This window comes from Lathamus discolor, chromosome 6, assembly GCF_037157495.1.
Source record: "Lathamus discolor isolate bLatDis1 chromosome 6, bLatDis1.hap1, whole genome shotgun sequence".
Lineage (NCBI taxonomy): Eukaryota > Metazoa > Chordata > Aves > Psittaciformes > Psittacidae > Lathamus > Lathamus discolor.
In genome coordinates this window covers 5,114,588-5,258,766 of record NC_088889.1, presented here as the reverse complement: position 1 = coordinate 5,258,766, position 144,179 = coordinate 5,114,588, and the positions used below count along the sequence as shown (strand labels likewise).

At 44.0% G+C, this 144,179-nt stretch overlaps 3 protein-coding genes and 2 long non-coding RNA genes across 8 annotated transcripts; 2 read left to right on the top strand and 3 right to left on the bottom strand.

The window, feature by feature from the left end:
• Nucleotides 1-33,214: 33,214 nt before the first annotated feature.
• Nucleotides 33,215-95,474, bottom strand: TTC17 (tetratricopeptide repeat domain 17). Of its 3 annotated transcripts, XM_065684613.1 has the most exons (26): nucleotides 95,253-95,414; nucleotides 80,716-80,805; nucleotides 79,110-79,279; nucleotides 77,996-78,107; nucleotides 76,771-76,902; nucleotides 76,141-76,250; nucleotides 75,748-75,892; nucleotides 75,317-75,456; nucleotides 74,935-75,095; nucleotides 74,511-74,644; nucleotides 72,949-73,089; nucleotides 72,695-72,810; nucleotides 71,110-71,284; nucleotides 70,197-70,274; nucleotides 67,750-67,974; nucleotides 65,373-65,559; nucleotides 46,545-46,715; nucleotides 45,739-45,989; nucleotides 44,925-45,090; nucleotides 42,345-42,465; nucleotides 41,853-42,012; nucleotides 40,618-40,701; nucleotides 38,865-38,984; nucleotides 38,519-38,569; nucleotides 36,561-36,704; nucleotides 33,215-34,297 (listed from the first exon to the last, which is right to left on the bottom strand). In XM_065684613.1, exons 1-26 carry the CDS (start codon nucleotides 95,412-95,414, stop codon nucleotides 34,166-34,168), a joined length of 3,678 nt encoding a protein of 1,225 aa, XP_065540685.1. In that variant the 3' UTR covers nucleotides 33,215-34,165. The 3 variants fall into 3 exon arrangements, with proteins under 3 accessions (XP_065540685.1, XP_065540688.1, XP_065540687.1); XM_065684616.1 differs by lacking the exon at nucleotides 38,519-38,569 and having other exon boundaries at nucleotides 74,511-74,623; nucleotides 95,253-95,474; XM_065684615.1 differs by lacking the exons at nucleotides 36,561-36,704; nucleotides 38,519-38,569.
• A 1,663-nt stretch (nucleotides 95,475-97,137) lies between these two features.
• Nucleotides 97,138-113,499, bottom strand: API5 (apoptosis inhibitor 5). 2 transcript variants are annotated; one of them, XM_065685279.1, is made up of 14 exons: nucleotides 113,295-113,499; nucleotides 109,674-109,835; nucleotides 108,414-108,507; nucleotides 107,311-107,376; nucleotides 106,821-106,972; nucleotides 105,315-105,521; nucleotides 104,676-104,780; nucleotides 103,887-103,976; nucleotides 103,132-103,313; nucleotides 102,846-102,939; nucleotides 102,285-102,341; nucleotides 101,387-101,463; nucleotides 100,871-101,007; nucleotides 97,138-99,258 (listed from the first exon to the last, which is right to left on the bottom strand). In XM_065685279.1, the coding sequence occupies exons 1-14, from the start codon at nucleotides 113,361-113,363 to the stop codon at nucleotides 99,179-99,181; spliced, it is 1,572 nt and encodes a 523-aa protein (XP_065541351.1). In that variant the 5' UTR covers nucleotides 113,364-113,499; the 3' UTR covers nucleotides 97,138-99,178. The 2 variants fall into 2 exon arrangements, with proteins under 2 accessions (XP_065541351.1, XP_065541352.1); XM_065685280.1 differs by lacking the exon at nucleotides 97,138-99,258 and adding an exon at nucleotides 99,265-100,606.
• Nucleotides 113,500-120,724: 7,225 nt separating this feature from the next.
• On the bottom strand, nucleotides 120,725-125,139 carry LOC136017229 (uncharacterized). The gene is made up of 3 exons (XR_010613864.1): nucleotides 125,001-125,139; nucleotides 122,063-122,305; nucleotides 120,725-121,546 (listed from the first exon to the last, which is right to left on the bottom strand). It is a non-coding gene; the product is annotated as an uncharacterized LOC136017229 (long non-coding RNA).
• A 3,185-nt stretch (nucleotides 125,140-128,324) lies between these two features.
• Nucleotides 128,325-132,149, top strand: FADD (Fas associated via death domain). The gene is made up of 2 exons (XM_065685339.1): nucleotides 128,325-128,828; nucleotides 129,319-132,149. The coding sequence occupies exons 1-2, from the start codon at nucleotides 128,528-128,530 to the stop codon at nucleotides 129,675-129,677; spliced, it is 660 nt and encodes a 219-aa protein (XP_065541411.1). The 5' UTR covers nucleotides 128,325-128,527; the 3' UTR covers nucleotides 129,678-132,149.
• A 163-nt stretch (nucleotides 132,150-132,312) lies between these two features.
• LOC136017228 (uncharacterized) lies at nucleotides 132,313-143,909 on the top strand. Its single transcript, XR_010613863.1, has 4 exons — nucleotides 132,313-132,644; nucleotides 134,477-134,552; nucleotides 138,751-138,886; nucleotides 143,807-143,909. It is a non-coding gene; the product is annotated as an uncharacterized LOC136017228 (long non-coding RNA).
• Nucleotides 143,910-144,179: the final 270 nt, after the last annotated feature.

Sequence of the window (144,179 nt, the reverse complement as noted above, 5' to 3'; positions counted from 1 at the left end):
ATGCCGTGCACATCAAGATTCACAGCAATAAACCACAGGATTTCTACCTTTCCCCAGCTGGATAGGCGAATGACAGATGAGGGGTGAACAGATGGCAGTACGGGTGATTCAAGGCCAAGCTAACTCAAGATCTCCATATTTCTGCAGGGGAGGTGGAACCAATGGTGCAACAGGCTGGAGAATTACAAGGCGAGGGCTTTGTAACCCCCAGCCCATTACCTGACACATCTGCACTTCACAACAGTGGGTGAAAATAGTGCATGAGCAAGCAAGAAGGGAAAATGCTGCCTCCAAACCACCTCACTTTAGGCTTTCTGCACCACCTGCCACAGCCTTGACTTCCAGTGCCACCTCGTGCTTCTGAGGCATTTGGCTATCACCCTGCAGCTGCATGTTGGGTCCCCTCTGAGGTCAGGCTGCTTCCTTGTTCCACTGAGTGCCCTGAGGCTCCTCAAAAGCAAACGCACTGCACAAGGTATGGCACATGATTCACATCGTGCCCCGTGTCACTTATGACAAAGTATTAGTTATTACTCTTTTGGTGACACACGAGTTGAGCAGGATTCTCTAAGGGGAAAAGGCTTTCCACTGGTTAGAGCCGCTACTTTGGAAACCTCCCCTTTAGACAGTTCCCTTCATCCAACTTCTCCCCATTAAGAAACCTGCCTGAAATCAGCAATAAATCAAACCCACTCTTCTCGAGCAAGACATCTGTTGATAACCACATCGAGTGCAGTAGCAGTAAAGAAAACCAGGACATGCAGCACAGATGGCTGCAGCCAAGGTGGAGACTGAGGCTCAGTAGCTGCTAAACCCTGGTTTCTCCCAAGCTAAGAGGCTTCTGCAGCTCTCGAGCCCCGGAGAATTAAGCGAGCAGCTTGGCATCTCGGCTTGCACATTGCAGAGCAGCAAAGTTTGGAACATGTAATTCCCTTTAGTTTCTCTATAGATCAGCTATCAGAAATTACTATGTATAAAGATTTCCCTCTACAGGTGGTTAGAGCTTGTAACAGCCTCTCACTTCCTTGCATCACTTTAATTAGTATTTTGTCTCATGATTTACTTTCCTATTATTTTGCCTCTCCCCCCACCCATCCCTCCCCGAGCTTTCAGTCTATTCCCAATGGTAGCAAATTCTCTATGCAAGAAATGTCAGCTTCCTCCCATCCTCCTTAAGCTTCAACGCTGCTGACTTGGACTCTTTCTGCAATTAAAATTGCATTTGCAAGCTCGTTACCCGGGTGAGTCCATGGTCCCCTTCTCCCCCCCTCCCCTTCCCACCCCAAAACGTGTCAAAGTGAAAGTTGCAGCCTCTGCAAAAAGTAGTGGTTGAGGAGGGGGGGATCTTCAATACAGAGCTCCCTGCCTGCAGTCGGAGCTCACAAAACTAGCATGCTTTCCTGCAGGAACACCAAACACACAGGACACACGACACGACAGCCTCGAGAACTCTTCGCAAAGGAGGGGTGGGGGGAAAGGAATGCAATGCTGTCCAGTCTTTCTTTTCTCCAAAGGCAGGCAGCAGAACAAATCAGAGAAGTCTACTTCTTGTCAAAGCATCGCAACAACTTGAAATCAGGAAACTTTGCAAAAGAAAGGCAAAACCACCTGCACACACACACGCACACGCACACGCACGCACACGCACACAGAAACCTACCTTGCCAAATCCTCTTCACTTATTTTTTGTACGCAAAGAAAAAAAGAAAAAACGAAACAACAAAAAAAAACCAAACCAAAGCAAAACCATCCCTGAACGGAACAAAAATAAATCACTTCCCTCCCCTCCGAGACCGCTTTTCCCTTCTTCCCCACGCCTTAGCTGGATTTCTAGGGAATTTGGGGACGGGTTGGGAAGAGCCGAGGGTGGAGGGGCTGTATAAATGAACTCGAGCGTTTGGAGCTGTGTGTCGCGGAAGGCTGTGGGTTTCGCGTAATGTGTGTGCCCGCGCTCTGCCGGGAGAGCGGCAACGGGGAGGGGAAAAAAAAACACAGGGAAAAGGGGGGAAAAAAAAGGGAAAAGCGCAGGTTCGTGTTCAGAGCCTGACTTGGAGACAGCGAGGAGCAGCCCCCCCCCTTCCTCCTCCATCCCTCCTCCTCCTCCCTCCTCCTCCTCCTCCTCCTCCCCCCCACAGCCGCCCCCGCAACGCCCCCGCACCGCCGAGCCCGGCACCTCCGGGGTGGCATCACCCCCTCCACACCCTTCATCCTCCTCCTCCTCCTCCTTTTCCCTATCTCCCGGTTCCCCCTCTTCCCGATATCCCCCCCCCCCCGCGCCCAGATCCATTCCCTTCGCCCCCGCCGCTATTTATAGCGCAGCGGCCGCCGGCCGGGCACACGCGTGTCCCTGCGTGCTCCGTGTGCGTGCACCGCGGCGGGAGCGCTGCCTTTGGCAGGTAGCGAGGGGGGATGGATGGATATATGGATATATGGATATATGGATATATGGATATATGGATATATGGATATATGTCTATCTCTACATATAGATGTGTGATTTCTCCCCCCCCCCCCCCCCCCGTCACATTAACATTTATTAGTTATTTATTATTGGGGGGGGGGATGAGGGTGGGAATGGTGGTGGGGTTCGTGTGCGGGAGCTGGGGTGTTGGAGCAGGCTCCCAGCCCTTGGCTCCCGGTAGCACAGTCAGTTCCTCCAGTGTGTGCTATTGACCTGCATTGACGTCATTGCGTCATTAGGTCTCCCTTAGAAACACTGACTTTCAAAAATAGTATCAAATTAATTCAACTGGCAGAGAGAAGCCACTAGCTGGAATGAGCCATAAAACTCCAGAATCTTCAGCCTGGCTTTGCTGTGCTGGCCCCCCCCAATTCCCCCCCTCCCCAGCCAAATGGGCAGAAATCAGATTGTATGGAAAATACCACCGATGGAATAAAAAAGGAGAAAGAAGGGGGGGGGGGGGAAAGAGAGAGAGACCAAATTAGATTGCAAACCCTAGACCAGCCTCTCTCCCTCTCTTTCTCTTTCCCTCTCCCCTCCTTTCCCTTTTCTGATCTAAAAATATCCCCCTTGCTTGAGCTGACTGCGGTATCTTTTGTGTTGCATCTTTCTGTTTTTAGCCTTTGCATGAGCCATCGAAGGGTGGCCCGCAAGAGATCAGAAGCACAAGATATTGATCTATCGGTACCCTCTGGGGCCAAGAATTAATCTGAAACGAAGTAGCTGCACCTTGGTTTTTGGCAGAGGGTGGGTGGGCAGATGACAGGGGTTATTTTAGGATACCGTTCACATTCTATGAAGCCGCAGCTTCCACTTTCTCCCTCTAGATTCACTTTAAAAATATCCTTCCTTCCTCACCCCACCTCTCTCACGTGGACCTGTGGGCAAGCACATGTCACCCCCATTCATACAAACACAATGCAACGGAGCAGCGGTAATTTGCAGAGATGGTACATTCACAAGCAGCAGCCCAGTCCCTTCAATGCAGGTTGATTTCACAGAAAGGACACGGCAGCCCAGAGGAATTTGATTAGACCCGTGATTTCAATTCGCAAGCTGCTCATTGGGTTCCTCATTGTCTTCACCCGAACGCAGCAGAACCGACGGCATTGCTCTCTCGTTCGTTCGTATAAAAGGAAATAGGAGAAAAATTCCTTTTAACACTGGAGATGGGAGACCCAAATCTTAGAACCAGGGGTAAAAGACAGTAAAAAAACACTGCTGGTCATCGCCTTCCAAGTGCTTTGCATCAGAGCTTTAAGCAGGCACACACCCCTGGCAAGATACAGCTTGATCCACCCATGGCCTGAGCTATGCAGAGCTGTGCACAGGTACCACACAGCAGAGCGAAACCTGCAACCTTCACAAGTCAAGGGAGCGTTCGAACCTTCTCTCCGGGTTTTTTGTTTCATCAGTGGAACTATTCAGGAGCAGAGGCATTGTGCTAGACAGCAATAATTTGCAAGATCAGGCCATAAATAGGGCTCTCACCCTGCAAACATTTATTCACGTGCCAAGTGTTAAGACTGTGACTAATCTAATTTGAAATCAAGGGGATTACTCATAGTAGTAACATTAAACTCATGCATGTTTGCAGGATCAGGGCCTAAATGATTAATCACCACTGCAGCCCGGCACTAGTGGGTACACCATTTGTTACCTACAACACCTGAGTACTGTACACGCTCCGATCCAACCCAGGGAGTGTGCATTGCTCTGCTGTAGTGAAGAACAAGCATCATATTCTGCTTAACGAAGAAGTATGCGACGCACCTTGGTATTCCTATGCTCAATCTGATTTTTGTGATGATCACCAGCCTCCCCGAGGCCCTGGCTAATATCTCTTGAGGCAAATTTGGAGTCATTTAAGCAAGAAGCTGTGGCTGCGCAGCCTGCTTGAGATGAGCATCTCACGTGTCCCTGTTTTTCATGTCATGGCTACACACGGGCTACGGCTGCAAGAGGATCTGCAGACTGCTGACTACTCCAAGTTTAGCATCGGTGTGCGCAGAGGCTCCACCCTTAGTTCTGAGGGGAGAATCAAGGGGAAGAATGAAAGCACGGCCATGATGCGAATCATTCATTCATGCCCTCATTCATCTTTGTGTTACCGTTGGTGTTGCTACTACTTTGCAAAAGGTGGTGTGGTGCTGTGCAGACCGGACCATCCTTTGGTATTCATTTCACTGGACCCAGCACCCCTTGATGACACTGGACTGCAAAAGGGCAAAACCTTTGAGCACGAGTGCCCACATCAGCTCGCGGCAGAAGATCGAGTCAAAGACAGTGCACCTGAGCTGCAAGACACGTGCCGGAGCAAGAAGCTTTCCAGGCGTCTTGCTGGCAAAATAACTCCATGATTCCAGGTGACACCGGGTGTTGGCTGAACCCGAGCTGCACCCCTGCACCGTGCAGGTGGCTGCTCCTCCTGACGGCTTTCGGGAGCTGAGCGATGTACGCGCTGCTTGCGTTTTGCAAGGCTGCCTTTTATCCAAACCCCACAATCTCTGGTTTAAAAACAACGTTTGCGAGAGCTCGAAAATAAACAATCCAATGTTGTTTTAGAAACGTAAGTAGTCAGGGGAAAATCAGCAATGACTAACTGAGGGAAGAGAGAAGCCGGGGAAGGGAAAAACAGGATTAGGTTACCTGGAGCAAGGAAAGTGAATGCAGCCAAAGAAAAACAAGCGGCTTGGTCGTCTGCCCCGATAAGTCACTGATAGAAAATCCCTTCAGCGCAAACTGTTCTAGAGGTTTCTGAGTTTTGTATGCTTTGGGGGTGGTGGTGGTGAACAGAGGGAAGGCTTTGGGGCATGTATGCTGACTGAAGAGGGGCAGGGTGGGTTGGTTGGATGCAGCAAGAAGAAGGGACTGGAGGAAAGCACAGGAAGGAGAGGATAGGGCTCTGGTAAGGAAAAGCCATTATAAGAAGGGGGTTAAAAGGTGAAAGGAAACAATAGGCAAAGGAATATAGCTGGGACCCTAACCCAGAAGTGTGATGAAGGGCTCGGTGGAGGATGAAGGCCAGGTAGGTTAGGAACCCTCTCCCTGCTGTGTAAGCAGAATGTGTTAGTCAGGGTGGAATCTGCATCCATTTCACTGCCCTACTGCTGGGCACCGAGCCCGTCTCTGGCCAGAGCCACTCGGAGCTATGCAGGCAGTGTTTTCCTTCATGCAGCATTTTTCTTCCACCAAGAATGAACCTCTGAATTCCCAGGGCTGTGAACCTCCTTCCCAATGCACCAGGAGCAGCCTGGTGCTGGGCCTTGGGTCTCATCCTGCCACCCTGAGCCTGGTACATCATGTCTCACAGCACTGCCATGCATCCATCTCACAAGTGTGGGGTGGGAAGGAGAAGGCTAAAGCTGAGATGGTCACACTGGAGGAGAAGAGCGAGGAGAGCTGCAAGCAAGCAGTGCATGCATGGAGAGGAAGAGGAGGGTGTCAGAAGACATAGAGGCACAAAGTATGGGTGTAATGGGGGAGTTTCCAGAGCAGTTGAAGCACCATAGGGGAGTAAAAAGAGACGGAACATGGTGGGTGAAAGCAGTGAAGAGGAATGGGAGGAGCTGAGCAGTTGGGCTTCACAGACTTCACAACCAACATAGAATCATCAAATCATCATAGAATCACAGGACCATAGAATGGTTTATGTTGGAAGGGACCTTAAAGCTCAACCCCTGCCACGGGCAGGGACACCTTCCACTGGAGCAGCTTGCTCCAAGCCCCTGTGTCCAACCTGGCCTTGAACACTGCCAGGGATGGGGCAGCCACAGCTTCTTTGGGCAACCAGTTCCAGTGTATCCTTACCTCATGGGGCTCCAGAGTGCTCTGTTTCAGGTCTTCTGCTCATCGTACCTGCTCCTGTCACATCTGTCTTCTCCCTTTCAAAGTGTGCTCAGTCATTCCAAGCCACTCTCCAGTCCTTCCCCAGCTCCTCTTCAGGGCTCCATGCTGGCACCTGCAAACACAGGAGCGTAAAGGAGAGGGAAGCAGTGTGCAATACAGTGTGGGGATCTGGGCCCTGGACATGGAAAAGGTTGTGTATTGTGGGTGTGTGTGAACTGAAGAAAACTGGATGTTCCAAAACTTTGCTTAGAGGGAATTAAATTTCCTTCTTTTCCTGTCAGGAAGCGGGGAGGCAGAGAGTGGCTGAAAGCACACGGGAACCCTGGGGATAGAGAGCTGTGGTTGCACACGATCTGCTGTTCGTAACGTGGCTTCAACTCTGCCCTCTGGGCGCTGTGCCACAGCAGGGCCCTCACCTGCGCACCAGCACCCTCCCTCATCCACCACTGCAGCGCTGGGAATGAGCACGGAGAGCTCCTGGACGAAGTCTAACACCTCCCGCGGTGTGGCAAAACACAGGGGAAGGTCACACACAGCAAACAGGCACAAGTTAGTCTTGGCCTATGTTCAAGTGCTGAGCCTACATACATCACACTTCAAGTTGTCATGGCTTTTCCCTTTCTCTATAGATGCCTTCCGAGAGATGGCTTTGCTCATCCCTCCACCTCTCCCAACAACCACTGATGTACACCACCAAGCTGTGGATGATTGCCGCACAAGAGATGACGGTGGGCACACGGGCCAAACCAAATAACCTATATTCCGTCTCTCAACATAGACCTTGCACTGTACCATGATATCAGCTTTTCCAGGCTGCTCCAGCAGCTAATCAATACAGCTACAGTCAACGCAGTTAATACACTCGGAATAGATGCAGACAAATGCTGGATTTCCAATGTGTTGTCTGCGATTCTAATAATAGCACACCCAAAGAGAGTGTCTCAGGTCTATTTATTAGGCTTCTCACTTTTTGCTGTGCCATTCCCTGGAGCTAATGCCAGCAGGACGCGGTGAGGGTTGTGTTGGGGAGGGATATTTCTCTTAGTGCTTTGTTGCTGACTTCTCAGACATTGCAGTCCTGCGAATATCAGAGTCTTCTAGAAGAGCAGGGAGACACCACGCTACCTATGCAGCAGCAAATGTTGTAAGCACTAAATAATGGTGAGGGAAGGCAGTGCAGTGCACACAGTGCTTGATGGTGAGGTAGAGGAGAGCACCCTGTACACAAGGAGATGACATGCTAAAGGGGGAACTGTAAATGAGGAACACAATAGGAACCACACAAAGAAGGATTAGAAAGGGGGAGGGAGGATGGGCAAGGTAAGACACCAAATTTAACTGTAGGGGAGTCAGACCCATCTTGCTGTTTTCAGCTGTTTAATCAAATTGGCATCCCATGTTTAAAGACTGCTGTGATTTACTGCAGAAGGTCCTGGAAGGAAAACCAGTCTGGATAGGCTGCATGGCACGTGGGTTTAGGGGTGTTAGAGGCCACAGGCTACACAGGCATCAGAGCACATGAGCAAGTGGCTGTGTCCAGCACCAGGTCAAAGGAAGACGTCATTTTTCCCATGGGATGGAGGGCTGCCTTCCCTTGAGGTCCAAAGGGGAGTTTCTGATCTGCCGAGAGTGCAAGGAGACTGAGGGATGGGAATTCATCTGGAATTTAACAACAGCAAAATCACAATGACCTCTGGCACTACCAAAGGCCTGGCAAACTGTAACACAGCGAAAGGCATCCGTTCTGCATCCTGCCTAACCAAACGTGCCCCAGGGGTGAACTGGACTTCTTCCCAAAGCTTTGCCCATGCCGCAGGTCAGCATCATGAAATGGTCACAGTTTCGGACGGGAGACCCCTGTGCAGCAGACTCAGATGTGATGGTTCAGGGTATGGAATACTTCAGGCTGGGCTTGTTTCTGCTGATCTCCCAATGGTTTTGTCATACACACACATCACTGATGCACCAGAGCATCGTTCCGGGTGGAAAGCCCTTTGCAGGTTTAATTCTACCTCCACTGCATCGTAACTCGAAGTCTCAGAGAGGCCATTTTGGGCAAACTCATTCAAGAGCTAAATCTGTTTCATACCACAGGTGAATCCAGCCTGCTTCTCCTATTCCTTTTTTGCGTAAAACCTTGCAGCATCTATATCCTGCTTGTACCTGTGCGGGGGGGAGATGGAGACAGAGGGCAAGGTTACCTTCTGAACTGCATGGCAGCAGCTTTCTGCCTTTTATAAGTGAGATGAAGGGGCTTTAAGGCTGAATCACTGACGCTGAGTAAGGGTGGCTATAGGCCTGGTCCTCCCCTGCGTGGTTACTGGAGGAGGTGCTCCCTGTGACACACTGGCTTGTCACTATGGAGCAGTTCGGTATCTCCCCTCTGCATGCTGTGGCACTTATTCTTTCTGCCTTGCTCCTTCCCTCCCCTTTGCCATCAAAGAGAGGAAAGGGAGGCAGGAAACAGTTCAGAGAGTGGGGTCAGACTTGTTCTTTGGGACCCTTTCCCTGCGGTCTGGAACAGCCGCTGGAACAGCCCTCGACTGGCTCCAGCCCGCAGTGGGTGAAGGTCTCGCTGCTGGAGGCGAAGGGTTGCAGCAGACAGGCACAGGCTGCAGGGCAGGCAGAAGTGAGGGCTGCTTTCCCATACCTGATATTGCTTAGGACCACTTTGACCACTTCGCTTTGCCATCCTTGGCTGAACTCCACTGCAGTCACTGGAGTTACCAGCCCTGAGATGCACATTTTGACTCGTATCCTGTGAAGTTATGAACTGACTCCCAGCATATCACATCTGGCTCCATTTCGGATTGTGAAGATGATAGAACTCTAAAAAGCCACTGAAACTACTATTTACCGTGAGATGCCCAGCCATAAACACCCATCTCGTATTTTCTTCTATCCACTGCATTGGGAAATGCTCGAAAGCAAGACTTTGCAGTGGCCATTAGCAGTTCCTAGGCCTTTAATTCATCAGAGCACTCTCAGGCACCTGATAAGACCATAGCAGAACTGAGCTAAAGCATCCCCAGGGTTCAGTGCTCAGCCCCACACTCTTCCCTCTGGTTGCCCTTTGGTGCAACCCCCCAAACCCCACTACGGTGCTGTAGGTGAGGAATAGACAGCAGAAACTGGGGAACTTACCACGGTGAGGATGGGTTCGGTCACACCAGGTTGGGAGACGGAGATGGACGTCGAGTTTACTTAGAGATAAACATTGTGTGTGTAAATATTCTTCTTAGCCATCAGCCTCCTCTCCCCTTAACGTTTGGCAGCTGACCACATGTACTGCAAAACCTCATAGCAACCAACAAAGCACCCCCAGAGCCAGCGTGGGCTGGAGCCTGTGGCACCAACACCCTCCTGCCTTCGGTGCTGCCGCTGCCACTACTTTCAGTGGAGTTTGGGAGCAGAACTGCGCTCCCTGGAACCATTCCCCCCCCCCCCACAACCAGAGCTCGTTGACTTCAGTGGGATCAAGCCCCATGAAGCGCCCCGATATCCCTGTATCCCCGCGCAGCAGCCCCAGGGCCAGCGCCGGCCCTTCCCTGCCCGTGCGCTCGGCGGCCGCGGGAACTCCCGCACTCGCCATTCACGATCGCCCGCCGCTTTTTTGTCAATGGAGGCGCATTTTATGAATCGCGGGAGCTCGCTCCCCCTGCTGGCCGAGAGGGGGAACTGCTCCCGCGCCGCGCCCCGGCGGGGGCTCAGCGGCACATGGAGGCGGGGGGGGGACGGACCCGGAGGGGTTAAAACGCAGCCCACGGCAGCCGAAGTGATGGCTGGAGATCGGCAATGATGAGCTGAAAGGACAGCACGCAAAGGGAAGGGATATAAAAGCAACACCCCCCCCCCCCCGCCGCTGTTGCTCGAGGAGTAAAGGGATATTTAAGGGATATGCGTTTCCACACGGTTCTGAGGAGGGTTTAGCTAATTGAAGCGAACTGAAAAGCAAGGCGGCTGACACATATGCAGAATGCAGCCCCCGTGCTCATCCCTGGAGCAGGTACAGCAAAGCAAATGGCTTCTGCCTGACCTATATGGCTCAGACACTCGCTAGAGAGCACAAGTGGCGCTGATTCTTCGCAGGCTTTTCTCTCCGCACCCCTTCCAGTTCATAACATGGGATTTTCTGGGGTTGGCTACAGCAGCAGTTTAATTATGAGCACCTTTATTTGCTGAGAACCAAAATAAACCCCACAGACCTTATCCACAGGGAGACTCTTTGGGAAGACACTTTGATTCGGGAAATACAAGACGAGAATGCACCCACCAGAGGTGAAGAAGCAACACCAACAGCACAGAACCTGCCCATGGACCTCATTTACAATTAGGGTCACATCCTGCAGTTGTTATTCACGGCAAAACCCGAGGAGACAGAGGCTGTAATAAACCTCCCAGAGCTAGTGACAGCCCTGGCGTTGCAGGTCGTGGGATTGCTGTCGCCGGGGTTGTGGCTGGGGTTAGGAACTGGGAATGCCAGGGCTCTGATCCCAGCTAGCACATCACTGCTTTCCTAGGCAAGTCTCTGTAAAATGAGTAGTTAGTTCTCCACCTCCTGGGGGCTATGTGGCTGAATTATTGATGGTGGAAGGTGAAAAGCAATAAACAAGAAATCAACCAAATTGCCAGCATGAGGGAAGAACAGGTATTAATGTAATTACAAAGAAGAAAACCTTTGTTCCTGCCGACGTGGGAAGGAGTGCAGTCTCATGGTTACCGGAGACATGGAGAGGCAGGATTCCCAGCCTGCAACATGCGGGTGGCAGCTTGTTAAGCTCAGCCTAAACCCCCAGATGGGTTTGGTCTTTACTTGTGCTTGCATGCTCTTTAGTCGGGGATTTCCTCATCACTTTTGGGGGAGCATCATTTGGGCAGAGAGGAGATTCAGAGCGGCCCTGCAGAGAAGGACTTGGGGGTGCTGGTCGATGAGAAAATGAACATGAGCCGGCTTCAGTGTGTGCTTGCAGCCCAGAAAGCCAACCGTATCCTGGGCTGCATCAAAAGGAGCGTGACCAGCAGGACGAAGGAGGTGATCCTGCCCCTCTACTCTGCTCTTGTGAGACCTCACCTGGAGCATTGTGTGCAGTTCTGGTGTCCTCAACATAAAAAGGACATGGAACTGCTGGAACAAGTCCAGAGGAGGCCACGAGGATGATCAGGGGACTGGAGCACCTCCCGTATGAAGACAGGCTGAGGAAGTTGGGGCTGTTCAGCCTGGAGAAGAGAAGGCTGCGTGGAGACCTCATTGCAGCCTTCCAGTATCTGAAGGGGGGCTATAGGGATGGTGGGGAGAGACTCTTCATCAGGGACTGTAGTGACAGGACAAGGGGTGATGGGTTAAAACTTACACAGGGGAAGTTTAGATTGGATATAAGGAAGACGTTCTTTCCTGTTAGGGTGGTGAGACACTGGAATGGGTTGCCCAGGGAGGTTGTGAATGCTCCATCCCTGGCAGTGTCCAAGGCCAGGTTGGATGTAGCCTTGTGTGGGATGGTTTAGTGTGAGGTGTCCCTGCCCATGGCAGGGGGGTTGGAACTGGGTGATCTTAAGGTCCTTTCCAACCCAAACCATTCTGTGATTCTGTCTGGCACTGTGGGGCCCGTGGGCAATATCTGAAGAGCAAGGACGCCACACATAAGATACATGCACACACTTGTGCATGTGTGCATTTGTGGCCCCCTCTGTGTCCACATCATTAGAAGTATTTTGGGGTTGGCACCTTACCTTTACATCTGTACACACAAGGACCTCAATCATGATTAGGGCTTCTGAGAACAGACATAATAACAGTTTAAAAATACATACGGTAGTGGGTGTTCTGAGTGACCTTTGTTTCTTCTGCCTTAGACAGAAAGCCTTGTTTTTCAGGGAGCCTTACACAGCCTTCCATAGCTTGTGGGGTTTTTTGACTTCGTGTGCCTGTCAGTTTAAAATGCTCAGGTGGAATATTTAACGTGAGTGCTTTCCACCTTCTCCTCTCGCTCTTTGCGTGAACTGACACAGGTTTCTCCTCCTGAGCGAGCGGGGTGTCTCTAATAAAAACAATGGCAGCCAAATCTGGGATTGATGCGTATTCTCCTTCACATTTGTTCAAGGTATTCAGTCTTGCAGAGAAAGCCCCTTCACACATGGGGAGATGTAGAGCAAGCAGTAAACCACATCAGCTCTTACCTCCTCAGGAACGCAGGAGGAGGAGGCAGCTTGCTAAGGCATCTTTCTTGGGGCCAGGGGCCAGCTCCCCTGGTTCCCCAAAAGAGGAAGGATCAGGACTTGGATCAAGAATTGGAGCTGCCACCTGTTCAGAGGAGAAGATTACCAGGGCTGCAGCCCAAGTTTTCCCTGTCTGCTTTTCAAAGGCACGACGCACAAGATGCTATCCAGGAGAAGATTGGTTTTGCCATGCTGGATTTGGTGCTCCTGTTACAGCCGTCTGGAGGGTTACTCCAGTTAGCAAGAGCATCGTAAGGATTTGATAGGGCCCAAAATATCTTTAGTGTTCCATGCTACAGAGAGATCAACCCCACCAAGTTCCTGGTCTCATACCCACTAAATCAAGGAGGAAATTAATACAAAGATGCCTCTGCTGAGATACGGCTTTTCCCTGATGTTGCTGGCACCTTTCCCTGTCTTGTTTTCCAGCAGAAATGAGGGTGTAGGAGAGAGGTTTAGGGATTTGCCCCTCTGTTGGCCAGAGTGTAACAACCTGCCCCTTTGAAGGGAAGAGCATCTCTCCACCTGCATGTCCTGTCCAGACATCAGTCCTCATCAGACTGACTGCTGCAGCGGGAGCTGGGGGGCTCAAGGCTAACCCCAAAGGGTGCTGGAAGCCCCCACCAGAGCTGGTTGTTTGCTGGGGACAGGTCTGACCCTGCTGCTGCTGGCGGCCACCACCACTCCCAAGCACACTTCAGAGGGTTCGTTTATCACCCTTGCTCATCACGTTTGCTCTGGTGTGAACCAGGGATCTCATCCCCTCTTTGGCTCCCCCACCATGAGGTGGGAGTCCTTGCCCCCCCACCCTGGAACAAAGGGGCTCTAAAGAGGAAATCTGCTTTCCCTTGCCCTTGTCTCTGGCACACCTGGTAGTGCCTGAGAGGGTGAAGCTCTCCAGGTCTTTGCATGGATGCAGCCTTAAACAGCGGGTGGGAGGAATCTGGCTGGCGATGGGCTGCAGAGCTCTGTGCTGACATTATGTCTGCATGATAGAAATGATGCATCCAGGTGGTTCATTCATTTTGGACCCAGCGCTGGAAGAGTGGATAGTAAGAAAGCACTGCATAACCTGGGCAAAGGTACAGGTACAGAGGATAAACCTGGGCTATTACCTTGGTGTAAACCCCAGTGGGGTCGGAACAGCCATAGTGCCACAGCTACACCAGCCCACCCACAGCCAGAGCTGTATTTGGGATTCTTCCTCCCCTCCTTTTCAGCTCCCTGTCACAGTGGGGATGCGACTGTTGCAATCAGGAGGAGGAGGTGGCCTGTCATGGCTTGGAAATAGGGGCAGGCAGGGGGACCAAGCCCTGGGGATGGAGGTGGGGAAGCAGCCTGCAGCGTGGTGGGGCTGCAGTCGGGACCATTCCGTGCCCTGCTGCGGGATCACTACATTTACCTTGAGGATCTCCGGGGTTTGTAACGAGGTTGTTTGGAGCTTATTCTCCCCCCCCCAGCACGTAGGACTTCTGTGCCTGTGTTTAAATATAGACTCGAGCTCACCGAGCCCCCGGTTTCAGGGTGGAAAGCAGAGGCTCGCTCTGCCCCAGCCTGCGCGGTGCCGCAGGGATGTGGAGGGGAGCGTGCGGCTGATGTAACCCCGGTCCTGGGGAAGGGTGGGATTTATGCTGGCACCGGGCTGGTTGTCTGTGCAGGGAGGGACACGTGGAACCGCTCCCGCATGGTGGTGGTGGTGGTGGTGCGTGGGGCATGAGGCTCTGGGCACCCGGAGGGAGCCTGGGGCTGGGGTCTGGATGAGCCGCACCGAATCCCCTGTAACAATCTGCAGTTTGATGTCTTACTGGGTTTTATTTCTCTCTCCTGTTCCTCTCTCGCCCTGGAGTTCTGTAGTAGCCCTGAATTAGCATGTCACGTGTATGGCATGTGGAAATGAATCAGGGGCATGTGAGGAGGAGGAGGACGCCTGTGTCTGTGTTTGCATCCAAGGATCTCCTCTCACTCTGTGTTTGCGTAGGTGTCTAGCTCCCTTCTCCCCCCTCCCATCCCTGCCTGCTTCTCTCTCCCTGCCTCCCTCTCATCCCTCCATCTGGCCAGCCCAGCTCTCCCTGCCAGCTCAAGCAATACCTCAAGCAGAAACTGCAGCTTTTTCCCTGCACTCCATTAGGAAAAACAGGGTGGCCCTCGACACTGGACACGTACTCGGGGTGGGGGGGGAGAAGGGCATGTACTCATACACAATCCCAAATGTGAGCTGCCTTTCCTGCTCCCCATCCCCCCCCCTTCCCAGGATTTTTGCTCCTTAGTCAGCACCTCGAGCCCTGCAGACTGCACCAAGGGCAAGCTTATTAATGCTAACAACAACCACACAGAGATGCCAACAGAGCCTCAGAGCCTGCCTGGTTACTGGGTAGGGTATCCTCACCCCCGCTTAGGAACCTGCCCCCGGCACACGTGTGCACATAAAGCCAGGCACGAATCAAACCCACCCACGGGCAGGGAGGGGAAATGTCCCCAGTGGGGCGCAGGAAGCAGGCAGGACCCCCGGGGGGAGCTAAGGCTCAGCTCAATGAGAGTGGAGGGGCTGGGGAGGAGGTACCCAGACCCTCCTGAGGGGATGCTGCACACGTGCTCTGCTCCTCTGCTCCAGCAAAGGGCAGAGCCCAGCATCCCAAACCAGGAAGATGCTGGGGAAAGGGCTGGGGAGCACACCCTGCACCCATTTCCCTGTGCGATGGGCTGCACAAGCCCAGTGTCCCCTAGTGTCCCCCTGTCCCAGTTACAGCTCTCACTGGACCAATCGCCCCCTCCCCACGGGATAGATTCCAGAGCTGCTCTTCTTTGAGCTCTCCCTCTGTACCGGGTGCGATGGGATGTTTCTGCATCCCCCAAACCCACTTCCCAAGAGGCAGGTCCCACTCTGACCAGTTCCCATGCAAGGGTTTCCCCAAGATGGTTACGTTCAAAGCATCCATCCTGACCAGGGGAATAGCTGCCTCCCACCTCCCTCCTCAAATCTCTCCCAATACAACCTTTGATGCTTCCAGCTTCCATCCGCTGTTAAACATCAGAAAACATCCCCTTCTATACCATGCCCCCAGATTTGCGTACCTCCTCTGCTTTCCCTCCTTGCCTTCCATGCTTATCCCTCCCTTCTCTCCTTGCCTGGGTGCGCTGCCCCATAGCCTGCCCCATGGCCTGCCCCATCCAGCCCCCCCCGGGCAGCTGCTGCTGCTGCTGCTGCTGCTGGCAAGGTGCAGCCTAGTGTGGCGAGAGGCTATAAATAGCTCCGTAAGCTCCGCTCTCATTGACACCGTTTGGACAGAGGATGGAAAAATAAACAAAGGAAACTCCTTTGGAGCCAGGCTCCGAGCAGCAGCCACATTCCTCCTGCTAAATAACAGCAGCTTTTCCACCCAGGTGTGTGGGTTATGCACAGATTGGCACTGGGGAAGGAGGGGAGGGAAGAGACAGAGAGAGAGCAGGGATCAAAACAAATTATACACACCCAGTGCGTGTCAATATTTTGGTCCCTCTCCCTCTGCCCTGTAGTAGTTCAGCACACGCAGATTGCCTATATTTAGCAAAGGGTGTCTTTTTAAAGACTGGGAGATGGAGGCTGTTTCCATTAATAATGGTGGAGCGCATTGGAGCAGGCAGACCCGGCGAGGAGCTGTCGAATGTTGCTTCAGTGACATAGAGAGGCCTGAGAGATAAAGGCCAGGGCAGGAGCAGAGCAAACATTTTGAAACCGAGCAGTGATTGCCCTCAAGTTTGCGGCTGTGTTGCTATTTTTACACGGGGGGGGGGGGGGGCTGTTTGCAATGGGAGGTTGCTCACAGTTCCCTGCTAAGGAGACTCAAGGCAGTGGGAGAAGAATCAGGATATCAGGGGGTTCTTTCATGCTGTGGTTTTTCCTCTTTGATTGAGGGCAGAACATGCGCTGCAGCAGGAAGATTGAGCTCAGAACGGCTGCAAGCAGGGGTGGACACACAGGAAAGTAGCGTTTATCACCCAGTTCTAGGAGGCAAACTCAGCCTGGCTTAGGAAGGGCAATGCCTGCATTATAGCAAAATCCTTTCTCCCCCCCCCCATCCATTCTGTCCTTCTCAAAATAACCTCTCCCAGGCTCAGTATTCCTACAGGGATTTTAATGAGGAGTTTTCATTTATGTTGAGGGAGGAGATAAACAAGCTAATATGATCTGCACAATCGCATGCTAGGAGCTATATGTGCCCAGTATTAAGAGACTGCCCAAGAAGCTCAATATGTGAAAAGAAGAGAAAAAGAAGAATAAGGAAAGAATAAAGACAAAAGGGGAAAGCCCTTTACGCTTACGTTATATCTGAGTAAATGAAAGGTGGGTGATTCACTCAAGGCTATAGAGAGTCTATGGCGTTGCTGGGATGCAAAGCCAGCTTTTCCATCCTGGCACAACACCCTCCCTGTGATTGAGAAGATGCTTCTGCTTTTTTGTCTCCTAGATGCTCCTTAGCTCTTTCACAGGCTGGAGCCATCCCTAACACAAAGGTCTCTTGTGCCCTGGGAGGCGAGGGCAGAGGTGGTTCCTGGCATGGGGGGCTTTAGCTTTTCCCCCTTAGTGGTGTCCTGGTAACATTGGGGAAATCCAGTCCTGAAGGAACAGGACCTGTCCTCCATCCTCACTTCCCAGTCAGAGCTCAGCCCCGCTCCTTAGCTACACCAGATGGGGATGGTCATCTTCCTCTGTGGCCTCCTAGGAGTGAGCTATCCTTCACCAGGACTATCACATCTTGACATGCAAATACATCCCTACCTCCTGGCTGAACCCATTCAGGCACCAAGTTTTCCCCACACTCCCATGCAGAGAGAACAGACACGGCCCGACAGGTAGGAAAGAGCTGGGAGCAGATGCTCCTCAGGCTTCCTCTCGATTCTGCCATGGGCTGACCTGGGTAAGCCATGCTGCCTTATCCAGCAGGGCAGAGCAGGAGTAGCTGGGGAAACCATGGGGTGAGGTTAATCAATGACTTCTAAATGCTGAAGTTAGGAGATGGAAGATGCTGAAGAGTTTGGGAGCGTGGGGGAGCTCCCAGCTAGAGGCTTTCTTGCACAAACACGCACCAGGTTGTTAGGAGAGGACAAAGTCCTTCCCCTTCTTCAACTGATCCTTACTGACATGAGGGCTGTCAGCTCACTCGTGAGGATCTCTGTGGGGTTTTGGGTTTGTTCTATCTTGGAGTGCTCAGCCCACATAGCGGAGCTTTTCCCTCACAACTTCCTTACAAACAGACACAGTGAGAGGCAACAGAACCAAGCTGCCTCCTTTCCCCTGAGCGGGAGGAGTGGATCGAGGTGGGCATTTTAGGCTAAGCCTACTACAGGAGTAGTACCTCCCTTTAAATACACTTCCCTTTAAATATAGAGTGGAGTTCAAATCTATCTTCAGCTGAACCTCTGAATGGAAAACAAGCCTCGTTCCACTGCCTGGTGCAGCACACCCCACCCGCACGAGCCAGGGATTTGGGGGAGAAAGCAGCGGAGGGATTCCCATTAAGGAAACCCCACTCACTGTCTGCTCGGCTAAGGAGCGGGGGAGGGCTCCTCTCCTTCCCAGCACTATGAACATGAGATCGGTTGCCTCACGGTTGCATAATTCCCTCTCTCATTTGGGGATTCATGTGTTACTCCCATTTAGAGCCACTTAGAAGACACCTTATTCTGTGGGGATTAAGGGCTGTAGAGTGTGGCTGCAGAGACATCGGCCTTGCGCTCCCACCATCCTTCTGGGACCATCTCTCTTCCCTCTTTCCAGGCTTTCACCCCCAAGGGAAGTGGCTGCTTCACCTGGGGCCGGAGGTGGGGGTGAGTTAGCACTTACGCTATGCTTATAACCTCCCTCTAGTCTGCTCTTTGGCAACAGACAGTGGGGTAAGATGGACCCTGGTCTCTGTTATGACAGGGTACCAACATTTGCAGTTGTGATGTATCTGTATCTACACAGTCAGAGGTTTGGAAGTACGCTGATTTACTGCAAGCTCTCTTCCCGAAGTGAAAATGGCTTTAAGCTGAAAGAGGGGAGATTTAGATGAGGTATTAGGAAGAAGTTGTTCGCTATGACGGCGGTGAGGCACTGTCAGAGGTTGCCCAAAGAAGCCATAAATGTTCCATCCCTAGCAGTGTTCAAGGCCAGACTGGACAGGGTTTGGAGCATCCTGCTCTAGTGGAAGGTGTCCCTGTACATGGCAGGGGGTTGGAACTGGATGAGCTTTAAGGTCCCTTCCAATCCACACTAATCTGGGATTCTATGAAAAAGGCTCTTGGCTCCTCTTTACATTTTGGCTGTGAAGGTTCATCAAGCTAATGGCGATGGAAACTTCTCTAAGGGGTTTGTCACAAAGCAGCAGAGCAGGGCACCTGTATTGCTTATCTAATCTATCCTGCTATCTGGAGCAGGGTCAACCGTAACCAGCGTCGTTCCCGACAGATGTCAAAACAACCTTCTTAAAGGCTTTACCAATACCCATTACACCACAATCTCCATTTCACAGAGGACCTCTCCTTGCTGCAGAGGATAAGTGCAAGGATTCAGCATTGACCACACTCACGTCAAGTGGAGAAACTGGATAGGCTGCCCAAGGAAGCGGTGGAGTCACCACCCCTGCAAGTGCTCACACACCGTGTAGACGGAGCCCTCAGTGCCATGGGTTAGTGGTGGCCTTGGCAGTGCTGGGGAATGGTCTGACTGGATGAGCTTGAAGGGCTTTTCCAACCTCGCTGATTCTAAGCGAAGATTGAACCTGTGCTGCGGAGCTGCAGGAGCTGTGGGCAATGTAACTATGAGAGGAAGACATCCAGATACCTACTATAACATCTGAAAACTCTCTTGGGATCATGAAAGTCAAATGGGAACATAAAGGCAAGGAAGAGAAATACATCTACGGAACACAGCTCTGAGGAAGACTCGCAATAGGAATCTGAGGTGCATGGTGACTCTTACCCCAGCGCAAGGACTAAGATGTCTACTTGCCTTGATGACAATAAGCTTCCAGGTGACAATGCAGGCTGCTGTTATGCTCTCCTATATGTACAGGGACAGTGGCATCAGGCCAGCTGGGTGTTTTATTCATATTCTTATAAAGATAAGCTCAAGTGACTCATATGTCACTGGCCACACACCACACATTTAAAGTCATCGTCACAGACTTGATTTCTGGGGGTTGTTTTCTTCTTTTCTTTCTTTTTCATATTAATTCCTTTCCCTCTGCTCTCCTCAATTTAATTATTGCTGCGTAATCTGGGGATCTGTAAGGCTCTAGCATGAGGCTATCAAGTTTCCATGTTCACAATTAGCAAATGGAGACAAGAAGAGCAACACTGGAAGAAAGAGGGTTTAACTTAAGATCCTTAAGAGGATCTGTGATGCTGTGGTCTCATTACTAGAAGGAAAGCTATGGATGAGGAAGGTTTTAGGTTTCAAGCCCAAGTTTTGGGACACTTAAACCAACATGAAAACAAGTCTTTGCTGGGCGTTCTAGAGGTAGATTAATATGTTAAGCAATTAGGAGCACTAAAGGGATTTTAAGCCTTCCTCCGTAGGGTTCAAGAACATTGAACCACACCGACGTCTGCTTGATCTTAGCTGAGAAGTTCCAATTTCTGGTCAAATGCCACCAAACAGAAGCTTTTGAGCAACACAAACCTGAAATTAGCGTGGCGTTTTGTTCACATTCTGATTGTCACCTGCCTCTTCCTCCCTCTTTTCTCCCCCATCTCATCCACAACACTCTGAGACCTCTCTCCACCTTGGCACTTGCTCCTAGACAGATCCTTGTAGAGGGCAAGGGCTTTAGGTACAGTCGAGAGGAAGACAAGAGGCTCAGAAAAGTCAAGGATGTCACCTGTGGTGCTTGCCCCCAACACTTCTACACTGCACTGACACATGGAGAGCACAAACACATTAAACGCCAGGCAAATGGATTAGCAAGATCAGCCAGAACCTTGCTTTGAATTCAGTATTGGTCCACCATGCTTTGCATAGCATGCAGCACCTGAATGTCTCATACCAGATTGCTGCAACGCTAATGAGGCATCCTCAGCCTATCGTTATCTCATCTTAGGATGAACTCAAAGCATAGATCCAGCATGGCACCAGCATTGAAATAAGAAAAGTAGATGTGATGTTTTGGGAAATGGATACAGCTCATGAACGTTTTCCTCTCCTAGAAGAGACGTGCAGACATGAGGAATTCCCTGCCACAAATCCCTTCTTCCCAAGAAGCCATTTCCCCCCTTTCTTTTGAGGGAGAAGTTTCAGTTTCTTCTTTTTCGTGATTTTCTTGCCGTAGAGTGAAAACTGGGGATTATTTTCCACTTGGCTTTCTCAAGGAAAACATCGTTCCCGTGGTGACCTACCTGTGCTCAAGGATCTCCCCTCTGGCACATGAGTTTCACTGTTGTCTTAGATGCTACGGCTCCTCTTGCTCAGGTCCTGTGATGTGCCATCATCAGTGGTTATCAGGGACATAGAGAGCTGACGGCTACACACCTCCCATGCAGATACCAGGAAGCTAGCGCTGTCCAGTCAGACCTGAAAGTAAAAGGAAAGAGAGAACTCAAGATGTGCTGACTATGGTGGGATATGAGCTCAGGTAGGCAATGCTCTCCCTTCATTGTCATGGCAGTGGAATTCTTCTCCACTGTTCCCACTTCTTGCTGCAGCCACAGCTGAGACTCGAGACAGGCTGCATCCTCGTGCAGGTGGTCCCGTGGTGAGACTTTGAATTGCCCACAGATGCAGGGAAAGGAAATGGAATAGGAAAACGTGGTACATCAGGAAAAACACCAGACCTTCTCACTGCGCTTAAACATGGGACAGATGGGGTGACACGGTACCTGAAGCAAGTCTTTTCCATGTAATTCCCTCCTCGGTGATGATGCTCTATTATAGAAATGAAGGACAACGCAGACGATAGCCAAAAGTGTGAATCTCCCAGTCCAGCTTTCTAAATGGCAATCCCTAGAAAGGCAGGTGAGGGTCTGGAGGCTTGCAGGCTCCATGCCCCTCCACCCCGATGTGGTACCAAAGGTGGCAGGAAGATGGAGGATGCTGTGGTGTGTTTGATGCTGCAGTGGTCTGGCACTGCAGGTTTGGAAAAAGGAAGACTCCTGAATGATTCAAGTAAAACCGGAGAATCCCACCTCCTAATTTCTGTTCCGGGTACTGCCTGTAAGGTCCTTTACACAAGTCCCCTCCATAGCTCACTGCCCCTCTTTGTACAAGGGGGTTAATCACACCAACCATCTCCTAAATGGGGGTACCAGTGACTGAACATAGCAGTGGCTGCAAAGGGCTTTAGGAACCTCAGTTAAGGGGTGAGGGATGGCAGAATATTAACTGGTTGGTAGTAGACATGCACGAACCTCCCCTCTGCGTATTTACTACAGGAAAGCAAAGGGGGAAATGACTCCAAAAGCTTCCCCTTTTCGTTCTGCTTCAGGCTTCTGCAGCCTATTTCTTGTGTCTGCCTCACAAGGGGAATTTCCTTGGATCTCCCACACAGGCAGGAAAATCCTGGACCAGGGTTGTGGGGTTTTTCTTGGGTGGAGGCAGCTGCAGATAGGTACTAAGCCTGTACCTTTTAATCTCCCTATCTGGCCAGATTAAATACATTTATAGCACACAAAATGTGCTGCAAAGTAGAAACTAGGAGGCTGGCTTTGTTGGGCAGGAGAGAGTTAATCCCTATGGGGTGCTCATGTACGTCAGAGCAGGTTCCTGTCTGTGCAGTGCTCAGCTAGGATTGAGAGCTTTTGTTCCTTGTTGTTTTTCATGATTTCTTTGCATTTAATGGAGCTTGGATATTTTTTTCCCCCTTTAATACATTTTAAAGAGCATTCCTAGCTGGCAAATGGGGAGGGGGGGACAGGCTGGGAACCCTGTAGACTGCAGTCCCCTATGTTTCCTAAGGTTTAAAGAACATCATAGACACAGGCAGGACAGGTCCCCACCGTGACCATAGCTCCTGTGCCTCACCCTGAAGGGGAAAGCCCCAGTTCATTTTCCACCACCTTCCACGGGGCAGAGCAGGGACTAGGGAATGGTGATGGGACATGAGGTGGGGATGCTTGCAGCACCTCACCAGCCCTGCCCTGCTGGGTGTCCAGACAGGCAGCTGCTGCCTGTCTCAGCAGGTCTGGTGGCAAACAGAGGAGAAGCCCCGATGTTTTCACTCCCAGGTCCTGAGCGTGACTCTTCTCTTTGCTGTTTTTGACAGCATTTCAATCAGTTTTGTAAGCAAGCAATGTCATTGTTCTCCGAGTAGGAATCCAGCCCCAAAGGCTTGAAGCTGACAGAGCCTGAGGTGGCTTCTGGTCTGAATTACAGACAATTCAGGACAGAGGCAGTGCTGGATAACGCCTCTGCCTTCTCCAGAGGAGGGAAGGTGAGCAGGGAACTCCCCGCGAGCAGGCTGGGGAGGGATGCTGCTGTGGAAGCTGGAGGGCACGCAGAGGTGAGGGGCTGAGCCGCTGAAGGAGCTGAGAAGGGTCAACTTGAAAGAAAGAATCGTGCAAATCGTGCCATCCACAGGGATGTGACTAAGGTTTGGGCCAAAACAACAACCCACGGTGAAAGGCGAGGGAATTGCACAGCTCAGCCCCAGGGCGAATCGGCGGGAGGCTGCACAGAGCAGCGGGTTCGGTGGCTGCGAGGATGGGCTGAGGGCTCCCGTGGCAGCATCTAGAGCTGAAGGGGGTGAACCCCGCAGCAACACATGGCGGACACCGCCTGCCCTGGAGGGGATGTCCGGGAATCCCGCACCCGGGGTCCCGCATCCCTGCCTTAAAGAGCTGCGGTTTCCGGGCGATGTGGGCAGGGGAAGGTCCCCACCAGCCCCCTGCGCCCCTCGCCAGTCCCGTCCGGTCCCTCCCTCTGCGCCGGGCAGAGGGGCCGACGGGTTTTGCACCCTACAGGGACCCCAGGTTAATGCTGACCATCCTGACCCACGGGGAAGGGGAGGGAGAAAAGGACGTGCAGCCCCACGCAGGGTGGGATTCAGAACCACCCCCCCGCAAAGCCCGGGTTGCCCGCAGCGGTACCACGGGGTTTTCCGTCTCCAAAGGAGCCGACAACGCACTGGATCCCCGACGTTCGAGGCGGGGAAGCCGGGCCGAGGTGTGCACCCCACGGGCGGCCGCACCCCTGTAACAGAGGGAGCGGGGCCACCCGCTGCCACCCTCTGTGGGCAGCCCTCTCCCGGCTCTGTTTTGGGCCGAGGACACAAAGCGGGTGGCACCACCGGGCCTGTGGGGCCCGTACTTCGGTGCGGATGGCGGACACCGAGCCTGGCGCCCACCCCGGGGGCTGCTGTCATTTCGAACCCTGTAAGGACCCATGAGCCAGGCTGCGGGGAAGCCCCATGTGCAGGGCACGGCAGACAGACACACCGACGGCCACACCGACGGCAGCCGAGGTCCTGCGCCCAGGGGCGCACCGCTCCCCATCAGTGCCCCCGGGACGGGGGTCCCCCTGCTCTTAAGGAGGCCGGACCCGGCAGCGGGGACCCAACGGAGCGCCCGGTCCGGTCCAAGTGGTGCCGTGCCCGGCTGCCAGGCGCTGCCCCGCCCGGCCCCGCTCCCCCGGCTCCGCCGCAGCAAGCTGGGCTCCGGCTGCCACCTGCAGGCAGCGCGGGGGGAAAGCGCATCCCCAGCCCTACCCCGGGCTCCCCCCGCCGCCGGGACCGGGGCAGCGGGAGCAGCTTCTGGCTCTGCCAGAGAGAGGAGATGGTTCCCCCCCGCCCCGCAGCCCCGGCTCTCACCCCATGGCGGGGGCAGAGCTGGGCATCCGCGATACGAACCACCACCACCACCCCCCCCCCAAAGTTCTGCCCAGGAGAGGAGTTTACCCCTAAAGTGGTACCCAGGTGCATTGCCCCAATGGCAAAACCGTCCCGGAGAGAAATACACAGAACAGAGAGAGAGGTGCCATCAACCATCTCAACGCGGCTCCCTCCATGGACGGGCAAGGGAGGGTTTGTGTGGGTATCTGGGATGCTCCAGTGCTGCAGGGCACAAGCTTGTGCTCTCAGGAAGCACAGGGCCAAGGCTGGCACACAAAGACAGGCAGCAAGTGAGACCCCAAACCCAATTCTGTTAGTAGAGACCAAGAGCATGGTGCAGAGGAGGGGCCACTCGGGAAACATGGTGCTCCCAGCCTCAAACAGACCTGAGGCCCTTGCACCACATGGATTCCCCAGGGAAGATACTGGGACAGTCTGTGGGATAGGACAGGTGTACTGGGATGGGACAGTTCTTACCTGCTCCTGGTAGGACAGACCATCAATCCAAGTCCAAATACGTCCAGAGAGGAGGCAGTAACAGTTTTGTCCTTAGACACTCCTTTGCTTCAGCTGCCCATTCATTAACACAGAGGTACAGGGAATAAGGCAGTGGCAGTGCTGGGGAGGCTCAGTACCAGTAATGTCTCTTTTCCTGGCATGGAGGGAGGCAGAAACACAGTGAGGGTGATGGGGGGGTTGCCCCACAAGCCACTGCTCACACCACTGCCTGCTCCTCATCCCTTTCGGCTCCTGGGTGGGTGAGAGCAGCACAGCTGGAGGGGCTGCACAAGGAGCAGGCAGCGAGCCTGGCTCTCAGCCCCCAGGTGCTTTTCCCTCTTCTTCCTCCCACTCCTCCCACCTTCCTCCAGCTGCTGGTGCTGCTCTTTCCTCCCACACAGCAGCTCTAAGAGGCTGGAGGAGACTGTAAGGAACAGGGGAAGCACTTGGAGGCTGACAGCTGCCACTGCCTGGTTGTTTTCCAGAGCCCCATCTTCCTCCGACCCTCTCTGTCTCCTCCATTTGCTCTGTGCTGTGCTCACAGAGGTGGTCGAGCTGTGTGATGTGCAAGTGGGGTACAGAGAAATGTGGGTGCTCGGGAGCTAAAGCTGGTCACCGCAGCCCTAAGAAACCACTTTGCTGTGATAAGGGAGGATCGTAACAGGATTAAACCAATAAAAGAACATAAAAAGAGTAAAACTCCTTGGTATCCCCCCAAAACCTGTGCCAGCCAGGATCCGTTCTGCTGAAGACCTCAGGAGTAGAGTGCAAGCAAGGGAATGAGGTGGTAACCAAGGGCTGCAGGTAGCACCTAGAAGAGAGCCACAGGGATGAATTCATTCCCACCCTATGCAGTGTGGTGGTGAACATCAGCTTCTGAACTAACCCTGTGAATTCCATTCCCCTCTCGAACTTCCTGCTGCCACGCTGGGAGTATTAGAAACCCTTGCTCTCCTTTTTCACTAACCTGAAGGGCTGATGTGTTGAACAGACAGCTCACAGGGAGCAGATGTGGTGGGACACGCTATCCAGAGCGAGGGAAGTACAACTGCCACTCAGGGAAGGAAAAGGCAACGGCAAAAGCTCAGGGCTAAGCCAAGAACTAAAAAGATGGAATGAGAGTAAAAGCCCCGTCCCTGGGTTCACATAGGAAGGCTCTGCTCCACCTCACACCGAGGCAGGTTGAAGCTACAGCACAAGACGGGGTTTGTCTCAGCTTCGCTGCCCAAGAGTTTCTAAGGAAACTCCCACCCAGATTCCCTCCACCTCCCCTTCTTTTACTCTTGCAGGTGCTCCAGTTGGAAGGAAAAAAAGCCTTGCATGCACTAAAACCTGCCCAACTGTCTGCTCCCCTGGTCAAAATGCCTTGGAAACGTATTAGGAAAAGTAGTTCCTAAGAAACACTGTGGGTTTCCAAAAGTAGAGAATGCCCTGTTTATGAAAGGGGACACATGGGGCTCTTTGTCAGGATACCTACATTGATCTCATTGGCTCCAGAGGGAACGCTCTTCTTCCTGCCTGAGCTGGAGAGGGCTTCAGTCAGGCTGTAGCTGTTAGTGATGCTCCTGCTAGGGATGGCTCTTGTATATGTGCAAGGGGTTTCCCTACAGAAATCTGAAGTCCCATGTAAACCTACAGTGATGAAGATAAGAACCCTTGCAAGCACATGTGCTGCCCAAGCTGCTCTAAATAACTAAAATTGCCCCATGATGACAGTCAGGAATTAATTGGGGTTTGGAAGATCATTCAGTTCACTGAAAAAGACTGTAAGGCACTGCTGTAATCAACAGGTAACACGGATGACAAAGGTTTTAGGTCCAGTTTTCATTATGGCAGTCTAATAGTTAATAGAACTAGCTTAGTGAATTAATTGGTGGTTCATTTTATACCCCATGGTTACAATTAACCCCAGGGTTGTTTCCCATAGTGGTACACCCATGCATTCATAGGCTGGTAGGCAAAGACATACCAGTGTGATAGGGCAGACAATGGCATAGAATCACAGACTGGTTTGTGTTGGAAGGGACCTTAAAGCTCATCCAGGTCTGCCTGCCACAGGCAGGGACAACTTCCACCAGACCAGGTTGCTCCAAGCCCCATCCAACCTGGCCTTTTAGTACAAAGTCTTTAAAAAAGCATGTTTTGTGACCCCATTGAGCTTGTCTGGCCAGAGGAGTGACCACCAAATGATCAGCAAACGGGTGTCCTATTCCCATTACCTCACAAGGCAGGGCACGTATCATATACTTCTTGTTACGCAGATGTGCGCATCCCTCCATGCTTGGCGACATACACACTTGCCATGATGCCATCCACTTGCATAGAAAACTCTTCCTCAGATGTCCGCAGAGGCAGACATGTCCCTGTGCCACCAACACAGACCTCGCTGCACCTGCAGGGCCCCAAGAAAGAGGGCAAGAGCAAGCGGGCCAGAAGATGCATCTGGTGTATGGGCTATAGCTTGGCCACCTCAGTGTTAACACCTCACTTACCTGAGTCACGTCCTGACCTTTCTTTTCCAGCAGTACTTGCAATCCAGGTGGAGAAGTCAGAGAAAAGGCAGATTGCAGATACTGAATAGTATCCTTATTAGAAAGCCCCTCACCTGTGAGCAAGTGTTCTACCTTCCCAAATGAGTTAATAAGCTAAACCCCAAACCAAATATAGTCAGGCTTTGGATTAGTCAAAAAGGCATGTCTTAGATAAGCATCTAATGGAAAAGGGAAAGGACAACAACTGTTCATGGTCTCTTCCAATACAAGAAGTAGGAAGCATCACACGAAACCAGCAGGTTCAACACAAACAGATGCTTCTTCATCAGAAACTAAACTGAACTCTCAAAGTCCCAACCATAGGTGAGTATGGGCGTTCAGATGTCTACAATTCAGAAAATGGACCGATAAAGTCATGGGAGAAAACTCCACAGTATTACATGACTGCATCCAAAGGGAGGGATGGCAGTGCACCGAGGTGTTGGCGTTGTAAGGCAGAGCAGAGGAGGTGCTGCTGCGGTTGCAGAGCACTCTCAAGCACACTGCCCTGGGCTCTGGGACCTACCTTGGAGCTGGGAGTTGAGAAGATGCTCTGGGAGCTTTTGTCCCATCACCCAGGGGATGTTTCCATGCTTATGCTCATCCCTTGGCACAAACACCTGCACTTGCTGGTGGGGGTGAGCAGCTTCATCCTCCAAAGACTATGAGAACATACAGCACATCTGAACATGCAGGGTTCTATGTGCCAATGGCACCACCGTCTGCAGCATCAACTCACAGCTTCTTCACATCCTCCTTCTTCTCTGACCTTCCCAGACAACCAGAAGAAATCATTCATTCAAGCCCCCTCTTTGTACTTTTCACCTCCTCTGGCCCTGCAGTCAGAAACAGTCTCTGACGCTACAAAAGCAGGACCCTTGGTCCTCCTTCCACCTGGAGCTTTCTTTCCCTCCTCTGAGACTCTCACCACTAAAGCCTGCTTTCTTTTCCCTTTTCGTAAAGAACATGACGTCCTACCTTAGCTCCCAGCCTGGCAGTTGGATAGAACTGCCTCCCTCCATTCATTTATACTGTTTGGATTGCATCTGCCCACAGGTTAATGCCTCTTAATGACTTTTAAATACCTCTTTGTTCCTCAGCATATGGATCACAAGGCAAGGCAGCAAACGGCACTCGTAAGACATAGTGGTAACTCAAGGTATCATTCTGTGACCTGTAAAACCTGGAGCACTGGGAAAGAACTTACTTAAAAAAAAAAAAAACAGTAGAATTAGACAATTATAGAGAGAAAACAAGATTGGATTAAGATCAAAAACAGCCAAAATTTCAGGTTGAAAGTCTTCCATTATATTGTACTAAAACGATAACGGCTTGCTTTGGTAGAGATGTGGATTTTAACACCAGCAGTGGTGTTACTGTGGAAGGACAGCAGCCAGATGGTTTGACTGAACAACAGTCTGATTCTGACCACAGAATGAGCTCCACAAAGTCTGGAACCACTGGAACTACTGTGGGCTCGTGTCTGGGGCTGTGCACCCTTTAGAGCAGGGATATGCCCTTCTGTGGAACACCTGCATGCCATGGGTACAAATACATATAAACAGCAAAACTCTGTTAGACCAGTAATAACCCCATTCTGAAGGGCTGAACACGGCAGGAGCAGCCTGGAAGTGGATTAAAGAGAAAACAAATCCAAAACAAACCTACCTTGAGACCATCCCCCTGGATTATAAATACCACAAAGCCAACTCACACTCACCTGTATTGGAAACTGTTCCTTCTGTGGCACTGTGATCGCACCTCCTCTGGGACTGCTGAACTCGGTTACTATTGGTTTTGCTCTGGAATCCAGCAGCAGATCATCGGGTTTAAAAGGTTCAAAGAAACCAACTAAGTGCTAAAGTTCAAGGAGCTGCCTTTTTAAGCAGTCAGCCTTATCAAAACACCGTTCTTAGCCAATCCTGAGATTTTCAATACTTAGAAATGAGAAAAGCTTCAAGTATGAGCACCTTCACCCTTAAATTCAGACTTTCTTAACATTTTATGTACAGAATATATAAATTCCCTTAAAACAACAGTAAAAACAAATTGCCTTTAAGCTGCTTGTCCTGTCCTGGTAGTCACTTGCAGGACAACATTCTGTTGGCTCTCAGACTCTGCATCAGCCATCAGACTCTGCAAGACCACCACAGACTGATAGGAAAGCTTCATAAGCTCCAGTGCTCATAGACCCATTTGCTTTGTTTGAATCAATACTGGCACACTTGAGTATGTTCAGTCAACCAAGAGGGGGAAGAAGAATCAATAAAAGCAATCCCACAAGTGACAGAGCTTACTCTATGGGGACATCTCTTTCAAGAGAGTCTCATTGACTTAAGCATGGCCAGCTGGTCCTCTAAGACATCAAGGCAATCTACAGTGCTCCAGGATACCTCTAAGTGATGCTGGAGGTGGGAAGACCACCCATCCAGTAGCTCTAGCGTAGGAGCCTGCATTTTCTGAATGGCAAGGGAAGTCCTCCTAAAGCATTTCCACTCTTTCAGTGCTGATACAGACTATCAAACTCTTCATGTTCCCTGCTTCATGGGTCTCCACACAGTTGTTTTTAATTTGCGTTGCTACTATTTGTGTTCTCTGGCACTACAACTGTTTCTCCTACAACGACATAAACAGCGATGATTCCAGCTCCAAAATCCCCCATATGTTCTAGGAAGACATGAGACAACGTGTGGGAGGAAGAGAGGTACAGTGAGGAGGGGAAATGCCTTGCCTGAAGTCATACAGGAGGACAGCAACAATGGGAGGAACGTTACTATCCATGAAGCAGGTCTAAGCCCAGGAGGTTCTACATTGCTAGTCAGACAAGTCCATGGCAATCACAGGGAGCAAAAGCATCACAGTATTGCAATAGAGCTAATACATAAAGAGAGGTTATGGGGGTTTCGTTTGGTTTAAATCCTTCTCTTGTAAGAGGGAAGGAGGGAGGGTTAGAGAGTAAGGAAAAGAGGTTGAAAGCACCATCAGAAAACTCTTCTGGTTAATATTGTCTGTTATGAAAATTGGCCATCATAGGTGATGCAAGGTGTCCACAAGCAATGGAAATTAAGATCTCAGCCTCCAGTGCATTGCAAAATCTGTGGTTTGAATGGGATGCTAGGGTCACATCAGGTGCCAATGTGGTATATTGGGGTTTCTTTTTTGTATGGCATGAGTGCAGCCCTGACCAGTACAACTATCCCATCAATGGTGAATCTAAACCACCACTCCACAGACAGAAGTCGACTGATTTTCTCCACCTAGCTTTTGCCCTCAAAAGGCCCTGCGTATCAGGAGTATGATGCTATCTGCATTGAGACTTTTATACCCCATTTATATCTGATTTCTAAGGAAAAAAGCTTTTTTTGGAGAAGAGAGGATTCTGCCATTTACCTATGGTTGTCAGGTTGGAACTAGGTAATCTCAGGTTGGAACTAAATGATCTTTAAGGTCCCTTCCAACCCAAACTATTCTATGATTCTATGTCACCCCCAAATTAGGCTACTTTGGTGGTATATTTAGCAGAGCCAGTCAATATGAAATGAGTTACTATGTCTCATTATTAAAAATCACATTGAAGTTCAGCTGGCCAAAGGTACCTTAACAGTCAATGGAAAGGAACAGGCAGTTCCAACAGGCAGTTTGCCACGCTCTACAATAGGGAGGGTGGATCACCCTCTCAAGGTAATAATCCTTTCCATTTACTGAAGATAGAGCCTAGACAACTACCTTAGCTTATTTTAAAGTATCTTAAATGGAAGGAGATGAATATCATCCTTAAATAGCTAGCTCATCCTGCAGGGAATTGCACCATTGCTCCATAAAATTCACTGTCCTCCCTTTCAACATGCTGCCCAACTTGTTCATCAGATCAGAGTGAGTTTTTCTTTGACTGACATTAGAACACAGCCAAACCACTTGAACCCACCACTCTTTGCATTTACACAGAAGAGCTGAAGACATGGAGACAAGAAAGGGAAGTCTTCCATTCACCTTCTCCAAGGGCAGGGGCCAGCATTCCCCAGTAGATTCATCAGTGGGTGATTTAAATACACGCTCTATTGCAAGAGTTAGGTCAAGTTTATGCTTTCAAGTAGGTCTTTTTGCTTCTTTGCTTCAGTTTGACATACTGCTTATGCAGTGCATAAATAAAGAGGAATTACCTCAAACTTCTGAAAATACAGCTGCAGGAAGCTATTTTACCATTAGTTGTACAGCAGCTACAGCATACAGCAGCCAAGTAGCAAATGAAGAGCTGTACATACAAATTTTATGAGAGTAAGGCAGTACACACTCCCTTAAAGTACTACACTAAGATTCAGGGCTAAAAAAACACATGAAATCAGATTTACTGCAGTTTTCAAGAACCATTTGTAAGGTGCAAGTTCTCTGGAGAAGCAAACAGAGCAAGAAGAGCAATGGCCTGCTCTTGGTGGCAATACCAACCTATAGCATGGTCATGCACACAAACGCAGTTTTCCTGCCTTTTGTATGGTGTTTGTATGGTGCACCTTGCTGCATTGCCTAATAAAAAAATACATAAATACTGCAGTAAGCAAGATGTAAACTGACATGAGTATTAATGGCTAATTTTAAGTGCTCATTAGTTCTATGAGCATAACCCCTGGTGGTCCAAAAATGGTCTATTTTAATTCCATCTTTAGTCAAAGCCAAGGATGACCATCTGTGCTCTGCATATTGCTGCTTTAGGTTCTTAAGGACCAGCCTTACCCTACACTTAATCCCAGTATCTCCTATCATCAGCAAGACAGATGCAGTAGAAGAGTTCAGCGTGTGACAATCACTTGGATCTGACCATATGACACATCAGGAAACTAAACAGTAAGGTGGATCCTCTGTCCCAAGAGGAGTTTTTGCATACTACATTTTGAAGCTAGCACATGAAATGGAAGATTTGCCCAATATATTTAAGTGACTCCCAAGTATTTATCAACCCCTATGAAAGTGAAGCAGCTCAGTCAACAAAATTGAACAAAGGCAGCTATTCTGCACATTGCTTTAGTTCGAGGAAAAGGCTTTGCTCTTCTTTTCTAACTCAAATAGAACTTCTTTCCATTTCCTTGTACCCACCGTACCAGCTTCCCCTCCCACACCTCTAATGTAAGAAATCTCTGCAATTCACTATCCCAGTCCACAATCCTCATGATGGTGTATCAGACCTTCCAGAAAGGGCTCTTCCTCTTGGAGTTTACATAGATACAGATACGCCTGCCTCCAGTCCACAGCATCCAGCCTCCAAGTAGCCTTGGGAAGGGAATAAAATTTGACACACTGTTGGCTCTGTTGACAAAAATTTATCACATTCCCCCATTTTTAATAAAAACCTACCCAACGGTAGCACTTGCTCATACCTCTGTCAGGCTTTTTTAGATGAACAAAAATTACTTGCAATAAAACAGAGGTACAATTTGCATTCCAACTGCTCATCTTCAATTACATAGAAAAACATTCAGGATCCTTTCCCAAAGTAAAAAGTTACAGTATTAAAACAAACTATGTTGATGTCATAGTTTTCACTGCTGCCACACTTGCTTTTAATATGCATCCCTGAAAAGAGGGAAAAGATTGGAAGCTCATAAACATTGTTGGTTCCTTAAAAGGAATCACTAGGCAGTGCGTTTAACACAAGAAGCTGGAGGGCAGGTTACACGCCAGCAGCTGATCGAGTTAACTTTCCCTATTTCCTTCTGCCATGGAAAAGGAGTCAGGCACAGAGGTGCAGGGAATTGTCCATGACAGGCAGAAAATCACTAACCAGGAATGTTAAAGGCTTTCCTACCTCCCCAGCTCTGCCTGCTCCTGAGGATGCCCAAGCCTAGACTCCTGGAACCGGCGCATGGAACACACTGGAAGAGAAGCTGGGATTTGGTTGTAAACAATTTATTTTATTTCAAATATGTGCCCTTGTTGATTCCTCCCGGATGTCTGGAGAATCATGTCTTCCACCAACCAAACACACAACTGATTTGGAAATCTTCCACCTGACTTAGTTGCTGATGATACCTGGACACCGCCTCCCTCCTCTTCCTCCTCGGAAGCTCAAAGTATAGCTCAGAGTGAGCATAAACTTGCACCTTATCCCGAAACAGCTAGAAATATAGTCAACAAAGAATTAGTGAATCAGCCACTCGGGGAGGCAGAGGGCTACAGACAAACATAAAACATCTTATTGGGATTTTTACCAATTCTCTTTTCTGCAAGGAAGATGCAAAACCACTTGGATTTCAGTGTCCTGCTGTTCCCTCCTCCTCATCCACCAACAGAAAGAAACAATACCAAAAATACTTGATGTTCCTACTAGGTATTTTTTTACAAGTATTTAAAATCTTGTCCCTCTCCTTCCAAAAAAGCAGGTGATGTGGTATGGAGTGAACAAGATCGGACAAAGCATGGATTTCACATGGATGAACTGCTGATTATCTCTTCTCACTATTTGGTATGGGTGTGTGCTTTGCATTTCCATTGACTTTGACTGTAAGACATGAAGCAAGTTATTTTGGATGCTGATGCCAATCTGAGCATTAAGGAAAAACTAACAGTGCCAGGGTCCTGGTACAGGTGGTCATGGACTCATGGAAGTTCCTTGGTTTAATTATTTACACGGATGTTTTCAAATTATGGTCTGTGAAATATATTTTCCAAAGATGTTCTTATATTTGAGAAAAACAACAAAAATACCACCCCTTGATCCAAATCCCATCTCTTTTTATAAGTCTTGTTAAAAATCTCGATTCATCGATTTCTCTCAGCACACTTAAAAGCAGAATAGAGAGTAATGACATTGGTGTAAAAAAGAAAGGGAAAGATGCTGATCTCTAAGGAGACCGTCGCTCTTTCTTCAGGAGTAAATGACACTGAATGGTGTGGATTCGATTCTTTGCTGGGGCAAACTCCGGCTGAAGTTTTAGTGTTGACTCATACCATTTCATTGCCTTTTCAAACTCTTCCTGTAAAGAAAGAGAGAAGATTGCAAAGAGTCAGATTCTAAGAACACCAAACACACTTTCTTCGCTTTTCCTGTCTTACGTAGTTGCGTATGGTATGCACGAAAGTGACTGAACCTGAGGGAAGAGTGGTCCTTCCCTCTCCCCCAGATAACTGATATTTTCTTGGATTAAATACCCAATTCTGTATAATCTATTGAAGGGAGTCAAGTCGCTGCCGAGCATTCGTTGTTCTCACCGTTTCCTTTTAATAGCAGATCTTAGCATTCTTGCTGTAAAAGTAACTTTCAAAACAGGTTCCGGTCAGAATTTACATAGATCAAGATTTTAACATCTTGGACAATGCAAAACCATCAACTAGGCTGAAAAGCCAACATTGCTAGAAAGAACCTGAAACTACTTTTTAAGGATTACTCAAAATGAAGTAAAACCAAAACAAAACCCACCAAAATCTTAAAAAGCATATAATAGCTAGACAATTTCAATTGATAAGCTAGGCTCCAGAATGGCAGTAAGGAGCATCATGCTGAAATAACTTCTATTTTTATATAGCTGAAATCTAATTACCTAGAGCACCCCACCTTCCTATTAACTAGGAAAGCACACCAACATCCAACAGTGTATTAGAAGAAGGAGGGAGGAAAAGATCCACGACATTCTGGGGTTTTAAGTTACTTTCAACACTGGTTTTGTTCTCTTAAGTTCCTTGTCTCAGTAAATCTATTTGTACAATAGGGATAATATTAATTTCTGGCCACATTATAAACACTTACACTAAATCACTGTGAGTTGTAAAGTCTTGATTCTTTTAAAAAGTGTACTTTAATACAGTTTCAATATGGAATTACATAGAAAATCCCATAGTAGTTTGTGGGAGCACTGACACAGCAATGAAAACAAGAATCAGACCTTTCCATTTTCGGATGTTATAATTTACATTTGCTGTGATCTGATACTATTAAGATGTTCCCTTAGATTCCAATATTTTCAATAGCATCTATCCCAAGTTCTCAGTTCTTAATGTGGCCAACTGTTTCTCCTTTGTAAGACAACTTACTGAGAAGCTTTGCAGATAAATGAATGTTGGGCTCTACAATGCCATACTATCAATTAACATGACATCTACAATCTGTTGGTCAGTCAACTCTCAAATACAGCAGGTTAAAAATGATGTAAATAAACTAACTTGTCTTTATGTTAGTATAATTTAATCCAGAAGATGAATTTTGTTTTCTTGCTACAGTCATTTCTTATAATGAATATAGAGCTTCATTGAGAAAACTTTCAGATCCAGGGAAAATGAAGTTATCCTTAGGCACTGTGCTAACTTGAAAAAGATATTGGCAAGACAAGCATCAAACTTATACTTAATTTCTTCCAAGCAATTGTCAGAACACCTTAATAGAAACAAGTCATGCCTTGCTTCAGTTTGCTTCCACTGTGCATTTCAACTCTTCTCAACCTTGATAGCCATAATATACGATCACCTGCCCAACTCGCCCTGTTATCTGTGTGATCCTCTCAACCACGGGAGCAAAACATTAAAGACCAATCTGTGACAAGTGATGAAAACCGGCAGTGATACTTCGTAATGTGTAATTGAAAACACTTTTGACACAGACATTTAGATCAACTATGTTGCAGTCTAACCGTGCCTCTTTTACCCTTCACATATACTGGCCCTGTTAATGATAGGGATGAAATACACAAGAACAAACCCAGCAGTAATAAGATAAAAGGAACATTTTGTGTTCAAAGTAAACACTGAAAGCTAAATCGCAGATTAGAACATATAGACAGCATGAAGAAATTTGAGTTCAATTTATAAATCATTTTGGGTGTTGATAATCCAGATGTTAAACTTGCCTTGCGTTCGTTCCCCACCACAATGAACTGGGATTTTACTGTGCTAAGCAAAGCTCTTCAGGATAGAGATCCAATTTATCATTAATGTCCAGTATTATAAAAATACCCTGTGTTTGTAGAGGCAGTCAAGCCAAATTACCTATTGTTTACTACTGTCTTAAAGCTTTGCAGACAGCATTCTGAAGCCAGCTTACAGAAATGTTTGTCTTCAAGTATTAAATGAATAAAAGAGTAAAATGAGTAATAAGAGTTTTGGCATTCAAAAATATTCCTTCTTGTTGATCTTACCCCAACTTCTTGAATGTTGCTCCTTCGAAATGATTTATGAGAGTAAGATTTGTATATTTCATGTCTAGATACTGTACCAAAGACAGATGTAAGTGGGTGACAGCACACTCACCATTGCTACATAGACATTTGCCAACGTGAAATGATTAACCACAAAGTGTGGTGCTATTTCCACTGCCATGGTAGCCACAATGATGGCATCGTTCCAGAGTTTCGCATTGTGGAAGATGTTTGCTAGGCTTATTAGTGGTACATCCTGGAAGAGAAGAGCAAGTGATAAACAGTGAGGTTCTTTGTATTGGAACTGTCTCAGGATCAACAAGACTAATGGAAGACTCCACCACTTGGCCACTCTCACTTGGTTACTTCCAACTTCACTATCTGGTGCCTTTGAAAGTGATGAGCCAGATTTATTTTACTATGAAAGGGCATTTGGACCTGGGTTACAAAGAAGAAAACTTCACCTACACACATCTGCTTGCAATAGTAACAAACACTACTGTGGCATAGATAACTCACAAAATTAACTCACAGAAGTGTCCTAGGATGTACATTACTTTGCAGATGACCTTACACTAGTTTTCTCCCCAAAGGTGAGATGCATCCTCAAGAGACAAGAGAAGCTCTTATCTTTGACCACATTTCTTCAGCTCTTGCATAAAAAGGGAAGGAATATGAACAAAAAGGGACAGCAGGGAAGCGAAAATAGGGTTGGCAGCTGACGCAGCGGTTTTTATCCTGCCACAGAATTCCTATATGATGCTGGATAAGAGCTAGAAATACATTTTCCCAGTTAGTCACTGATGGTAAGGTTTTTATTTCTGGGATTTCCAGACTGTGACCTTGTCTGACGAAACTGTTAAGCCCTGGCAGCCATAACAGACTCTTTGAGAGCTGGGCTTCAAAGGACAGAATACTGTGAAAGAGCAAGTCTTAGGTACCCTCAGCAGGACAATAAACAATTCTGGATGTATTTGATCCCTGCCTCCTCGACCTCCACAAGGCAAGGAGTACCTTTGCTGGATAAGTCATTCACATTTGCAAAGCAGATCTTATGGAAGTCAAAATCCCAAAAGAAGCCCACAGGAAAATTAATTACCTTTTATTTACATGAGAAAAGGCACGAGAGAGTAGCCAGAGTGCAGAAAATCGAAGAGGAGGATGAAACAAAAGAGTAAATAGCTGTTAATTCAATGCTAACTCTCACTGAGTTCAAGCTGCAGCTGGATCTTTACAAACAAGATCCAAGGTTTTCTCTGGAGGCAGCTTCAGTATGGAGGGCAATGCTAAGGCACGGATTCGGAGTCAGCCAGTGCCAGGGAACATTACATCACATTTCTAGAAAACAACATCACTGAACCATGATCTTGCCATGCTGTAGTTTACAATCCATACTCTGACCCGCACAAGTCACACAGGCAAGGGCTCCATTTCTGAGGAACCATTCCCAGTTACATAGAAAGACAGGGAAATAAGCAAGAGCTTGTGTTAGATCTTGGTTCCAACTTTGTGTTAAAAGGACAAGTGCCAAGAGACAGAATTACAGGAGGGAGACACAGATACACAGGACAAGCAGTGGGAATGTGCATTTCTTAGCTGAGGCATTTCTACTGCTAATGGCTAAATCCTCCTAACAATATGCTGAGAGTGTAAATTCCTTTGTCTCCTGATTTTCAGAGAAGGATTTAAGACCAAGGTTCAAAAAACGGAGTACACATTTCACCGTCCTGCCCCACTTTGTTGTCCAGGTCCCAGAGTGAAATCTGCAATGTTGAGTGAGGAGCCTATATTGCATTTATCAGTTTGAAAGTGGGAGCCTGGCGTATAAGAATAGATGTCGTAACGCTCAGCATTATATGTGGCAAGATGAAGGGTACAAAGCACTTTCGGCAACTGAAACATTAACAGAAGATTATGTCCCAAGTCCTGCCTTTCTTGGAGTAAAGCACAACTGCTGCACAAAGGCGCTAGTGCCCAGCTGAGATGCACGGCCCAAACACTTTAGATTTAAGCATTTAAGTCAGATCTCACCGCCTCCCCTCTTTAAACACATAACCAGAAAATATATACCCCACATCTCAGAAGACTTGTCCAGTCAAAGGCTGATGAAGATTCCAAGTCCTGCATTAACAGAAGGAAGGTTGAGCCCGCATTGCCCAGAGGTGTCAAACCCATTGACATGCAGAAAATTCCACAGAGCCCCTTTTGCAGTTGTCCTTTCTCTTATTCTTTTTAAGGAGAGACCGTTCACACTGAACATGTGGTGAATGTTGTAAGGTTTCACCACAACTAGCTCATACCTAACACTTTATAGACACTGATACACACAATATTGGTCTTAACGGTAGTCTGTGAAAGCTTTATAGTGACAAGCAAAACATCGTTTCATCTGAGTAGTGGGCACATGCATACACACCTTCATGTGATGGGGTGCATAGTGCAGTGCTTGCCGTAAACAATCAATTGCCTTCTTTCCTTGGCCTTTCACTCTCCAGTAAAGAGCTGCCATGCTAGAGAGGACCCATGAAGTTTGATTCTGGCAAAAGAAGAACACAGAAACCAGTCATGTAAACACCTTTAGTAAAGTCTTCCTGTCTTTGACTCTTCCAATTTATTTATATATTGAGGTAGAGGGTGTTACACTTAAAAACAGCATTAAACTATTTCAAAGCAGCAAAAAGTTTCTTATTTAACAACATATACACAATAGTCAGATAAATGAGATTGCCAAATGAAACAGATTCCGAGTGCAGAATCACTTTCTTAAGAAAGGAATAGCAGCTAAATAGCTTTAAACAGCAACAAAAGTTAGCAGCCACAACAGCTTCTAACCACCCGTCTGAAACTGAGCATCTAGGTGTGTATACGTATCACCCAACATAAAGTGACAAATTCAGCTAAGATAGCTGATTGGCTCTCTTTTGCCCTTTTTCTCTGGGAAAAGGAAGGATGCTCTGGGATGCAGCTCAGAGCAGAAGCCTGACAAGATTAGCTGATTAAGTTTGGTGCCTAAAGCTGGCTGACTCCCATGTCACGTGTGAGAAAGCAAAATACTATGTGCTTGAATTCTATGGACTCAGACAGAGTAAATGAATGTTTATGCTCACATATGCAATTAGATAAGTAGCCATCTTGATTTGTTTGATTAGCTCTTGTGAATACTGAATGAGACTGGTAGACACAAGAATTGCACTGCATTTCCAACACAGCTAGCTTTACTGAGAATGCCTTTTCTGCTCTCAGCACTCGATTTTCAGCTTATGTGGATAAAGCTTGCTGCCTGCAGGGGAAACTGTAGCATGTAAGAGAAGAGTTAGTATACATCTGAAGTATAAAGAAACTAAGTCCTGTAACATGAGCATAATATCTTTACTTTCTGGGAATGACAAATACATGCTTTAGTTTCAAAGCACAATAAGCTCCTCGGATGGCTTTTGGTAAAACAGGCTAAGGGCACCAAACTGTTTTGGCTGAGCTCTCTGCTGTAGTAGCTTGGGATCTCCTCCCCACTAACCGTGAACATATAACAATAGTCCCTATATTGTTATCCACCTTGTAGATCCTGAGAAAATTATGTCCCTAACCATCTCCTCCCAAGGCCCTCAGCTGAGGTCCTTAATAGCCTTAACCTAGCTTGGAAGCTGGGCTTTCTCTGGGGAGAACAGTTAGTGCAGTCTTGCATATGGTGCCGTACCTCTACCTGACCACATCTGACACTTCAGCCCAACACTGCATAAGGTAAAAGGAAGTAAGAAGCAAAAGCTGTCTGACCACTGCATGCCAAGATCATGACTGGATAGGAAACTTTCCACAAGCTCCAAGTCAATGTAGCACAGAAAGAAAGAAAGAAGAGGGCTGAAGACCATTGAAATAGTTTAATATACATCCAACAACCAGCAATACTGCTTCACTGCTGGAAACACTGGGAAATCTGACAAGTTTAAGTTTACTAGAGAGCTATGCAAGATGCTTGACAGTTTAAGCACAGGATAGAGCTTAACAAAATACCTGTGAGGGCATTACAGATGCTGAATAGACACAAATCCCTAGTCCAAGTACTAATACACTCCTTGACTGGGATTTCAGACAAACGGTTCAGGACTGGATCGACCACTGCGTCAGTCATAAGCAGTGAGCCCAGACTCCTTATTTTTCTCATGTACACATACCTTTTCCAAAGCTTTTGCTATTCGAGTACCAACTTGTTCTAATGACTGTGGGGAGTACTGGTCTTTGCCAAGATTTTGTAGCACCTGTGGAAGACAGACAACAGGCTATAGCTGGAATGTAGTAAGAGACATCCCTCACTTGTTGGTTGCTTATTTCCCCAGCCTTTCACAAATGCCGTAACCTGTTCCAACTTAAACATAGAATCATAGAATAGTTAGGGTTGAAAAGGACCTCAAGATCATCCAGTTCCAACCCCCTTGCCATGGGCAGGGACACCTCACACTAAACCATCCCACACAAGGCTCTGTCCAACCTGCCCTTGAGCACTGCCAGGAATGGAGCATTCACAGCTTCCTTGGGCAACCCATTACAGTGCCTCACCACCCTTACAGGAAAGAATTTCCTCCTTATATCCAGTCTAAACTTCCCCTGTTTAAGTTTTAACCCATTACCCCTTGTCCTGTCACTACAGTCCCTAATGAAGAGTCCCTCCCCAGCATCCCTATAGGTCCCCTTCAGGTACTGGAAGGCTGCTCTGAGGTCTCCACGCAGCCTTCTCTTCTCCAGGCTGAACAGCCCCAACTTCCTCAGCCTGTCTTCATACGGGAGGTGCTCCAGTCCCCTGATCATCCTCGTGGCCTCCTCTGGACTTGTTCCAACAGTTCCATGTCCTTTTTATGTTGAGGACACCAGAACTGCACACAATGCTCCAGGTGAGGTCTCACAAGAGCACAGTAGAGGGGCAGGATCACCTCCTTTGACCTGCTGGTCACACTCCTTTTGATGCAGCCCAGGATGTGGTTGGCTTTCTGGGCTGCGAGCACACACTGCTGGCTCATGTTCATTTTCTCATCAACCAACTCCCCCAACACCACTGTCTAGCTTGAGTTCATACTATCCGTATTATCAAATTGTGTTATAACTCCATGGCACTGAATACTAAGAATACTGAGAAGTTTTATGTATGCTCAGTTGGACTTTTCTTTCAGTGATTCACCCATCAAGACATAAATACAAAGACACAAACAATGGTTTAGGATTTCCCTGAGGCCAGATCATAGCGGGCTGGGAAAACATTCTGGTAAAATATAGCCTTCAGCCTGTGTTATTCTTAGTTTTATCCAGGCATTCACTCACTGAAGGTCACCTCTGGAGACAGGGCACTGATCTAAATGCACCTTGAATCTGCCATGCTATGGTCACTTTTGTGTGACAGCCTCCAACTCTGACATACCTCTTTCAGTTGACTTTCTCCAGTGTAATGCAAACTGCCTCGACTAGAGACACCTTGCAAGTGGTCCAAAGTATGCATGCTGGCTGGTAGATTTGGGTTACAGAGGGGCTCCATGGCTGGTTCTTGCAGCTGTGTGGCAAAATCAATGTGCTCTGTAATGCTACAAAGGTCATAAAACAAGCTGAATCAGTCAGAAGAAGAAAACAGAATAGTTCTTACAAAGCCTTCTAGTGAGAATACATTGTCCATAACCTGGCTGAATCTCACTTAAGTAGCTCAAGAAGCAAGAGAAACCGGATTTCCTATCTGTACTTCCACTTTCCTTTGCAAATCTACCAATGAAATACCATGTTTCCAAACTTCTTTGAAATCCTTACAGTTCTTTCTTCCTTTAAAGAACACTGAAGTCTTCAGTTTGTGCACTCTGAAGGCCATATAACTGTCGTGCTTTGCGGGAGTAGCTTATTGAAGATTCATATACAAGATACTTACTCAATGTTTTTAGCAGAAACAGCAAGCCATGTGCTGGCTACAGTTGTAAGCTCTACTCTGCGGAGTTTCAGGCATTCATCAGGACTTGGCCAGCCAAGGCTACGATAGTCACGTCTCTTTCCTTGAGAAAGGAAAAAAAATATATAGAGAAGAAACTGTCCGGAAGCAGAAGGCCATCCTACTTCCCTAGAGTGATTTACAAAACACAGCAGTGGATACATTCCCTATGGTATAAAAGTCATGGTCCTGCAGTCAAATTTCTTTCGGACCATTCCTGAACCTAAAAGACTGACTGGAACTGGTGGGATCCAAAGAAAGAACCAGATCCTACACAAGACAGATTAGGAGGTGGAGTTTTAAATACCATTTCATTACACTTTTTCGACAGCTACAGACGAAGAACAATTGCCATGCTTGTTTACAGGCAATGTCTCTACTTAAATGTCCTTAAAGAAAGTTCATAAGTGAGGCATCATTTACGTTCTACAGCTATGGTAAAAACTAATAAAAGCTGATTGCTCCATCTTCTGACAACCCCAGGTGAAAAATACTGCCGTTTCTTTTCCAAGAATATTGTTTAAGACAGAGATTGGCTTTTACTGCATTCTTATGTTCAACATAGCAACATTTCTAAAACTATTAAGCAACTACACTTCAGTCCTCCCATTCTGCAGAGATGCTAGCCAAGGCAGGGAAAGGTTAAATAACTTGCTTTACATTAACAAATAGATTACTGGGAGAAACAAGAACCCAATCTTTACATTTAAACCAACTCCTGCCGAAATCTTTCCCTTACATTTAGTGGATACTGTACCAAGTCCTAGGAATCCAGCTTGTGTTAACTGTTAGGAAACATTTTCCTCTCATTTGAGAAACATCCAACTGTTTGAAATGTAAGAGGAATTCATTGTAGACGTAAATTTGCACAGTGGGAAGCCAAGTTTAACAACGTGCCAGTCTATTGCACCAGCTATGCAGACAGTGTTTCAATAGTTATTTCTAGTTACCTGAAATTTTGCCCATTTGGATGCATATCCTATTTCCCATCCAAGGCATAGTAATCTGCTTTACCATAATTTTGTAAAGTAATGAGTAAGTCTGTAAGACCATGACCGTGTCTTTCCTAAAGTATTCTGATTAAAGAAAAATTAGCTTTGAGAAACACTGGGGAACTTCAGAGGGAAATGATCAGTTCTGATCACCACCACTATGATCTATCTGCTTGTGAGTTCTGATTTGCACAAACAGCAGAAGATAGTGAGAGGTATGGAAGTGCTACACAGAGACAGTTCAGTAGCCAGTTCTGATTTGCACAAACAGCAGAAGATAGTGAGAAGTATGGAAGTGCTACACAGAGGCAGTTCAGTAGCCAAACAGAGGACAGCTACCATCATTTCCCTGTTCTAGCAGGAATAACCCAAGTGACCTCCAATATGTTACTTAAATTTTTGTCCAAAAAGAGGATGTCAGCAGAGCCTGCCCCACAGGAACATTAGGAAGGTAACTACTTTACAACTGAGGGATGCTGTGTAATCAAGCCACAAAAGTAGCTCAGAGGGAGAGAAGATACACGGAGGAAATGCCAAGTGTGTGCTCACAAATGGTGATCCCTTCCCCCCTATTTACATATTTAATTTCATAACTTACGTTAGACAGTTGCTAAAAAAAGAGCTTGTTAAAGATTTAACGTAAAAGCCTTCAAAATGTGAAACCACTTTCCAGGTCATCAAATCCTCAAGGACTAAAATGTATTAGAGAACACATCTTTGCTTACATGTCAGCTCTACGACATTAAGATTTTAGCTCCACTGAAATGAGCGTAAAACAAGAAGTATGAGGCCCACTTCCTTTGGTTTATTACATTAGGTTCCAGCAACATGAAGTTTCATCCCATGCAATCATGTGCTGGTGATTTCTGCCCACCTGAATGTAGCAGTGGAACCAGCTTGCACCGTATCAATAGACCACTCTCCAATGCCTTATACTCAACTAGCAAAAGCTCCACCTCCCTCTCTAAACCTCCTCATCTACGTTGGTGCAAAACTCTACTCTTCTGTAGCTCCAGTGTTCTGGAAGAGAGCCTCTATGTTTTCTTATATCATCACCAAACCAATCACAACAGACCACTTCATTTTTAAGATGTATTTTGGTTTTATCAGATCAAGCTTTCTGTGTCCTGTTTTTGAGTTGTGCCTTCTGTTTAGTGAGCAACCAATTCAAGCTCTCATCCTGCATTTGTCCCTGCTGTGTCTCATCTGATAAACTAACTTCTTTGACTACTCACCCCCTCTCTCCTTCACTACTTCTATATCTACCTCTTTCATTCTCCACTCCTATCACCTTATCCCCTGAAGATCTGGGAATTAACTAGAAAGTTTTCATTCAGGAGACAAAGTTATGCTGTACTTCATGCTAAAGGTGCAGACGAAAGAGAATTTATCCAAAGGCATATTCACTACATAGTCTTTGTGACACATATTTATGGTAATAAACCAGTGGAATATAAAAGCTGCAAAGGAAATAAACCAAAGTAATACAAAAGTTGGAAATGACTTGCTTTCTCTAGAATCGGCAGGTTACCTATTGGTCCAGGAGAAGGTATCTTTGGTCCACTGATCTCCAGGGCAGTTTGGTAAAAGTTTTCATTGTCTCCATTAGTCCCTTCTTCCCCATTTCTCCCAACTGGCTCCTGGAGATCCAAGCTTTCAGCTTTTGGTTTCTTTAAACGTTTGACCTGAAAAGTGATCTATCAAAAGAACAGTATCAGCAAGGTTAGCAGCATGAAACACCATGAATGTTATCAGCTCCAATACACTACTTGTTTTAGCCCAAAGATTCAATTTCAAAGATGTTAAAGATGAGATCTTTCTCTCCCTCCCAACTCCATGCCAACTCACTCTCTACGGTCTGCCCACTCTCACTGCATCACGCTATGCAAACAAAGTACACAACTCCAAATCGAAGGACAAAGGAGAAAACCAACTTAACTGTTCAGAACTGAAAGGCATTTTTCATTATGTATTTTGTTTGCAACATGATCATTCAGGTATTTCATTTTTTCATGCTAGCTACAACTTTTGGTTAGAGACTTTCCTCCTTTTAACTGTGAGCAAGAAGTTTGATGGCACCCAGCATCATTCAACACCTAAGCTCTTGTTGCTGATAATCAACGCTTTTAATGTCAGGTTTAGTGATGCAGAGGCCATTCTGTTAAGGAGACAGATTGAAACTACTTGTTCATTTCACACGGGCCAAGAATCAGCTCTTTGAGGCCCATAGGGCATTTCCTACATATATGCCAGTGTTAAACACCCTAGCCTGTCCTCATCTTTCTCTCCTCCCCTCATACTATTATAAGTTGGCTCAAGACTTAAGTAAACCCATCCAAACTTACCCATTCAGCTTCATCATCATCACCACAGTCCCCAAGACAGGAGCTAGCCAGTCCATCCTGAGATCCCTTCTTTAGGACTCGGATTCCCTGCAAGTCCATCCGACGACCTTTTACCTCCAGCGCTCCTTCAAAAGCTTCCTGAGGCCAAGAGTTTTCAAACTCATCCACCAAAGCCAGCATCTCTTCAGATATCTGATCATCTTCTAAACCCTCCATCCCTTCTGAACCGTTGCTTTCTGCAGTGACTGCGTCTAAGAGGGAATACCATAAAAGCTTCTTTCCCTGGTACTTCCAAAAATCACATCAAAAAAGATCTATTTTCTGGGAGCTGACTTTTCCACTTGCACAAACCAAGTGTCACCGACTGCTCACTACACACTTCAAATGGAGATGGGGCCTGGAAAATGCAGATTTCCCTGCTACAAATAAGCATCATCTACAGCTTCAAAATCAGCACCTCTAAACCACTTACATCAGTTTCCTTTCCAAACCAGAAGTCTGCCTGTTTGGGGGAGTAACTGGATAGTGTCTCCTCTCTACACACATGCATTAAACACTGTTTGTAAACTCTCGCAAAGACCTACATCCTTTAGCTTGGAAAATGTCTAAACATTTGTTTTATTGAATGCATTTTGATGTTTAGCTTGCAGAAGAACAACAGTGAGCAGAATAAAACTGGCTTTAAGGGTTACTTTTTGCTTTAGGGAGGGGGAAAAGTAGCTTTTTTGGGGGAAGGAAGACAGCTCTGCTGAAAAATCTAGAACCTGATTCATTTGGTAGCACTGATTTTGTAAGGCTGAACTTACTCTCCAGTCTCAAGAAGGAGGGATCCCTTGCTGAACTCTGAGTAAGGACTTCTGGATCTTCTGTACCTCCCTCTGAGCGTCCTTCTGCCACTGCAGTGACTGACTCATAGTGGTCTTCAAAGTATTTCTCTTTGTCGTGACTGCCATCTGGATTTTTCTCATGACAGTGGCCTGAAAGAGAGAAATTCACTGACACACTTCGTAAGCCTGCTCCTCAAGGCTACAAGCACAGAACCTGTACTGCAGAAGCTACAGTCTTACAGTTTCCTACATATGGATTAGCAGAGTAACTCTACAAGGTATCAAAGACTTCATTCGGCGATTAAAAAGCTAACGTGCCTCTTGACAAGGCAGATCCCCTAAAACAGTTACAGGAAAGTATGTTAACAGGTATACACAATGAAGTACTAAAGAAGGAAAAGTCAGTTATCTTTTGAGGGAAGGTTACACAGTACATAGGAAATGACTGTGCTGGTGGCCACCCCAGTGAGCATTCCCAAGACATATTTTTTGTGACAATGCACCATATGTGGGGGTTGCCTGCCATAAACTTCTCCGAGACACCATAATGCTCCCATGCACAAGAAAAAGGGCCAGGGCAGACTGACATGTGATTGCCAGGCTCTGACCTTCTGAGTCAGCAACAGGCAGTACATAGGTAAGACATTAGACAGACAGACAAAAGCTGCAAATATTAATATGTGCCAAAACCCAGTTTATTCAGCTGAAAATTTAACATCTATAATTCTGTGGTCAGGTTCCACCAAATGCAAAGATCTAGGAATAACACTGGAAAAAGCTAAATGCAGAGCCAGTAATAAGCAGGTAAAAAAAATCCCGAAAGAGCAAACTCGCAACACAAGCATTTGAGCACCCTTCAGTGAGATACTGTTAAGCTTAAAGGGTAACCACCTGCAACTTTGTGGCAATATATTTTATCTTTAATACATTTTAACTGAAGATCTGAGAGCTTCTAACAGCAATTACTCGCCAGTGTTTGAGGAGAAGAGATGCTTAGAGAGCTGCTGCCATGGCTGACCCCCAGAGTTGCACAGGTAAGAGACAGGATTCTTCATATGTGAAGAGGCTGCCCCAAACCCCACTGCACAGCTATGGGGCTGAGACATGGACCAGGGTACCTGCCTCTTATCACATGGGAAGCATGTTCCCACAGAGAGAAACATATTCTGTGTACAAAGCTGCTGCTCTCAAACCTTCCTTTCAATCACTTGTGAGTGAAAATAGCATACATACACAAATGAATTAAGAAGCACACAGAGAATCAAAGAAAGCTTAAATTAAACGCAAGATTCTCAAGTATGTTCCCCATTCTACCCTCATGAATGCAAATTGCACTGCTCCGTGCATATGAAAAACATTATTTTTCTTAAGCTGGCAGCATAAAATATGAGGATGTGAAGAAATTAGCTCAATGCCTCCTTTCTTCTCCATGCAATGATCCTATGTTACAAAAGAGTACTTTGAAGTCTCACTCTTATCAGGCCAGCAGCACAAGGGAGTGGCTCTAACTCTTGTGTAACGATAACCTGGTCCATCACTTCTCAGCAAAGTGAAACCATAGCTTTTTGCTGGATGCTCTCTACTTTTGCATCAGTGAACACTCTGATGGCATGCTTGGAGAAGAAACAGAACAGTTTTCTAGGGGTGTATGGTGGTGTCACCAAGTATCAAATAAAACTATATTCATAAACCCTCTGAGAAAACTATTTCCAGCCCTACCTTTTCTGCTGTATAGAAAAGAAGTCAAACAATGTTATTTTATGAGTAAATATGCAAACCAGAAGCGGTTCATAAATTCATCTAACATCTGCCATAGTTATGCTCTGTCTTTCCTACTCTATCAGTCATTGACTCTTTCTTTAATCCCCTCCTTACTTCCTCCATGCAGTCAATAGAAAGTTAATTGGTTTCATCAAAACAAACAAAAAAATCACTTCACCCTATGGAGATCCTCATGTTCAATTTATGAGAGATGGTGTGCACACAACTCTCAACCTGAAACCAGTCCCCCTGCCTACCATCAAACCAGCCTGATTTAGATGCAAGTCAGGTGCGTCTCAGTAATGCAATGACCACAACTCCCTTTGCTGAAGGTCAACTCATCATTCGTGTAAAGAACAAAAGCAAAAGGGCTGAAAAAGAGACCACTGTTTTTAACTAAAAACAGCAAAAAGAGAGGGGAAAAAGAGCAAAAGGAAAAGAAAAACCACTTAAAATTCTACTTAAGAGGAACTCTGTTAATACTAATTTAGAAACCCAGACTCGATGAACAGTGGCTTTCTTGGGATCTGAGAGCTGCTATATATAGAAACCTGAGTGGCCTCATTCTTCAAGTTGTTGCTTTCAGTTGTCTAACGTCACTGGCTGAAAAACCAGTGTAAGTTTAAGATCTGTGATGAGCATGAAGCTGGTGGCAATGAAACACTGTAAGAACTTCACGGCTCCTATCAGCCAGATGCCTGCAGACCAGTGGGGAAGAGCACCAGGTAAAAGTGTGAGACCAGCAAGGGAGCAGCACAGCCCCAAACTCCAGGCACACTCACTGGCTGTAGGACATGAGTTGTACCACTGCAGTACTTACAGCATCTTAGCCGTGTGAAGGACAGAAGCAACTGCCACCCTATGCTCAGCTATGTATTATTAACATTGCACATATATTTTGGTTGTCTAAATAAGGCCATGTGAAGTTTAGGTGTGAAGTCCCCACACAGCCATACTGCAGCTACAAAACTTGAAGTCTAAAATTACTTTGTAGCACTTGATTAATTCGGCTTACTCCATCCTGAAAACTTACTGTAGAAGGAGCACTTCCATGCTCATTTAATTTTCTGAGAGTCACTTTTCCTATTGATTCTGCAGAACTAAGAAAGAGAAGAAAGTACATATCCTACCCTCTGTATTATGAGACCTGGTTACTATGTTCCAGGCAGTGAAACAAAGATGTTATAGAGATGACACAAAACAAGTGTCTGGGTCTTCATTGAGGTGTTAGAAATAACGTAACTAGTCTGATTGTGTCAAATTAATGTAGAAAATGGCAGGGAAAGAAAGAGAATAGAATCATGGAACGGTTTGGGTTGGAAGGGACCTTAAAGCTCATCCAGTTCCAACCCTGTCCTACAGGCAGGGACACCTTCCACTAGAGCAGGTTGCTCCAAACCTCGTCCAACCTGACCTTGAACACTCCCAGGGATGGAGCGTTCACAACTTCCTTGGGCAGCCTGTTCCAGTGTCGTAAATTATTAAGCAAAATCCACTGGAGGGAAAAAGCAAAGGCAAACTCTAAACTGAGACTTTGGACATTAAAAGCAGAACACAGTATTACATATTCAAGGTCTCTATTTCTCATATTGTTCAAGTTTGTAACTTTGGGGGGCCAAAGTGAACGCACTTGTACAGCACTAGCACAACACACATTTTAAATAGAGAAAAGATCAGTTAAACCATCCATCCCACCTAATAGTAACAACCTTCCTGATTTTCAGGACCCCTCTCAAATGTCGCCCAAGCTGTGGTACCTACTACAGTTGGTAGGGCTAAAAATCCCCAAGCAACAAGTCAGACCAGTTCCTGTTTAGGAACTGGATGATTCCAAACTCTTAAGTTGAAAGCCGCTTCATGTAAGGAAACACACAGTGTTGACATCTGTAGCCAGGAAGGAGAAATAGCAGAAGTGATGGATGCTACAGGGATGCTGGGGATGGACTATTCATTAGGGACGGTAGTGATAGGACAAGGGGTAACGGGTTAAAACTTAAAACAGGAGAAGTTTAGACTGGATATAAGGAAGAAGTTCTTTACTGTGAGGGTGGTGAGGGACTGGAATGGGTTGCCCAGGGAAGCTGTGAATGCTCCATCCCTGGCAGTGTTCAAGGCCAGGTTGAACGGAGCCTTGGGTGAGATGGTTTAGTGTGAGGTGTCCCTGCCCATGGCAGGGGGGTTGGAACTGGATGATCTTGAGGTCTTTTCCAACCCTAACTATTCTATGATTCTAGGCAGTAACTGACATTGAAGACTTATTCCGTCTATAAAGGGGTAACAAATATTTATTCTGAACCAGACTTCATATTGCCACATTTCTCAGGAAAGACACTTGGAAGCAATCATGAACTTTCGTTATTATATATATTACATATATTTATATACATATTTCTGGTAGTACATGGTGCATTTTGTTTGATTAAGAGCAAACTTCTGTCAATTTAGGCGACTCCAGGCCTTTAGACTCAAAGCCGCTTACCTAAAGCAAGGAAAGAAATATGAAAAGTATGAAGAGGAAAGATGAGCACTCAGCACCCTCAATGTATCACATGAAGAGCTGCACCCTGATGAAGGTCCCCAAAGTAATCAAACTTCACCATTAAAGAGGGCATTGATTGTTTTAAAGCTCTAAACGAACTGCCACTGCAGCTCCTTGTGTCTTGTGGTACATCTGGCAGAGAGAATGAGGCCTCCCTAAATACTGTCACTGTTTGATTCCTATATACCAAGTTAAGATGGATGATGTGGTGGCATTAGCAGCATTGGGCATCAAAAGTAAAATTATCTCTATCTTTGGTTAGCACAGAGTTTTTACTGACTTTTTCTTATAGAATCATAGAATGGTTTGGGTTGGAAAGGACCTTAAGATCATCCAGTTCCAACCCCCCCTGCCATGGGCAGGGACACCTCACACTAAACCATCCCACACAAGGCTCTGTCCAACCTGGCCTTGAAAGCCGCCAGGGGTGGAGCATTCACAACTTCCCCGGGCAACCCATTCCAGTGCCTCACCACCCTTACAGTAAAGAACTTCTTCCTTATATCCCGTCTAAACTTCCCCTGTTTAAGTTTTAACCCCTTACCCCTTGTCCTGTCACTACAGTCCCTGATGAAGAGTCCCTCCCCAGCATCCCTATAGGCCCCCTTCAGGTACTGGAAGGCTGCTCTGAGGTCTCCACGCAGCCTTCTCTTCCCCAGGCTGAACAGCCTCAACTTTCTCAGCCTGTCTTCATACAGGAGGTGCTTCAGTCCCCTGATCATCATCATGGCCTCCTCTGGACTTGTTCTTAGCTTGTCAGCGCAGAGCTTGTGAAATACGGCATTCCTAATGCTACCATCTACGTTTCAACATAATAGGTTTAAGAAAAGTATTGGCTTCTAACTTCTTATGACAAGACAAACAAATTTCCTTAGATTTTTTGGAACACACTTAGAAATTATGATGGCAGAATAATGCCTCAAAATTAAAAGTCATTTCAAATTTATGTACTGCTATTTTTCATACCACTTGGAATAAGCAGTGCTGGATTATCTCCTGAATGATTACAAGAGTCAAGTGACTATTGCTGCAGTCAGTGACTTGCATTAGATTACACAAAATGCAACTTAAATGGAGATAAGTGTCATTAAATGATGTGCTCCTTTGCATTTAAACAATGCAAAGAGAGAACTCTACTTAATACAGATATTGTCAGCCTAATACCCGAGTTGTCAGAGCACAGAACAGACTGAAACCAACCTACTAACAGGAGTTAACTCCATACTTTTTGATGTGAGCTCAAAACTGGTATTCCCCACAGTGAAACTGAGTAAAGGTAGTTCTCTTTTTTTATAGCATGAATGACATGTCACTGGGCTTAATGGAAATAGGCTTTAATCCCTGCATGCTCACAAAAGGTCTCATCTACAGACATTTCTGGAGCAGGGCATCAATAAGCTGTCTTCCTTTGACTTTTGCTAGTTACTGCTTACAAAGATACAGAGAGACACGAGTCAAAGGAATCGGTACATTACCACCTTACGCATGAAAATGCGTAACAATTAATGCTGTTCTTTGGTGATGTGAAAACTTTAGGCGTGCTCACAGCTTGGGTGACACTTCATATGTAGAATTAGGATAAAATATATCCATTATAGAAATCACACTGAAGCCCAGCATATTGTCACCCATCACTTTCACAGAGCAGGTCTTGTTCACTGCTTTATGTCACATGCAATATAGAAGCATAGAATAGTTAGGGTTGGAAAGGACCTTAAGACCATCCAGTTCCAACCCCCTGCCACAGGCAGGGACACCTCACACTAGACCATGACACCCAAGGCTCTGTCCAGGCTAGCCTTGAACGCTGCCAGGGATGGGGCATTTATCACTTCTCTGGGCAAACTGTTCCAGCACCTCACCACCCTCACAGTAAAGAACTTCTTCCTTATATTCAACCTAAACTTCCCCTGTTTAAGTTTAAACCCATTTACCATATCATTTCATTTACCAGAGTTTACAAGAATAATCTAGAATGAATGAACACACCTACCAGAATGCTATAACTACTGGGATCTCAGTCATCAAAATCAGGGCCAAACTAGCACCTCAAGAACTGCCCCACTTTCTGCACCATGGTGACTTCACTGCAATAAGACATTACAAGCCAGGGTAGTGTTATGGGGAAGTGCTCTTTGAGAGACCATCCTTTCATACAACAGAAAGCATGAGCTATGACTTTCATAGCGCTGTTAAAACACGCTGCATACCTGAATTACCTTGATGTTTCAAGGTGAACATGGTAATTTTCTAAAGATCTTGTGTGCCCTTAAAAGCAGCTATGTTATTCCTGTCACACATGAACAGACATTTGACTGCAGAACATTTGTTAAGGGGAAAAAAAATCCATGCCAGTTATTTTGAGATGAGTATTATAAGCAATAGGATGAGCAGTAACTAGAGACGAGACCTATCTTTAGCAGCTAGTGCTCTGCTCACCTTAATTATAAATGAACACTGTTCTATTAAGATGCAGCTCTAAAACTCATGCGTTCCTTCTCTTACTGTTTTCCTGGAAAAAAAACACATATTTACACTTCAAAATGAATCCCGTGATTGAGCTCTGAAAGCAGAAACTGCAAACCATTTATGACTGAACAGGATTGTCATCAAAAACATTACAGAAAGGTCACAAGCCATAACTGCTGCAAGACAGCACTGTGCTCCAGAAGCAATACCAAAGAAAAGCTGGGGCTTTCCACACACACAAGCATAAAGGAATATGCAACCAAAGCGTTTTCAGTTCATTTTTAGTCAGAGAAGGGAAGTAAATGGAGAAGTTCTTAATATGATTACCTGGCTATGCAACACTGACCTGTGAATGTTCGACAGGCCTATATTTAGCTGAAGAGAAACACACAAGTCCCACTGTTCACTGTGCACTATAGAACCCAAGAAAAATACAAAGCAGATGGGCAACCTACCAAAGGTTTTCAACCTGAAGCAGCATAAAATTGTCTGAAGCCTTGTCACAGACTCGGAAAGCCCATTAGTCCACCCAGCAGTCAGTCTTGCTCTCTCTAAATCCACAAGCATCACTGCTAGTCTCAGCAAGGCATGACTAGGCTCCAGAATAGTAACACACGCGTACCTCCAGTACCTTTTACAGTTGTAATATCCTGATACTAAAAAACGTATCTACTACCCACATATCATCGTAGCTACTATTCTGGAATAATGAAGAGATAACAATAAGTTATTATTATAAGATAGCTAGTTCCTTCTCTGGTCATAGAATTATAGAAATGCTAGGTTTGGAAAGGACCTTAAGATCATCCAGTTCCAACCCCCCTGCCATGGGCAGGGATGCCTCACACTAAACCATGGCACCCAAGGCTCTGTCTAACCTGGCCTTGAACACGGCAGGGATGGGGCATTTACCACTTCTTTGGCCAACGTGTGCCAGGGTCTCAGCACCCTCACAGTAAAGAACTTCTTCCTTATATCTAACCTGAACTTCCCCTGTTTCTTTTTGAACCCATCACCCGCTGTCCTACCACTAGAGTCCCTGATGGTCAAGTATTTCAAGTTAAGTACCAATATGGGTAATGGCAGAGAACGATGGGTGTAGTGCCTGAAATATAGACTAAGTTTTGATGTGTTTTCTCCCCACACAGAAACAAAGTTCATTTTTAGCTTTTCCTTTAATATAAACCCTTCTTTGCAACACTGAAGTTACAGCACAAAAATAAACATTTTCAAAGAACAGGACATTCTGCTAACTGAAAAATACAGGCTAAGTATAGAGAACAAATAAGGAAAAAGCAATATACAGTATTTTACAAGTTGATTTTCATAAATTCCTACCTCTTCTCTAAGTTCCTCCCTTAGATGGCCCTCCTGATGAGGGGCATGCTCAAAATTGAGCAGTAAGAAGAGCATGCTACATAACAAGCTCTGGTTTGATGCACAGCAAACAGAATGATGATTTATGTGGTCAAAGACTCAGGCACACAAAAGGAAGCATACAAAAGTTGGTTCTTTTTTGTCATTTATTCCAACAACAGGTTTTCAATTAAGAGGATTATGCCATAAAACAACTGTTCTCACTCATGGGGAAAGAGGTTTTAAACCTAATTTGTAGCCAAAAGATGCCTCTAAATTGGCTTAGCTATAGATTTAAAGATTATCTATTTGTCTCGTTACAGCGGTTCTGATTAAACCTTTCAAAACATACAAATGCCAACAATACATAAACAGATTTCTTGTTCATACTAAGTGAAATACCTCACCATTGCGTAACACACCAGTCCCTGATGAACAGCCACACAAATTCTCCTTATGAAATATAAAGAAGTGATAAATAAAACATGGCAAAAAAAAAAATTAAAGATGAAACCAAACCTATTTAAATTAGAACATGATGGAATTTAATAGGAAACACGCAAGCTAAGGAAACACGCAAGCTAAACATCTTGAAGAATTCAGCAGGCTACCTACCAACCCACCCTCCCAACACCTCTTCCATAGTTAAAAACAGGGAGGGCAAAATAAAAGAGGTTGATTACCTAAGGCTTGCCCTCTCCTCCTTCCTCTATACCCAATAAAATAGGCCTTGTTTGGTTTTTATGACGCACACATAGAAGCAAAGCTTGTTCTATGGGACTAAAATAGAATCATAGAATAGTCCGGGTTGGAAAAGACCTTAAACTAGTTTCAATCCCTGCCACGGGCAGGGACACCTTCCACTAGAGCAGCTTGCTCCAAGCCCCTGTGTCCAACCTGGCCTTGAGCACTGCCAGGGATGGGGCAGCCACAGCTTCTCTGGGCACCCTGTGCCAGCGCCTCAGCACCCTCACAGGGAAGAATTTTTTCCTAAGATCTCAATCTATCCTCTTGCAGTTTAAAGCCATTCCCTCTTGTCCTGCCACTACACGTGCTTGTAAAAAGCCCCTCTCCAGATTTCCTGCGGGTTCACTTCAGATTATGGAAGGCTGCTATCAGGTCTCCCCAGACCTTTCTCCAGGCTGACCCAGCCCAGCTCTCTCAGCCTGGCTCCAGAGCAGAGCTGCTCCAGCCCTCACAGCATCTCCGTGGCCTCCTCTGGACTCGCTCCAACAGCTCCACATCCCCCCTGTATTGTTGCCCCACAGCTGGACACAGGACTCAGACGGGGGTCTCACAAAAGTGGAGTAGGGAGGGAGAATCCTCTCCCTTGACCTGCTGGCCACGTTCCTTTCGATACAGCCCAGCACATGGCTGGTTTCTGGGCTACAAGTGCACACTACCAGGTCATGTCAAGCCTTTCGCCAATCAATACCCCCAAGTCCTTCTCCTCAAGGCTGCTCTCAATCTCCACCCAACCTGTATTTGTGCCTGGGATTGCCCCTGGTGTAGGACCTTGCACTTTGTTTTGTTGAACTTCAAGAGGTTGGCACTGGCCCACCTCTCAAGCGTGTCAAAGTCCCTCTGGATCCCACCCCTTCCCTCCAGTGTGTTGACTGCACCACACAGCTTGGTGTCATCAGCAAACCTGCTGAGGGTGCGCTCCATCCCACCATCCATGTCGCTGACAAAGATATTGACCAGCGCTGGTCCCAGTACCAACACCTAAATTTAAACTCTCCAGTCCTGTCACTGGATAAAAGAGATTGGAAAATGTCTCTTTCAGGGTCTCTTTCTGGTCCTGCATACAGAGGAGGAAGGCAAGTAGAACTCCAGTGTGACTTTCAGCATGTGCCTCCAGAATAGCTAGGTTTTAGTTGTTGGTTTGCTTTGGGGGAAAAGGGAAAGGCAAGAGAAACAAGCACATGTAAGTTCTTAAGGCAAAGGCTTGTCCTCAGTGACATCTCCTATGTGCCAGAATTTTCTCCTCCTGTCAGATAAGAAAATAGTTCCTTATTAATGCCTTAACGATAAACACTCACCCACAGCAGATCACAGCATAATGCATGCTATGAATATCGAATGACTAATGCTCGGCCCCCTGCACACAACACACTTCTGAAATCTGTCTCTGATGAAGGCATGGAAATTCTTAGTTTAAGGATCACTAGCATAAGCGAAGGCAACAGTGGCCTGCGTTTGTTTTGCTGTCTTTCTAATCTGTCCTTTATATTATATGCATACCTCTTCTTATGCTGAACATCAAATATTAGACCCTGTGGTACCCATGAACTCAAATTTAAAAGGGACTTTAAGAGTAACCCACCGATGAGAAGTGGCATCCTGCAGTTGAACTGTACACTGTTAACTAATCCCACTGTGAGCTACTGTTAGCTTTCTGCTTCTCCCAACACGCGTGGTTGACACTATAAACCCAATAATGGCTTTTTTTCTTTTCACTACCACTCTGTCTGTAAGGTGTGCACCATATATTGGTACTTAAACAGTATCCCACAGGAACCTGATTTCATAGGTTTTCTTTTAAGACAATATTTTTGATAGGCTGTATTTTTGTTGTGTCTCTTCACTAGGTTACACTGCTCAACAGATTGGCCTTGAGCAACCTGGTCTAGTGTGAGGTGTCCCTGCCCATGGCAGGGGGTTGGAACTAGATGACCTTAATGTCCTTTCCAACAAAAACCAGTCTGTGATTCTGTTCCAATAGTGGGACTTGATCCATAACAATTTATAGATCTGTTTGGGATAGATATCAGTGCAATCTTTCTCTTAACTGGAGACCAAAGCCAAGACACTGACACACTCAAATAACAAAACAATGTGCTGGTAGCTTACTAATATAAGATAGCTCTTAATTGCTTAGCAGTTTGTCTGACAGGCCACATTTTACACAATACCATGAAGAAGCAGAGTTGTTGCTGTAAAAGAGAAAAAGTAAATCAATCCTGGTTTTGAGGGAGTGATGACCAAGAACTGGATTAGCCTTTCCTTGAGTCCAGGTAAGGAATACCTGCAGCAGGTTGTTTGATAAGAATACTGCCAATCACCTTAGTTTAGGATTTAACAGGACAATACTCTCTTCCCACTGCCAGAATAGTACAGATCTATAGAACAGTACCTGCAGACAGACTAGGAATTACTGGAAGAATGTTCCTTCTCCCTGAAACTGCTGCATTGAAGAAACATCAATCTTTTCCTCTAGGGAAACTTTGAACTGCCCTAGTTTCAGTCACTAGTAGCCATAACATAGGACAGATTGAAAGCTCTGAGGACAGTCAGAGCACAACACAAACTCACATGAATCAGGCAACCAACCTTAAAAGGAAAAACCAAATCAATCAAGTAGACAGATGAGGGGTAGTTAAGTGCCTGGCACTCCATGGCTCAGCATGCAGTGCTCATTTTAATCTGAGCACATGGCATTGCATGCTGTTTTGAGACAATCTCAACATGACTCATTACAGGCTGAGGCTACACTTCACCTTTTTACAAGTTCACAGATTTAAGCCAAGTGACTACAGCCTTCAAGGTCTTGGCAAGTAACGTTAATTATGCATTACCAGATCTCCCATATGTGGGGACCACATGTCCTTTCTCTTCCAAACATGCTTTAACTCAGTAATTCAGTCTGTACAGCTTTACTAGGAAGTTGTTCGTGCAACTCTGTCTTCCTGGAGATGTAGCTGGAGAACTACTGCTCTGGGGAATCCTCAAAAAGCTCTTAACCATATGCAATTGTTGTGCCTTTTTAAAAACTAGTGACTATTCAGGGTCACTTAAGAATTTTTAGCAGCTACATGCAAGAAACTGCCACTGGCAAATGCAGCTTCCTAAAATGAGCTGAAGACAAAGGCAGTAGCAAATGTCTCCTTTTCTTTATATTCCTATCACAAAAAAAGCACCACAAACATTGCAGAAGAATAATAATACCTCTAATAACTGAAGGTATCAGGTCCTGAAAAATGTAGCTAGGAAAACCTTTTCCCTTCCATTCTAACTCCTGATTATCCTCCTACTACATGAGTGTGTTATGCTGAAGTGTGCAAATAACATAGCATGAAGAATCATTTGCGCTATAAAGGCAGATATAAATGGTGAATGTCACATTATATTTAGTTTAATACTGTACTGCTTTTTCTTCATCTATTAAAGTCTTGCATCAGTAGACTCCCACTGAACTGCCCTACAATTCTAAATTCCCTTCCACTGCGCTATTCCCACTTCCATAGTTACTCCTGCAGCTGAGGCCATGACTGACTTCTCCACTCGCAGCCAGCCTATGGCCTTCTGATAACGGGAAAAGACAGAGTGAATACAGAACACTAAATATTGCAGGCATGCCATTCAGAACAGAGCACGGTGCAAAGTGAGTCTGCTGACCGTTGCAAGAAGTTGTTAGGTACACTGTCATGCTGTAAACAAGCAGAGTAAGTACATAAGCTTGAAAGACACTTTGCATCATGCAAAGACATCACCTAATGCTAGCACAAAAAGAAGCTGCAGACCAAATTCACCCATTAACGTTTAACTAATGCAATAGAGATATACTTAAGAGAGCGCACTTTGTTTGCTGGTTACAGAAACCTTTAAGGTGCACGACTTCGTAGCAAGCAGTAGCTTGGAAACAGCATGTGTGAGTGGTGGGTATAGAGTCTTCGGATACTGGCATAGCTAAAAATGCCGCCTTTAACACGGTACCATGTAAAAATCAGGTACCATGACTTTTAAACTTAAGAATCTCAACCTATACATCTCTGCATAGTTTTGAGAGTCAAAATACATGGAGCTTGGGAAGGACAGACAGGTTTCAAAGTGAGCCTGGCATGGCACTATCACTTTGAAGTCCTTCACTTTCAACCTCCTTCAGCCACTGAAGCGATGCTAAGCAAAGACTTTTCAGGGAAAGATGCGACCTATACAGCATGCACTAAATCAGAGAGCGAAAAGTATTTTCAAATCATAGGTGGAACTTGCAGGGTGAACAACAGGCACGAGGGTGCACGTGTGTGCAAGGAGGGCAGAAACAGGCAACTGAGTATTTAACTTCAAATGATAACAGTGATTTTAGAACTGCTGCTGTTTAAGACAGAACCCACTTTCTCTATGCTATAAAGTGACAATGCAAACATTTGCCATGATGTGTTTCTGAGAGCTCTCAGATTCTGGCCTCCTTCTTCAACTAAAGTAAGATTAAATTCTGAGCTAAGCTCAACATCCTTCGGCCCAAGAGTTAAACATCCTCTCTTTCTACCTTGTAACACTCTAAGTGATGAGCATTACTTGAAGCCACAAGATACAGCAGCTTGAGAAGGAGGAAACTATAATGGTATTACAATATATATGTCTAAAAGGCCCTCATGTTATAGCAAATGTAAATAAAATGTAGCAGCCCCTTGCTGGGACTATCAAGACAGTCATAGCTTGTAGGGGATCACTGAGTAACTGAAAAGTGCATTTGGAAATGCGAAGTATTTCACAGCTCTATGTTTTAACATGCTATTGTAAAGAAAACATATGTGATGCTTTTGCTTATTGTTTGTGTATATGAAATCACTGTAGGGAACTTAAAGTGATTGCAGCTGTCAGAGGCTTAAACTGTGATGTAGATTTAGGCAAATTACTTAATCTGTCCATAAGCTTACTATTAAGAGTTTCAAGCAGAGTTTCTCCTTTCAGGTCAATCTCTCCTCTACAGGTCAACCTGCTTAAAGGTCTAAGCTTATTAACTTTGTAAGAACTTAAGTGCTGAGAACAAAGGAAAAATCCACACGCTTAAAAGATCAAATACCTTTCCCCCATGTTTTATTTTAAGAGGAGGGAGATGAAATAAAAGACTTGTTTTCACATGGTATAGGGCATTTGTACCACAAGAGGGCACTAAGCCCATACTTAAAGCAGATGATTAAGCTACTGCAGTTACAAAGTCCTAAATTCAGAAGTATGCACTGCTTTCTCAACCATACATACTCACTGTATAAAAGTGTCTGGATATCTTAATGGCATGCACATACATTCATAATGTACTCACACTGCCTCTACTTCCAACAAAAGACAGTGAGACTAAAGAAACCTGAAGCTTGAAACAAGTTGTGCTTCATGTTTTAAATACCATCAGTTTATTACTACTAAAGTTTAAGACTGAATTTTGATCTTCTCTAAAAGAATCTGCAGTGCAAGAGCTCATAATGAACTGGAACTGTCGGTCAGAGGCAAATGCTTACTGTCAGATAAAAGTATTTTGAGTACAAATGACTTCTACTTGTCCAAGCAGCAATTCTCTTTATACACATAAGGAAAAGTCCTACACAACAGCGATTAACAGCTGCTTCAAAGGACAGCGGACCAACACACTAAAAACATGCTTCAGGTACATTATAACCATCTTAATAAGGCTCGACAACATCTGAATGGTCACATCAGCCAATAACATGCCACAGGATCAATCCTTTAGGCTTTAGCTGGATATTCTTCTACACACCTTACCACATGCTAAAAGCTCCTTATAGATTTTTAAGCCATAAAAGTGTGCAGAACAAACCCTGGAAATGCACCATTTCACTATGAGTCAAAAATAACAGTGGCTTTCTCTATTAGCTTAATGAGCAGCACAAAGCCAAAGTATCTCATTTCTCCAGAGACTTAACCCTGTTTTTCACATTAAGTTTTTACACTTGCTACGCAAGTCTCTTGGTGCTGTTATTTGTGTGTCAGGTATGTGGCTGCTCAAGTTATATGTCAAGCAAAATAAAGTTTCTGCCACTTAACATGCTCCAGGAACTGCCCTGCCTTAGTGTGAGGTGTCCCTGCCCATGGCGGGGGGGCTGGAACTAGATGATCTTGAGGTCCTTTCCAACCCGAACTATTCTGTGATTCTGTGATCACTCAGTAGCAACACCCTTAACATTGTCAATAAAAAAGCACTGCTCTGAGGTTTTTAATTCCTCTTTTCACATGCATGAAATGACCTGGGTTTGAATTACAAGTTTATATCTAGAACAAGTAAGTTAGGGAAGAGAAAAACGTATCAGGCAGCAATACAGACAAGAGCATATAAGCAAGTAACCAAGTCTTGTGCTAACAGCAAATGTCCCAACATGCTGGAGTAAATTCCTACTGCCCCTATACACCAGGCACATAGTGTCATCAAAAATCAGATTATACATTCAGACTTTTGAGCCCATATGCCATCCCATACTAGCATATAACTCCCACTGACCATTTGCTGGATTCTGCCAACGGCTCATGGTAGCAGAGCAAGTAACCCCATGTCTTACTAGTTAGTTCAGTTCTTGTGAAAAGATGCTTTAGACAGGCAAAGCAAAACCACAGCTATCACACGGGCCTACAACCCAGAGCACAGGCAGCCCTACTGCTGTTACTTTCAGATATAGTGAATGAGCACTTATCCATGTATTTACAAATGTGCTGCACTAGCTCTACACCTGAAGTCCCATTCAGAAAGGTGTGTGAAAGAAGTGTTCAGTTGGCATCTCATCATCAAAACGTGCCTCCCAGTCTGTCATGGAGCCAAACAAGAGCAGATTATGAAGGCTATATGATATTAATGTTTTAATAAATGCTGTAACTGCAATAAGTAAAATGAAATATTAGCACCTGAATACAATTTGCATTTTTAAGGTTCTACGTAGTGGCTGAGTAATTGTATGTACTATTGTATGTAAGGAAAATTCAAACTTACAATCTCCTTTCAATTGTTTTCTTTGGACTGAAGGATGAACAGGAGACTCCCAATATTTCAGGATACTTGTAAACATGAAGTGTGATTTGTGGCTTTGTATTCTTGTAATGATTCTGGTTTTGGAGACTTAACCTCCCTTACATACAGCCTGTGAAGGTTCCTCTTGAGTCAGCTGAAGTTTACAGTGGGGGAAAAAGTATCTCCCCAAACCTTATGAAAATAAGACAGGCAAATCTACCCGTCCATTTCTGAGATTAATTTTGACTTAAACCACAAATCATCATCAAGGTTGAATTAACCAATGTGTTTATTCTACACTCTGCATAAGAATGTACAAAGAACATTTACACTACTTGTCAGGTTCATACTTCCAGGTTTCTTGCACTCAGACAAAAGACAACCTAAAGAATATTATAAATAGGAATCACAGAATCACAGAATCACAGAATCCCAAGGGTTGGAAGGGACCTAAAAAGATCATCTAGTCCAACCCCCCTGCAAGAGCAGGGTAACCTACAGTACATCACACAGGAACTTGTCCAGGCGGGCCTTGAATATCTCCAGTGTAGGAGACTCCACAACCCCCCTGGGCAACCTGTTCCAGTGCTCTGTCACTCTTACAGTAAAGAAGTTCTTCCTGATGTTAACGTGGAACTTCCTATGCTCCAGTTTACACCCATTGCCCCTTGTCCTATCACTGGATATCACTGAAAAAAGCCTAGCTCCATCATCCTGACACCTACCCTTTACATATTTGTAAACATTGATGAGGTCACCCCTCAGTCTCCTCTTCTCCAAGCTAAAGAGACCCAGCTCCCTCAGCCTCTCCTCATAAGGGAGATGTTCCACTCCCTTAATCATCTTTGTGGCTCTGCGCTGGACTCCTTCAAGCAATTCCCTGTCCTTCTTGAACAGAGGGGCCCAGAACTGGACGCAATATTCCAGATGCGGCCTCACCAAGGCTGAGTAGAGGGGGAGGAGAACCTCTCTTGACCTACTAACCACTCCCTTTCTAATGAATGAGAGAGAAAGAAAGATTAAGACAGGAAAAGTCCCAGAAAAAGGCAAAAATAGAGAATAAAATACTTAAATACTGGAATACTGAAATTCAATGAGAAGAATTAACATGCTAAGGCATATTCAGCTCTCTCTTGATCTAGCAGCCTCACAAGTTCCTTAACAAACCAAACCAATCCCAATGTACCAGAGGAACATATTCATGCTCACTTTGTTAACCTGTGACCAAGTGAGCAAGAAAGGAAAGAAGCACTTTTGATATGGGTTTCTCCTCAAACAAACTTCCTAAATAGCATAGACAGTAAAAGTTCACCTCAGAATGAATACCCTGGATCAGGAATCAATGCGAACAGCAGCCAAGACTTAGCCAAACTAGAGCAGTATATTCTTAAGTGATATGGCAAGTTTAAGGAGGAAAAGTGTATAGAAGAAAAGAAAGATGTAAAAGATCATTCTGGGGTTCAAAAAGAGCCATTGCTCATTGCCATCTCAGTCCTGTCAATATACTTTTAAATTACTTTCTGCTTAACTTCAAAATAGAGCGGCTGTCATTAAGGTTTGATGGGATCAACTTTAACCTTGTGAGTTACAGCCATATTTAAAAGAAGATATTAATAAAAAGCAAATAAACATTGAATTTTATTTCCGGAACAGTGGAAGTGTCCCTTGTGATGAAATCTGCAGGTTTCGCTACTGCTTACAGTATGGCAGGAGTTTTAGAAGAAGGGCAATCTGATGTTAAAGAGATTCAATGAAAGGTACCACTGTGGTACCATTATACAAGTCAGTAACAGACCCATCAGCTGGCCCATAGTATACCACTTAATGCACTGCAGTTAGCCAAACAGCATTAATTTCTCTGCACAACTGATGTGCTGTGAATCACAGCAAAAACAGATAAGACAGTAAAAGATAGCATTACACTAACGGCAGGGTCCTGGAATTTCACCTACAATGGCAACATCCATACTGTACCAGGAGATACAATGGCCTCTCACCTGTTTAGAAAGTTTAATTCTAGATGCTAAATCAGACATTTCTCCATGTCTTTCCACTGGAGAGGGAATTAAAAACCAGTAATTCAGAGGAAGTTCTAGCACTACTGAAAATCAAGAGCATTTCTCCCATATAAGGTTTGAATTTAAAAACAAGATTATATGGAGAGATACCTTAGTAACAATTTTAGAGAAGGGATTATCAAGTACATTCATAAACGTCCTTCAAGATTGCTCATGAGCATTTTAGCCATACGCATGTACAGACCAAGTACTCGAAATATTCAGTGGGACTGACTGAAACAAAAGAATCCATCTCCAAAACGTAGTATTGATAGGGTTTTTTTAAACAAAAGTAGCCAGTAAGGACAATAAAGCACTCTATCTCAAATATTTGGAGGGTTAAGAGCAGTGACCACATAGCTCATATAAACAAAATTACACTGACAGAACACAGTCTGTTCTGTAAAGACTGAACACTAAAAAATGACATGCAAAGTACTGAACACACTGAAAGGATATGAATTAAAACTAAACTATTTACTACATTCTTCAGCTTTAAGAAATCACATCTGTCTGGCTGTAAAGTTTGAAGGGATGTACAAAGGGTCTGTTGAGTAGCCTAGCAGTAGCAGCTGTGCACTTCCATAAATACTGAATCTAGCATTACCCATTTCCCTGTAAGAGATATTGGTGAGGCTGTTAAGGTATTACTGACACACTAAGGAAGTTATTTGAACTCAGTGGTAGCCCTCTAGAGGTTATCCCCAAACACTTCTTAGTGGACTGTAACTTTTCCATTAAAAACAGTGCCTCGACCTTAGTCCTTATAGGGAGAAAGCACTTTAAAGGGAGGAATCTTGGAAAAAAGAAGTCATCATGAATTTCAGGTGCAACACCCAAGGCAAATAGACACTATTTCACTTGTGGTCCATCTTTCAGCAGTTGCTTACCACTGCACATAGAAGAGGTGATGTTGTACAGAAAGGGATAGAACTGCAGACAGCGGATCATCTTCAGGCTGCTTTCACACTCCAAGCATTTGGTCGTCAAATCCAGCGCATGCCTGAAGGCCTGAAGGGCTCCACTAATGTTGTTCAGAGCCAGATATGCATTCCCTAGGCTCAAAAATGTCAGCGGCTGCAAAGAGAAAAGCAACATAGAACAGAATCATAGAATCATAGAACATACCCCAGCATAAGTATGTTCACTGTTTCAAACTGAAGCCAACTAGGAAAACCCCTGTCAATCCACACCCTCCCAAATTTGTCTGGATAGAATTTAGAAAACTTCTAAAACAGGGACTGCCTATTCTTAGAATGGAGAACTAACAGCTTGATGCATTGGTGCTAAACAAAAGCTGTTTTGACATAAGGTTGTGTTCAGGATTCCATCATCCTACGATGAAAAGCAGCTGTTAAATACACACAAGCTGAAATGAAGCATTAAATACTTACTTATAACCCATCATGAACATAATGCTTGTTGCACAGAGTAGCAAAGAGCTAAATTGAAATGCTTGAAGACATTCTAAAATGATTAAGAGTCAGCAAATCCATACAAGTATTACTACTGTCTAGCAGGACAGATGCACTGCATTTGTCACGAGTGTTCAGGATTTACTTGAGCAGAACTAGGTTACTGAAAACACCAATGTCACACTAGCTTAGGAGTATACATTCATGTTTACTTTTAAGTCTTTATAAAACTTAATATTTTTGTCTACTGCTTTTAGCCAGTTTCCCTAAAATAAGTATTTTTTACAAAGACCAAATTAAACACCTTTTTCACTGTGCAGAATTGAATTAGCGCTTAAATATAGGCACAGAGGAAAGCATTACATTTTGTTTGTTAACTGAAAAGACTTTCACTTAGAGAAAGTAATTTGCTGCAATTAACAGCATAATGCTAGAATAATGACTGTAATGTTGTAATTTAGAAATCATTTTTTTTCCACTGCAATAATTTTACATTCATTATCTGAATGCGTGGAGACTGATCAGCAGCACAGGATTTTTCCAACTCCTCTTCGCTTGTATTATTAAATGCCAATCAGAAAAAGGCACGAGCTGAACAACAGTACATATATACATGTGTGTGTGTGCTTTTTAAAGCTTTTGCTGATGTAGCACATCCTTCACTCCCTGTAACTATAATTCATTTTTATTTGTATTTACTTACCATTATACTCCAGGAAACACTATTCAAGTACAAATTCTCCTGCTACGTTTTTTGATACTATAGGTACTACAGGACTGAAAATGCCTGAAAAACTAGGAGCAGGCATTATTGGAACAAGGTAGGACTTGCCAATATTTCTGAAAAGCCCTATTTACACAGCATGGTCCTCAGGATCCCTCAGCTCCTCCCCTCCAAGGCTGTGCTTTCAAGTGTTCTTCTTAAGGCACATCATTCAAGTATGGGTCTTTCTACAGTTCCTTTCTGCACTCTCACCTGCCACCCAAATGGGCTAGATACCTTTCCAACAATTGCAAAACTGTTTCTGAATGCTACACTGAAAAACCTTATTCTGTTTTTAGCTTTTTGATGTGACTGGTGGCCCAGCAGGTTTCGGCTCTCTGCTTATCTAACTACAGAGGTAGAAGCAGAGGGAAAATGTCACATGAACTTAGTAAAGCATCTCAAATGTAACACCAAAAAGTACTTGTTAGAGAAAAGGTGTCTCCTGCCAACCCTCCTTCCCTTTCCTTGTCATAATTGTTCTGGCCAGCCCAGTAGTTTAAACAGTTTATATAGAAACTTTCTGTGTGTTATAGGTAACACCCTACTGAATGTTTATAATATTAACATTCAGAAGTACAAAAACCTGTTTTGAATCTGTGGTCCAAAGTAAAGTCACCCAACAACTAGAACACAGCCTTTCCTCTAGGTATACAGACAAAATCTAAGGATAAATAACAGTACAGATAAAAGCCAAGTGGCATAGAAAGATGTCTCTACAGCCGAAGACCTTGGTAACGTATGTGCTATTTCAAGCTTTTAAAAATCAATATACAATACTGACAGCATTACAGATCTCTGTTTTAGAAGAAAGTGTTGCCAAAACACTAGGATTAGATTCCTTAGAAGCACTGCTGATAATATAGGTTTGCAAAATAAATGGTCTGTTATCTAGTTTAGAAGAACTTCTGCTCTATGTATTCATGTTCTCAGCAACCAGCATCACCTCCAGTACAATCAAGGATCTGCTGTAAATCACAACCTGGAATCTGAACTGTATATGCAGGTAAGCACAAGTAACACGTATTTAGAAAATAATGAAGGAAAAGACATTCCCTGCTGAATGAACACAAAAACCAATCATCTTACCTCAGAGGCATTGATGGCCAAAGCCCTCAACAGGAGTCTGCTGGCATCCAAATGAAGACCATAATGAATCAAGAGGTTAGCAAGATTGACAAGAGGGATGTCCTGATACTCATGTGGAGCCAAATTAAATGCTTTTTGCAAACAGGTGACAGCAAAGGTGCCATTTCCAACTGCACGCCAGTACAATCCAGCTTCATTAAGCACAAGCCATAGAGGACCTTCCAGCTATAGGAGAGTCAGAGAGAAGAATGAAAACACCCACAAAGAGGTGTTTAAGGAAGACAGAATTGCCTGCTCTTCGGTAAGAAACAAACCTCACCATTGCACACTACCTTATTAACTAGAGACAAATTACACTTTGCTGTGATTGCTAGCAGATTATTCAATCTGCTCTACTCAAATTTATGTGATTTACAGTCTGAACTGTAATTTAGTAGCAGCTGTTGCTCACACTCTACTCATATGGCTGCTTATATCGTGACCACAAAATCCCTTAAAATATACAAGTGATAAGTTAGCTTGCTTCAGGAAGGAACATTTGTGAGCCACTTTGTCTTAAAATTACATTAATACTATGTATAAATGTTACAACTTGAAGGGCAGGCAGCTTTTAAATTGCAGTTAGACACGCTTCCAGGTCTATATCCAACATTGAGGTTTCTTGACAATTTAAGGTTTCGGAGTTGGTGGTTTTCTTAGATTTAGGTATCAATTTGTCTTCTGAAAGTTGACAGTGACACACATTAGATACTGTTTAAAGATTATAAAATAGCAGGGAAGAAGTAAGGGCACATGGAAGAATGGAAGAAGTGTCAAATACACCTTGAATGTTCCTTCCCCTTCTTTCACCTATAATAGAATGAACAACCACTCATCCTAGAGGAGAAAATAGGAAACTTTAACATGCTGACAACTGGACAGAGCAGTGTAAAACATCCACTTTCAGAATGAGCAGTTTGAAATGGTTTAGAAACATTTACATTTTAGTTTTAATACTTCCAGCATTCCATGTTACCCAATTCTACACAGTTTGAAGATGAGTGTGACAACAGGAATTAAAGTCCAATCTAACCTACATATCTAAAGCCCAAGTGCATGAGGAGGAAATGTGCAGCTAGGATTAAAGTGAAACAGATAAGATGTTTACAGCAGTATTGTATTAACGCAATAAGGCTGCCATTACAGTAATACTGTCTTGAAAAGGTTAACCAGTACAAAGATTTTCTTCCAGATTTTAAAACTAGCCTCACACAGGAGGGTTCTACCTATGGTTCAAGATGAACCGGAAGAAATCAACTGGATGCATTACCTCTTTGTTCTGAGTACCTTACATAATCTATAAGTCTAAGAGTATTTATCACCCCTATTTTGCAATCCACGCACATAGTATTACTTGCATGTTATTCATGCCAAACTCCTCACTGAATTACACTCCTCACTGAACTACGCTCCAGATCTAAATGGCCTTTGTTTAACTAAAACCTCAGCTAGTTATTAGCACTTTGTCTTTCCCAATACAAAGATAGCAACTGTGGCACTCCTGCTCTAGAAAGTTTATCATTAGCAGAACAGGCATGACACAACAGTGTTCTTACATCACCATCTAAATGACCAGGAAGTTCAGACTTCAACATGAAGGCAACAGACTACTACAGATAAAACCAAAATACCTAAGCACAGCAACAGTAAGACATTAGACATGTACAGGACTGTTCTGAACAGCATAATAATAGGAATCAACTCCTACTATTAGCTCTTCTTCTGGGTAAGACAGGTGCACATAGTAAATGGTACCGATTTTAGACTAAAAACAATACATACATACGCTGCCTTGACACGACTTGTACAAGAGAGTTAATTTGAGAAGTATCTGCTTGACACATCAAAAAGAGTCAACCTCCATCTCAATGCTTCCTGTCATTTAATTGTGATGATTCTCAAAGGCCCCACGCATGATGGAGGTGGCATTCCACAGGGTGCTATACAGATGTACAATCTTTGCCCCACAGTGCTAATTATCCTGACAGAAGACTGACAGATAGTTGGTTTCTTTGGAAGGGGGAAGAGGGGAAGGTAGGGGAGTGGGAAGGAGAAGGAACAGCAAAACGCAGGCATGTAGGGAGGGGTGAAGATGGAGGAGTAGTTCCAAGCTATTTCTCCTGGTTAAGCAAAGAGTTGCAAGGATTAGCTAATGTATTACTGCTCCATGTCCCACAGTCACAAGAACAAGTGACTACAGGGTAGTTTGGTGCACATTAAGCTAAATTAAATGGCTCTCTCTCTGAGTTTGAGCTTTACTTGTAAATATGGATTTTTAAGCTAGTTTCATCTCAGTTACTGGCAGCAAATAAGCTTCTTTCTTGCACATCACTGACTTCTTGAGAAGTATAAAACCAAGCCTCAAATAAGAAATGTAAATTTATCTCATGCTATAGTTTTTGACATACCTTTTTCATGGCATGATCTAGAAAGGCTCCTATCTTCGCCTGTGAAATAGTCTGATTGTTGACACGAGAATGCAAAATCTGGACAACAAAGATTTATGTTTTTAAACAACTGAATGCATTTTACATGATATATCTACATCAGTCACTCAAGTCTCACTTCCCTAAGTCTTCTCTTTAATGGGGGGGAACCTTAAAAAATATTGTTTTAAACAGATGATGACAACATATAATGATTAAAGCAGCCAATCTCCAGAAAGCAATGTGAAGGATTGATCTCAGCCTATAGTTACCAACTCGGTAGAATACAGGAGTTACTGGAAACCCAAGAAGATGAATCCTGTGAAGTGACTGTTAGAAGTTTTAAAAGAAAGCAGGAATTTCAAATAGTAAATCACATTTTCTATTCTGTGTGCTTTTGGTTAGCATTTGAAAGAAATCACAGAACCACAGAATAGTTAGGGTTGGAAAGGAGCTTAAGATCACCCAGTTCCAACCCCCTTGCCACAGGCAGGGACACCCCACACTAGACCATGTCACACAAGACTCCATTCAGTCTGACCTTGAACACTGCAGGGACAGAGCATTTACAACTTCTTTGGCCAAGCTGTTCCAGTGCCTCATCACCCTCACAGTAAAGAACTTCTTCCTTATATCTAACCTGAACTTCCCCTGTTTAAGCTTAAACGTACTACCTCTTGTCCTATTCATACAGTCCCTGATGTAGAGTCCCTCATGCTGAATGCCAAGTTTTCCCTTTCTCCAACCTTACAGAAAGTACTTGTCCTCCCTCCTTTTTTGGAAGTACCAACTGGCTTGTGATATCAAGCAATCTTTTAAATATCAGAATCTTTCATGTTCAGAGTAAGATTTTTAAGGCAATAAAGAAAAGAATCAAAAAGAAAACATCTCTTACTTGTCTTGCTTGATCATCCGGCATCTTGAATTTCAAATCTAGATTATTGTCTAGCTCCTTGACCAGTATGTTTAGAGATTCATTGTTACGAGCATCAGTAATGGAAGAACAGTCTGGTGCCTGGGTTTCCCCATGCCCAACAGTATCTCTCAGGATACTCAGGACTGGCTGGACTCTAGCAGTAAGGAGAACCAAGAGAAATCAATACCATGTGCTGCATGTCACTGATCTATACATGTAGGAAACAGCTATATCAACTGACAAGCCTCCTACTGTAGACTGCACCGAGACATGAGCTGCATACCAGGAGAGTTCAAGGACCACCCTTTCCTTGGAAAGTCATTCATAAATAAGGTCTTTACTTTCCATTTTTAAGCACAGAATACCTGAAATACTGGACAATGCAGCAGAAATAAGACACAGAAGGTTTTCTCATTATAATAATAGTCCTAAACTTCATACAGTGATTAAATAGGTAAGTGGATGGGAACCTTTGCTTTAACAAATACTCAGTACTAGAATTAAACCCACTAGGAGAAGAAAGCTTCCTTACTATCACTATAACACTGAGTACAATATTATGAAATTGCATTGATCTATGTAAAGTAGCTATTTCAACGGAGACATACTTATTTTTATCCTATGTAATAACAAATATTACTGACTACTCCACAATTAAGATGGTTTGTTACCTCTGCCCCAAAGGAATAAGCCAGGGCTTTCAACTCCTAATCCTTTTTAGTATTTTTCTGGTCTTCATAATTTTCTGTTATCATAACTAAAGCTAAGAGGATGTATGCAGTGTACAACAGCTAACTGTAGTTATTAAATAGATACTTCATTTTCTCTCTCAAGTTCTTTTTAATTTAAATATACTTTACAAGACATTCAGACTCGTACTTAAATCCTAATTTCTTTAGTAATACTGTAGGTATTTCATGCATTCACCCTGTACTAACAGTCAGGGAAGAATCACCAAGGAATTGGATCTGCTACAGTTACAGCAAAGACAACAATAAAGAAAAACACACTCCTCCTGTGGAACAGGCAGAAAAGAAGGTGTGAACACATAGAATCATAGAATCATAGAATAGTTAGGGTTGGAAAGGACCTCAAGATCATCCAGTTCCAACACCCCTGCCATGGGCAGGGACACCTCACACTAAACCATGTCACCCAAGGCTTCATCCAACCTGACCTTGAACACCGCCAGGGATGGAGCACTCACAACCTCCCTGGGCAACCCATTCCAGTGCCTCATCACCCTAACAGGAAAGAATTTCCTCCTTAGATCCAATCTAAACTTCCCCTGTTTAAGTTTTAACCCGTTACCCCTTGTCCTGTCACTACAGTCCCTGACGAAGAGTCCCTCCCCAGCATCCCTATAGGCCCCCTTCAGGTACTGGAAGGCTGCTATGAGGTCTCCATGCAGCCTTCTCTTCTCCAGGCTGAACAGCCCCAACTTTCTCAGCCTCACATCTGTGCTGTTGGTTACTAACTGCATCCATCCTCTCCAGAAAGAAAACACTCATTGAGACATTAGCGTGCAAATTTACAAATATAACTTTTAGTAATCAACACTTGCCTGAATCCCCTGTTTTCTGGGGGCAAGAAGTAAGTTGGGAGCTCTTCTGGATCAGGAATTTTGGGGAAAGATTTCATGCACTCTGATCGTTGAGGCCACAGAATATGCTGTTTGTCCTAACGGGGAAAGGAATTATTTCTTATTAATTTCTCAACGTTTTTAATATTCCAATTAACTTCTTTTGCATAAACAAGGAAAGATTCACTCTTTCACAACTCCTCTTTAAAAGGGCAAAGCTTATGCTCTTCACTCACTCTATTGGATTCTACACTCCACACCGAAACAATCGAGCGAGCAACAGGGGAAGACTGCAGTGACTGGCTATAGTCGCTTTGGTTTGCATGAAGATCCAAGTTCACAGACGTCATACTAGAAGTTGAGGAGTCTTCACCAAACTAGAAACAACAGAAAAACAGGACTTAATAAAGAGATGATGTATTACTGGCTGAACTGCTGCACATTATTTTTCCCTGCCATTTGTGTAGTTAAGCCTCATTGATGAGCTGAAATTCGGGCATCAGGAAAAAACAAACAGGAAATTTAAGCCTCTTGATCCACTCACAAAGTGAAAAGTAATATTTATGTTGTAAATAAATCAACAATGAAAACATAAGTGCAAATCGAGAAAAAATGGTAAAAGGTGCTAAGCAAACACGTCTAACAGACCACAAAACCTACTTATCTAGACTGCATAGCTCTAGTGCAAGTCAGGGTTACTAGGGCTGATGACTTGCAAAATTATCTTGATAATTAGGGCTGTTTCCTGAACTAGTTAAGTGGAAACTCCAGAACATATTCCACATTACAAAATACATGAAACCACCATCTTTAATTGGAGTCCTAACACAGCAGCTTGGGTGGCTGTCGTTCCAGATTTTCAGTCTTGGTACACACTTTGCTTCCAAAACTTCTCAATATTCCTCTATCAGTTTTGCTTGGCGCACTGTACAATTCAAGATACACAATCAGCAAATACTCACAAACCCAGTCTAACACCTTACTTTTGGGCTCACTAGATTCAACACCATTGAGCTCTGCCGTTCCATTTGCTAATTGCTTTAAGGCAGTTTTGTGCTCCTGGTAATTAAAAAGACTAAATTGGAAGGAGCATAGCTTGAGTCACACAACAGTGTATTAAACTAAAGACACTATGATCCATTTTAAGGCTGTGGAGATAGAGATCGATACAATATTTTAAGCACACTTTTACGCTGTTATGTTGAAATATTCTTTCCACTAAGGAGTAATTCTTGTTCCATACAGCACACAAACATCAGAAAACTCACTCCTTAGAAAACCTTTGCCTCTTCTTTAACATTAGCTGCCTACTGCTTTTTCCTGGCCTCTCTGAAGGAAACTAAACCAGAAAATTAAACATGTTTTGTTCCTGCAGTATATTTATGTAAGAGAAAACTGTACTTCCTACAAGGAAATAATTTGGTTATTCTATGCAGGCTGAAAGAGCAAAGGAGTCAATATAGAGGTGGTTGGTAACTCATAGGAAACTAAGACTTTGGACTAAAATAATCTTTAAAAATCCAAATAATTCTAAAAGTTCCCTTTTCCAAGTTAAACAAAGTCTTACACAGTAAAACCTCTAAGTTTCTGTAATTCATGGATGATCTCAGCTTGTATTACCAGCAAAAACTAGCACTAAATGCTTCACAGTCTGGAAAAGAGACTGAATGATTTCTCACTCCAATTACCACACTCAAAAAGTAACCCCTTTGTCAAGCCTCAAAACAAAGAGGGAACATTTTGCTAACAAGGCAAATGAGATGCAACTTAGAGCAGTGGTATCAATTCACAGACAAACCTGCACATATTCCACATTCTCAAAAATGTCCCCACGGTGATAGCGAACAGGCTGGTCCCACTGGCAGTGCAAGCTATGCTGCTGACTGCCCAGTCTACAGATCTGATGGTTCCCTGCAGAGCACAACACAAAGTCTACTGCAAAAGTGAGCTTTCTGAGGAGACAAACACAGCAAACAGTCAACCCCTCCAGCCCCAATTTGGTCAACCCTTTTTATTTATTTAATCAGCAAAGAGGAAATTCCATATTCTTAGAAAGATGCAAGAACATGTTCAAGAACATATTGCAATCCCTTATTTTAATAAGCAAAACACAACAGCCACTCAGGGCCATCTGTATATATAAAGAAGTTATGTTCTGACATTAATCTGAGTATGTGCAATTCTTCATTGCTGTAATGAGCATGAACTCTAAAAAGTTGTACCTAATTGAGCTTCTTTTGCCATCTGTGTCTCATGAATGATGTTCCTCAAGATTTGTTCCTCCTGGATAAGCTTGTACTTGTCTAAGACATCTTGTTGCCTAAGGTAATGGTCATGCTGTTTCTGATATTCCTTCAATTCATTTAATGTTCGCTGAAGTGATCTTGAAAATTCAACAGCAGAAAAGATTTACTTTGAAGGCTTTTTAAAGTATCAGCTTTTCCTACAGTGTTGCACATTTCTTAAAGTATTCTTATGCATAATTTTATTGCACAAAGAAATACAGTTGAAAATCATTATTCTATTTGAAAAGTAAATAACTGCTCCAACAGAACAATAAAAGTAAGACTGTACAAACTGCAGGTAGGATGCTTCTTTCGTTACCTATGCTGGGCTTCCAGTTTTTGCTCAAGTTTTTGCTGACATAGAACAGCATGCTTCCTTTTTACCGCTTGCTCAAACCCTGGCTTGGCTTGTAGAGCATGATCGTAACACAAGACTGAGTGGTTGTACTCTCCAAGCATCTGAAGAAGGAGAGAGAAAGAAAGAATTAGCCACTGTCTGGTGATATTTCATTAAAAATATTCCATTTTTAAAGAAGTCATTAACTCAGATTTTAATCTGTGGTAACAAGCAGCCTGTCATTTCTGAAACTCAAGCCACTGTATCTACTAAAGAAAGGGTCCAGGAGAATATCCCTGGGATATGAAATGTATGTGAAACACAAGACACTGTGAAACAGTACAGCTTTATAAGTCAAGCCAGGCAGATTATTCAGTTTTCTACAAATCTTGAAAAATAGAGATAGTATTTACTGCATATATATTTCCCAAAGTGTAATAGCTAGTAAAGAAGTCACTGTAATCCAGAGCTGCATGGACCACGATAGCTGCATCTGCAGAGAAGTGAGCCCGGTGCAGAATATTTGCCAGATTCACCAGTGCAATATCTTTATTTTGCCTACGAGAAGAAAAAAACAGATATTAAAAGAAGATCCAACTGTCTAAGAATCATTTATTCATTAGTCATATATTAAATATGTAATTTGATAGAAAAACATCTAAACTACATATATACCTAGTATAGCATATAAAGACTAAGAATAAATGACTTATTCCTTAGGATACACTCTTGGAAACTAACACCTGTTTAACTAATTAGGATAACCAGGAAAGTAATCTGAAATAAATCTTTCTGGCAGTTCTTACCTTGAAGAAAAATGAAGAGCACGCATGGCACATTCTACTACTTGGTATGGCTCATTCTTTATTCGCCAGTAAAAAGAAGCCATATTATAAAGTACCCAGGAAGAAGAGTTCTGCAGCAAAGAGAAACACGTTAACTGTACTAAGACATGAACTAAGAGGTTAATCAGGTCTTTAATTACGATGGGATAGAAAGCTGAGCACCAAACCTGCTCTTAGTTATCCGTTTCCTCTGGAAAGCTGCCATTTGGCAATAGCTGTGAATGTTCAGGAAGAATGAGCTGGCATATAAATGTAGTAAAGAAACTCCTGCCTTTCAAACAGGTAAAAACTCAAGATGAGATTAAATGAAGCGGCAGTAGTTCAATCAGCAGCAGCTTAGCTGGCATTGAGTGAGGGTTCCTATATCTTGCAGGAAAGCATTCAGTAAGACCATACATTTCAGTACTATTCCTTTGTTCTTCAAGTTTTGGTTTAAAAGCTTACGCATTTTTGTTTAAAAGCTTTTACTTATTACCTTGACAAAGCAATGAATGTGGTTTGCCAGACCACAGAATACATGGTTATTAAAGATGACAGTCAGTACCTTTCTAGCACTCTTTTGGGGCATACAGTAAGATTACAGTTTCATACCTTCATTAGCCCATCATAAATACGATGACCTATTTCCTCTATACTTCTTCCCAGTCTCCGTGATAAGTATGTGAAGATTGGATCTTCTTTAGGTAACAAGGGCGCGGAAAGATTAACTCTTTCTTGGACACCCTAAAATAAAAATTGAATATAGGTATTTGCTAACACTTCAACTAAAAGCAGAGAAATAGACACAAGAGCATGACCCTGAGGAAAATGTAGAGCTTGGGTACTTTACATTCCTATCATCCTTTCATATCAAGATCTTAGGGACTTGATAGGATAATGCCACCTTTGACATATGAATAATACATATTATTATAGATAGGCAAATACCAGAAGCAGCCAAAAGCAGCCTCTGCCTGTGGATGCTATAGAAGTATTTATTTCTGGTAGCACTATATCTGGCAGCTATTGATTTCAGTAATGATCACTCAAGCACTTAGCTCATGTTTGTCAGATTACAGGCACACTTTGAAAGCATCCCTACATCTTTTTTCCTTCCACAACAACAAACGTACTCCTTTCAAAAGTACATCCGGACCCAGGAACAGAGCTAAAATACTTCAGATCCTGTTTTGTCTGTAAGAAAATCCTTATTTGTAGATAAAAAGACTTACAATAAAGTAAGTGCCAAGATATAAGCACTACAGCTGCATCTGCATTACAAAATTTGCTCATATGATACTGTTGACAAAACCAGGTTTTTTAATGCACCACATTTCTATTGTAACCTTTCTCAAGCATATGAACTTTGTACTAGTAAAGAACAATTATCTCATCTTCTAGGTCAGGGCTTGACATTCAGACACCAAAGAGACAGTCAACTATGTGAGGAGCTACTACAAGCCTGCAAATAATTTTCTGACCCTCAATTTTCATACAGTTTAAAGACCCTGTCACACACTCTCCAATTTTGACTGAAACAATTCACAAGTTCGAAGCATTTCTAATGAAAGCTACCATTTTACTAATGAAATGTGTGTTATGAAAAGACTCCATTTTCCTAAAAACACCCTCTAAAATAAGGCAAAGAATACCAAAAAAGAAACAGGATCTGTGTATCTGATGGAACTGTCCTTCTATAAGCAGGGCACAAAAGAAGTCTGAAACTGTCTTGAAAGATTACAGTAACTTTCAACCTTCACTGAGAACTGCCGGAAAGAGTGTTCTACTCCTCTTCATGATAGAGGAAAAAAAGCCATACTTCCATTTACTCACTTACCCTTAAGTGCTGAAAAGCATGAATACTGTATGGAAGATCTAGAACTTTTGTACAGTCTGGCTGTTGCAGGTCTGGAGGGACTGGTGACTTTGTGTCTATATAGTCTTCAGGGCTGAGGACATAACGTAAAACAGTAGACTTCAGATTAAAATGCTGCTAAAGTTCGTAAGAGACAGTATTGCAGTTGACAGACACAATACCCTGATTTGACTGTTACAAAAACCCTGGTTTTGATCACATCAGACCATGTCTGATGCCTTCCCAGATTTCAGTTGTATCAGAATGTCACCACTATAGGATAAAGCAAACAAATTTCTGTCTGCTTTAGACAGAACATCAGCATTTGGATAAACTCCAAAATATATCAGTGTAAATCTAGTGTACCACTACTATGATTATGATCTATCTGCCAGGCAAACGGCAAGGCAAGCAGAAGTCTCTTCAACCAAAACAAACCAACCCTGAGTATTAGCAAGAAGCCCAAATGAAAGTATCTTCAGATAAAATTCATCTTTTCCCACTCCAAGTACTCATCTGATTATGTTATTATTAAAACTACAAAACCAAACCAGTCAGCCCTGAAGATGAATTGCCAGTGAAGCTGAATGTCAAGCTGACTGTCCATGCATCCCTTACTTGCTAAACACAAGGGATGAAATATGACCAGAAGGTTCAACTGCTTGGTAATCAAAAGCATTTCCTTCACATTCAAGTCAACCCAGTTCCCACTACAAGACGCGTATCCAGATCAAAACATCCAAAGCACACTCTGGCAAATTCAACCCTCTTCTACATGATGTGTGTCAGTTTAATTCATGTTTGGTCATATCAGTTCAGAGTTAGAGTGGCAGAACTGACTGGGAGCCTGGGAATAGAATGGAGAAGTCTTATGGTATGGCTAACATGGACAGTTTGCGGGAAACAGCATTTCTGTGTTGCACCCTTTCCTAATCAGTGGCAGAGGTTGTTTCACTTTTACTCCACACTAACACAAAATAAAACAACTGTCATCTAAAGGAGAGGCAGTGATAGCATTTTTCTGTTTCCTTGCTTTTAGAGGTTTTGTTGATTTTTTTTGTTCAGTAAAAATCTTAAAATATAAGCATCTTATTACCGGATATCTTTGCTCTCTAAGGTGATGTACGTGCCATCGTAAAGATCTAGGTCCCCCAAGGGCACCTTGGCTTTAATGCAGTCCGGATCCTCTTTATTATGCCTTTGTTCCAGCCCTGTGTCTCTGTCCTCGTTTTCCTCTATATGAATCTTTTGAGCAACTAACTGTTTCTGTAGGAATAAAACAAAAAGAAGAATGTACACACGAGAGCAAACTCTACAGATGCTACAAATTGAACAGTCCAACTTTTTCCTTAAAGTCCATTTGAAGAAAATCTAAAAGCTCTCTTCAAATTTTGGGAATATTTTCCTGTATTTTATAACATTGGTAGGTCATTTTTTGATTTAGATGGAATATAAATACTTTCATTAGAGATACACAGCTTGAACAGGACATTATCTCTCCTGCTGTACCTAAAAAGAGGGCTAATAGCATTTCAAATTCATGGTAGGCCATTCAGAAAAGGAAGAACTAGTTGTTAACAGTACAGCAACTTTTCCATATTTGGACCCTTCTTCGGTTCAAGACCTCATGGAAATAATAGATATTTCAAACAAAATGAACTTCTTAATTACTCAGCATGCTAAGTACAACTGAGGTGGCAGGTTAATGCAAGAATTGAGACTAATTTATATAGATTAGCTTATGATGTGCCTTAGGAGCTACCTGTTGCCCCATAAAGCTCATGGGTATTGATTAGCAAAAGGGGTGAATAGACTAATGATCTGTCACAGCACAGTAAGTTGTATTTCAGTCTCACTAGATCTGTAAATTGCAAACTCATTAAATATCATCAGGATTTGTATGTGTGATATAAGAAAATTTGCAATTTTAATTAAAGCCATAATTACACAATACTATGCAATACCAGAGATATATACAGTAGTAGCAGCTTGTAGATCTTAATGATAACTTCTGCTGAAAGTCATCTGTATGCCACAAATTGTAGATTAGTAATTTCCAAGCCCACAACCCATGTCCTGAAAAGCTTATAACTATTGTTCCATCTACAGGATGCTCATTACCACAGAAATGAGTATACCTCGAAGAGAAAGGCTGGCTGAATACAATCACATAGCAGTCCTACTTTTTTCTCCTCCCTTCCACTTCTCCCATTCACCTAAAGCTACCTCTGGTGCTCATCTAACTTCCCAGTTAGCTAGTTATGCCAATCTGACAAAACCAAAGCTGACACAGAGAAAGGAGTGCACAGCCTATGCTACATTTACCAGTTTGAAGTTCATTAAAGCCCTTTTCAGAAGGGTGTTCTCAGACCCTTTTTCAACAATAAATGGGCCTGAAGAAAAACTCTGTACTCTTCTGGAATACAGCAGCAGAATCCAGTACCTAAATGACTTCAAAAATGTTAGGACTTATGGATAATAACAGGGAATGGTAGAACTGATAACCTGGACAATAATAACCTGCTGAGCAAACTTAAGGCACAAAATTCTTGAGATCTAAAGAATTATTCATCCTTTCACTGAAGCAGAATTATGCACACAGTAACTTCAGCTCCCCATCTAAAGCTATCCCTAAAAAGCTTATGGAAAAAAAAAAATCAGCATTTTCAGAAATCAGTTAGTACTTAACATTAATGCTTTACCTCCAGTTCTTTGAGGTAGTTAACGGTTGTTTCTTGTCTCATTAGTATTACCAAATCGTGTGGGTTCCTCAAGTTCATTGGTGAATCCACCTGCAAGATATTTCAACAGCCCATCATGTAAGACATTCTCCTAAAAAGACTGATTTTCAAAGGTAAGAAGTTATGTTCATTCAACTACAGTTTGCCTGTTCAGAGGTTTTCTCTTCATTCAGCATCATAATATGTCCGTAACTTAAATCTGTACTACAAACAACACCGTTACTCCCTGCCCATGGCAGGGGGGTTGGAACTGGATGATCTTCAGGTCTTTTCCAACCCTAACTATTCTATGATTCTATGATTTCAGAATACAATTCAAACCAGGCTTTAATTTTAACCCTATTTTAGTTTATTCAGGCACACAACTTGTAAGCATAAGAGGCAAGTAAACTTCTCATAACAAACGTTACTAAGAGTACCTACTGCTATAATTCTAGATACCAAGTATCCCCAATGATCCAGAGAAGCACAGAAAATACCATATCAGTATTGATACCATATTGATGTTGTTATTGAAGTATTAAAGCCTACAGCATTTTACTTACATATATTCACATTTCAATATACATATTGGAATGCACACATTTCAATACATGTTTCATATTTCCTCCTGTGGGCCCCACCTCACTTTGAACTGGTTGCACACAAACTCAAGAGTTATGTATTGAATGTAGCACTTGTTACGCCTCATTTGCTAGGGAGGCTACTGCGGTATGTACAAGTGAATGAGACATGAATTCGCAAAGAAAACAAGGGAAAGTTTTACTGTGTTTAAAGCACTTATGACCCATTCCTAAATTGCACTGCTTGCATGATACTACACAAGTCACTGAGAGCAAAGTCAAGCTTCAGCTCTACTTTCAGTGACAAACTGCATCTGGGGAGCAAGTTTTTGCAGAACGTTATGCAGGCATCACCATTTAGAAAGCTTTATTCTGAAAGATGAAGGAACTTGGCTTATTATTCATTCAGAAACAGAACGATGTTCAGGGACAGCTTCTGTTTTGAACTTCTGATAAAACAGTCTCATGAGAGTTAGGTCTGAATTTAAGGTTTGGGAATCTGGAGTGGGATGCTACCAATCCAGTGTACACCGGCTGATAGAAAAGCAACGCAACAAGTACCGGATTCATATTAACTATGACCTGGCAGCAGCAATCGAAGTGACAACAATCAAACAGCAATGCCACTGAATTCATTCATAAAGTTATGGCAGTCCACCAGGAAATCATCTCAAGTTAAACAGCATGCATGGTATTTTTCTTTACTCTTCAGATTTTCACTTCTGGATCTGACCTCAGTTTATCACCAGCAAATGATACATGATAGTAATGATAGTAATGTTTTCTACTGATAGTAAACCCCTTCAACCTAGTAGAAAGTTAGTATTTCTGTAATTCTACTACTATATAATTTCATTAGTTCACGTTTAGATGATTCTATTACTAAATAACCTTAGCAGTGTGTAAATAAAATCTTTAAAACCAAAACTTTACTACTAAATCCAACCTTATATTTATTTATGTCTGATTTTTTTCTCACTCTGAAAGTTTAAGATTTCCATGTCAAGAAACTTTCACAGTAAAGACTATTATTAGCTCCATTTTCAGCGCAATAATTGCATTTGAAGCGAAAAAGCAACTACACTGGACAATCACGCAAGGTTTGCAAAGGCAACTTAAGCCAGCATATCCAACGCATTCAGAGCACTTTTGTCAGCTGTAAAAGTGAGATGAATATACTGTATCAGTCCCCATACTCTTCAGTTTATACATTTACAATATAAAGGCATCACAGAATGAGAACTGAGCAAATAAAAAGCATTCAGAGCTATAAGAAAATGCTATATAACACAAATAGACACAAAGGAAACAGATTCTTAATTGAAAACCACAGGAGATCTTATGATATCCTGCCTGCAAATGGAGAAAACAATGCCAACTTGGCCTTCAACAGGCATGAGTCCAGAGGATGATGGTGCTCAAACTGAAGAATTTCATAGCATTTAAAGTGCAATTTTCTGAACTGCTTACATTGATCCACAAGGGAAAAGGAGCCAAGCAGGGGAATTCTCCCTGTTCCTACTACCTGTAATCCTACAGTTCCACTGAGAAACAGTCCAGCTGAAAAAGAACAGATCGAACAATTAGTTTTCAGCCACATCAGCAGATGAGTCTGAACCGACCTCAGGTGAGCACTTCATCACCCTCCTCTCTATAGCACGAGCCATGTGGCTCATGAACTGCAACCTGTTCCTCTCATCCAGCCAGCAATGCTGTTCAAGGCTTGTGTCCATTATTCACCACTTACAACATCCCTCCCCAGATCAAACACGTTTTCTTTTACAGTGTCAGCCATTTCCACAGCTGGAAGATGACAAAGCTGACCTACAGAGCTGTGAAGAGTACCAGTACTACATTTGTCATCAAGAAACGCACTAGTCCAAATAAAACTAATTTGATGGATACCTGGAGACTGTTCTGGATTACATTCCTTCCTTCCCACAAGACAAATACTCTAAGGCCTCTAGATTTTAGAAGGTACTGGTTTCGTTCAGTCTCATGTCATGCTTTTGCTCCTACAGACGCTCCCAACCTCTACTTAACAGTCATCCAGAGACTGATGAGGTTGTGGAAATGCCTCCAGTTTCAAGAAAGTACCTAAACCAAAACAAGAGAAAGCTGGTTCCACCAAAGCAGTTCTGCATCTTCATGGCATCCACTGCAGAAAGTACTTCTTTAGACAGAAAACAGTAAGCAACATGAACAGTACTGGATCGTGTTGAGGAAAGAGCATGTTACACCTACAACTGCATAAGATCTTATGGTGAAAGTGCGCATTCATCAGCTCATTGCTATGGCTCCCTCTTCTATGACAGCTCAGGTATTTGCAAAAAATTACGCATTAAAACCCCCCTGCCGTGAAATAAAGGGTGTATGTGGCCTCCATTTACTAAGCATCACTAGATTTCCTGATGATACAGTAGTGGGACTGCTGGGATGAATTAAGGTTTGTATTCGTTCTGAGCACTGCTGAAGATGTGCGTGGTACAGCACCTGCACTTAGTCAGTTTTCATACAAGGAAAACAGCATAAAACTTGGCTCTGGAAACTAGCATAGGTCTCACTTCAGTTAAAACCTTATTAGCGGGCAGGTGTTATTTCAACACTGTAAGAGCTAGAATCAAATATCAAGGTGTTCTCAGATGCTTCTTTTTACCTTAGGATTGAATCTACCGCCAGGCAGGACTTGGTCTCACTTTAGAGTGTTATGCCCTCTTCCCTGCCACACAGAAGGCTGCAGATACACACACATAAGAGTGTTAAAAACCATTTAATATTTGATGCTTCCTGTCACGTTTCACACAGGAGCTGGGGATGCTACCATAAATTCAAATTGCATTAGAAATGGTAGCTTCACTTTCATGACAGTGGCCTACTACAGATCCTTCACCCTTCATAGAATCATAGAATTGTTTGGGTTGGAAAGGACCTTAAGATCATTCAGTTCCAACCCCCCGCCACGGGCAGGGACACCTCACACTAGACCATGTTGCCCAATGCTCTGTCCAACCTGAACCTAAACACCGCCGGGGATGGAGCATTCACTACATTCTTTGGGCAACCTGTTCCATGCAAAGTGTTGCGCCTCATCATCTGATCAGGGGAGCGAAACACAGATGGATGTTGTGATTTAGCTCACCTTCTGCAAAATGTAAGCAACTCCCTGTAAGGCTCTGCTGGGACGAAGCAGAACAGACATCAACCTGCACAGCACCTACGGCTTCATGGTGATGAGAGCAGAGACGCCTGCACCACAACAGATGCTTGTTCTGACTAACTCAAAGCATTAGGCTGATGCCAAAGCATCACATTCATTAACTCTTCCTCCAAACTGCTGAAACAGTGACATTCAAGATGAAGTGCGTGAAATGCAAGAATCTGACTTCAATTCAAACACAGTAAACAGGGAAAAAAGCAGTGCTAAAAAGCTTTCCTTGAACCCCTGGCGGCTCTTACAGCTACACTGCAGAAAGCCTGCCAGCAAACCACTTCTAGAATAAGTGTTCTCTGTTCAACTTAGCCCAAAGGTGAAAGTTTCTTTATAAAGCACAGTTCAAATTTATTCACCATCACGAAGTACACCAAGAACCTGACTCAGCAAGAAACACACAGGATTTGTGTAACAAAATAGCCCAAGACATCAGAGTTGCATCAAACCGTGAAGTTTTGGAGCGCCTCCTGTGTTACCTCCATAAATCAAAGTCACTGAATAACTACACTTGTGTAAGTTTTGCCAAACCTTTTGGCATATTTTCCCCCACAATTCTGTTATAAATGAGGGCCAATGAATGCCTCAGTCAACTATTTGTAGGTAAGACAATCTCTTTTGAAAGTACTGTGGAAATCCCACCGTTAACTGAGGCACAGGAACACCAAAAATCAGTGCCTCTGCATGTCCTAAAAGCATTCTATTACATGCAGAAGGCAGATTATGACAGAAAGAAGCTGGAAAAGATAGTACATCAAATGATGGTGTACAGCTAAGTGGCTCCTGGTAGCTCTTTTATAGACTTGTTTTACAGGTACTGGATCTTTTGTCACCATGCTTGGAAAATGAAGGCAATTCCCACTCAAATAGGCCGGAACTGCTTGCAGTCTCAAGTGGCAATGAAGCATCTAAAACCTGATGTTTGCTTTTGGGTATATTCTTGCTGTCTTGAGATACTCTATATTCCAACACAGCGTTCCTGAAAAAGCTACCAAAAAATCCGTATATGTTTCAGTGCAAGACAAGTGTCAGCTTATCCAAATGATGAACAGGGAGTGCCAGAAGATACTTGTTCCAAGGGATGTCAATGAAAACTTCACACAGGAGAACAATGCGGAATTGAGTTTTTATAAGTACTGAGCCATCTCAAAGCTTACAGCTGCAGAATCTGTTAACAAACAGCATTAGGTGTTAGGATATTACATAGAGTAGCTGAACTATAGGGAAAGGAGAAGCTTTAAACACTTGTAGCACTTCAAGTCTAAAACCTAATCAAGTCGCAGTATTATTTGAATAGGTGTGTTCAACTGAGATCACTTCCAGAGAGGACATGAGCTACAAGTACCATAGATAACAGATCTGAATACAAAGGAAAACAAGACTTTATTTGTAAAACCACTTGTCTGCAATGTGTTTTTGGTCACACTCAAGAGTACAAAACCTCTCGCTGAGGTTTATATTCTACAGTAGCAAAACAAATGCCAGCTATACACACTGTTGAATCAAAACAGGAAATTGAGAGATCACTAACACAGAATCATAGACTCACAGAATAGTTTGGACTGGAAAGGACCTCAACATCATCCAGTTCCAACCCCCCTGCCATGGGCAGGGACACCTCACACTAAACCATCCCACACAAGGCTCTGTCCAACCTGGCCTTGAACACTGCCAGGGATGGAGCATTCACAACTTCTCTGGGCAACCCATTCCAGTGCCTCACCACTCTCACAGTAAAGAACTTCTTCCTTAGATCCAATCTAAACTTCCCCTGTTTAAATATGAACCCATCACCCCTTGTCCTATCACAACAGTCCCTAATGAAGAGTCCCTCCCCAGCATCCCTATAGGCCCCCTTCAGGTACTGGAAGGCTGCTCTGAGGTCCCCACTCAGCCTTCTCTTCTCCAGGCTGAACAGCCCCAACTTCCTCAGCCTGTCTTCATACGGGAGGTGCTCCAGCCCCTGATCATCCTCGTGGCCCTCCTCTGGACTTGTTCCAACAGTTCCATGTCCTTTTTATGTTGAGGACACCAGAACTGCACACAATGCTCCAGGTGAGGTCTCACAAGAGCAGAGTAGAGGGGCAGGATCACCTCCTTCGCCCTGCTGGTCACGCTCCTTTTGATGCAGCCCAGGATGTGGTTGGCTTTCTGGGCTGCGAGCGCACTCTGAAGCCAGCTCATGTTCATTTTCTCATTGACCAGCACCCCCAAGTCCTTCCCTGCAGGGCCGCTCTGAATCTCTTCTTTGCCCAACCTGCAGCTGTGCCTGGGATTGCTCCGACCCAGCTGTAGGACCTTGCACTTGTCGTGGTTGAACTTCATAAGGTTGGCATCAGCCCACCTCACAAGCGTGTCAAGGTCCCTCTGGATGGCATCCCTTCCCTGCAGCGTATCAACCGGACCACACAGCTTGGTGTCATTGGCAAGCTTGCTGAGGGCACACTCAATCCCACTGTCCATGTCAGCAACGAAGATGTTAAACAAGACCGGTCCCAACACCGATCCCTGAGGGACACCACTCGTTACTGGTCTCCAGCCGGACATCGAGCCATTGACCACAACTCTTTGTGTGCAGCCATCCAGCCAGTTCTTTATCCACCGAGTGGTCCATCCATCAAATTGATATCTCTCCAATTTAGAGAGAAGGATGTGGTGTGGGACAGTGTCAAACGCTTTGCACAAGTCCAGGCAGATGACATCAACTGCTTTACCCTTGTCCGTCAGTTCTGTAGCCCCATCATAGAAGGCCACCAAATTGGTCAGGCAGGATTTCCCCTTAGTGAAGCCATGCTGGCTGTCACCAAGCACCTTGTTGTTTTTCGTGTGCCTTAGCATGCCTTCCAGGAGAATGTGCTCCAAGATTTTACCAGGCACAGAGGTGAGACTGACTGGTCTGTAATTCCCCAGGTCTTCCATTTTCCCCTTCTTGAAAATGGGGGTTATATTTCCCTTTTTCCAGTCGTCGGGAACTTCACCTGACTGCCATGATTTTTCAAACATGATGGCCAGTGGCTTAGCAACTTCATTCATCAGCTCCTTCAGGACCCGTGGATGGATTTCATATACATCAGTAATGAACAAGCACTTGTTTTCATAAAGACAGACTGATTCCTGCTGCCTGCTCCCTGCCGAATACTAAAAATATTGTGTTCTAAAGTTGAAAGTACAGAAAAGGAACACCATTAATTAGACTTACAAGACACCTATAAAAGGTCAACCCTGAGCAGTGATTTCTTCAGCAAATGGAACAGCAGACAACACATTAGTTTTTTTCTGGTTAAACTTTAAGGGAAATTACTTTATCCAGTGATGTTTTTTTAGGGCAGGCACTTTATGCCAGGGTTCTCATTTCCTCACTGGAATAGGCAGTAATTAGGTAGGGATTCAGCTTTAAATGTTAAAAGAAGAGCTCAGCTATGTGAAGTAACAGTGGATTTCAGTCTTGCCAACTTTGCTCTTCTGGGCTTTGATGCGGGCCTTCATGCAAACATGCTAGGGCAACTTCTAGACTATCCTTGTGCCGTGAAGCTCACAATATGATCTTGAGGTCCTTTCCAACCCTAACTATTCTATGATTCTATAATATGGGGGAGCCATGTCAGGTACCAACCACAGCCTTTACCACAGATTAATCAGTTTTGAGCAGTTGATTTGTATCATCTTGTCAGTTTGTCCTACCCTTCTCTGAAAAGACACTGAAAAAAGGGTGAGAAGCCAAGGAAAGCAAAGCATGAAGATACTAAGAGGAACAGGACCTGGGAGCCACCCTGTGCCCAGGGGACATAGGCTGTACAGAAACACCTGGAGTGAAGGAGTGACCAATTTGGCTTGGGTTTAAACTGAAACAGGGGAAGTTTAGAATGGATATAAGGTTCTTTGCTGTGAGGGTGCTGAGACACTGGCACAGGTTGCCCAAAGAAGTCGTAAATGCTCCATCCCTGGCAGTGTTCAAGGCCAGGTTGGACAGAGCCTTGGGTGACATGGTTTAGTGTGAGGTGTCCCTGCCCATGGCAGGGGGTTGGAACTGGATGATCCTAAGGTCCTTTCCAACCACAACATTCTTTAACATGGTGCTACCAGCCACTGCTGGGGCCTTCAGGACTCACAGACTGAACCACCTTGGCATATATTATTATGCAAAGCTAAATCCAGATGTTTTTGTATAAAAGCTTTGCTGTCAGCATACAAAACTTGGTACAGACTGCAGCAGGCATGAGAGGCATGACACCAACAGCCTTATTTCAGCAGCTCTTCAGTTCTGCCTCTTTGCTCCTCTGCCTCAGATGCAAATCTTTCACTGCTGAGCTGAGAACAGTGAACTCCACTTCCCCGCCGATGTCCCAAAGAGCAGAACATTTGCATTTCTGACTGCACTCCACACACAGGCTACCACAAGACCTATTTTTATCAAATTCAGGTCTAGCCATGACCTTCACAGCAATACAGAAAGACGAAGGCAGCAGTCCCCTGTGAGCAGGCAGGTTCTAGGTCGGCAACACCGCACTGGGGACAAGGACGCCGAGTGTCTCAGCCAGTCGCTACACAAGATGTTCAGGCTCCAACTTTTCAAACATACTTAAGAAAAAGCAGAAAATTTAAAGTGAAGAAAGTTTTGAAAATGATTATTTTTCACACCAGAGGAAGGCCTAAATCCCACAGTCTTTTGGTGATCAACTGGGAAGATATAAAACGCAGCAAGTTTCCCTTTTCCTGAGGATGAGCTGACCTATGCTTCAAAACCATCATGGGGTTGGATGACAGCTAATGGACTGCAGCAGACTCACACCAACCTCCAGCCCAGGTCTGTTTGCAGTCACTCATAAAGAGGCACTGGTAACAGTTTCGGGGAAGGCATGCTACCTTACACACTTCAGTAAGAACAAACCATGTGGGGTTTTCTGTTTGGTTGGGGTTGTTTTGTTTAGCAGATAACAGACTCGGAAGGATAAGAAATGCAATGAATAAAGAGGTCATACAGCCAAGCAAACTAACCCTTAGAGAAAGCACAAAGCAAACATCCAGCTGTCATTGTCAAGATAGGTCTGAGTGACTACTTCATACACCACAGAAAATGCTTTTGTATGGAGCAAATAGCTTTTTATTTGGCTGCAATTGATTTTCAGCTTTCCTTGGGTTTGGATGGTTGCTTTTCCTATAGTCTTCAGCATATGGACCACTGCTTTCATCTCAACCTGTTCGTATACACACGCAGTCAGATGACAGACATCAGTAATGCATTAACCAACTCTGAAGCCATCCATGAACCATGGTGCCTTGCTGCAACTTGAGGCACACTTGCATTCAAATCCACAACCCATCAAACAACTGTTAGGTAATATCTCCCCTCTATGCTTACACTAAGCCAGAATTAAGCACACTACTGCACGACATGAAATTCAGACGTCTTCTTAGTCCTGAACAGGCCAACCAGCACTGCTTGTTCACCCGCTTCTCCAGATCATTTCTAACAAACTTCAAGACACACGACAGCACATTAAAAACAAAACGACTTTTTGCCAACTCAGATTTCTTGCCAGAGGCTCTCTGCTCCTGGCAGCACTTCCCCAGCCCTGCTGGACCATCTGTCTGGGAGGTTTGCTTCTTTTAGTTTGGTTACTCAGAACTAACTTCTTCAGCGGTTACATTAGTCCACATAAAGACAGTCCTTTGAGTCCCTGCAAGCTTGCTTGGCTTTAATTGCCTCCATCAAGGGCTCTTTAGAGAAACCCCACCGCAGCTCTGCTATCTCAGGTCTGTGAGAGATGACAGCAGTTGGTCCCCATCAGTAGAGCCATGAATAACTACTGAAATTGTTTCCTGCATCGCATTTAATCTGTCAACTGTTCATCCTCTCCAAGAACAAGTTTTTCTCTCCCTTTGAAGTACACTTGTATTTCTGTAGCTTCCCTACTGGCAGGCAAGCACTGTCTAAAATCAGTTATATATTAGCCTGAACTTTATACCCAGAGTTGTGAAATGACAAGGTTTATAAACATGTGCACTGAGCAGATATAATCTCATTAAAGAGAGACAATCACTCAGCCCCTGGCTTTGCAAGAACACACATCTGAAGGTGGACTCAGACTAAAAGAAAAATACAAACTGATCCAGAGGATGATGTATCTGACCTGAAAACAGGCTACTAGAGCAGCAGATAGAGTTTGATGGCTTTTCTCTTGATGGCTTACTGAGACAACGAAATGTTACATGCGCTGCTGGGAATTAATTTGTTTCATCATTCAGAAATGCTCACTAGAAACTGGAACAGCAGGGCCTACTTAGCGAACGTTCCCGTTTACTAGATGAGATGCTGCTGATATATAGAGAATTGTTCAGTTTGCATTCATTTTGCCATCCCTGTCAGGTTGTTACAGCACTAGGAACTGCAGCGAGAGTCTCAGGGTACTGCTAGTGGTCTTATGGCACAGGAAAATCAATCTCACTTGAATGTAGTCTCATATTAAAGGCTCACACCCTTGCTGTGCTACAAGGAGAAACAGCTAACAGAGATTTTACAGCAACAACATAAACTGTTTTCACCCTTCTTCCGCCAGATCCCAGATATTACATTTTGTATATTGGCCATGATCTGTAACTTCTGCTTTCAGCATCTCATCCATAGCACACTTTGGCAACACAGAAATCAAGGCTCACAGTAGCAAACTAGAAGTTACAGGGCAATCACCTGTCACTGGTGCTTATCTGGACATCCTCAGCTAGTGGCTCATTTAGCAGGGGGAACGTTTGGGTCTTACTAGCACTTAAGTTTTGCCCACTGAATGAATGGGCTTCATTCAGATGAACTGAGTTATCCACGTGAAGATTAACCCTGTCCCTCTGTAAAAATGGTGAGACTCTTTAAAAATGGGTTTCAGACTGTTTGAGAATGGTAACATTTATAAAATTAAATAATACAGATGCCACTTAGCACCACCACTCTCAGCCACCAGACAGGATCAGCCACGTTCAGTTAGAGACTGCTGTGCTGGAAGTGTTGTGATCCGTGGTGCAAAGTCCAAAAGGGGCTGATCACCAGCAGCATCCTCAGGGATCAATACTGGGACCAACACTAATGTCTTTACTAATGACAGGAGAAAAAGAACCTCAGCAAGCTTGGTGTCCTCTGCAAACACAGAGTGAGGGATAGCCATGGCAGGACCCCATGAAGTCAACAACAGCAGGCGCAAACCCAGTGGCTGGGATGCAATAGCCCCATGGAGCAAGACAGACTGGGCTGAACAGAAAACAGCTTTGCAGAAGAGGATGTTTGGGCTCTGGTGGGGAAAAATGTGGCAATGAGCCAGCAGTGTTTGCCCTTGCAGCCGAGGCAGCCAACTGCATCCTGAGCTGCAGCAGCAAAGGTTGGAGCCAGCAGGGCAAGGGATGTGGCTGTCCCCCTCCACCATGAGAACGCACATCCTTCAGGTTTCTGTCCCCGGTTTCAAGGCCAGCAAAGCCCATTCGAGGTGGCCTGGAGCACATAATATACAGGGCATCTGAGAGAAGCAGGCTAGCTCAGCTGCAGGGGGATACTGCTGCAGTTGTCAGACTCCTAAAGGCAGGGTACAGAGAAGATGCATTCTATGTAAACTATTCTGTAATTCTATAAGATGAAGCCAGACTCTTCTTGGGGTGTGACAGTGAGAGGCATCGGACATCTGCTGCTACATGGGAAATTCTAATTAGAAAAGATGACAAAGAATTCACACTGAAGGCAGCTGACCACGGGACCAGGTGCCCAGCCAGGCTGCCAAATCACATCCATGGACACAAAATTCAAACTGGCAGGGCCCTCAGTGAGCTTTGAAATTCAGACTTGGGCTGCTGTGCAAGCACCAAGAACTAACGGATTGGATCAGTACTCGGATGTTCAAAGGAGAAGTCTACAGTACCATGGAAAACCCAACGCAACAATGTGTTTCTACAAGAGGACATTAATCAGAACTAGTAGAAAAGCCGGTGACAAGGGGCATCTCTGATGGGGGCCTACAAGGATACCAGAGAAGGACTCTTCATCAGGGACTGTAGTGATAAGACAAGGGGTGATGGGCTCAAACTTAAACAGGGGAAGTTTAGATTGGATATAAGGAAGAAGTTCTTTACTGTGAGGGTGGTGAGGCACTGGAATGGGTTGCCAAAAAAAAGATGTGATTGCTCCATCCTGGCAGTGTTCCAGGCCAGGTTGGACAGAGCCTTGGGTGCCATGGTTTAGTGTGAGGTGTCCCTGCCCATGGCAGGGGGTTGGAACTGGAGGATCTTAAGGTCCTTTCCATCCCAAACCATTCTCCAACTGAGAAGCTGAAACAGCAGACACTGCAGAGAAACACAAGAAGCTGCACAGGCAAAATGTTCATGAGATAACTGTGGACAAAGTCCCACTGAAAATGCAAGAAATAACTGGAAAGAAGGATTGAATGGAGAAGTGTACTGGTAAAAATACAGCTTCTCATGATGAATATAGACTTAAAAATAGTCTGAACAATTAAAGCAAAGGATTGCTCTGCAGGGAAATTTTAGGCTTATGTCATGTTAATAAGTACCTATGCCTTAGTATTAGGAGATGGATAGCTCAAATATTTGGGAATGTTGTGATTCTACCAGCGAATTGATAAATCAGTTACGAATCATACCACTGCCAATGAATCACAGACTATTGTAAGTTGGAAGAGACACAAGGATTGAATCCAGCTCCCTGCTCCTCACAGGACTACATAAAACTAAACCATATAACTAAGCATCGTCAGGACACTGCTTGAACTCTGACAGGCTTGGTGCTGTGACCACTTCTATGGGGAGCCTGTTCAGTGACGAGCCTGTTCCTAATGTCCAGCCTGAACTTCCCCTGGTGCAGCTTCCTCCCATTTCCTCGTGTCCTGTTGCTGGTCACCAAGAGAAGAGATCAGCACCTTCCCCTCCACTGCCTCCCTTGAGGAAGATGAGGTCACCCTTCAGCCTTCTCCAAGCTAAACAACCCAAGTGACCTCTGCCACTTCTCAGAAGTCTTATCCTGAGGGCCTTTCACCATCTTGGTCACCTCTGGACACAGCCCATTCGTGTGATGTCCTTCTTATACTGAGGAGCCCCAGACTGCACACAGTACTCGAGGTGGGGCTGCACCAGTGCAGTGCAGAGTGGGACAATTCCTTCCTATTGCCGGACAGTGGAGATTATCTGTTGGGTTTGCTGCTATTGACCCCCAATTACATTTTGGCTTTTAAAACAACATCCAAGTTCACTCCAGAAAATGTCTACTCTTCTCCATTGCCCAAAATACAAATAAGTGGAGAGAATATAATTCAGAGGTGTTCTGCAGGGATGGCAATGGCAACAACCACAAATTTAAGTACCGTTTCCACAAAACAGTACAGAGATGACAGTAACAGAGGCTGAAATTCATCTTATTACACAAAACTCACTGGCAAATTAGCAGCATTACATCCCAGCTACTGAAGAATCCCTCGTATTCCAGGTAACACCGTATTTATAATTTGAGTTCCCTTGCTGGAAATGGATGGATTGCTTCTGACCATACAGGCAAGAGAAGTCATTCCACACATATTTTACCGCTTCGGCTATAAACCATGAGAGCTTTATACACAGAACGTGGGAATGCCTCTGCTTAGAAAGCACTGTACTAGAACAGGTTATTGCATAGCAATGGTACAGCGGAAGCTTTGACATGCATCCTCAGTTACCTGACATAAAATGCCATCAGTACTGAAGTCAGCTAATCAGGTTTTCAAGCAGTTTTCAGCTAATCAGATTTTTCCCAGTCACAGCTGCTTTTCACGCGATAACCGAAACCCACATGCAACCCAAATTTGATAACACACAGTCAGTACACACACACAGAGATGCTTCCAGACCATTACCATACACTCTCACCACATCCCAGCGAGGAAAGGAGGTGAGATAGTGCTGTCATTCATTCATTTATGATTAACCGGGGTGAGAGCCAGGGTCCACGCAGCCTCAAGTGCCTGGGAGCCATAAAGCCAGCAGAGGCTTCCTGCAGTTCCACCCTAATGCTTTCTGACGGGAGACCCGAGCAAAGGTTCTCACCCACGGAGTGCGATGTTAACAGGCACTCATCTCTGGTTTTACGATGGGGACCGCTGCTTGCTACAGCGATTCTGCTGTGGAGAAGGGCTCTGGCAGTTCTGCTTCAGAACCGAAGCAGATCCGACATGAAAGTGGGTTTCTGGTGCTGCTCCCCTTGCAAAGGGGGAGCAAAGCACGCAAGCCCCAACACGCGAAACACACCGGCTCTTTCAGCCGGTTACCGCACAGGAGGCACAGCCCGGTATCAAAGCAAGCCGTTCTGACTAACCCCACTCCTCCTCGCCCCCAAAGGCACAGACCAGCCGGGACAGGCTCACCCGCGCCCGACCAAAGCAGGACCCGGGCTCCGCGCTTACTCAGCGGCCTAACGAGCCGGAGGCTGCAGGTGAGCACCGCTGCCTGCAACACGGCTCCAGCTAAGACCCACCGCCGGCTCGCCCGGAGCCGCCAACCCCCGCCTCACCGCGGGGCTCCCGCAGCTCCGAGCGGCGCTGGCTCTCCGGGGCAGGACCCGCAGTGCGGGGCCGCCCTCCACCGCCGCCCGCGGGGATGCAGCGGCCCCCACACAGGCACCGCTCGGGCCAGGCCCGGTGCTGCGGGCTGGACGGCACCGCAGAGAGCGGCTCTCCCCGCGGCAGCGCAGCTCCCCGTGCCCCGCTCACCTGCTGCTGGATCTTCCCATCCTCGGTGACCACCCAGTGCGTGGTGGCAGCGGTGGGCCGCATCCCCGAGGCCAGCAGCGAGCACAGCCCCAGGGCCCAGCCGGAGAAGACCCACGCCCGCCCCAACCCGCCCCGCCTGGGCGCTCCGGCCGCCGCCGCCATCTTCCCCAATCCCGGCCTGCCCGCTCCACCCGGAACCGGAATCGCCGCCGCCGCCATTTTGGGAGGGGAGGGCGGTGCCGCCGCTCTCGAGGGACGGGGCTGGCCTTGCGGCGGCCGCGGGCCGCTCCCTCAGCCGGCGCCGGGGGCTCCCGGCCGGGTGGCGGTCGCACCAGGCACCGGTGCGGGGCCCCGTGTGGCAGCAACGCGTATGGACCGCTCCGCGGGGGCTGAGCCGAGTCCGGTTAATGAGCCTTTCTGCGCTTCAGACCGGCAGAGCCGCTGTCGGGAGCTCTTGTGCAAACCAGCAGCGTTTTCATTAAAAACCCATTAGTTTCTATCTAGTGCACGCCGAAACGTTTGTCACAACAGCCGGAGGAGACAGCAAACGGAACTGCGCCTGCGGCTGTCCACAGGGCCGGCTCACCCAGGAGCGGGGTGAGGGTAGCTCTGCAACACATCACTCCCGACGCTTTACAGATGAACTCTTCGTTCCCTAAGCCAGTTAACGGTAAATACGAGCCCAGCAGCACCAGTCTCCTTACCCAGCCCTGAGCGCGCTCTGAAAAGCTACCACATTCGAGTGTTGGGCTGTCGGACCTTGTGAAGATTGGAAGCAAGCTGCAAACAGTTCTGCTTTTTGGAGACCCCAACTTCCCAGAGCCTGGAACACACTAACATTTGACATATACCTATATATTACATATAAACCTACAAATACAAACAAGGGAAAAATGCTTACAAACGGGGTCACAGCGATTCAATTAATCATAGAATCGTAGAACCATAGGTTAGGGTTGGAAAGGACCTCAAGATCATCCAGTTCCAACCCCCCCCCTTTGCCATGGGCAGGGACACCTCACACTAAACCATCTCACCCAAGGCTTCATCCAACCTGGCCTTGAACACTGCCAGGGATGGAGCACTCACAACCTCCCTAGGCAATGCAAGGCATTCAGCCATCTTTGAGGATAAAGAACATATTCCCACAATAGTTCATTACTGATGCCAGTGTTCGGATCGTGTATATTACAGATTTCACCTAAAAGACACCAAAACAAACCCCACCACGTACAGGCTGCTGCTCCAATCCACTCTTGCTCTACCATAAGATACTAACAGATTTTACTGCACCGTCAACATCTAGGAGATAAAGACAATGAATGACTCCTTTTCACATGATAATTCCTGTATAAGATCTATGACATGCAGCTTTTGCTGAATGCTACTCAGAATTTTGCATTTAAAAGTTAGAATCACAGAATGGTTTCGGTTGGAAAGGACCTTAAGATCATCCAGTTCCAACCCTCTGCCATGCCCAGGGACACCACACACTAAACCATGTCACCCAAGACAACCCAAGTTGACTTAATAGCAAGATTACATTATCTGTTTCAGATAAGCCCTATTCATTAGTGGCAAACATCCACAGCAATCTAAGGAGAAAGGCACTACAACAAGGTACCACAGTACCCTTTTACTAAGCCAACACAAAATCATAGAATCATAGAATAGTTAGGGTTGGAAAGGACCTTAAGATCATCCAGTTCCAACCCCCCTGCCATGGGCAGGGACACCTCACACTAAACCATCTCACCCAGGGCTTTATCCAACCTGGCCTTGAACACCACCAGGGATGGAGCACTCACAGCTTCCTTGGGCAGCCCATTCCAGTGCCTCACCACCCTTACAGTAAAGGTGCGGAGTAACTGTCAAACAGCCAAACAAAATTACAAAATGAATTTATTCCAAAAGCATAAGGGAACATGTACAATTCAACAGGATGGTAAACAGGTGTCTCCACAAGAGATTAAATCTGAAACTGGGAGGAGAAAGGGAGAATTAACTACTTCTGAGTCCACAAGAAATTTGCACATCACCTCTGAAAACAGGAGTCCCCTAAAGAAGACTCACTCAAAACTCAAGGAAGGAAGCTGCTAGTACCTGGTTATTAGTCTAAATACAAGCTATGTTTAGGCTTTGAGATCACACTTTTAAAGCCCTTCAAAACACAAATGACAGCCACAAGTGCAAAACTCATTGTTTTCCCCAGTGGAAGCTTATTACCAATCTAGTGCTTATTTTCAGAGTGATATTTTGACCTCACAAATTTGTCCTCAAAAGCTTTTTGCCAATTTTTGTTGGGTTTAGTGACAAATCTTGAGTTTAGCACCTGGCGTGTAATCGGAAACAGTCAGCTCGCATGTGCTGGAATGTCCAAAGTTTGCTGCCCACTGCTCCAGAATTAAGCAAAACGAGACTTCTAATGCAGCATCAATGTCTCTTATCTTTGTCATATTTCTGGTATTCTGATAGCAAAGACTGTAATGATAAATACCAAAGAGCATTAAGGAAGACACCTGTGTCAGATTCACAAGCTAATACAAATGGAACTAGGTGGGGAAACATCACTTTCAGGCATTTGTCTGTGGATATCAAATGGCTGGACAAAAGAAAAAGGTAAGGAATAATCTTCATTCTTCTAAAGTCTAAGCTATTTTACATCAACACGCCCTGGAACACTTATTGAAATCCTCTTCCTCTGTCTCAACTTCTTTTTACTATCTGCTAATTCCTTTACAATGCTGAATGACCTGAGAAGTAAAAGTTTGAGTGGTGAGAATAAAAAAAAACCCCAAAGCATTGTGCTCTTACATTGTATTTTCTGGGTGTACGCCAGTAAATAAGAATCCCAAGTTGCTATGGACAAAAAAGTAGCATGGAATTGTTAGCTTTTCCACCTGAATCGAACTACATAGCTGGAATTTCTTCAGTGTTACTCAAAATATGACTTTATTTATATATTTTTAAATGCAACTGTATTGTTTAAAACAATTAAATCAAAAAGCCCACAAAACCAAACCAAAACTAAAACCAACCCTCAAGTACCAACTAATCCAGAAACCTGCAGAACACAGAAAAGAGCCAGGTATTGCTACGGTCCAGCTTCCAACCTATGAAGCTTAATCACTGCATCAGTCTTTACTCATTCCTGTAAGAATTCTAGTCATTTATTGGTTTTCCTGTTCATTGAGTGAAATTTCACGGCATAACTCTATGCTCATATTTATTTTCAACATTAAAAATGAATTTGCAAAACATCACTTTCTGCATTACAATGCACGGAGAAGAGTAAGATGTGCAAACCAAAAGCCACCACAATTTTCCACATCTCTAAGTAAAAGGACTGCTTCATGCTACAGGCAAAAGTTGTTGCAAACTTTATAAAACCAGCATGGATCTCATTCAAGTCAATTGGAAAAAAAAGAAGGAAACCAAAGCAAATTTAACAGTACTCTTCTCCACATATTGCAAAATGTGGTTATACAGATGAGGAAAGGATTAGTTCAGCTGCTAAGCTTATCTGACATGTATCTCTGTTGCCATGCCTTTCCTATCCATTACTTAATAGATAAACTCAATTATATAGTTTCAGTTATGCACTAATTTTTAGGTTAATGTACAAACTGTCAAGATGTAGCTTTTGATAAAATTCTACACTCTTTTCCAATTTTGCATCCTGAAGACACTTCAAAAATAAAGAACCCAAAACTGCTAACTGGAAGCATCCAAAAATACAGTTGTAGTTTCACTATGGACAAGTTGTAGTCCGTTAGAAAAGTAGATCATACATACAAAGGTATAAAGAACACTTAAGTCAGTCTCAGTGGAAGGCAGTCCTTGAAGGAAGCAGTACTGCAAGCAAACTTGCTGAGTAGCACTTTCGTTTTAGCCCCTGCGGAGCATGGAAGACTTCAGTGCTTTCCTCAGTAGATTCTTCCTCGGCTACGATTGCCACGTCCTCCCCAGCCTCTTCCTCGGCCACCCCGGAAACCACCTCTTTGCTCTGAAATAGAAGTCAAAACTTTTCATGCAGGTTTTGTGCCGTATACAGGTTAAATAGCAATAACTGGAGGTACAGAAGGGCTGACTGAAGCCTCTGAGGTTAACCCTGCTTAAACACCATTAGATTTCAGAGTTATGCTTTGATGGACAACAGACACCACTACTTCTAAAAGGAGGCCAGGAGAACTGTCTTCTATAAATTAAATGTAGTCCTTTGCATACTGACATCATGATAAAAAACTGTCCCATTATTTATACTTCGGCCAATCCACTGTCACAGGATTGAAAACTGATCTGTAAGGAACTTCATTATGTTACTTAGCTCGTCCTTCTGGCCAGTAACACCCTGTCTGTCTTGAGGTGTTGGTTGGAAATGATCTGCTCCTACTGACTTTACAAAATGATGGAAAACCACAACTTTGCCAGTCTACCTGTCCTTTTCTATCCTTAACATTGAGTTACGAGCAATACAATGCAGTTTTTTTTGCTGGGCTGATATCTTAACTATATCTAATCAAAAATTTCAGACCTACATAGATACTACACAAACTATTTGTATGTTATAGAAGTTTTTTCCTTTCCCTTCACTAAGAACAATCTGATCATAGCAAAAGCAACCCCAAAAACACTTTGTTAAAGTTTTTTTTTATTTGTTTTATATCAATATCTCATTTCCCCTCCATGCTTTCTCTTTATGCACAGTCTTAAAATACAATTCATATTACTCTACAAAGAGAACTATGTGCTTATTTTAAAGAGTACAGAAAGCAAAAGCTGATCAGAGGCCTAAGCATCTCACTAATAAGAAACAGCAGCAAGCAGTAAAACATTTTTGGTTGTAAACCTGATTTTTATAACTGTAGGACTGCAAGTTTATCTTAAAAAAGACAGGTGCATCACCTGGAGTCTGCAGTAAGAAATTTTCAATAGATTTCCTCTTTTCACTTTGTTTCATATAAAAATCAGTGGTTTATATCAGTTTTTCAGCCTATGGGCACAGGTGATTTTTAGACTGTTTACCTGACAGAGGCAGGACCAATGGGCCTACAGGGAAGGCAACAAGAACAGGGTGCTGCCACTGTTGGGCCTATTCATCCAGTCTGCAACTACTCTCATGCTCTGCCCAGAAATATGACTTGCAGAGAGAAAGAATCACTCTGGAAGTATGAGGACATAACTGTGTGTATGCACAGTGAACCTGGCAGCTCCTAGGAGTTCTGGATCACGTCTGCAACATCAGCAGTGGCTGTAATAGGAATTCAACACTGGTCCAGTTCTATGACACGAGGTGGCCCATCTCTGCCACTTGCAGCAACTGCTCTGTCCAATGGGACATTTAGGGTGCAAGTGCTGTATGTCATAACAAAGAACACAACAGTTGAATTACTAACTCTATGTATTAAAACACACAAAGCACATAAGTTTATAGGCTGGCAACACTCAAACACTGTAATAAATCTATGAGCTAGAAAGAACCCATTACACACAAAACCAGATGACAGTACAATCTGATCTAACGAGAATGTGATAGTAAGTTGAATTAATTTGTTTGTTCCCCCCACCCAAAGCACAACTGTCACTACACAAAGCTTCTTCCAAGCTGCCTAACTTACCGTAAGAAAAACTACCCAGGTTACTGCTGTATTTTCCACTGGGAGGATTATATATTTGCCTGGCATCCCTTTTTGGTCCTGCCGAAGCTTTCTTTGGGGGTGAACTTGAGGTTGTATCTTCACTTGTTCTTTTTTGACTGACAGAAGAAAACAAAAACAGATCATTATACCCCTGTAGTGACAAGTACAGGAATAGCAGTTCAGCCTGAAAGATAAACCACCGAAGTTAGAAGCGGCTAATGAAGATGCCATGAATAACACTTCAAAAGAGGAAATAAGGTAGTCCCCAGGTGATATGGTCTATCATATCCCTAACGGAAGAATAAGATTATCACTCCACAGCCTTAACTCCTTCCAGGATGGATGTTATTTTGGATTGTGAAACTTTCAGCTCACATGTTATGGATTTTATATATATATAAAATATATATATATATTTTATATCTTGGGATCTTTATTTTGTAAACAGCAAAAATTAACACCACTATTTTCATTCTTTTAATGAAAAGCTCTCACCTTGCATCTGCCTTCTGCACTGGTTTCCAGGACAATGTAACTGTACTTTTGTAGGAAGGAGGAATGTGGAAGAGATCCTATGGAGGCAAAAATCAGAGAGTTTATTCTACAGTTAAATTCACATCAACTGCACTTCAAAACTTTAGCTACCTACCCAGACTCCATACTAACAGTTATGTTCCCATAATTTTAAATCCTTTCTTAAGTCCCATGGCAGAGGTAGAAGGTGCCTTACTGCCATATCTGGCTACCTGAGACTTCACTAGGAAATTCAAATGAGATTTATACTAACAAAGTAAGGTCTTGTACAGACGTTATATGCTTTCTCTCTCTCCCTTTGAACATCAAGCATCTTATAATGAACTACAGTGGTTCCTGCAGGGAGACATCTGATATCTCTATGATGGTAAAAGATAAGCCTCTTAATACTGTGGCCAAAGTTTTTGGTTCGTTGTGGTAAGTTAGATGGGAAGTGAAAAAAGAGAAGAAAAGGTGGTTAGAAGTAATCAGAATGGTTTTGAGGGCTCTGGATTGAAGTCTCTTCCGGCAACCCATCTCTCTTAGACTCCCTGGAGAAAAAGGCTCTGTGTGGCAGCTGGCTTTGCCTCCTCCCTCCTTCCCATCTCCTGTACTTCTTCGAACTATTCCTTACAGTCCCTGTCACTGCAGGAAAGGGAAATCGCAAGGAAAAAGGCATGGCCAGAATCCAAAGACCCCTGTAGCAAGGTCTTCTGCTCCTGGTGCAACTACTGCTGTAAAAAAGGGTCTCACCCCAGTAAAGCAGCAGCAACCCTGAGCTGGCAAACACTAACACAGTACAACTACGATCAAACCTATTCCTTTTCTCTGTACAGGTTACTCTACTGTGTATTTACTCCTTCACAATGTGAGGACTTACCTTGATTAAAACGTTAATGTTGTTGGTTATTTTCAAGGCAACCACTTTTATCTTGTTCTGTAAAAAAAGAAACACCACTGAGCACCTATTCCAGTAGCTTTACATTATGTCAACTGCACTTGATGAAGTTGCACCATTAAACTTACTGCTATTCCTAGTGAATTGCTACAGCAATAGTCATAGTGAAAGGTGTGTACACTTCTGAGTTTTCATTACAACTATTTTTAGGCTTCTTGCAATTTTACAATAGTTGTTTTTCATGTTCCGGTGTACTTCCCACTAAATCCCTCCCCATATATGAAGGTTTCCCCTTCAGAACAGAACCAGAGCACAGTTACGCCAAATACATGGGGATGCAGAGAGCAGCTGACAGTAGAAACTAAAATATCACCTTAGCTTGCAAAATGCAGCATTGCTTAAGATCCATTTGCAATAGATGTTAGCAGTATTACTGCCTTCATCTGTTTGCCTGCTTACAACAGACTGCAGCCTACTAAAATGTGCCAATGGTTACTCTAGTAGGCTCAGCTAGAAAAATCAGCATTCCTGAGCCGTACTTACCTCCTCTGTTTTCAAAGCTTCTCCTGTTTTGCCTTGAAGTGCGAGACGAAGCTGTCGAATATACACCTGCAACCCTCGAGCAAAATACTGTAGCCTAAAAGATTTAAAAGCAATCTGTTAATAACATATTCCCATAAAATAAAAGCATAAGCAAAGGGAAGCTGGAATCTCTTTCCCCTTTAAGAAAAACGCTCAAAGTCTTTCACCAATCTGATTTGTGCTTCTTCAGCATGTAATAATCCGTATTTTGTAACAGAACCCTTAACACTTGTCTCTCAATGATTACCTGATTTTAAAGTCTTTCAGTTTCTCAGCATTCAGCTTGGCTGTGAGGAAGTCTGGAAGCTTACGTCCCAGCTGATGGAAGCTGTACAACAAACACTCCACATAACTGAACTGCAACTTGGGCTCTTCACTGCCAGCATTTTCCCCATTCTCTGCTTCCTCTGGAGGAAGGGGCATATACTCCTAACAAACACAAAGGAAAAACAAATGCATGAGACACATTTACACACTCTGACTGATCTTTTGCAGTGTATGAACTGGAGGATGTATTTATGCTGACGTTTTAAGAAGTATCCCTCATCCCTATACTAATGTGATGGACTGCTGCATGAAGTCCTGGTGCAGGTAGTCTGCCTATACTTATGTGACTTGACAGCTCTAACTAAGAGCAAACATTACAGTAGCACTGCTACCACAGGAAGCAACAATGTACTGCACCAGGGCTTCTGAAACAGCACTGAATTAGCTTAAAATTGTCAGTGCAGATGCAGCCTTTAATGAGATCAACATGAGTCTCTCACAATACTAAGGACAAAACCACACGAGTTTACTGGATTGAAAACATGATGCAGGTAACAGCTCTCTATAAAGGCTCTGAATTGCAAAATGACGTTTGACCTTTATCATGGACAGAGCTACCTTTGAAATAGCCACTTCAGAAAAAGGATGAATAGATTAACAGATAAAAATAACTTGTTTCGATGAGAACTTTTTTAGTGTTTTGCACTAAAACACTAAAAATTGAATGAGTCTTACCAGTAATTTATCAAACAGCTTCTTCAAATTTGATTCAAGCTTTTCCATATCACCACAAAATGAGCTCATTTCAGCAAGCAGCTTCAAAACCTGCATGTAAGGACAGCCAGGTTTTTGTGTGTTAATGAAAAACTACAAAGGCTTAACTTTAAACCTAGAAGTGTAAACCTCACAGCATTAAGGCTGCAGAGCAGAGGTCAGCTATTACAATGAAACCCAAACATCAGGCAAGACAACAAGGAGGAACATGTCTGGTCTGTTTTTCATGTCCTCAAACAGAAACACAGGTTTGTATGTCTAATCCCAACAGGCATCATTAGTCAACAAGTAAACAAAGCTTCCTGTCCCAGGTCTGCAGCACAGCTCACCTTCAAAGTGAGACTCAGAAATGTAACTAACGCTGCAGCACTGATTAACGTAAGCAGAATTACAGACATGAAGCCACTCCCTTAGGAGGCAAAATTAACACAAGCCACATCTAATTTATGCAACAGTCAATTCAGTAACTGCTATGTGCTTAAAAAAAGATTGACAGCAATATAAAAATGATTACACTGATCTACTCGGTCCAGCCTTGCCTCGAAGCTGGGGACTAATGACACACGCTTTAAAAGGCAATGATCAGTCATGCCTTAGTACAGCAAACTTTTTCTCTAGTTTAACTACTTTCCCTCCTAGCCAAGAACTCAAAACCCCCTAAGAAAGGAGTTCCCAATTTGTAAATAGCTATCTTCATCTAAGGTGCCTGTATTTTTCTATGATTTCAAAGACATTTTAGCTTTGGCTTACCTCTAACTGGATATCAAGACCCTCTACTGGCGTAGTCAAAGAACCGAGGTTTGGCAGAACATGCTCACAGAAGTAAGTAACAAATTTCGTGGAATGAACGTTTTTCTGCAGAGAACACCACATTATTCAGGTTACTGAGATTGAAGGAGTTAAATGTTTCTCCCCATCACTCCACCAACCTTATACATAAGTGCCTACCACATAGCTACGCCTTAAAGCTTTACTGAATTCCCTGCAACTCCTACAACATAAACTCTTCCAAGTAGCTTAAACTCACAGGCTGTCTGCAACAGGGGCTGAAAACTGTCTACAACCCAACAGATCTTTAAACACTGCAATTGCCTGGCATTAGATATAAAATAATCAAACTCATACATGTACGAACCTAATGTGAGAATTTTATCATAATTCACTGTAACACCTTAAATTTGAAAGAAAAGGTCAAGAGCAGAGAATAACACAAAACCTCTTTGTATTCAGAGGCTTTCAGAATGTTTCCAACATTTTAATGCATCAAAAGCTGGAGGTGGAGAGGTACTGATACACTCTCATTCTAACACAATCATTGACAACACCAAAGAGTAACTACAGCCATTGACTTTCCACAATATTCCTCATGCAAAGCAAACAAATACATACTGAGAAGAGTGGCACTGCCTGGCGGGTACACTGCAGAAGTCTGTCCACACAGTCTGGGTCAGATGGATTGAATGTTTGTTCCAGGTCAGCTTGTTCAGCCACCAGCTCCACTAGTTGTTGCCTCCCACTTACTGTCTGTAAGCTTTTTAATCCAGACAGTATCTTCATGAACAGAACAAATTCCTCACCCGTTACATCTTCCAGCACCTTAAGAGAATTGCAGAAAACATAGCTGTTAAGTTGGTAATTTGCAAACCTCCAAGTCAAACTCAATAGATCTGAAAAGGCAAAGTATGCACATATTAAGCATTTAAATTCAGCTTCTTATACTTAAAGATATAAAAGTTTAAAGGAACACATGAAAACATGCGGTATAAGTGTATGCATCCCCAAATCAAGGTTAACTACCATGAAGTTGTGCATAAGAAACATTATTTTTCTTGGATTCTAATTTTAAGAACAAATTTCTTATCTAACAAAGTTGTACGCTTCAGGCAGAATAAACAGCAAATAAGTATCTACTCATTATTAATTGCTTTAATACTTTCTGTATCTTTCGCAGCATGTAGAATTTATAGGAATCTTATGGAATTCAGTAAACACCAATGCAGAGTCCTGCACCAGGGATGAGCCGACTTCCCTGCATCAGCATCAGCATCAGCACATGCTGAGGACTGAGTGGCTGGGGAACTACTCTACTGAAAAGACCCTCGGGGTTCTGGGGGACAGCAGGATAAACATGTCAGCAGCATTCCTTGGGTGATGAACAGTGCTCCTGCACTACGACAAGAGCATGGCCAGTAGACTGAGAGAAGCAAAGGGACTACGGATTCTCCTTTGCTATACCCTTATTAGATCAAATCTGGAATACTTCACCTAGTGTTGGGTCTTTCTGTATGAGGAAGTTGGTAAGTTGCAGAAAGCCCAGCCACCAAGGTTATCAGTGACCTGTGAGGAGAGTTTAAGTAAATGGGCTTTTTCAGCCTAAAGGAAAAAAGTCATAATGGGATGAGGCAACCTAACACTCCTCTCCCAGTAATGAAGAGCAAGGCACCAAGAATAGAAGTCAGGTTCTTTACTGAGGTGGACAGGGTGAGAATGACACAATGACACAAAACTGAAATAGGAGGTTCAACTGGATGAAGAGGTGTAATAGAGGTGTATATAAAGAGGTGTATGTATTAGAGGCGTTCAAAACCCCCTGGACAAAGCACTGAGAAATACAATCTGTACCCAGCTGAGCACAATTCACTGAGGTCATCTATCTCCCAAAGTCCCTTTCCCATGTGAATGATTCTATGGTTCTAACAGAAGTCACTCTTACAAAATGAGAAGAGCCTATTTTAATGTTCCTACAAAAACTGCTGCAAAGTTTGGAGTGTAGCAGAATAGGATAACTAGAAGCATTTGTACAATGCTTAACCCTACATGTGGTTTAAACAAAGCAATGCCAGTGATAAGCATGGTTTAATAATCCTTACGGTTGTACTGAAATAAGACACTCACCTTCTTTGATTCAGTCAATATGAACTCTTCTACCTCCTTTGTCATCACCTCCTCAGGCAGGGTTTTGAGCTTTGTAGAGAGGAACTTGATGGCTCGCTCTCTCACAATATCCTCTCCCTGAAGAATTTGACTGAACAAGCCACCCAAAGTCCCTGAATGGAGAATAAATCAGGTAGCACAAATGATTCTAGAAGAGCTGAACCTTCCCTGCAAAGAAGTTTCCTGCTCTAAGACTCTGTGAAGCATCTGCTGTACTAACTTCAATGAAAAATCGTAATTGACATAAGAATCCACATTTTTTTTTCTTGGGTTGTACAATTCCAAACTAAAATCATGGAAAAATTCAGTATCTTTTTGTAAAAACCAAGTGGTGACTTTGTGTCTTACTTCTGAATTGTACTAAGAAGATACAAAACTGAGTCCTGTTCTCATGGTACTAGAGACTGGGAACTATTATTAAAATACATTTATAGAAAGATATGTCCTTTACCTTTAGCATCCATCTTAAATATACTGAGCAAAGCATTGTTCACCAAGTTGAATTCTGCAGAATCATCTGAAGAGAGAAAAAAGAACAATATGGACATCCTCGAAATGCAAACATTAGAGCAGAAAACCAAAGATCCCTGGTATCACACAAGAAGTATTCCACCTTCAGCATTTGATAATAAACAGCATAACTTGTATTTTTAATGACTACTAGACCGAGGAAGTAGAAAGCCACAATTATGAAAGCTGAAAGCAAAACAAATTGGTTATTTGCCACTTTAGCCTCCCTGCCAGAACTTTAACATCACAAACTCGATAGGAATGAAAACTTGAAGGGAAGTTATTATTGAATATATTTAGTAAATGTAAGGAACATATGAATAAACAAGCTCACTTTTAGTAAACTAAGGTTAAATAGTTATTTCTTTTTAAAATCCTTAAGTCATCTGCAGTATTTCTAGGTGGAAGAAACAATTTTCCTCCTGAACTAGAGAAATATTCAAGTAAGTCCTAGAAGAACCCCAACTCTTCCAATAAGAAGACTTGATCATGCATTTTTAATATTAATTTCAAGATCTAGTATTTAGCACTCTGTAACTTACTGAGGTTAAAAAACCCATACATACTGTATATTAAATTTGGGATTTATTTTCTACCAAAAACGCATTGTATGGAAGAATATGCCTTCAGGATTTTTAGAGTTCCCATTTTTAGAGTACTTGGATTAGCAACCCAATAACTTTTTCAGAAGGCAACTTGCTGCAGTCCCTAACTGGAAGGGGTTTTGCTGTTGTGTCCCTCTCCCCTCCCTTCCCCTTTTTCTATAGGTGCTTTAAGAGAACTTGAATAAAATCAAAAAGTCAACCTTAAAGAAAGCTTTTCAGTTTAGATTAGGATAATGAGAGACCTGTCAGCAGAAGTAGCAGCCTAACTGTACGGCAAATTTAAAGGGGTTGGGGTGAAAGAGCAGGACATAACTGGCACTGGGACAAACTGTTTTGTAACCACTTATGAATCAACAGAAAACATTTTCTAGAACAAAACTGTATACGTTTTTAGGAGTGCCACAAGGAGATCAATCAGGAAACTACCAATGTCTCCTACCTGACTGCAGGAGCTGGGTCAGTATGTCTGCTACCCGAGGAAGATTATCTCCAGTGGCAAACTGAGGCAATTCCTTGATTGCTTGTCGCCGGATCTGCCAAAATTGTCAGTATTATGGAATTAATAAATTTAAATAATAATAAGCCATAATTCAGGCAATTCAACTAACCACGTTTAGCACAAAAATCAGCCAAATTTGAGAAATGAACCGCATTCTTTTAACAGGAGTATCATATTCAGAAAGTGAAATACAAATTTCAGACTTTAATGGCAGTTTAAGCTTCCTATTTGCTCTGAAACTATTATGATGTTTTTTTCTCAGATCTAAGCAGCACTGGAGAAATGACAAATTCAAGCAGCACCTCTATTCACAAAATCATTCATTTGACCAACAAAATAAAGGGCTGGAACCTGTGTTAGTGTGGAGTCTTATTTGCTAAAAGGAAGGATAGTTCTCAGCGGTGCACATGGCAGAGAGGAACTCTAGGTTTGGCACTGACAAAAAGCCTTGAATGATCTGCCCAAATCATTTAACATCTGATAATCATAGAATCGTAGAACAGTTAGGGCTGGAAAGGACCTTATGATCATCCAGTTCCGACCCCCCTGCCATGGGCAGGGACACCTCACACTAAACCATCTCACCCAAGGCCCTGTCCAACCTGGCCTTGAACACTGCCAGGGATGGAGCATTCACAGCTTCCCTGGGCAACCCATTCCAGTGCCTCACCACCCTTACAGTAAAGAACTTCTTCCTTATACCTAATCTAAACTTCCCTTGTTTAAGTTTGAACCTGTTACCCTTGTCCTATCACTACAGTAATAATCAAAGTATAATCAAAGACACTTCAAAGGTACAGCTTCTAGCAACAGCACAGAAGCAGCGTGAAGCATCTCAAGACTTCTGCGAGAATACTACATTCAGAATCACATCCCCATGCCTCCTGGTTGTGAAGAAAGTTTTCTTGCCTCCCTGCAGGATTTTATTAGGATCAATTAGCACAAAGCACTTTTTGAAAAGAAAAAATGTAACAGATATGCAAATAAACTGTTTCTATGTTTGTTTCTACAGACCTATTCCTTTGATCAATAATTGAGTGAAAAGGACAAATGGAAACTTACATAGTTTCCTATACCATCAGGTAACAGGAATATAACTAAGTATTGTTAAGCTTTGGAAAGATCAAGCCTCCCCTTCCCAAAAGGCCAATAAAAATATAAATTCAATGTATCAACTTGCTACAAGGTTCTTATTCTTACAGAAACATCTTCATCCTCACAGAGGTCCAACTGCGCATTGATAGCTGAGTCAGCTAGCTCAGGAAAATGCTTGAAGAACTTAGGTATAAACTGGGCTGCAAGTCTCTTCTCCTTGGCACCTCCCTTCACGCCATCCAAGATCACCTGGTACGCATCCTTATGCTGGAAGAGGAGAAACGGAATACAATTAGAGAACTCTTGGCTTATTCTCAAGACAAGGTTTTTTTTCTCTCCCATTCACTATTCAGCTATGTAAGTCAACTATATTACACAAGCTTCATATAAAGAAATACATTTATCTCTTAGACCACTATAAGCGTGCCATTTAGTAAAATTTGCCTCTATTGTCTGGTTTTTACTATTACTCTGGTTCCTTTGTTCAAGTGCCTATCAAATACCTACACTCAAACTGCCAGCCCTAAGGCTAACAGCTCTTGCTATTACTTCAGCGCAGACTCAAGGAATTACACGATCACCTTCACTAAACTTGGGCAGCTTTTCAAGGGCTTCTACCTTCTGCCTATTTACCATCTCTCAAGGAGAGGCCACTTCTCCTAAAAACAGTGCCAATGAAACAGATCACATAACATGTAACATACATATGGCTAAAGCATCTTTGGCATCTATTCAAGCAGTTAACCTGAGATAAAACACGGCTCTTGAAAGATGTGTTGAATAGAGACTGTATAAATAAAAAGGGTAAATCTCCAGCTGAAATATAGAAATAAATACTTCAGGAACAGAACAGAATATTCTCTACCTGCTCCAACTAGAATCACACAGACATACCAATTTTGTGCCTGCAGGACTGAAACTTTAGAATAAATTGAAGTCTTTCTTGTGGTTAGCTATGTGCTTGCAAAAGAAAAGTCAGTAGTATTAGGATAATAGCAGAAATTAGTTCTATCATTAATTTTCCTTATGGTTATGAAAACGTTTTAGACAACTTTGAACAGCAACAACAGCACAGGACACTTGATTTACATTAAATCTCCCAGAGCCACATACACTGTCACTCTTACACCACATAAAAGTTCACCCATAGCAAACAGATCCTAATTTACAAAGCAGCATAGGGCATTAATTCCCTCTAAAGAAAGCTGTTTAAACATTCAGTACCAATGCTCCTTCAGCACTCCCTACACCTTGCTGATAGGTGTCCGTGGTGCCAAATTCTGAGGTGGACTGGGACATGGATCCTGAAGAAAAATAACCAAGGAATAAAATGACTGCTTTTCAGCTGATCCACATCCCCACCAGTTTGTTCTGCAGCTGTGCCAACACCATGCACTCAATATCAAAGGCAGAACAAGCCAGCACGAACTAACAATGGGATGCACATTATTACAGTCACAGGTTCTCAGACTGCACATTAAGAATAACTCTTCTGGGGAACAAATTACTTAATACATATTACAATAGCAGTCATGTAGCAATGGAACAGGGTAGCTTGGGTTCCATGAATTTATATGCCTTCATGCTTACTACTCCCATCATCTAGTCAAAGTGCCGCTCAGGCAGACGCTTGGAATGCTTAAGAAAAGAGCAGGCAACTGCAGAAGCAGTGTAACCCTTCAGTATTCCATGCTTCCTCCCAATCTGTTATACAGGAACATCCTAAGGCAGAGACAGCGTCGATAACTGTCAAGTGACCATTAATTTCTCTAGATTACTTCTTGAACCGATTCTGTAACATCCTGTGACAAGTTGCACAATGTGTTATGGAGAAAAGTTTGACTTCCTCTTTATTCAAAGCTTGCTTACTAATGGCTTTTTTCCAAGTTCTCACTTTCATTTCGCTCCTGAGTAGACTCATCACACCCGAGCCCCTTTCTCAACTGAAACACACTTTTACAAGCTCACCATTTCCAGTCTTTTAAATGACTTCTCTTAATGTCATACTTCTGTTTGTCCCCTTCCTCTTCCTGTTGTGTTCAAAAGATCTCATTTTTGAGGCAGGGTGACTGACGTTTTTGGAGTGAGAAATCATGCTCATGAATTTAAGAGATAATGAAGGAATAAGTGGGATAAAACTGATGAATAAGGAACAATTGCTCATGGCTTCTCAGAGTGCAAAACTTGGAGACATCAACTAAGATTATGAAACGACAAGTTCAAAGGGGGTAATTTCTTCACAAAAGCTAATGGAGTATTTTGCCACAGAACATTTGTATGCCAGAAACATAATCAGTTAAAAAAAAAGGCATCAGAAAAGTTTGCTGAAGAAGAATCTCACAAGACCTAGTAATTACAAAGACACTAGCTCTGGCTCCATTAGCCCACAAGCTGGATAGGCAATACTGGGACAGTATATCAGCAATCATCATTCTATACTTACCCTTGCAGGTTCTTACACATCTGCACAAGCTGCATTTCTTAACTACAATGCAGTTTGTTCTCCCTGAGATATCCATCCCTGCCTTCTAAAAGCTACCCACAACTGTCAAAAAGATGGTGGACTATGTATTCATAAAGCTGCACAGTAACAGCACCTGTTTTATTCTGCATCCCTCCCCCTAGTTTCCAACATTTTCTGTGTATATTTTGGTTGTCTCCGAGATGATGTTTTTAATGAGCTGTCTGCAAGGAGTCTGCTTTGCTTCACTAGTGCAGAATTACACATGCAACGCGAATGGACTTGAATCTAAAAGCTTAAAAAAAACCCCAACAGCACAACACCAGCCATCCACTATACTATTCGTTCTCCTGAAGAACTTTCCAAATGACCTTGCATAGCAGTATCCAGCTTAAAACCCATTGCCAAGTATGTGCAAAGCTACTTTCCTACTTACATAGAATCATAGAACGGTTTGGGTTGGAAAGGACCTTAAGATCATCATGTTTCAATCCCCCTGCCATGGGCAGGGACACCTTACATTATGACAAAAGAATAATTCCAAAACAATCTGCTTTTTCAGGCAGCCACTCAGTAAAACGAGCACACAATGCAATTCAAAAACTAGCTTGAAGTAACCATAATACTTTGTATTGGTAACATACGAAGGCATCATCTTTCTTTGATTAATTCAGGAACGCTATGAAAACTGGCAGATCTCTCCAGGCTTTTTCAGCTAAAAACCTCCTTTATCCGTGAGGATCAACCTTCCACGCTTGCCTTAGGAAAATACAAACGGGCTACAGGCAGTTCTCAAACCGTAACAGCCTTCACCTTCCTCCAACAAGCCTTTCAGCAGGAGAGCGCTCCGGAACTGCAAGCGCACAGATCAAACATGGACAACTACCGGCGTTTGAAAGCGAAACTCCCCGCTCCCATGCGAAAAGCAGCCTGATTCTAGCTCTTAACCAGCTAGTGCCCTTGAGCCCACGTTTAAAAGGAGAACTGCCGATAGGACGGGAGGAGGAAGATGCCGCAAAAGCCAAAGACGCTGCCGCCGTCCCTGCAGAGCCGCCAGCGCGAAGCCCATCGCTTCCCGCCCCCGCCCGTGACGGAACCTACGCGGATCACAGCCGCCGGGCTGGCCGGCTGTCCTGCGGCCCGAGCATCCCGGCCAGCGGGACCCCGGCCGGCCGGCCCGCACAGCCTGGGGCCGCTCGCCGCCGCCGCCACACTACTCAAGCCCCGGGCCTAGCGAGGCCTGGTAGGCCGCAGGCACGCCGCACCTGGCTCACGGTCTCGGTGGCGTCCGCCAGGATGCCATAGTTGCGGTAGAGCTCCTCCACGGTGGGCATGGTGCGGCGGGGAACGGGCGCGACCGCCGCTGCAACCGAGGCCGCCGCTGCCTTCGCCACCGCTCAGGCCGCCGCTCCCGCTCGGGCCGCCGCCGTCAGCACCAACGAGGCCGCAGGCCCAGAGCGGCCGTGTGCCGGCGCCTGCGCAGCGACCCCAGGCGGCTGGCGGCGGAGCTGCGGGCAGGGGTCAAGGCAGCAGCTTCCCCAGGGTGCTTGTGGAGCTATGGCTGCCCCCCCTCAGCTAATCATTCCTCTGCCCTTCTTGACTCCTGTGTACAGATACTGTGTGGTGCACTGAGCTCCTGGTGTCAGAAAGAGGCTGTTTTCAGGGGTAATGGGTTAAAACTTAAACAGGAGAGATTTAGGTTAGATATGAGGCAGAAGCTCTTCCCTGTGAGGGTGCTGAGGCGCTGGCACAGGGTGCCCAGAGAAGCTGTGGCTGCCCCATCCCTGGCAGTGCTCAAGGCCAGGTTGGACACAGGGGCTTGGAGCAAGCTGCTCCAGTGGAAGGTGTCCCTGCCAATGGCAGGGGGTTGGAACGTATCATGTTTATATATATATTGCACCATAACACATATACACTGTATCATATTTATATATTGTATCATAGCATGTATCTATTGTATCATATTTTTATATATAGTATCACGACACATATATATTGTATCATATTTAGGTAAATATTGTATCATAGCACCTATCTATTGTATCGTATTTATATATATTGTATCATTATATATATATTGTATCATTATATATATATTGTATCATAATATATATATTGTATCATATTTATATATATTGTATCATTATATATATTATCATATTTATATATATTGTATCATAATATATATATATTGTATCATATTTTTATATATTGTATCATAACGTATTCTATGCCTTGGAATGATACTTTCTCTTACTTCCTCTGGCAGTGATACATTCATCTATGCTCATCATCTTCCTACCAGAGAACACATGAAATGAAGAGGAGCGTTCAGATCCACATTAAGAAACGTTTTCTTTGAGGTTTGTTCTGTTCCTGTCATTTGATCTTCCACATGTCCCCTTTTGGGTTTTTTCCTCACCTGCTTCCTTGTTGCCTTGCATCAGTCTTCATTTTTTCTCTCCTTACATCAATTCCCATTTCCCAGTCTTTATTTTTCACTTATATATGAAATATACATGAAAATATATGCAATACTTTTTATAATGAACCCTTTTAAAATGAATCACCATTAGTCCTTAGCATTAAGACAGAAGGAATGGGAATAAAGAGCTGATGGTGTTACAAGTTTAGGAGACATTGTCTGAAATTCGCGTTCAAAGTCAGTCGGGGATTGTTAAAGTTGGGATATTTTTGGAAATGAATCTTTAGGAACTCAATAGCCTGACGTGCACGTTTGAGAATGGCTCGGACCGCAGTGCAAGCCTCCTCATTTCACGCAAAACGATTAATCATAATCTCTTCTTTCTGCTCAATCTCTTCACACCAAAGCCTGTGGAGATAAGTTACAAACTCATTTGATAACTGTTATCATTCTACATCTGACTTCCATTCCTGCACATGCCCACTAATTCATGAACACTGGCATCACTGGAGATCTCTGCACAGTTTCCAGCAGGTTTTCCAGAGGAAAAGTAATTTACTTGTGAAATCACCAAAATAGTCTCATTTCCTCAGAGGGAAAAAAGATGATAATTACTATTTCTGTCCCACACCTGCCCTGTGTTTTGGTGGAGAACAGACTTGAGACAGAGCCACAGGCAGGGGCAAAAACAGGCTGTTATCATGAGCATGACAGAAGAGAAGGCTGCATGGAGACCTCAGAGCAGCCTGCCAGTATCTGAAGGGGGCCTATAGGGATGCTGGAGAGGGACTGTTCCTTAGGGACTGTAGTGATAGGACAAGGGGTAATGGGTTAAAACTTAAACAGGGGAAGTTTAGATTGGATATAAGGAGGAAATTCTTTCCTGTTAGGGTGCTGAGGCACTGGAACGGGTTGCCCAGGGAGGTTGTGAGTGCTCCATCCCTGGTGGTGCTCAAGGCCAGGTTGGGCAGAACCTTGGGTGGGATGGTTTAGCGTGAGGTGTCCCTGCCCATGGCAGGGGGGTTGGAACTGGATGATCTTAAGGTCCTTTCCAACCCAAACCATTCTATGATTCTATGACAGAAGGTAAGGACACAACGAAAATTCCACACTGGAACAGCGGTTTAACCCTCAGGTACCAAACCTGGAAGTCACCTTATTATCCACTGCATGCTTGCTTCAGTACCCAGCGGGTAATAAAGTGCCTGAAATTGAGTCCCTTTGTCGGTTTATGCAGGAGGAGAAATTGATCCTGAACCCTTCTAATGCTCTGCTTCTCACTGCATCCAATCCAGTCGCTAAGAGAGCCCAGCATTACAAATGGATACAGCAATTATCCCACATCCACCTTAAGAATTTCTGTGTTTCTCAGAAAAAGATCTCTATTCACCACTGGGGAATCCAGTAAATGCGTACAAATGTTCAGAGATGTGCAGCCTCTCACTGGCACACATTAAAGATATCGTGTGTGGTTATAAGCATCTAAAGGCTGCCTTCAACCATGTGCAATATCCCCCAGATTCCTTCTAGTGTAACGTCACTTTCTTGTAAAATTCCTCTTCTGGGAAGGCTGTAATTTCATTTTATTTTATTTTATTTTATTTTATTTTATTTTATTTTATTTTATTTTATTTTATTTATTTTATTTTATTTTATTTTATTTTATTTTATTTTATATTATTTATTTTATTTTTTATTTTATTTCATTTTATTTATCTTATTTTATTTTATTTATTTTATTATTTCATTTTATTTCATTTTATTTACGTTTTAATTATTTTATTTTATTAGTGATTTCCCACAGGAGCATCAGCCCCTGCAATAGGTGCGTGGCAAAGCAGCGCAGGCCCCGCAGCTCAGACCCCGCGGCCCAGGCCCCGCACTCCGTCACGCCAGCAGGCGGCGCTCTGCCCCCGCAGATGCATGCCGGCGGCGGCCCCAGGCGCCCGCCCTGAGGTGAGGGGCCGGGCTGCGGTGGAGCGGTGCCCGCTCCCGGTAACAGCCTGGAGAGGGGCTCTTACAAGCTCACAACGGGCTCTCTGCCCGTCCTCCTGCGCGTCAAGCCCTGCGCTTGGGATGCGCTCTCACACCGGTCCGTGTATCCCTCATCGGAGCCGTGCCTGTTGGCTCATCCTCTGGCCTGCTGCGCAGCCCCTGCTCTTCTCAGCACAGCCTGCCCTGCGATGGTGAGTGCGGCCTCAGGGTCACAGCACTTACAGAATGGTTTGGGTTGGAAAGGACCTCAGGATCATCCAGTTCCAACCCCTGCCATGGGCAGGGACACCTCACACTAAACCATCTCACCCAAGGCTTCATCCAACCTGGCCTTGAACACTGCCAGGGATGGAGCACTCACAGCCTCCCTGGGCAACCCATTCCAGTGCCTCACCACCCTCACAGTAAAGAATTTCCTCCTTATATCCAATCTAAACTTCCCCTGTTTAAGTTTGAACCCGTTACCCCTTGTCCTGTCACTACAGTCCCTGACGAAGAGTCCCTCCCCAGCATCCCTATAGGCCCCCTTCAGATACTGGAAGGCTGCTCTGAGGTCCCCACGCAGCCTTCTCTTCTCCAGGCTGAACAGCCCCAACTTCCTCAGCCTGTCTTCATACGGGAGGTGCTCCGGTCCCTGATCATCCTCGTGGCCTCCTCTGGACTTGTTCCAACAGTTCCATGTCCTTTTTGTGTTGAGGACACCAGAACTGCGGTTCTGGCACCAGCAGTGAGACTTTGATGGTATTTGTAACAGTCACGAGAATCAGCACAGCACATAATAGAATAAGCAATCTAGAAACTCCTTTATCCAAGTGAAGGCCAGCTAGCACCTGGTATTGCTGGGTGTTTCTCTCATTTGTAGTTATAGGACACTCACTTCCTTGTTATACCCGCTGCGGTGAAAGGGTGAAGATTCTGTGACCCTCAATATTGTATATGGATGAGCTTCTGTTGCTTTGGGGCTTTTTGCAGCTATCAGGCTTCTGTGTGCACCCTGATGCATCAAAGAGAAGTCAAATGATGAATCCTCAGAGGCTGCAATTTTGAGGTGTCAGATAAAGGGGTTTAAGGAGAGAAGATGGAGCAGGTAGCACAAAATTCATTTGTATTCTGCGGAGAAACAGCTCAAGAACAGTTTCAGGTGAAGGAATCCTGCCTCTCAAGTTGGGACTATATGAAATAAAGTCAATCTGTTGATCCCTTCTGAAGCACCTCACTAAATCTGGTCTGACTCTTCAAACAGCACTCTTCAAATAGCTTCTGATACAAGAGAGACTCATCCCCCAGTGTCAGTCTGCACCTACCCCTTTCCTTCTGCAAAGAACTCATAAATATCGGACTGGTTTTACTGACACCAGTAAATGCTTGTGGGCAGGCAAAGAGGATCCCAGATACTGCCAATAGGAGGCCATTAAGATTGATGTTATAATTCCACAGCTGCTGTCATCTGGGAGGACCTCTCAGGTTTTACAGTCTAAAGGCAATCTCGAGTCTGGTGATGTTCAGGTGGGTGACTGGGGCTGAGGAAGAAAAAGGAGGGAAGAACAGGAGTTTCCTTCCTATATACCATGGGAAGGGCTGAGCAGCACTCAGCAGGGCAGCTCCCATGCAATCAGGTGGGATGGTGATGGAGAAAAGCAAGGTGAGAGGGAGAAGATGAAGAGGTATTTTTCTGCTTCCTACTCTGTACCAGCTGGCAGAGCTTGCTAGTTGTGTGGGTGAAAAGAAGAATACGCTCTACTGCAGGAAAGATTTTAGGAGCAGGCACAATTCTTTTCATACCAAAATGCTCTGACTGCTTTCTTGTGAGTCCTGAGAGGCAAATCTCTCTCTAACATGAATCAATGGATTTTCACAAAGCTGAATAAGCTCCATTCTCTTTTATAAGAGGATTTTTTTCCAGCAGCTAGGCAAAAAAAACCCCACAACCAACCAACCAAAACAAAATATTCATATGATAGCCCTGAAATCAAGCAGGCACCTGGTAAATCATTCCCAAGTAGCTCTCTCCAACAGCTCCTTACCCAGAAGACACTCCAGGTACACAGCTCCCACATGCGACAGAAATCCTCTCATGGTAGACAATGGGATAGCAGAGCAGCACATACACAATGACAGCATGAGGGCTGTGCTATGGGACATCTGGCTGGGGAGCATCACAGCTGCTGTGCAACTGCAAATTCCCTCAGGCATTTTAGGGTGAATCAGGCTCTGGAGTGAGGTATCCAGTGCATCCTGGCCACGTTCTTTCCTCCTAGACACAGAACCTTGTAGCGTTTGTTACTTGCCCAGTTTCCTGATGCTTACTCTCAAAGCCTCCACAGAACTTCCCTTTGTTAGTCCATTTCTAGCATTGCCCTCTCATGTTGGATTTCCTACTGTTACACAGATTAGCAGAAGGAAGGTGGAGCAGAAGGTGAGAAAACAGGCTGCTGGCTCCCATTTATTTGTGAAAGAGGAAGCCTAAGCTCAGCTGGAAAGCAATGATTCCTGTACAGGGATAGCAGTTGAACACTGATGCTTCAGAAACCTCAGATTAGTTTTAGTTCTGTACTGAGAACAGGAATCCTGTGGTGCAGGCAGAGACTCTGGAGATGGTGGACCACCCAGAACTGGCACACATTTACAATGAAGAAATTTTGACCAGTGCTAAATAAAGCTGGATTCTGTTCTCAGTTACAGCATTATTAAGCTCTTTCCATGTCAAATGCCACATGGATGGGTCAATTTGCAGATTGCCATGGACATCCTAACGTTCATGTAGGCACCTTGAGACAAGCTGTCATAAATAGCTAAGCTGCCCTGGGAGCACCGCCAAAATGCATTGTAGTGATAGCTGCAGAGATGCCTGCTAAAAGCAAACAGCACATCAGCAGCCCTCAGAGTTACTGTGCAAACGGAGTGTGAAATCCTGGCCCACTGCTCCACACTGTAACATTTTGTCTTCCTGATAATGATTAAGAGAAGTTTTGCTTGATTTGATGGTGGGTGGAAAGAAGGGTGTGAAAAATGACAAAACCTCCTTTGGAGGTTTCACTGTACCTTCAGGAAATGCCAAGGGAGGGTTGTGTGATCTGCACACAGAGGAATTAACTGGCTTTGTTTGTTCTAAAACCTGGTGCTGAATTTAGAAGCCCAGGGATGCATGACTGGAATTACCTTAAAATAAAATGTCCCAAGCAGTTGTTAAATATATAAAAGACAATCTGAAGCTTCCTGTGGCTGAAAGGAATGAAGGGGGAAAGATCCTACTGCAGCCCTTGGGAAGAAATGCTATGTTAACAACCCACAAGATTGAAACTTATCTGGGGTTCTGTGTTAATTTACTGGAAATCATTCTTTCTGTGTTTTCATTCTTATTATTAATGGCAACATTCAGAGCACCTTCCATCTCAGAGTGGTCCAAATAATTAAGCCTCCTAGTCACAGAACGATTACCACTGCAATGCCTTAGAAGGTGAGTAAGTATCACCCCATTTTACCACTCACATGGAAAGGGATGTGATGATTTGTCTCGGCTTGCATCAGTGGCAGACTTTATTCAAACAGTGTATCCAAACACTTTGTGTTTGCCTTGTTCTGTCTGTTCAGTGTATTCATTTCATATATGAACTGCAAATCAGAAAAGATATTTGCACTTAGTAGATATAAACCTTTATAATAATTAACACTTGTGCTTTGTGGTTAGTATAAAAAATAACCAAGTTCCATTGAACTTCTACTAACTGCCATGCCCAGGCCTTGGGGATGATTAAGCTGCTACAGAGCACATTCAAATCCCAGCAAGGTCACATATTTCAGCTTCCTGAGTTCCTGATCCTAAAACAAAAGCTGCAGTTTTATCCTATGTGTTGTGTGCAGTATCAGCAGGCTAAGTTCTGGACACAAAATTGAAGAGTGGGTGTCTGGCAGGTGTATGTGACATTTAAAGAGGTATTTTCTATATTAGAAATTAATTTAATCCTGAATTTTATTTAAAATTATATTTACTAAAATAATTTCACAAGGTCCCATTTGATGATCTTTAGGTCATTTCCAACCCTAACTATTCTATGATTCTATTAATGTTGTTTCACTCCCCCATCCCTCAATTGAATACAGTATGAAGAAAGCTGCTGAAGGATCAGGATTTCCTAAATGCTCTGGATGTAAGTGGGGAATGTGAAGACATGTATCACTCTCGGTATTTGTACTAGATGATTTTACGTGCGTTTCATTATTGGTACTTCTGTAAGCACTGTTCAATTAGAAAGTAAATCAGATGTGAATTGCAAATGGTGTCTTCAAATACATCCCAGCAATGTTTATTCAGGAGCTATTCAGCATCACACTTCGCATAAGACTAAGCATTGCTTATTGACAACTTAAAATGAAAATTTATTACACTGTACAGTACTTTCATAACCCAGTGTCAGGTAAAGCCAAAATGTATTGATTCAGATGGGTTGTGTGAGCAGTGAAGGGCTGTGCATGCTGTTGTGCTAGTTTCCACAAGGTAAAAGACTCAGAAAATCAAGGGCATGACACGGTCACATGAACTTCGTTACACAAGCTTGAAGGTTTTGAGGTCACAGCTTTCATCTTGCTTAGTGCCACCTGTGTGAGAAAATCCATGCCAAAATGGGAAATGGATCCATCTGGATGCTCATGAGAAAAAGAATCAAAACACAAAACATTTAGCAGAGTGCTTGTGCTCAACAAACTCAAAAGCATAACAAAGTCAGCTTTCCAACACAAGAGTGAAATGCAGGTGCTTAAGGAACCCTCCTTAGAGCAGAAGAAAAGGTTATTCCCAATTTTTACTTCTAAATGAAAAGAGTGTCTGTCTTCTCCAGCTGAAATATACAGATGGAGGCTAGGGAAAAGTTGCAAATAGGGAAGGGAGGAAGTAAAGGCTTTGGACTGATGGTCTCAGATCCAAGTTAGCTGGCAGATCAGCCACAGAAGTTGCTTTTCTGGAGAGAGAATCACTTCCTGAGGCGAGGCTATCATCAGGCAGCCTTTGCTCATGTTCTTCTACTGATGTGCCACTTCATCCTCCTGAGCAGTGCAGTACTGTTGGCCTTATGTTCAGATGGAAGCTGGAAGGCTTTGGTCCTGTGGAAGGAAACGAAAACAGAGTAAGAAAGAGAAGTCCTTTGGCGTCAGTGAGTGCTTGGTGACTATGCCTCTCCCACTGCTGTACTGAATTTAAAAGGACCTACAAAAAATCTGAGGAAGGACTTTACAAGGGCATGTAACCAATAGGACAAGGGGAAATGGCTTTAAACTGACAGTGGGGAGATTTAGATCATATATAAGGAAGTTCTTCCTTGTGAGTGTGCTGAGGTACTGGTACAAGGTGCCCAAACAAGCTATGGCTGCCCCATCCCTGGCAGTGCTCAAGACCAGGTTGGACATGGTTTGGAGCATCCTGCTCTAGTGGAAGGCATCCCTGCCTGTGACAGGGGGCTGGAGCTGGATGAGCTTTAAGGTCCTTTCGAACCCAAACCAGTCTGGGATTCTGTGATTCTATGAATTTCAAATAATACCATGATCTTTGGCAATCAAAAAGAAATGATTCTTCTAGGGACACATTTTTAACATTGATCAGAACAATTTATAAGCTCTCACACAGCTTCCAACATTGCAGTTGGGTCCCAGTTGGTACAAAGCCTTTGCATCTGTAGTAGGTAAGTCTCTCAAGCCCCAAAGGTGATGTGCAAGCTTATCTTAAACTGATGCTTTAAACTGAGACGGCAGCATTGCATCACTGCGGCACGGTGCTCACAAGCACGGAATTCCCATCTGTCCTGCTAGGAGCATGTAATCAGCTGAGCAGCTCACATTTCTTAATGAATTAATCTTCAAATACATCTGCAGGTAAAGAAGGTAGGTAATTGCAAGTAATTAACCATCAAGTAGGAAAGTAATAAATCTTAGCAGGCTGCACTACTCCACGCTTCCTGCACGACCTCTCAGGTGAGCAAGAGACAGGGTGCATAACAAAATGGCTCTGAAGTCTGCTGGGTTCCGGGCCACACTCCTAGAGCTATTGAGGTATTTTACTCCACTCAGGAACCATTAGGAGTTGGAGGGACTTAGGAATAGGGAAGGAACAGTGAAAGTCCTGAGAGTAAATTAATGTGAATTTCAGCTACATCTTCTTCCTGGCTTCAAAGACAGAAAGAAGTAAAAGTGAGAGTCAGCTCTGAAATTCTACTAAACCTCTGCACTTTTGTCTTTTTGAACTTTACTTCTGAAGCCAAATTTCTCTGCCTCTTTACAATGCTTGTCTTTCAGCTCTGACCAGAGAGCTGTAGAGCTAAGCTGGTAATCATCTCAGGGTCTCCTTGTGGATAAGAACTGACAGTTAATCACTTCCAGGTTCAGGTACTTGGCAAAGATGTAATACAGGCTACTTCTGCTTTGAAAAGCCTCACTCCAGAACTGGTGAATATCAGCAAACCCATATGCTTGTATGTAGATTTGAGAGACAAGAGAGGGTGAGCCTGGGTCTGATCTGTGGTCACACGTCATTTAATGTCAGTTGTATCTCTAAACAAGAGCTTCTCAATAAAAAGGAAAATGTAGTATGTGATTTTTTTGAGGGCAGACAGACAAAGCTGTGGTGTGTGCAACTTCGTTACTTCTATTGTATATGTTGTATTATTGTCATATTGTATATATTGTATTATATTAATCCATTCTTCTCTCACTAAGTCAAGCTCCTCCTTAAGACTTTTCATCTCTGGGAACAAATGCAATAGGTGTCCATTATGTTTATGTATGAAAATGAACTCCACATTGTGGCTTAAGACTTGTATCTGCTTCTGTCTACAAAACTGTGGACTAGCTCAAATTAAAGTGTCTCTTCAGAGAGCAGAAAACAATACTTCCCTCCCCAAGAATCAAGAGAGGGCAATGACAAAACCAGACATGCTTTCTTATTTATTATATCTAAAACCCCTATGAGTAACTAACCTACTCATACCCTCCGTCACTTACTGGTTGCATAAAACTATTCATGTTCTAAAAGGAAATGAGCGCTCTGGATAATAACTGTGCTGTGTTTGAGCAGACAAGGCACTCCCTCTCTGGGATCTGGAAAAACCCTTACACCTTCCAGCTTCAGTGACGGTGAGGTAATAACCCAGCCAGAATATATTGTATTGGCACATTCCTGAGGGGAAGAACAAAAACCCACTGATCTTTCCTCTAATGAGTAATTCTACTGCCAAGCACTCACATCTAAGGTAATACTTGTTTTAAGGAAATGTACTCCCCCTTTCTGAGCTTGCATTATCTCCAGTCACTGTAGTGAGCTGAGTTTAACCCAGAAATCAAACAAGTGTTGCCAGACTCATTCATTTATATTTATTAAAGTGAAATTTTAGTAACTATGGGAGACTTTTAGAGGCCAAGATATATTCTGGTCTGAGAAGAGGCCATTCTGCAGGCTGGATGTAGAGGCATGGCTGGGGCAAGGTTATATTTTTCACCTCTCTTTGGTGACAACCATGTCCAAAGCACAGTCTGTTAATGCAGAAGAGATTAGAGCTGGAATATTCACAGACACAACAAAATAATCACTGCCACTCTGTGTAGCAATACTGTGTAGCAGGCCACTGAGTGCTGCTGTGCTCAGTAAGGAAAGGGAAGGAGGATGAAGTCCTGTGGAATAGAACTATTTGCATGCTTGTAAGAAATACTTCCAAATGATGTAAACTAGTGCAAAAAGGATCCATTTCCTGCGAAATAATTAAAGTTATCTTAACCTTTTTTGATAGCTGTTCTGAACGTTGTATTTTCCAGTGCAAAGAAGGAGGCTGCAGAAACCCACTTCCATTTATTTTGTATCCCAGAAAATAAATCTTAACATGGGAAGTATGTACCTTTTCATGTGTTTACTGGGCTTGGGAACTAGCAATACAGCAACTCAGGAAAACAAAGAACAAATTTATACACTCTTCAGAAACTGGTTAGTATTAGCTTTCAAGCCTGGCAATCAGAACTGCTGGATTATTTCCCTGGATGAATAGCACCTTCCAGTTCTATCTTAACTTCAGCTGCTTCACTCTCAGCCAGTCAGAGAGCCCACTACTGCACGATGGATGCTCACTATAGGTTTGAGAGCCAATGGGCTGAAGCAAGTGTTGGACTCACAAATTACTTAAGTCACGTGGCTCTTCCTCACCCTGAAGAGATATCTTGCCTTCAGACCCACACTGGTATCTCTGTATGGTACAGCAGAAGACAAGTGTGAGGACATCAGTACAAGTTAGCAAGAGATTTGGCATTTCTGTATCATATTGTGCACAGGTTTATCTTCAGGAGGAAACTGCTCAGAATAGCTGCCTCACATGAGGAGGTGAACTTGGAAACTAAGGTGAACTTAGAAACTTATATACTTGTTAATGAGCACTAACAGCAAATCAGACTGCATCAGAGGGATTAGAACCATCAGACATCTCCAAAGCTCCGCAGCAGAGCAAAGAAGGGCCAGCCAGAAATGTGGGCTCCCTCAGCTGGAAACCACAAAGCATCTTCCAGAGTTTCCATGCAAACTTACCTTGGTCACCCGTGGTTCATACCTGTGTACAGCTGCATACATTGCACCAAAACGTTGACTTCTCAGGGCTCATGGTTAATATACAGCTTTTTAAAGCAGCTGTTTCATAAGCCATGAACCCTCCCAAGCAACCTGCCACCCACGCCATGTTTATTCATGCAACGTGACAGTGCACAGGCCCTGCCAAGGGCAGCCACGGGCTTCACCATTTCATGTCCTCAGTCTCAAAACGGGTGTTTGTGGCCGAATGTCCTGGTCACATCACCAAAAGCTCCGCAGAAATGAATCCGTATTTGCCCTCTTTACCCTGCTCCTCCACCATGAAGTCAAAGAGCTCAGTCTGAAACACTCCCAGGCTTCGAGCTCCCTCTGCAGTATTTTGTAAGGAATCATCTCACCTCAAGAAACCTCCGAATTCTTTGGTTAGGAGCTGGATCATTCATAGCACTTCAGTTTCTGGGAAACCGCCACTGAAATCTGAGCTGCTCTAATAAATCATTTCTATTAAGTTTTATTCCGATGTGGAGAAGTTAGGATCTGTTGACCTTGGCAAATACCTTCTTTCCTAAAGCCCCATGAACTACTTTCAAAGAAAATAACTGGAGGAAAGCACATAGCTCGGGTACCTTCATCTGTGAATGGGTCAAAGTAGCATTAACGGGTCAGATTCACACATAATAAACAGGGCTACTAAATCACTAGGCCGGGCATTATGATTGAGTTTAAAAGCATTTAAGCAATGACTTATATCTTAATAAAATGATCTGTATATTTTACTTCTATTTTTGTTACTAATTTAGACACCTTTAGAATTACACTGGTGTGGAATTGCTTTCATACCTCCTTGTACCTTAGTGCTGAATCTGGCCGCTATGTTCATACGAACCTACTAAAATCTTAGTTGATGTTGCTTTCAACTGCATCTCAAGGGATAGAGAATAAAGCTATAAATGGCACTGATTAGACTTCCTTCACGTAGATTTGTCTCTGAGTTGGGTGGCTGCCATCACCAGGCACAACTATGCACCATGTGATTTGGCTCCTCCTGTTTTGTAGAGTCACCTTCCCTGGCAAAATGTAAATGAGATTTTATTCAACTGGATTTTATACTTCTTAGATCATTACTAAGGCTTACGTCTGCTTTATAAATTAAGCCCCACACTGCAAATTCTCCTTGGCATCACACTAACCTTGTAATTAATGTTCTTTCCCTCAGCTTAAAGTATATTCAGAGCTGCAGAGAGAAAATACATCTCTTAAATCAGGCACATCCCAACCCAGCACAAATTCTTAGTGTTAATTACTTTCACTATTTATTTTACCATGAGACCCTACAATAGGTTAATTTCCTCACCTGGAGCATTGTGTGCAGTTCTGGTGTCCTCAACATAAAAAGGACATGGAACTGTTGGAACAAGTCCAGAGGAGGCCATGAGTATGATCAGGGACTGGAGCACCTCCCGTATGAAGACAGGCTGAGGAAGTTGGGTCTGTTCAGCCTGGAGAAGAGAAGGCTGCGTGGAGACCTCAGAGCAGCCTTCCAGTATCTGAAGGGGGCCTATAAGGATGCTGGGGAGGGACTCTTCATTAGGGACTGTAGTGACAGGACAAGGGGTAATGGGTTAAAACTGAAACAGAGGAAGTTCAGATTGGATCTAAGGAAGAAGTTCTTTACTGTGAGGGTGTTGAGGCACTGGAATGGGTTGCCCAAGGAAGCTGTGAATGCTTCATCCCTGGCGGTGTTCAAGGCCAGGTTGGACAGAGCCTTGGGTGACATGGTTTAGTGTGAGATGTCCCTGCCCATGGCAGGGGGGTTGGAACTGGATGATCTTAAGGTCCTTTCCAACCCAAATCATTCTATGATTCTATGATTCCAATTGGCAGCATTTAGGGACTAAAAAAGATCTCTCTTCTAAACATGTTTAATGTTTTACCTGAGAGACTGAAAGTAGTATGTGTGTTGGCTGCTTTTCAAGGTTGGCATTAGGTACACCCTGTTGCCTTTCCTGGATGAGCAACAACAAGGAGGTGGGGAAAGGAGGCTGCTGGAAGCCCCAAATTTATTGTGAATTTTAGGATCATCCGGTTAAAAATCAAACAAAATATTGCTAATGCTATATTATAGCAAAGGAAATGATTTTAAGGGAATGCACACTTGGAGGAGACGTTGCAGCCCAATGTGCATATATCCTGGGAGGAACATATGGGAAACAAATCTTGTATTCTATGACATATATATGAATATATATATGAAATACACTTTTTCTTACTTCATGCCCACTGCTGAGGATGCACAGATGGGCTCCATGAGTGTAGCCAGCTCCATATATTGGCTTCCTTGGTCTTGTGCCTATGGGAGTTAAGGAAGTGTTTTGGGAGCAGGAGTTGTTCCTCACTTGGAACGTGAGACTGGAGAAGGAGATGTGGAAGATAACACTTACACTTGTGTGCCTGACACTGCAATCTGTTTATGACAAGGCCCACAGGTGCATTTGTGTGTGGCAGTAATAAGAAGTTAAAGGATGCACTGGAAACAATTGGCACTGGGGTAGCTTGGGGAATCAATGGGCCAGTGGTCACCAGGAAGAGAGAGATCTCTGCTCTACCTACATCGTGGCACAAAAACCATCGTGGTTTGTCTGAGCTTTGGGGACGTACAAAACAACAGCACAAACCTGAACTTTCCCATTTATGAGTTCACCTTTCACCTTGCATAAAAATTGCCTTTGGGATACAGGCACTTCAGATTTGCCCTGTTTCCTCCCTTTTAAAGGTCAGGAGTTACTGTATGTCACAACCAATCTTCGTAAGGCACAAAGACCAGGCTGCAGCCCTGTGTTTTCCGGGAAAGGTGGAGGCCTCGGGGGCAGCCGAGGCTGCTGAGGGAGGGCAGATGCAGCTCTCCTGGGGAGACTCCATCGGGATTGTGTCTCTTTGGGAGCAGAGCTCTGCTTTGCTTCAGTGAGCAAGTCCTTTCATCCTTATACTGTTCTCCTTTTGTAAAAGTAACCTTTGGAGGTGTAGGTATTCACAAGAATCCAACAGTCCTTCATTAATCGGGGAACCTACAGTTCCCCCAACGTAAGGTTTGGGCAGGTTGAGGTGGGAGGACCCGACCCTGCTCCTCCTGCGGCAGGAGACCGCCCGAGCTCCGCCCTGACACACGGTTCTGTACCCGCCACCACAAACCAAGCCCGTTCGCCTCCGAAGCCTTTTTACGCACTGCGCTGTCCCTAAACCCAGCCTCACCCTCAGTGAGGGCAGAGTCCAACCTTACCTCAGGCCCGAGCCGCGGCCGCCATTTTATGGCGTGCCGGGAACCCGCCGCCGCCGTTACGTCACTTCCGAGAAGAGCAGGCGCGGGCTGAGGGTCGCGTCGATGTTCCGCCATCGCTGCGCTGCCGGCTGCGGGCCGCGTCGGGTCCGAGCTCTGCCCGTTCGGGACCGGCGTCCCCGCAATCCGCCGTGCGGTAACAAGAACGCGTTTCCTTCCCGGAGGGTGCGGGCCGGGGTGGTGCCTCGGTGCTATGGATCCGTTTTTGATCCTGCTGCACTCCTTCTCCTCGAGGCTGTCGGAGACTGAGCTCTCTTCCCTCAAGTTCCTCCTGAGGGGGAAGATCGGGAAAAGGAAGCTTGAGGCTGCCCAGGGCGGCGGGGAGCTCTTCAGCATCCTCCTCGAGCAGCAGCTGATCGCGAGCGACCAGGCGTCGTTGCTTGAAGGCTTGTTTAAGACTATTAACAGAGATGACTTGGTCGCAGAACTGAAGCAGTTCGTGGAGCAAGGAGAAGTTAGTGCTTCTGATAATCAACCAGATGCGCATGAAAAACGTAGGTGGATTTATTTGTTTTTAACCCCATCCCCCCTCCCGGCAACCCCGTTATAGCTGTGTGCGGCCTGTAGCTGTGGGGGTGTTCGGGGACAACACAGAACGCGGCTGCCCTCCGCCGCTGTAGCTGAGCCCGCTGCTGAGGGTGCTTCCCCTGGTACATGGGAGCCTTTTGGACCCTGGAAATGTACCTTGAGGGCAGCAGATGCTGCAAACGGCTTTCTGGGGTGGAAATTTCTTCCCTTTTTTAATCAAATGATCACTTGCAATAAGTGATGCGTGCATCATACAACAGTACGTTGCAATTCGTGCTGTGTACCTGGGATTCAGAGTATATCCAGTGGGTTTCCAGAACTTGGCGTGGCTTTCAGTAGGTGTGAGACAGCAAGAGTAGTAGTGTTTTGCTAACAAAAAACACCCTCAACAAACTTTTACACATGGTATTTTATTTCTCAGTAAATCTATCACTACACACATTTCTGCTATTCCAGGTCTTCAGAACGCAGCTTTTGAAGTCATATGTGAAAATGTTGGGAGAGAATGGAAGATGCTAGTGCGAAAACTGGGCCTTTCTGAAGTGAAAATGGAGAGAATAGTGGCAGAGAATCCATTTAGCTTGCATGAACAGTTGTTTCAGTCCCTGCGAGCGTGGCAGAAATGGAAGGGAAAAGATGCAAAGGTGGCTGACTTACTGAAAGCCCTTCGGGGCTGCCGTATGAATTTGGTGGCAGACATAGTTGAACAGAAGCTCTCACAACTGGATGCTGGAACCAGCTTACATCAACATCAAAACAATCCTACATCCCCCAGAGAGGATGAGAGAAGTACCAAGTGCGTTCCACTCTTCTGAGCCAAACTCAGTATTGGTGGTTCAGTTACTTTTTCTGCTATTAATTTACATGCCTTAATATGTTGATGTGTGGTCAGATGAAGATTAATATAAAACCAAATAACTTCGAGGTAATCCTTTGTAGTTTTATGCTTCCTTTAAGAGATTTGAACTTTCACGAGACCTGAACTCTGTGTGTTGTAGAAACTCTCACACTTTTCCTTCTACCACTCACCTGAAAACAAGATCTGATTTACTGATGGTAATTGTCAGATGCAGCTGCTCTGAAAATGCATTCATGGGACACTTCTGAGGCAGCTGTAGTTAAAATTTCATGGGAGGTTGGTTTTTCTGTGGCCTGTTATAACCGTAGTATGAAAGGGGGAAAGAATAGCTCTGTACTGGGTTTTCTCTTTAAGTAGCATAACTGTCTTCCATAATTTGTCAAATACATTTGCTCTTTGTAAAAGGATACAAAGATGACTGTAACCTCTGGCTCCACAGCTGCAGTATGAGGAGGGTAGGAACTATTGTGGCGGCTTTTTATTGGCAGAAAATGGTTGAAAATCAACTAATTGAAATCAAAATGTCTGCATCAAGTGCCTGCCTTCATCCTGAAGGCAATGTTCTCCTGAAGCCATGAAAGAAACTGTGTGTGCGTCACAGATCTTTACAGCAGCCTCTTTTTACTGCCATCAGTGCAAGATTTTTTCCTAGGAATCCTCTCAGAACCTGCATCACAGATGTCTGTATCACATTCATTTCTGCTGGAAGTTGCAGCTTACCTCATAAGCATCTGCAGTTATCTCTGCTCATAGTAACGAAACTGTACTGTAACAGCCTAGAAAACAAACCGTGTTTAGTGAAGGGGTGTGAAAGCCCCCTGAGAGCAGATGCATAATACGGACTTTTCTCTAGTGGTATCCCTTGACGATCAGCTGCTTTCCACCACAGGTTGTTGTCTTCAGAAGTTACTCCGGATCCAACAGCTCTTCCAAGTCCTCTGCAGTTGTTTAGTTCATTCCTGTGCCTTAACATCTGTTGGAAGTGGTTGTGAACAACTCGCAGAGCAAAGAGGGTGTGAATGAGACCAAATTCAGCTTTAATGTGGAACAGACTTTAAAAATGGCCTTCATGCCTAAGCTAAGCTAAGGCTGGAAAAGTTGTACAAGCTTCAAGACATGCAGGGCTGTAGAGAACTATTCTGTGTGTGAGGGGGGAAAGTCCTCTGAAATCATTATGTTTGAATGAGTAGGATTGATTGTTACTGCAAACATCTTCACAGATACTGGGAGAGGAGAGGCTCCTTTTTTGCTGTGACTTTGAGCTCCTTTCAGTTGTTACACATGGTGCCTTTACTGTGAAGGCCAGGTGTCAGTGTGTAGCATACCACTGCTCTGCATGAATGCTGTGACATTGGTAACTTTCAAGTTCTTGCCTCTGGTTTACACAATGGCACCTGAAAACATGATCACAGTTAATGGAAAGTGCTGTAATGTTAACTTATTAGTTCAGTAAGTTTTTGCCTTAAATGATACTCGCAAGTGTTTTTCTAATCATCATATATTAAATATCAGTGATTGTATCCATGCAAAAAAGCGATGGGTAAATACAGAAGTTCCCATTTGTCTGCCTTTTGGGCAAGTACAGACCTCTAAGTACTTGCTCCAGCAGTTGTGTCAGTTGCCAGCTTCAGACTTCCAGTAGGAGATCCAGTGCTGCACTTCAGCTGAATGACCACCTCAGATGTTCTGGAGGGTTTTATTTAATAGATACAGTCTTTCATTCTATAGCGTTTAAAGAAAAATATTGCTTCAGCCTTTTTTGCTTTATGCTTCTAAGCAATCTGTGAGCAGAGTGGAGTAGAAGTGAAGTTAGCAAGATGAGTTATGTTTGTGGTGAGACAGCTGTGCAACAGTTCTGAGTTCAGTCTGAGCACTAACGTTTTTCTTATCCACTTGTACTAAGTCTTTTGGTTCTCAGAAGATAGATTTATCTGGAATATGAACAGGAGTATCCTGCCTGCTGCATGTAACGAAGGTATCTTAAGAATCAGTAGGAATAACTTGTAGCCAAGTGCTTGTCAGCTGCAAGAAATACTCTGTCTCATAAGATAAAATCCCTCATTTCTTTAAGGATTTGTACACTGTGGATGTTCTGCTGTGTAGGAAAGCCATGATCTAGACTGCATCAATCCATGCAGTACCTCAGGGCCAATTAAAACTCTTTTTATTAGAGATTAAAAACTTAATTATGTGGGGAAAAGATCAAATGGAATGAATGGAACAAAAACTTTTCATGGGGGGGGGGGGGGGGGTAAAGCAAAAGGGCTCAATTTGTAAGGAGATGTGTTGTGATCCAGGGACTGAGCTTTTATTTTCCAATGAAGCTTTTTGGACTCAAAATTTATTTTTACAACTTGGAATTCCGAGTTTTCTATTGTCTCACTTTGTGCACATTTCATTAAAAATACTTCCTTAAAACCAAAATAAATTGGACTGGTTTATTATATTATGGGGTTGCTGTCTGTTACGAGATCCCTAATTGGGAGAAGGCGAAGGACACTTTGAAAGCAAGGAGTGGTGCTAAATGGGTTATGTTACCAATGTTCCTGGAACATAGGGGGGAAAAAAAGAAAAGGCAAACAACATTGTCATTGAATGTCTCAGAAGTCATAGAATCAGAGGTTTGGACTGGAAAGAACCTTAAGCTCATTCAGTTCCACCCCCCTGCCATGGGCAGGGACACCTCACGCTAGACCATGTCACCCCAGGCTCTGGCCTTGAACACTGGCAGGGATGGAGCCTTTAGGGCTTCTTTGGGCCTTGCTACCCAAAAGTGCTAAAAAGGCTGTAGTTTTCCTTGCAGGAGCAGCATTTGAGTGCAGTCACTCTCGGAACTGAGAAAGAAAACAAATCTCTGCCAGCCCTCAGGAGCTTAAAACTGAGTCACAGCGCAGTGTACGCATGGGAGACAGGAGCTCTGTGAGTAAGTGCCTTACGATTCTTTCCTTCTTTTTCCTCTGCTAGGCTTTCTGTGGCAAGGATGTTGTATTTGGTGTATAATTAATAAAATTAATTAATTAATTAAATTAATTAATTATAGCTTATTCTAAACCTGTTCAGGCTTTTAGAGGATGTGTTAAGAAGTTAAATTGATAGAGGCTTTGGTGTCTCATGAAGGATATGCTGGCACTGAAGCGATAGTGTGCACTTAAAAGCTTTGAATCCGTGAGATGAGTAACTTAAGTACCCATTTTATCAAATCCTCGATGATACTCTGCAGGAGGATCTGCCTGGGAGGAATTACTAAACCCTTTTCCTTTTAGTCTCTTGAGAGTCTTGTTTCTTTACAGCCTGGAGAGAAAACAACCATCAAATCATGTTGCGAGTAAAAAGTGGGATCTCGGGAGAATTCCCTTTAGGATGATTGCTTTGCCGTGTTGTTTCATACTGCTCTTCAGTACTTGGTTGCCATTTCCTATGATTATTTCAGATACCAATTATAGATACCATATTAAGATTGTCATTACTGAGTTGAAGCCTTGCACAAATTGGGTGTCATGAATATTTCAGATGCAATGCCCTGTTTTCTCCATTCCCCACACACAGGCAGCTCTGTTTCCTTCAAGTCTTTGTTTCAGGCCTACACTAATTGGCTGCTTTCTGAAATCTAATTGCTTCATTTAATTGTCTAAAGCAAAAGCTCAGTAACACACACTGCATCTCCATCCTCTGGCACTCAGCATGCTCTTAATTCAGGCGTTTTGGTCGAGTATTTCCCAATGTAAATGTATTCCTCATCACTCTGTTCCTTTATCAAAAGCTGGTTTGTGCTGTTCTTGTTCCCTGCACGGATCACCTATGGCCTTAAAATGTGTGTCAGCATGGAGTTGTTTTTCCTCTTTTGATTTATTACTTCTTTCCTCTGCCAATGCTTTTATTGCAAGAGTACACTGGAAGAATTATAGAAACTACTGTTTAAAGCATATATACCATAAAAATAGAACTATGGGGGTGAGAGGAGGGGTTGGGGAAAGAGTTTCAAGGAAAGGTTCAAGACCCTTTGAAGAGTCTATCTTTGCCTTCATAAAGCTTGTTGTAGCTGAGGATTACTTAACGTGAAGAGGGTGTGTTGCAATGGGCTCTGGGAGTTGCAGGTTTACAGCCAAGGAAGTGCAGTTTTACCCAGCTGCAGGAAAAGTGCAGATCAGTTCAGGCTTGTGTGTGGAGTAAACTCATGGGCACTGTTAATGAGCAAATAGGCCTGAGTTTCATCCACAGAACTATTCCTGCAAGCGTGTTGTTAGGGAGAGCATTACCCATTCATTCCTTCAACCACACTGAAAACGACATGGGTTTGTTCTTGTGAAATCTGATGTAATACACATGCAAATACCTTCAGCTGGTGACACTGATGGGGTTTAAATTCAGTAACTCCAGTGACTTGATCAGTGTTGGTCATTGAAAACCCATTGTTTCCCAAATATGCTGTGTGTGGTGGTGGTGGCGTGGATGCTAACATAGCCTTCCTTTCAGCTTGGGGTTTAGCTTGTCAAAGATGAGCAATGCTGTGTTTCTGGCAGGTCATAGTACTGTAGTTTCAAAGTAACCAGCTATTGCAGCAAGGTCAAGGGGTCTGTGTGTATTCTCTAAGACTGAAGAGATTGGTGTATAAAAAATAACACCTCTGAAAGAGGTTTTGGGGATTACATCTCCAGTGCATTGTGGTAAGTACCTTTGCTCAGGAAAGCAGCTTAATGTCAGCTCATGTCAACTGCTTCAAAAGTTACCAAAATGGCATCTGTATTTTCTTCATAGTGTTCAAGCCTTCAGTCCAGGCTCTTGTGCTGCATGAAGTTACACAGGGATAAAACGGACCTTTGTCATTAAAGAGGTAAGAACCATGCAAACAGGATCTCCTGTGGCAGGTGTTTTAGGTGTTACAGGTGAGCCTAGCTTTATAGAACTCCTATGTAAAGCAGTAATCTTGCCATTAATAATGCTCCCAATTTTTTGTAATATTTTCTTTTCCATTTCTTAATTGCATTATTCCTGTTGATCCCAGCAGGAGTGTGAACTTCACAGAATGATCTGCAGTATTTAATGAGTGAGCATTTCTTAGTGGGGGCTAACTTTAAGGGGTTTTAACAGCTATTTTGCAAGCGCGCACACTACCTGTGGCAAAGGTAAAGGGATGCATGAAGGCTGCATTTCTGTACACAAGTTGGGAAGTGATCTGATTTTATATACAGTGCATATATGCTGTATAGTAAAGCAAATGTGCCTGATTTTTATATACAGTGAGCATATAATCAGTGAGAAGGGTTTGGTATAAAAGCCACAAAGCTTTTCTTGTTAATGGTAAGATGTGAACAGTGGAGCTAAATGCTTACCTTTGTTTCCCCACCAGTGGTCTCCCTGAGAGGTGCTTCCTGTCACTTCCAGGCATATTGCCAAATTTTGGGGGATAAAAACCTGCAGAGCAAAAGTGAATTAAAAGGGTGCAGCACGTGGCAGGTCTGGGCCCATGGCTGCTGGCATCCACATCCTTGCTTTCTTTTCTTTGTTACACTCAATGGGAGCAGAATTTAGGCACAGCTTCCCAGCTGTGAATTCCCTATCGTGGGAAACCCTGGATAGCCTGAATTACCCCCAAAGCCATTATTCCCATAGCAACCAGCGTGCTCAGCAGTCCATGGGCATGCGGCTGCAGCACGCTGCCTTCTGGCTATCCCAGCCAGCTGAATACGGGTTGGAAGCTGTTACTAATTGTGAGATTTGCTGCAGTCTCCTGTTGGTGACCACGTCAAAAACCCAAGCTCAGGAATGTAAAATGAAATGTCCTGACTGAATTCTCTCCTTTCAGTTCTGCTGCTCCACTGGGACACGGCATATGAGAGCGCACAGGGCTAGAGATTAAGACAGTTCCTTTCAACTTCTTCCTACCCACCAGTTTAGCACAGGGTGCTTCTATTTCTATATCCACCTTGAAAGGCAAAATTCAGACTTGTGTGTCTAACTGCATGTTTGTGCATGAAGTAGCTAATATATATGCAGATGAATTACAAGTGAGTAGAGCTAAACCCAGTAAAGTACATTTCTAGCTAAGGGCTACTTGCAGCTCTGTTATATACCACCTAAGTTACTCATTGTGGACCTGCTTATACAGTTTTCTGTATTCTAGTTTAAGACATAGCCCTCTGATGCTAAAGAACTTCATGTCTCCCTCTGGAATGTGTGATTTTAGACTGAAATGTCAAATTCTGCAGCTGGCTTGTGGATTTTAAGGGGTATTAAGTGTTACCGTATATCTTAGATGACTGCATTTATGAGGTGCTTCACTCCATGCAGTGTTTTTTCCTTTCATTTCCTGGAACTTCACTGCCAGTGCTCCAGCCTTGACTCACTTCAAGCCTCTATTTGTGTGACTAAATGAATGAATTGTAACTTAAAGCCCTTAGTTTCATGTTAGACCAACGTAATCAAACAGTAACATGAGTGAGTACCTTAATGTGAGCAAGAGACACCCACAAACCATGAACTTGATTGTAAGAGTAATTCTGTGGGTGGGATCCTCATTTTCCACCCTGTACTTGGTTCACAAATATAATGCTGGGGAAGGAAGGTGTCCAAGCCACAATATAGTGCTGGGGAAGGAAGGTGTCCAAGTCGCTTCAGTGCTCAGCCAAGATCCCAAACAGCCCTTGACCTCCTTGTGCTCCCTGCAGCCCCTTACAGCCTCTTTAGTTACAGTGGGTAACTAAAAACAGCTGGAGCGTGGCATAGGATACTGTGATCATGACTTTCTCCCTGGAAAAAGGAGATCCTCCTTTCTCCTCATCTTGCTTAAAGTGGGAATGGACACAGGAATCCTCATCAGAGTGAGAAATCCTTAGCCCTGGAAATTCCCGACTCTCCAGTAATCATTTCCACTGGATAAGCTACTGAGCAGTGTGAAAGGACCAGGTTATTTCACAGCTTGACAGCCAAAGACAGATCTCACCCATCTTTACTTCTGTGAATGAAGCATTGCAGAAGTGCCTAGACCACACTCTCAGACTAGATACCAGCACAAAACCATTTGGAGTACTCGATTTCATTATCAATCAACACCTTTGAAAAGTGCCCTGAGTTTGCTTTCACGTATCATGTAACGCCGGTGCTTATGCATTTCCTATGTTGGTATTCCTGCTGGTTTGTGGAATACTGTTATTAAGGATACTTGCATTTAGTTTGAACTGATTTTTTTAACGGTGACCATTTGAATAATGGCTGATTCAAGCATGGTTCTGCGCAACCTGATCTAGTTGAAGATGTCCCTGCTGGGGGACTGGAACTAGGCGAGCTTTGAAGATCCCTTCCAACCTAAACTAGTATATGATTCTATGGTCGTGCCATGTCTTCTGCCAGAAGAGACCTCCTCAGCAAGGTCTGATGTCTGTTGTTCAGGCCTATTTGTTTTGTAAGGTCTGAGAGATTCCCACAGGCTAATTCAGAAGAATCAGAGGAAGGATTATGGAGAACTTAGATCACCGTTTCTTTTACTTAAAGGATACCTGAAGTGCCCCATAGGCTTCTCACATTTTCTGCTTTAAAGGGCTGCTTTCATCCCTTATCTGCCTCCTGCAAACTTATCCACACACACATCATTAAGCATGGAATTATTATAACACACGAGCCTGAGGAGGGCAAACACTTGTTTTCTTGGTGGCTTGTAGAGGACTTGGACATTTCTTGTATCATCCCTAGTTATTCAGACAGCCTGTTCCCCGGGTTTTTAATGTATTCAACAACCTCAGCTAGGGAAAATTGGGCACGGATGGAATTGCCCCAGTACCTGTAAGCAGATCAGGGAATATCCTGTTTTTCACACGTTATCATGTCAAATGTTACAGCAGCAGTGGCAGCTTCCTGTTTTTTCCACACAAAGAGAAGTAATGGGGAGCTGCTGGACAAAGGATGCTGCCAGCTTCTTTTGGTCTTGTATTCTGACACTACAAAGGTGGCATTATTAAAGCCAGACAAAAACCCCAACCAAACTGAACCTTATGAGCTGAAAAACCCTTCCTCTACACTCGTAACCTGCTCGTAAGAACTACCTGCTGTCCATATACACAGGCTTTTCTGCAGCATTGTGGCTGCAAACTGACACAGGTAAGAGATGCTATCTCTATAAGCACTTAAAAGTGGGAGTCAAGAACCCGCCCCATTGCTACTGAACATCCTGACTTACCTGCAGAATGTATGATAAAACAACCCAATCCAGCAGCACATTGGATTTGGTACCTAAAACTTTAATTGTCCCTGTAGCTTCTGGCTATCATAAAATCTGATGATTCTGTTTACAGCACAAATCTGGTACTGCAGAATTTACTTGCATTGTATCACTTATACTGCATATTCCCCTTAGTAGCTGAATATCCATGGATATGTAGCAGGTAAATGCTGAATCTTTATGCAAGGAACACTGCTGTTGCACATCCCTTAACAGTATATTGGACTCAAACTTGTGCCATGTTATTTTGGTGAAAGGAAACTGCATAGTTTATTACAGGAGAGAAAGTCAGTGCTGGACACAAAAATGATGTGCCTCCCAAATTGTGTATGGGTATATGCACATCTGTATGTGTGTGTATAGCGTGTGTATAAATACACACACCCTTAAGTTATTTGGTATAATCTGGAAAACAAGACTTTCCTGACAGGGCTATTTCTCAATGCTGCTTCTCAAATTTATGTCTATCACTTATAAACTATATGCTCTCTCTGGAAAGAAATATGTCCCTATGACAATCCCCAGGAACAGTGAAACAACAGTGGTGTATTTCTGGGCCAACACTAAAGATGAAGTACAAATTCAGGGCCAGCTGCTGCCTCTTCAAGACCAGGCAGAGCAAAAGTGATTTCAAGCCATTGTTTTAATCTTGCAGATTTAAATGCAAGAATTGGCTTAATTCCTAGGGTATATTAGAGCAGTCATCCGTTATTGTAATGCTCAGCATTTTCCTTCAATCCAGTATTTTGGGTTAATATGAAATCTGTGCTGCTGACATTAACCCTCTGTTGTTTTCCCCGTTCTTCTGCCCTTGCAGAAGCTGTAGACAACAAAGAAATTATTTAAGAGTGCAGTTTAGAAACAATATACCTGACCAAGTGGATGGAAGAATCCTTCCTTCTTCTTCTGTGTATACTTTAATGGTGCCCCTAAATGATTACAGCAGAACACAGGTGAGTCCCTGCCATTTCAGTCTTTGGCTTCACAGGTAAAAACTACAAAGAATGAGTTAGTACCAAGTTCCTCAATAGCTTTTATAGCAAAAATTCATGAGACTGAAACTGCCAAATTAACCTAATCTTGCCTAGACTTAAGGACATGGAACTGCTGGAACAAGTCCAGAGGAGGCCATGAGTATGATCAGCGGCTGGAGCACCTCCCATATGAAGACAGGCTGAGGAAGTTGGGGCTGTTCAGCCTGGAGAAGAGAAGGCTGCGTGGAGACCTCAGAGCAGCCTTCCAGTATCTGAAGGAGGCCTATAGGGATGCTGAGGAGGGACTCTTCGTCAGGGACTGTAGTGACAGGACAAGGGGTAATGGGTTAAAACTTAAACAGGGGAAGTTTAGACTGGATATAAGGAAGAAGTTCTTTACTGTGAGGGTGGTGAGGCACTGGGATGGGTTGCCCAGGGAGGTTGTGAATGCTCCATCCCTGGCAGTGTTCAAGGCCAGGCTGGACAGAGCCTTGGGTGGGATGGTTTAGTGTGAGGTGTCCCTGCCCATGGCAGGGGGGCTGGAAATGGATAATCTTAAGGTCCTTTCTAACCCAAACCATTCTATGATTCTATAATATTTCACATCAGTGTATGAAGAACTACTGATTTTTGGAGGTTTTTGGCACTGGTATTTACAATTGTTTAAGGGGCAAAGGGAAGTTATAAGTTGATTTGGATTTGTGAAAGGATCTGACCTGTATTTGGAGTACTGACTGACTGATTGTATGTAACATGAAAGGGAAAAGTGACCAATGTTCCTCTAGCTCTTTGCGCAAGAGCTTAAATGTATCGTGGCAGCTTAACTTAAGGCCTAAGCTAGAACCTGTTTGTGAGTCAATATTTATGTTGAGTCACTCTTTTGAATGTGAATTACAATGCGAACAGATGGTATGGTCAAATGGTCTTTAAGGTGAACTGTGTGCAGGAGAACAAGGAATTTTGCTTTGAAATAAAGCATTTGCCCTGCTCGCTATGGCACAAACGAACAATGACCAAGTATCTGAAGGAGGCTTATAAGGATGCTGAGGAGGGGCTCTTCATTAGGGACGGTAGTGATAGTACAAGGGGTAACGGGTTCAAACTTAAACAGGGGAAGTTTAGATTGGATATAAGGAAGAAGTTTTTTACTGTGAGGGTGCTGAGGCACTGGAATGGGTTGCCCAAGGAAGCTGTGAATGCTCCATCCCTGTCAGTGTTCAAGGCCAGGTTGGACAGAGCCTTGGGTGAGATGGTTTAGTGTGAGGTGTCCCTGCTCATGCCAGGGGTTTGGAACTGGATGATCTTAAGGTCCTTTCCAACCCTAACTATTCTATGATTCTATGAATGTCAGGTTGGCTTTTGTTTTTCTGTTGCCCCCCTTTATATCCTACAGGTAGTTTTCAGCCATTTCCTAAATGTTTTTTTGTTATTCTTACTTCGTTTAAGGATTAACTTAAGACAATAACAAGGCTTCTTCAGATTTTGTCCACCTGCCTAGAAATACTGATTTCCTAACCAAGAGCAGGAAGAGGTCTGTCTTTCATACCTTTTTCTCGTTTTCTTTCTCTTGCAAGCTACGTGCCATCAAATCTCACTTTCAGCAGCTAGATTGTAAATGACTTTTTTCTTACTAACTGCTAGCATTAATTAATTATGATTTGATGAAAGCTACGTCAGTACCTCCATACAGAGGAACAAAGCATTCAGGCAAACAGAAAAAGGCGAAAAGAACACTCGAGTGACTAAGAGTATTATCTGGCACAACACAGGGACTAATCTTTTATTGGTTGCTAAGATGAGTCAAAGACTGTATGTGAAGACCTCGAATTCAGAGGAGTGACCCACAGGGTTTGGTTAAGAAGCACAACCTGCATATGTGAAGTCTGACTCCAGTTACAGGAGGCAAAAACTGGTGTTCATGCTCATAGATGTCCATGTTGATGGGGTGCGTGGTGGGAGTCTGTTTTCACCGTTATCCCTGCTATCGCCACCAGTGGCTTCTCAGGATGCTGCTCTGCCATGGGGTGTACACACCACTGCGGTGTGGGTACCACTGTACATGCATATCCAAGCCTCTGGGACTGGGCACTTGTGTCTTTGGGGCAGACAAAAAGCCATGTTACGCCAGTATCAAACAGGGGGTTAATATAATTAGGGCAGCAGTAACTTCAGTTCCAATGCAAGTACTGCTCAGTAATAGCTACCTGAAGCTATCATAAGTGATGATTAATGCTGATGGAGGAGATTTTGCTGAAGTACTTTGCCTTTATAGTGGGGAGGAGAATTACTGGTATTTAGACTATGTGTACTGATTGCACTGGATCCCCGTAACTTCTAATTCCAAGGGCTACAGAAAGCATTCCTCAGTTTTTAAACCTTTTGCATGGTCCTTTCTTTTACAGAGGAGATTGCTGTATAGGGGGAAGGTAAATTTGGCTGGCAATGGCAAGCCAAGAAGGGATGCAAGGCCTAATTGTGGTTTTATTCATTGCTTAGAAGGATGCTTCAACAAGGACTTAGGCACCCTTAACACACGCCTCTCATCAGCAGGATTTCTCAGCAGCACTCGAATTACAGTTTCTGACAGGAGCCCTGAAACTGCCTTTCTTTAAGGGAAATGTGAATCCTTTAATGTGGTAGAGATAACCTGTGCAAGCAGGGTGGTGCAGAGGCAGCTACTGCTCCCATTGACATTTTGGAAGATGCTGCTGGTGTCCTGCTTTCTCCATGAGGCACTGTGGGTTCTCCTTCTCGCTGCTCCATGCTTGAATTCATGGATTTGCAGGAATTTTGCTCAAAGTCATGGCGTTAATTCAAAAGATAAGGATGTGACCATGTGCAGCTTTACCTTTCAAGTATTCGTTAAACATCAGACTAGTGAACACTTCCTAGCACAGGGACCACTGAAGGGTAAGGACAAACCAAACCAGAAGCAAGCAGGGAAAGAATTTACTTACAAAGATGGTGTTATAATTCTGCCAAAGAGAAGAAGCACTTGTTATATTTCCATTATTTTCCTTAATACTTGTTTCAGGGTGACTTAAGCACTGTTCCCAAAGGTCTTGAGCTTTTTCCCTCTGGCAAAAGTAAAGCTGCTTTTCCTAAAGTATTGTCTGTGTTCCCTGAAGGGTCTCTTCTGACTCTGATTGCTTTTAAATGTCACTCTGCTGCTTAAGGCTGCTGGTAGCTGGTCTGAGCTGAATGTTTACTATGATACGGTTTGTACCTATACTTATTTTCCGTGTCACATCCTGACCAAGTAACCTCCTTCTTCTCAAAATGCCAAAGGTGGAATTCAGTTTTAAATGACTTTTGGTTGCCTGGGCAGGATTGCTATTCATCAGAACAGGGAAATAATATTGGGAAATGCACTTTTTTGATAGACTCAGAATCATGGAATAGGTTAGGGTTGGAAAGGACCTTAAGATCATCCAGTTCCAACCCCCCTGCCATGGGCAGGGACACCTCACACTAAACCATAGTCACCCAAGGCTCTGTCCAACCTGGCCCTGAACACTGCGAGGGATGGAGCATTCACAACTTCCCTGAGCAACCCATTCCAGTGCCTCACCACCCTCACAGGAAAGAACTTCTTCCTTAGATCCAATCTAAACTTCCCCTGTTTAAGTTTTAACCCATTACCCCTTGTCTTATCACTACCGTCCCTAATGAAGAATCCCTCCCCAACATCCCTATAGCCCCCCTTCAGGTACTGGAAGGCTGCTATGAAGTCTCCATGCAGCCTTCTCTTCTCCAGGCTGAACAGCCCCAACTTCCTCAGCCTGTCTTCATACGGGAGGTGCTCCAGTCCCCTGATCATCCTCGTGGCCTCCTCTGGACTTGTTCCAGCAGTTCCATGTCCTTTTTATGTTGAGGACACCAGAACTGCACACGATGCTCCAGGTGAGGTCCCACAAGAGCAGAATAGAGGAGCAGGATCACCTCCTTTGACCTTGATAGCTGGTTAATACACTGTATCTATAGGCAGATAATTTCATCTGAGCTCTAGGATCACCTTGAAACTGGGGATGTTTTTTGGCAGAGCACACTGCTGCCATTGCAGATTTCCATCGTTTTTAGAACTTATCTGTTGCAGTTTTCTTTATGACTTCATTAAGAGGCCGGTGCTGTTTTTTATTCACCAGCTTGGCCAGTTCACTTTAGCAAATTCATATTTATAGTAAATACTGTGAAGACTGTGGGCAGTTCTGAAATGGTGAAAATAAGCATTTGACTCATGTCCATAAAGGAGTGATTCACTGAAAGCCTTATTTACATTTTCATTTGCCTATAAGCCGAAGCTGGTTGCAGAGAAAAACCATTTTTCTTGTTTAGACACATACAATTATACATACACAATTGTTTATACACATACAATTTGGGACTAATACCTTACCAACAGTATCTTCACATACACAGGTTAATATTTCAGTTCAGATGCATCTGAACAATGAACCAGTGATTGCTGCATACAATTCCATGCAGGCAATGTGCATTTAATGAGAAGTATGTTATCACTTGAAATCTCTTCAGTTGAGGATTAAAAATAGGCTTAAGTGCTATTTGAGATCTCTTTATTTTTTTAAACGCTTTTATCTATTTTACTACAGTAGGCAGGACTAATAATAAAGGATCCTGAGTACACAGAAATCATGTACTCAGTGGACTCATGTATAGTCCACTTTGCTTAGTGTCTGCTCCAAAGGCACTTGAATCAGTAGCAGCCTTTGCATAGCAGACAAAGTGAAACTGTTTTTCCCCTTCAATCTCTGATTTACAGGAACAGAGGTGTTACTTCCCATGCAAATCCCTTCTCCTTTAGTCAGGCTATTTAGCAAGCTCATTGCATACATTACTAAAATAATACAATCTTTTAATCTTACATTTTTCTCTTAACAGGTCTCAAAATATTCGGAAGCTGAAGCCTCAGTTTTGAAGTGATCTGTGTCAGAAACCAACTCCTGTTCCCTCTTGGGCTCTTGCAAATAAACAGGTGAAAGGCTCAGTGTCTATAGAGCTCACTCTGGGATCAGTGTATGTGTATAAAGGTGGTTTGGAATACAAATGACATAATTCTTTTTCTTGCTAATTGATATTTTGCGTGTCCTGAGCTATTGCCATGGCTCCGAAGCTTTAGGATCCAGTCTTGCAAATCTTACTGTGAGGGTGCTGAGGCGCTGGCACAGGGTGCCCAGGGAAGCTGTGGCTGCCCCATCCCTGGCAGTGTTCAAGGCCAGGCTGGATGGGGCTTGGAGCAACCTGCTCTAGTGGA

Coding starts and splice junctions, on each gene's coding strand:
- TTC17 (XM_065684613.1), bottom strand. CDS start 95,414: ATGGCGGCGGCGGCCGGAGCGCCCAGGCGGGGCGGGTTGGGGCGGGCG. Junction 79,280..80,715: donor ACTACCTCAAAGAACTGGAG/GTAAAGCATTAA, acceptor TTATTCCTACAG/AAACAGTTAGTTGCTCAAAA. Junction 65,560..67,749: donor TGGCCATCAATGCCTCTGAG/GTAAGATGATTG, acceptor TTCTCTTTGCAG/CCGCTGACATTTTTGAGCCT.
- API5 (XM_065685280.1), bottom strand. CDS start 113,363: ATGCCCACCGTGGAGGAGCTCTACCGCAACTATGGCATCCTGGCGGAC. Junction 103,314..103,886: donor AGCTGTTTGATAAATTACTG/GTAAGACTCATT, acceptor TGTGTTTGTTAG/GAGTATATGCCCCTTCCTCC. Junction 102,940..103,131: donor CTGAAAGACTTTAAAATCAG/GTAATCATTGAG, acceptor TAAATCTTTTAG/GCTACAGTATTTTGCTCGAG.
- FADD (XM_065685339.1), top strand. CDS start 128,528: ATGGATCCGTTTTTGATCCTGCTGCACTCCTTCTCCTCGAGGCTGTCG. Junction 128,829..129,318: donor ACCAGATGCGCATGAAAAAC/GTAGGTGGATTT, acceptor CTGCTATTCCAG/GTCTTCAGAACGCAGCTTTT.